The 138109-nt window shown below is 42.0% G+C and overlaps 2 protein-coding genes and 2 long non-coding RNA genes across 10 annotated transcripts; 2 read left to right on the top strand and 2 right to left on the bottom strand.

Moving 5' to 3' along the window:
* Nucleotides 1-16542: 16542 nt before the first annotated feature.
* On the top strand, nucleotides 16543-17668 carry LOC126980944 (uncharacterized). Its single transcript, XR_007733677.1, has 2 exons — nucleotides 16543-16753; nucleotides 16898-17668. It is a non-coding gene; the product is annotated as an uncharacterized LOC126980944 (long non-coding RNA).
* Nucleotides 17669-31941: 14273 nt separating this feature from the next.
* On the top strand, nucleotides 31942-58641 carry LOC126980974 (cGMP-dependent protein kinase 1-like). Of its 6 annotated transcripts, none has more exons than XM_050831473.1 (3): nucleotides 31942-32078; nucleotides 51385-52078; nucleotides 58356-58641. In XM_050831473.1, the coding sequence occupies exons 2-3, from the start codon at nucleotides 51567-51569 to the stop codon at nucleotides 58624-58626; spliced, it is 783 nt and encodes a 260-aa protein (XP_050687430.1). In that variant the 5' UTR covers nucleotides 31942-32078; nucleotides 51385-51566; the 3' UTR covers nucleotides 58627-58641. The 6 variants fall into 6 exon arrangements, with proteins under 6 accessions (XP_050687430.1, XP_050687434.1, XP_050687433.1 ...); XM_050831477.1 differs by having other exon boundaries at nucleotides 31990-32074; XM_050831476.1 differs by having other exon boundaries at nucleotides 32000-32090.
* Nucleotides 58642-60190: 1549 nt separating this feature from the next.
* LOC126980973 (oplophorus-luciferin 2-monooxygenase non-catalytic subunit-like) lies at nucleotides 60191-81677 on the bottom strand. Its single transcript, XM_050831472.1, has 7 exons — nucleotides 81511-81677; nucleotides 80990-81176; nucleotides 80261-80423; nucleotides 76047-76210; nucleotides 75261-75397; nucleotides 65993-66110; nucleotides 60191-61012 (listed from the first exon to the last, which is right to left on the bottom strand). Exons 2-7 carry the CDS (start codon nucleotides 81167-81169, stop codon nucleotides 60785-60787), a joined length of 990 nt encoding a protein of 329 aa, XP_050687429.1. The 5' UTR covers nucleotides 81170-81176; nucleotides 81511-81677; the 3' UTR covers nucleotides 60191-60784.
* On the bottom strand, nucleotides 68027-69370 carry LOC126980975 (uncharacterized). 2 transcript variants are annotated; one of them, XR_007733687.1, is made up of 3 exons: nucleotides 69053-69370; nucleotides 68328-68914; nucleotides 68027-68169 (listed from the first exon to the last, which is right to left on the bottom strand). It is a non-coding gene; the product is annotated as an uncharacterized LOC126980975 (long non-coding RNA). The 2 variants fall into 2 exon arrangements; XR_007733688.1 differs by having other exon boundaries at nucleotides 68328-68936; nucleotides 69075-69370.
* Nucleotides 81678-138109: the final 56432 nt, after the last annotated feature.

Genomic DNA, 138109 nt, shown 5'->3' with positions numbered 1-138109 from the left:
TTTACGCAGCGGCGACGGCGATGGTATTGCTGAGAGAGGGAGAGGGAGAGGGAGAGGGAAAGAGTTACATCAGCGTTGCCAAATTGTCGTACTCTGAACATTACATTTATCATTATGGGGCCCGAAGACTGCCGCATCTACACAAACAACGACAGAACATTAAAGTTAGCGTTCAAACTGTTATTTATTGATGCTTTTTTTTGTGTTTTTTGCTATAGTTATCGGTCAGAAAGTACGACAATGCAATGCGATGAGTGCGATACTTTGGCAACGCTGGGTGAGGGAGAGAGAAGAGCGGACCGGAGATAAAGTGAAGCGGTGCCCGGCCTATCAGTCAGCCACCTTTGTGTGAGGGCGGTGGTGTGGTTTGTTCCCGTGATGCACAACAGCGGATAAGATAGAGCATTGTTGGCTTATGTAGGGCGCCGATAAGGCCAGGAGGAGGAAGAGGAAGAAGAAGAGGTTTAGAATGAGAGGTTAGGTTTTAGGAGTATAGGAGGAAGAAAGGAAGGAGGAGGAGGAGGAGGAGGGAGAAGAAAGTAATAGTAGACACACAAACAGACAGACCGAGAAAGATGACCCCGCAAAATAAAATGGAAGAAAATATAAAGTTAAATGAAAATTATAGAAAACACAAACTCGAGAAATGGAAGAAATTGAAAGAACAGAAGACGAAGACCCAGACGAAGATTGAAAGACTTAGGTTAATAGGGGATAAGAATAGAGAAGAATTTGATAGCTTTGTATACCAGAAAGAAGGGAAATGAAAAAAAAAACATCAGAAAGGTATAATTGTGTAAGGAAGAGATCAGGCAAAGAATAAAAGGAGAAGGAAGGAAGGAAGGAACATAAGTAAAATATAAAGGAGAATAAGTTTGCTTTCTAGGGTAAAAACTTCTATAATTCCTCCCCCTTCTGTCTCTCTCCGGCATATGACCACAGATGTTGCGCCGACTAAACGAAACTTTCCAACTTCTAGGGTAAAAACAAAGTGAATGACACAGAAGATAAGAGAGTTTCAATTGTGTAAGGCAGAGATAAGACGATGAGAAGGAGGAGGAGGAAAAGGAGGAGAAGGAGGATGGATGTTGAAGAAGAATATTGTTTTGTAGGCCATAGACAAAGTGGATAAGAAAGGAGACTGGGAAGAAAAGATAAGTTGAAAAAGGCTTAATTGTGTAAGGTTGAGATACGAGTGGAAAGATAAGAAGCAAGGGACAGGAACCATAAACATAGCATAGTTTTTATTTTGTGGGCCAGTGAAAAGGTTGATGCAGACAGGAGGAGACGCAGAGAAGAAAGGGCACAAAGAGAACGTTATTATGTTATGTAGGGCATAGATAAGATAGAGGGAGAAAGAAGGGAAGAGAAAGAGGGTGAGAACTTAGAATACCAATAAAAAAAAAGATGAGAGAGAGAGAGAGAGAGAGAGAGAGAGAGAGAGAGAGAGAGAGAGAGAGAGAGAGAGAGAGAGAGAGAGAGAGAGAGAGAGAGAGAGAGAGAGAGAGAGAGCAATGAACTTTCAACAACGTATTAAGGGTTTGTGATCTTGAAATATCTGAGACAGCAAGTGAAAGTATGAGTTATTCCCTACGCCATACCAATATATCATTCCGATGCAGTACCAAACGAAGCTACCAATGTGTAAAGACGTGGAAAGCTTCAATGTTACGTTCGGAGCCTCTGGAATTGATACAAGAGCAATGAATTCGGGGCTAAAGAGAGACACAGATCCAATACACTACAATGCAACACAGTCCATTACCAAACCAGGCTACCAATGTGTAAAGACGTGGAAAGCTTCAATGTTACGTTCGGAGCCTCTGGAATTGATACAAGAGCAATGGATTCAGGGCTTAAAGAGAGACACAGATCCAATACACTACAATGCAATACCAACACAGTCCATTACCTAACCAAGCTACCAATGTGTCACGACCTGGAAAGCTTCAATGTTACGTTCGGAGCCTCTGGAATTGATACAAGTGCAATGAATTCAGGGCTTAAGAGAGACACAAATCCAATCCAGTACCAATACAACACACTGCCAATGCAATACCAAACACACTTCCAATGTTTAATGACCTGGAAAGTCGCAATGTTACGCTCGGAGCTGCTGGAATTGATACAAGCGCAATGAATTCAGCGCTAAAGAGGGACACAAATTGATTCTCGTATAAGGGAGCGAAGGGGAGGAGGAGAGGTATAGGAACCGCCTGGCAGCCTCGTGGTCCATGCAAATGCTACTCAGGGTTACAAAGAGAGGCCGGACAGATTTATGGATTAGAGGAGTTTACGGTGAGTAATGGGTTTTCTCTGACTCCCTTTTCTCTTATTGTGGTGGCTGAATGGCGTTTGGGGTCTTAATTAAATGGCTTTGTTGTTGTTTTTCATGGTGGGTTTGTTACAGCAAAGGAAATAGCTCAGTGACAATAAACAGAAAAAAAGTAAGGAAGAAAGAAAGAACAAAAGAAAGAAGGAAAAGAAATACAGAAACGACAGTAGACAAAAATGAAAAAAGTCCGTATATTTAGAGTAAAAATTAAAGTAAATAAATAAGTAAGTAGTGTTATAAATATATTCTATAGCTGTGCGTGGCCTCAGTGCTCATCTCCGTTGCATCCGCCGTTCTTACCCACCACAGGCACAAAGACAAACTATAGCAGTAAAGTATAAGACTTCTAACACATCTCCCCTAAAAAAAAAATCACTTTAACCCGTCCGCTGCGATTGGTACGGATTCGGCTTTCATTGGTAGCCTGGTTACTTATACTCCCTGGTTTTTCTCTGCTTCTGTGGTGGATAGTGGAGTGTTTCCCATGTGGTATCGGTATGCTGGATATCCTCTCCCAATGTGCAGGACTTTACATTTTTCCTCATTGAATTTTAGCAGCCACTTTTTGCTCCATTCCTGTAGCTTGGTGATGTCTTCTTATGGGGAATCCGCGGTCCAGGGGTTAAGGGAGATATTACCGGAATCCTTCAATAGTTTAAGCATGGACAGAAAAGGAAAAAAAATAGATGGAGCCAGTATGAAGTCTTGGATAACTACTTTAAGATGCATTGAACCTTCCTGTTATTTTGAGAACAACACTAAGAGGGAGACATTACCGCAGTCCGTCAATAGTTTGAACCTGGAAAGAAAATGAAAATTGATGTAGTCGGAGGAAAGAGATTTGGATAGCTACTTTAAAATGCATTGAATTTCCCTGTTCTTTTTATGATTACTACTACTACTACTACTACTACTACTACTATTACTGCTACTACTACTGTTCCGTCATTCTTACACCTGTTATATTTATTACAGGTACGTGAGCGAGAGTAGGAATGAGAGCTGATAAGTGTACCAGTAAGACATGTAAGTATTTTAAGTAGTCTTTGTTTATTATTATTATTATTATTATTATTATTATTATTATTATTATTATTATTATTATTATTATTAGTGCTGTTGGTATCGTCGTTATTTAGATTTAAAACTACAAAGCCCTTTCGTTCAATTATGTAGCATTCTCTCTCTCTCTCTCTCTCTCTCTCTCTCTCTCTCTCTCTCTCTCTCTCTCTCTCTCTCTCTCTCTCTCTCACCTGTTAATCAGCTGCTCCTATCGCTAATTGCTCATCACTTACCTGACGTTACCTGTTCTGCCATTACCTAGAGGAGGAGGAGGAGGAGGAGGAGGAGGAGGAGGAGGAGGAGGAGGTAGGGTGATGGTCTTGGCAGTATAATTTCCGTGTACTGGTTTCTTAACATTAACGAAAGGCAATTATTATATATTATACCCAGTAATTAGGGTGGCTGGCAGTGATTACAGGAAGTGAGAGAGAGAGAGAGAGAGAGAGAGAGAGAGAGAGAGAGAGAGAGAGAGAGAGAGAGAGAGAGAGAGAATGTATTTGCAATTGATTGATGTTGATTATTAAGAAAGAAGAGAAAAAAGCACTAAAAATGATAAGAGGAAAAGATAAACAGAGAGAGAGAGAGAGAGAGAGAGAGAGAGAGAGAGAGAGAGAGAGAGAGAGTAGCCTTTCCTTCTTTCTTCATATTCCTTTATACACTTTTTTTCTTCTATTTATGTTTTATCATCCTTTTTTTCATCCACCCATTTATCCTTTTCCCCGTTTCTTCTTCTCTCCCTCTCTCCCCCCCTAACTTCTATTCTCTTCTATTTTCATCTACTTTATCATGTTTCTGCTCATCCACTCGTACGGCCCTCCCTCCCTTCCCTCACTCTCCCCTCCCTCCCTCCCTCCCTCTCCCCCTCCCTCCCTTTCTCCCTCCCTCCCTTCCTCCTTCCTCTCTTCCTCTCCTTACTTACCCCTATCTATCTTTCTGTCCAACCATTTAAAGCAAGACACCAAATACTCACTCAGCATTCACAGCAGGGAAAGCAAAGTGGAATAGGAAGAAAAAAAAAAAGGCTGGTATGTATGTTTTCTTTTTCTTTTTTTCCCTTGATTTGTATTGGTATCAGTTTAAGAGAACAATGGTTTGCTAATGGGAAAAGCGACAGGGTTCCTTTCTCTCTGTCTCTCTGTCTGTCTGTCTGTCTGTCTGTCTTTCTCCTCCTTTCGCCCCGTCTTCCAGCACAAGCAAATCTTCTAATATTGCTGTTTATTCTCTTTTTTTGCCCTTTCTCTTTCTTTACCATTTTATTTTCTTGTTTTTCTTAATGTTCCCTCTCTTCTTGTTTTTCTTGTTCTCGTTTTTCTTTTTGCTCCTATTTTTTTTTCCTGTAATTGTGTTCTACTTGTTATTTATATTGTTGTTGTATTTGTTGTTGCCTCCTGTTGCTGTTATTGTTGTTTTTATATTTCATTTTTTTGTTTTTGATATTGTTTTTCTTGTTATTTTCCCTTTTCTTCTTGTTCTTCTCTTTCTTCTTCTTCCGCTTTTTCTTCTATTTCTTTTTCTACTACTACTAATACTTATTATTATTATTATTATTATTATTATTAGTAGTAGTAGTATTAGTATTAGTATTCTCCTTCTTCTTCTTCTTCTCCTTTTTCGTCTTCTTCTTCTTTTTTTTCATCTTTTTTTTTTTCTTCTTTTTATATAAGGGTTTTGTGTGTCCCTTCAACAGATTGGTATTCATTGGGATAATCCATTATGGAGATTGGAAGGTTGGTGAGGCGAGGCGACAGGCAGGAGGTGGTCAGCCGTGTGTGTGTGTGTGTGTGTGTGTGTGTGTGTGTGTGTGTGTGTGTGTGTGTGTGTGTGTGTGTGTGTGTGTGTGTGTGTGTGTGTGTTTCGTAGATTTTCTTTTTATATATTACTGGTATGAACTTTTCTATATTCATTTTTGTCTTTTCTCTCTTTCGTAATAATCAACGTCAAACAGTATCATAAGCATGCCTGCCTGTCTGTCTCTCTCTCTCTCTCTCTCTCTCTCTCTCTCTCTCTCTCTCTCTCTCTCTCTCTCTCTCTCTCTCTCTCTCTCTCTCACACACACACACACACACACACACCATACACAGACACGTCACATTAGCATAGTAACAACCCAAGCAGAAAGTGTTGCATTGTTTCACCTTCACAGCGGGAGGAGGAGGAGGAGGGAAGGAGGGAGGTAGAGTAGAGGAGAGAAAGAGAGAGAGGAATGGATGGGTCTGTTGGGTGGTGGTGGTGGTGGTGGTAGTCGTGTTGGTGGTCTTGTTCTTGTTCTTTTCTTGTTGTTGTTTGTGATGAAGATGATGATAATGGTGGTGATGGTGTTGATTGTGAAAGCGATTATGGTGTTGGTTTTCTGAGGGAGTTGTAGTAGTAGTAGTAGTAGTAGTGGTGTTGATGGTAGTGGTATTGAGAGGTAGTGTTGGTGGTAGTGTCAACGATAATAGTAATGGTAGTTATTGTAGTGGTGTTGATAGATACTAGTGTTGATATTGGTTGTGGTGATGGTAATTCTAATAGTATTCGTTTTCATTCTGGTGCTGAAAGGTAGTGGTGTTGATGGTAGTGGTGGTGGTAGTGTTGATGGTAGTGGTGGTTTTTCTCTCCTCCGTCTCACTGTGTTTTATGATCACTGTGGTTTGTGTGGGGGGAAAACGAGCGAACAAAAGATGGGAGAGAAAAGTAATGGTTGCGGGGATGACTTTCCTCTGTCAATGGGAGATGGTGTGTGTGTGTGTGTGTGTGTGTGTGTGTGTGTGTGTGTGATGATGGTTGTTGTTATTGTGGAGTTGTGTTTTATTCTCTCTCTCTCTCTCTCTCTCTCTCTCTCTCTCTCTCTCTCTCTCTCTCGTTCGCTCGCTCTCTCATTTATTAAAGTAAGATTCTTGTGTTTTACTGTAACTTTTGGGGTGGATTTGATCACTACTTACCACCGCATCAAAATCTCCACCTTCATAATATATATCACTTTCCGTCTGTCGCTCTATCTATCAACCTCTTTATCTACCTGCATTTGTATATATCTTCATTTCTTTCTGTCTGTCTATTTTTCCATGTATGTATCTCCCTAGTATCTTCATCTCTATCTATCTGTCTGTATCAATCTATATCTATCCCACACCCACACTCAAGTTACTGTTTTTGGAAATGTAAAGACTAACTACTGAAAAATAATACATGACTACCTTTAACATAATGCCAATGCCCCGTATAAGAAAGTGAGAGGAGAGTCGCAAGGCTTTAAGTAACAGAAACAAGTACAGCAGAGGACAGAAGATTGTTCCGGAGCATTCCAGTGAGAGGGAGGAAAAAGTAACCGCGCTGAATAACTCTTGCATTAGAGAGTGGGACAAGTGTGCCCTCATTGGGGGAATGCAGCGCGGACAGATGTGTGCGGGACAACGTGCACGGGTAGATAGGTACGATAGATAACTTATTGAAGAACTTATAGTGAGTTTTTAGTCTATTTCTTTACTTTCTTTTCCTTAGCATATAATCTACCTCCGTTGCTGTGAAAAGAAATGAACAATTGAATAAAGAGACACATTCCACTGCATTACAACGTGCACGGGTAGATAGGCACGATAGATAACTTATTGAAGAACTTATAGTGAGTTTTTAGTCTATTTCTTTATTTTCTTTTCCTTAGCATATAATCTACCTCCGTTGCTGTGAAAAGAAATGAACAAGGCAATGCTGTTAATAATAGAGAATTGAATAAAGAGATACATTCCACTGCATTAGAACGTGCGGTGCATATAAAGATAAATATTACATTGCATTTTACAGTAGACGAGCGGAGTGACAGTTGCGGAATGTGTGGTATGAAGCAAGGCACGGTGGTATGTGTGTGTTTGTTTGTGCGTGTGGTATGTGTGATGTGGTATGTTGCTTTCTCATTCTTTCCATTTTTTTTCTTTTACATTCCCTGCTTTCAAATGCTTTACTCTCTTCTATTCACCTTTTCTTTTACTCTTTCCCCTCTCCTCTTCGCTTTTCTCCTTCCTTTTCTATCCTCTCTTTATATCCTCTTCCCTCTCTCCCACCTTCTTTCTCTCTCCCTTCCCTTCTCCCCAACCACAAAAACTCCCACCAACCCATCCGCCCACCCAAGCATACTCCCCACTCCCCTCCTCCTTCCCACCCCTTCCCATCCTTCTCTCTCCATCCCCACTCTCCCTTCTTCCTTTCTGTTCTCCCTTCTCTCTCCATCCCCACTCTCCCTTCTTCCTTTCCGTTCCCTTCTCTCTCCATCCCCAGTCTCCCTTCTTTCTTTCTTCCTTCTCCCCACACCACTCCTACCCACTTTTCCCCACAATCCACCCTCGCTCCCTCTTCCTTCCCACCCATCCCCACCCAGCTGCAGCACGCACGGTATCACAAAGGCGTAAATTTATATTAAGCACGAGGGGGACAACAAAAAACGATCCCTTCCCCCTAGCGGCAAGGTGGGGAGGCACGCAGATTACAGGGACGTGGACGGCCGCTAAGCATAAGTTCGGCTGACGCTCCTACGACCATCTGCCGCGCGGGATGTTTGTGGTACGGCGGTCTGCTTGAGGGAGGGAGAGAGAGAAAGGAGTCAGGTTGAATTGTGGGTCGGCGGGAGGGAAAGAAAAGGTGAATAAGAAACGGTGGATGAGTTGTCTGACATTAGTAATAGGGAAGTTCTGTGCTTGAGGGAGAGAGAGAGAGAAAGAGAGAGGGAAAGGAGTCAGGAGAGAGAAAGGAGTCAGGGTAGATTTTGAGTTTGTGGGAGTAGGAGAGAAAGGGGAGAGAGTAAGGGAGTGGGGAGAGGGAGGGAGAGAAAGGGAGAAAGAAATCAAGGTGAATTGTGAGTTATTGAGAGTCAGTGTCCAAAAGGGTGAATGCTTAAAGGAGAGAGGGAGAATGAGAAAAGTAGGGAGAGGAAAAAGAAGTCAGGGTGAGTTGTGGGCTGGTTCGTGGGAGAGAGAAAGAAGGGGGAGATAAAGAAAGGGTGGATGGGTCAGTTTGCTATTGAGAGAGAGAGAGAGAGAGAGAGAGAGAGAGAGAGAGAGAGAGAGAGAGAGAGAGGGAGTATTTGTTTGGTGGTTGGAAATGAAATAGGGTGGAAAGTGGTTGTGGGTGGAATTAGGGAAGAGAGAGAGGGTGGGTGGGTGGAGGGAGGGAGGAAAGAGGAAGGAGAGAGGGAGAGGGGTTGAAGGAAGTGGAAGGGAGGAAAAAATAGAGTACAGATGTTTGTATTCTTTGGGTATGCTGAGAGAGAGAGAGAGAGAGAGAGAGAGAGAGAGAGGTAGTTTGTTTAACCTTCGTCATTACTTTCTCTCTCTCTCTCTCTCTCTCTCTCTCTCTCTCTCTCTCTCTCTCTCTCTCTCTCTCTCTCTCTCTCTCTCTCTCTCTCTCTCTCTCTCTCTCTCTCTCTCTCCTTCCTCCATTCCCCTCTTTTTCCTCCCTCCACTTATTTGTTTGTCTTCTCCCCCTCTCCCTTTTTCCCTCTCTCCTCCCTCTACATGTCTTTTTGTTTTCTCTCCTTCCATTGCTCCTGCTCTCTTTAGTCTATTGTGTTTTTTTGTCTTGCTTTCCATGGGTCATTCCTCTCTTTCAACCTTCCTCCTCCACTTTTTTTGTGTCTTCCTTTCCTACCTTCCTTCCCTTTCTCTCTCCTCCAAGTGTCTTTCCCGCTGGGTCTGTCTGCCTTTCAGTTCTTTTTTTCTTCTTTTGTGCTGGGAAAGGAGAGCGACATTCCAGAGGGTACAGAAGAAGAGGGAGAGGAAGAAGGGCTTCGCTGTATATATCGTTGCTACAGTAAAAAGGAATAAAATAATGTGTGTGTGTGTGTGTGTGTGTGTGTGTGTGTGTGTGTGTGTGTGTGTGTGTGTGTGTGTGTGTGTTCTGATACGAGTAATTTATCTCTAAAGGGAATGGGAATATAAATGACTAATGATTATTGTTAAAATCACCATAAAAAATCTATTATAATCAAAATGCAATGGTGTCTTAATGAATTGCGTACGTATATATAAATTTAAACACACACACATACACACACACACACTCACAGCAATGAGGCCTCGTGATAGTGATGGAGATGGAGATAAAATGTCCCAGAAGATGAGAGTATGTACAGCATGCGAGAGAGAGAGAGAGAGAGAGAGAGAGAGAGAGAGAGAGAGAATGAGCCTACCTATCTGATAACATACCTGCACAGAAGTTAAATGAAGTTGGTGGTGAGGGAAACACGATTCCAGTCGGTACCTGTGACATGTTGGCCAATTAAGAGGAGGAGGAAGAAGAAGAAGAAGAGTTTAGAAATAATATTGAAGATAAAGGTTCGAGAAAAGAAGAAAACGGAGATTTGAAGGAGAAACTAAAGATTTTTTCCGTCTATTTCTGTGGTGAGAGAGAGAGAGAGAGAGAGAGAGAGAGAGAGAGAGAGAGATGGATGGATGGATTAATGGATTGCCCGACACTTAAAGGAGGAGGAGGAGGAGGTGTTACGTTATAAATATGTGTGAGACAGAGTGAGGACTGTGTGGAGAAGCATATTTATAGTGGAGAAGTTTATAGAGAAATGCTTTTATTGTAGTAGTGGTGGTGGTGGTTGTGATGGTAGTTGTCGTAGTAGTAGTAGTTGTAGTAGTAGTAGTAGTAGTAGTAGTAGTAGTAGTAGTTGTAAATATGATGGAGAGGTTGAAAAGATGTTGAGATGAATGTGGACGAGAAGGGAAGGGAAGATGGAGATGTAGAGATGGAGGTGAAGGAGATGGATGAGGAGGAGGAGGACGAGGAGGAAGAGGAAAATGTAGTAGTAGTAGTAGTAGTAATAGTAGTAGTAGTAGTAGTAGTAGTAGTAGTAGTAGGAGCAGTAGTAGTAGTAGTTGTTGCATAAATGCTAATACTAATAGTAATAAGAAAATGAGAATAAGAATAATAATAAGAAGAATAATTATAATTTTCAGCAGTAGGTATATTCACTTCCCATTTTCTTACTATGGTTTACAATCTTTTTTTTTTTCATTATTTCTTTGTATTTCCTTTTCTTTTTCTTTTTCTTTTCAATGTAGATTTTTACTCCTAATTCTCCTCAACTCAGACCTTGGAATCACTCTGAAACGCTATATAATTTTTTTTCTCTTTTGATTATATATTTTGTGAATGGTGGATGAGAGAGAAAAGGAGGGAGGGAGGGAAGAAGGGAAGAAAAGAGCGAGAGAAGGAGGAGGAGGAATGAAGGAGGGAGAGGAGAGAGAGGAAGGGAGTGTGTGTGTGTGTGTGTGTGTGTGTGTGTGTGTGTGTTACGTGAAGCAATATAAGGAGAGGGAGAGGAGAGTAGGTAGTGGAGATTTTGTTGAAGGAGAAGGAGGAGGAGGAAGAGGAGGAGGAGGAGGAGGAGGAGGAGGAGGAGGTAAGCAGGTAAGCAGGGCGTTTCGCTATTTCCAGGTTGAATCATGACCGAGAGAGAGAGAGAGAGAGAGAGAGAGAGAGAGAGAGAGAGAGAGAGAGAGAGAGAGAGAGAGAGAGAGAGAGAGAGAGAAGCTCCTCCCTCCTCTTTGCAAACTTGTATTGGAGGTAATCGAATTGGAGGTAATAATGCTCCTCCTCCTCCTCCTCCTCCTCCTCCTCCTCCTCCTCCTCCTACTCCTCTTTTTTATGTTGGTGATAATGGAGGGATACGTATTGAGAGAGAGAGACAGTGAGAGAGAGAGAGAGAGAGAGAGAGAGAGAGAGAGAGAGAGAGAGAGAGAGAGAAGGGGTGAATGACCTAATAAGAGGAAGGGAGACTATAGGTTGTCGACGAGTGGGTTGTGTGATTGTGTTATCTCTCTCTCTCTCTCTCTCTCTCTTGATTTTTATTTTTCATTGTTTCACTCTTTTCTTATCTGCTTTTGTCTTGTCCTTTATTCCTTTTTTTGTCTATTATCTTCGTTATTATCTTTTCCTCTCTTTTTTCTTTCTTGTTCCTTCATATTTTTTTTTTTCCCTTGAGTAATTTCTTTCTATTTTCTTTCGGCAACTGCTATTTTAATTTTCGTTTCTGCTTGTCTTTTTCTTCTTCTTCTTCTTCTTCTTCTTCTTCTTCTTCTTCTTCTTTTCTCTCATTATCATCATCATTATTGTTATTACTACTTTGTTGCTGAATCAAAGAATATATTTATAAAGTAAAAAACGATTCAACATTCGACCGTATTTATTTTGAGAGAGAGAGAGAGAGAGAGAGAGAGAGAGAGAGAGAGAGAGAGAGAGAGAGAGAGAGAGAGAGAGAGTTTATTCACCGCCTTATCTGCTCATCGATTTATAGATGTCCGACGATTACAAGACCAGGCGACCATCCATTATACGAGGAGAGAGAGGGGGAGGGAAGGGAAGGTAAGGTAAGGTAAGGTAAGGTAAGGTAAGGAAAGGAAAGGAAAGGAAACAGGGAGTGTCACGTAGGAAAGAAAGGACGAGAGGAAGGAAGGAAGGAAGGAAAGAAATAAGCGAGGGAGAGAGGGAGGGTCACTGAGGGAAGAAAGGAAGGAAAGGGGGAGTAAAGAAAGGTCATGTAGAGAAAGAATTTGTGTGTTCGCTTGCTTGTTGCTCAGGCTTGGCTCATAGAGGTGAAATTTTACTCCAGAGAGGGAAAAAAAGATAAGATTCAGTGGAAAGAACAGAAATTTGTATAGTTTTAACATTTCTTTCATTAATTGTACTTTTAGAGGAGAGAGGGCTGGCATAAAGAAGTATATAGACACCTCTCCTCCCGAAATTGACCTCTCTTTCGGCCACCTCTTTTGATTCTTTTTTTAGGAGCAGCGAGTAGCGGGCTTTTTTTTATTATTTTTTCCTTTTTTGTGCCCTTGAGCTGTCTCCTTTGTTGAAACTAAAGTAGAATTTGCAAAAGGGAATGGTGTTTTTTCTTTAGTTATTTATTCTTTTTGCGGGGAAATGAAATGCACGAAAAACTACTTTAATATTTTGACTATGAAAAAAAAGGTGAAAGTGCCATACAGTTGAAGTAGTCGTCTATTTTGAATAAGAAAACATAGAAATGGAATAGAGAGAGAAAGCATTTTATGTTCCACCAAGAAGAAAAAAATACAATTCGTTGAAGGAAGAGTTCATATGACTCTTTGATGTTGTTTATGAAGGAAAATAGACTGGTGCAATAACCCGTGATATGTATTTAGTGTACAGGCTTCATCGTTAACCTCACACTTCTGTCAAGGGACCGAGAAAGACTTTGATGAAATATTGTGTCTGTTAAAACCCAGTTAGTCGGCACAAACACACCGTCACCTAAGGCAACGTCTAATGGCCCGGTGTGTCGTAATAAGCCAAACAATACTGAGGAGGGTTGGTGTCCCGTAAGCTGGTGTGTAAAAAGAAGAATGAGAAGCAAGACTCGTGGACCGTGAAATATATGTGTAAAGAAAGAGAGAGAGAGAGGGAGAGGGAGAGCGGATGTTGAACCCGTAAAAATATATGTTGAGTTTTTTTATTTTATTATTTTTTTAAGAACCACATTTGCTCAGAAAATAATAGAGCACAGTTGAAGCAGGGCAAGCTAAATTATATATCACTGAGGAAAAGAAGAAAAGAAAAAAAGGCTGATGCAGGAAAAAATGTCAAAATAAAGTTTGTTCTCGTTGCAAAGAGAGAGCGAAAAACAACTTCAAAGTATTATATTTTTGCTTCACTTTTTTTCTCGTTGCTGCTAATAATAATAATAATAATAATAATAATAATAATAATAATAATAATAATGGTAATACAATAAACACTAACAGTAAGAACAATTATACTAAAAACTAAACAAAAATGAAAGAATGAAACATAATGACCGAAAGAGAGAAGCTTAGAAATGGAAGGAAAGGATTACTATGAGAGTAGAAGGGGAGGAGAGAACGAAGGAGACGAGGGAAAAAAGGAAGGGAAAATGGAGGAGGGAGAGATAGCAATAAATAGGTGGGTGAACAGCATTGCCTTCAGGTATTAGTCAGGTCCAAATTATATGTTTATCCTCCCTAGACTTTATGTATTCTCCCTATCCACTCTTTTCTCTTTTTATCTACCTATCTCTCTCTTATCCATTTCTCCCTTCTCCTGCTTCTTCTCCTCCCAATTCTCTTCTTTCTCTTTCCTTCCTCTCTTCATAAGCTGGCATCATCCCTCATCTTCTCTTCCTCTCACTTCTCTCTTCTTTCTTCTTCCTTTCCTCCTCTCCTCTCCTCTCCTCCTCCTCCTCCTCCTTCTCCTCCTCCTCCTCCTCCTCCTCCTCCTCCTCCTCCTCCTCCTCCTCCTCCTCCTCCTCCTCCTCCAGTGAGTCACGCAGCGAGGGAGGGAGTCTGCAGATAACAAGGAAATGAAACTGAGAGAATTTGCATAAGTGAAAGGGAAGCAGGAACGTAGTGTGTGCGTGGGCCGGAGAAATGGGCGAGGAATGAATGAGGAGGAGGAGGAGGAGGAGGAGGAGGAGGAGGAGGAGGAGGAGGAGGAGGAGGATATTAAGAAGTGAGCCAGAAAAAAGGGAGAGAAGAATAAGAATAAGAAGGAGAAGGAAAAGAGAAAAGTGAATAAGAGGTGGAGGAGGAGAAGGAGGAGGAGCAAATGGGTAGAAGATTAAAAAGTGAGTTAAAAAAAGAGGAAAAAGAAGGAGAGGGGAGAGAAAAAGGGTGGGAAGAGAGAGAGAGAGAGAGAGAGAGAGAGAGAGAGAGAGAGAGAGAGAGAGAGAGAGAGAGAGAGAGAGAGAGAGAGAGGGGTGATCATATTTTACAGAGCGACAGTCAAATCATAAATCTTGGTATATTTTTTAAGGGCAAATTGACACAAAACTTTTCTTATATTTTTTTGCTGAAGAAAAACACGAATAAAACACTAAAAGAAGTTGCAGTTTTTTCCCCTTCAAGTAAAGAAGAATTAATAAAAAGGAAAGTAGGGAAAGGCGAAAAAAATGATAAACAAAATAATAGAAAAAGGAGATGAGGGAGAATGCATGTGGGTAGCTTAAAAGACGAAGAAAAATGGAGTGGGAGGAGAAGGGAAAGGAAAAGGAAGAAGTGAATGAAAGAGAGAAAGGTAGATAGAGAGAAGAAAGAAAGAGAGAAGTAAGAGGAAGAGGAGGAGATAACATAAGAAATACAAGTAAAAATGAGGAAGAATTTAAAGAAAAATGAATAAGAAAAAAAATTAAGGAGATTAAAAGAAAGCAAAATGCAAGGAAAGAAAAAGTAAGACAATATTGAAATACAAGATACGTGTATTTAATTCCCGCCACCTCCATCATTGTTACTTATTTTTTGTTCTCTTCGTCTTCTTCCTTTTTTACTCATTGTTTTATTTTTATTGTATCATTAGTGTTGTTGTAATTACTATCATCATCCTCCCCTCCCCCTCATCTTTTTCCTCATCATCATAATTGGCATCATCATTATATATTATTACTTTGCATTTATTCATTCATTTATTCTTTCCGTGCAGAGGAGGAGGAGGAGGAGGAGGAGGAGGAGGAGGAGGAGGAGGAGGAGGAGGAGGAGGAGGAGGAAAACGCCCATTACCTCCACATGGGTGTTAACTCTTTTACCTTAATGGCGCTTAACCACTGCACGAGAGAGAGAGAGAGAGAGAGAGAGAGAGAGAGAGAGAGAGAGAGAGAGAGAGAGAGAGAGAGAGAGAGAGACCTAACCCTATCCCAATCTTCCTTATCTTAGTTCCTCCTCCACCTCCCACTGCACACACACACACACACACACACACACACACACACACAGGCAGCGGTGCGTGAAGATAAAACACGGCCCTTGGTTCGCCCTGTTTTTCTTGTCTTAGTGTGTGTGTGTGTGTGTGTGTGTGTGTGTGTGTGTGTGTGTGTGTGTGTGTGTGTGTGTGTGTGTGTGTGTGTGTGTGTGTGTGTGTTTTATGGCGGCAGCTTTGTGTTGATGGCTTGTTTTAATTTTGTTTTTGGTGTCTTTCTTATCTTGTTGTAGCTTTTGTTGTTTGTTTGGTTGTTTGTGTGTACAGGTGTTTGTGTATCTATTTACCTGTTTGTGTTTTACCTGCATATACACGTTTTATCCTTGTTTTTTTGTAACAAGGAGGAGGAGGACAAGGAGGAGGAGGAGGATAACTAGATGTAGGAGGGGATAAATGAAGAGGCAAGAAAAAATGAAAGAAGAACAGGAGTAGGAGGAGGGAAAGGAGAGGAAATCCATGCTGCAGGAGGAGGAGGAGGCAGAAGAAGAAGAAGAGAAGGAGGAGTAATTTTAGGGGGAGATAAAGGGTAGAAAAGGAAGAAAAATATATAGAAAAACAAATAAGTAGTTGTAGTAGTAGTAGTAGTAGTAGTAGTAGTAGTAGTAGTATTTGTTGTTGTTGTTTAAGAAGACAAGTAACAAGAGCAAGACAAGAAATAAGAATAAATAATAAAGAAAAACTGAGGGAATTAGAAAAAAATTTAAGTAGGAGGAACAGGAAGAGCAAAAGGAGAAACAAGAAAAGAGAGAGAGAGAAGAAGAAGAAGAAGAAGAAGAAGAAGAAGAAGAAGAAGAAGAAGAAGAAGAAGAAGAAGAAGAAAGCAACAACAACGACAAAAGAAAGAAAAAAAACATGGATAACAAATAAAAAGAAAACGAACAAGTGCAGTCATACTAGCGATAAGAAGTAAACAAGAGTCTTAGTCTGACGAGGTGGAGGAGGAGGAGGAGGAGGAGGAGGAAGAGGAAGAAGAAGAAGAAGAAGATGAAGTAGGAGTAGAAGAAAAGAACGAAAGGAGGAGAAGGAACAGAAGTATGAATCGGAGGAGGAGGAGGAGGAGGAGGAGAAGGGGGAGGAGATGAGCTATGCATGAGTTACCTCCCTACCTGGCCGGGTTGAGGGTGGAGGCGCCTCGAAACCTCATCAACACACCTGCAGAAGGGCGTGGGTACAGGTGTAAGGGAGGGGAAGGAGAGGATAGAGGAGGTAGGCTGGGTAAGGTAAGAGAGAAGGGAAGGGGAGCATTGCGGAGAGGGGGAGAGAGAGTGTAGGTAGGAAAAGAGGGGAGGGGAACCATGGGAAGAGGCAGGAGAGAGGGAGGGTGGGGAGATTAGGTACACGTTTAGGGTTGGGCTGGGCTGGGATAAGAATGGGGGACATCAGGGGGGCGTTCAGGGGATGGTGAAGGGGGGAGCAAGTCAGGGGGCAGTGGAGGACAAACAGGCAGGTGAGGAGGCTGGTTTAGGTCGATCAGGTAAGGTGTGGGGGAGAGGGAGAGAGAGCAGGTGAGGTTAGTGTTGGAATGTCATTGATCCTGAAGGTAAGGGAGAGATGGTTTGTTTTGTTTTCGTGCGGGATTTCAATATTTCTTGCATTTATGGAGTGTGAGGAAGGGAAAGGAATTGATAGCAGGATATTAAAAGCAAGAAGGTAAGGAAAAGGAGAAGAGTATGTGAGTTAATTAAGGATGGTTTGTTTTGTCTTAAGGTTTTCGTGCGGGATTTCAATATTTCTTGCATTTATGGAGTGTGAGGAAGGGAAAGGAATTGACAGCAGGATATTAAAAGCAAGAAGGTAAGGAAAAGGAAAAGAGTATGAGAGTATGTGAGGTAAGGATGGTTTGTTTTGTATTGAGATTTTCTTGCGGGATTTCAATATTTCTTGCATATATGGAGTGTGAGGAAGTGAAAGGAATTGATTGCAGGATATTAAAAGCAAGAAAGTAAGGAAAACGAGAAGAGTATGAAAGCAAGAGGAGATAACGAATGTAAAAATAAAAAACAGAAAAGGTAAAGAAGGGAACGGAAGTGATGGCAAGGTATTGAAAGAATGTTAACGAGAGAAAATAAAAGTAAAGCCAGGAAAGATAAGGCGTATGGAATAAAGAGGAGAGAAAGAATAGGAAGTGAGGAAAGGAGAGTAAGAAGTGGAAGGCATTAGGGGGAAATTAAAAGAAAAGAAAAACTAGAGAAAGACGAGATAAGAGGGGAAAAAAATAAGCGACAGAGACAGAGACAGAGAGCAAGGCCAATCATCTCCACCAACAGAGATAGAAATAAAAAAGATATAAAAAGCCGGAACATATGCCATTTAATCTCTACCTCCTCCTCCTCCTCCTCCTCCTCCCCCTCCCCCACCTCCTCCTCCTCCTCCTCCCCCATTCATCACTGCCGCCACCGACACTCCCCGCCCGAGCGAGAGGCGTTAACTCGATCGTGTATTTATGATGGTCTGAGTCAGGGAGAGAGAGAGAGAGAGAGAGAGAGAGAGAGAGAGAGAGAGAGAGAGAGAGAGAGAGAGAGAGAGAGAGAGAGAGAGAGAGAGGGAGAGAGAGAGAGAGAGAGAGTATCGCTTGAGGTGCTATCCTGAGTCCTGACCAAACCCAAAATACATCAATAATAAGAAACACAATACCACTAAACATCCCCAAAGATTCTTATTAGTTACCCCTGAAAAACAACAATCATTGACGAAAGCATCACTATCTCTTTTTATCACTTTTATCTATTTTATTTAACACACATTCAAGGAACAGCAGGTAACGGTTTTTTTTTATTTTTTTATTATTGTTTCCTTTTTTGTGCCCTTGAGCTGTCTCCTTTGTTGTAAAAAAAAAAAAAATCATCATGCTAACTAAAGAGTCAAAGTACTTATCCTTACAAGGGACAAAGGAATCAAGGAGTAAAGAGAACAGAAACACAGAAAGGGGGAGAGAGGCAAAGACGAGGAGGAGCAGGAGGAGGAGAGGCAAAGACTTCGTGTGGGCTAAGAGAAGGGCCGCCCCCATTGTCCATACTAAAGAGGTCACTCAACCCCGGTAAAGAGAAGAGAAAGACAGAGATAAATAGCGTCAAAAAAAGGTAAAAGAAGAAATACATATTCACACACACACACAAAAAAAATATATTATAATTTTTTTTGTCTTCATTTATTCAGCTTTCTTTTCTTTCTTTCATTCCTTCTTTCTTTAGTTATTTTTTTTCATTTTCCTATACATTTAACCGTTTATATATCTATCTATCGATCTATATATTTATCTAACCCTCTATCTATCTATATCCGTCTATCTATATATCTATCTTTCTCTTTATGGTTCGAGAGTTGGACACAGACTAAAGACTCAACATAGTGCTCATATTTACAATCTTATGCCTCGGAAGCGTAAGCCCAATGATGGATGGAGCCCCATGCTATCAGCGAGGGGCGGCGTGTGCTTGGCTTGGCGCGGATCAGGCCGAGAAAGGGAAGGCGGAAGACGGGCAGGCTGAGAGGCGGGAGACAGCGAGCCCAGCGGGAAAGTATCATGTTTTATCAGCCGGAAAGTGTGTGTGTGGGAGGGGGAAGGGTTCGTGAGTATGTGTATGTGTGTGTGTGTTTGCAGTTGCTCTTGTTCATTATTATATAATTTTTTTGTATTATTTTTGCTATTGGGAAGCTTAGTATTATTGTTGTTGTTATTGTTGCTCTTACACTCCTTTTCCTCCTCAGGTAAGAGTCGTGTCCAGGTGTGAAGTGAGGCAGCAGGTGAGCGGCGCGACGGTGAGTGTTATGATGCCCGGGAAGAAAAGCTAAGAATCTACTTATATTTTTTTTCTCCTCTATTTTGTTTCAAGGAAGACTACTGTACTAAACGGCTCTCTTGGTGAACATAACCCTCCCTTCAGCTTTGGGGGTCTGGTCCGTCTTGAAATTATGAAGTTTAGTATATTAGAAAGACAGCCCGGGTTAGATATTTTCGAAGGAGAGATGCTGGGTATATCGGAAGAAGGATGCTGGAGATGACTTGGACGTGTGAGAAATAGAGCTGGGTATATCGGAAGAAGGATGCTGTGGGTAGTTTGGGCATGTGTGGAGGAGAGATGTTGGGAGATACTGTAGATAGAGTTACCGGGCGGAAGAAAAAAAGGAAAAAGAGGTGGAGGAGGAGGAGGAGGCGGAGGAAGATTAAGATAAGAATGCAATTGAGAAACAGGAAGAAGAGACGGAAAGTGAAGAAAAAGTAGGAGGAGAATGAAGAAGAGGTGTAAGGATGAGTCGAAGAGGGAGAGTAGTTGACATGCAGGCAGTTGACGTGACATAGGAAGAAGCAGAGGACAGGAGATGAAAATGGGTGATCAGCTGTTGCGACCTCTGACGGGAAAAGACGAAAGATGAAGTTGATATCCAGGTTAGGTCGCCTCGCCTCACTTAGGATATTGCATTTTATTTATCTATCTATTTGGTTTTATTTATTAATCGCAGTAAAAACCACCTTCCTTGTCCAATAAATCTTACGAGTCATGGCAGTTAGTGGAAATTTATCTCCCTCTTCAAAAACGCCGCCATATTTGAGGGCTTTATTTTTTTACTTCTTTTATTTTAAGTGTTCGAATATTCATGGCTTTTTTTTTTATTGAACGATGGAAATTTATTAAGAAGTGTTTGTATAAGGCTTGAGTCAATACGTGGATGTTGGATTTTCTTTTAATTTCTTCTTCGCTAGATTGAAATAAGGCTTCCATATTTCCTTCTCTTCCTCCTCCTCCTCCTTTTCCTCTTACTCTTTCTTCACTTTCTTATTCAATTTCTTTCTCATTTTCGTTAGCAATCTTTTCATTATCCTCCTCCTCCTCCTCCCCCTCCTCGTCCTCCTCGTCCTCCTCCTCTTTCTATTTCCCTTTCATATTTATTTTCTCTAAATCTCTTCATCATTTTTCTCCTAATCGTCCTCCTCTTTCCCCTCCTTTCCTTCTTTCTTCTTTTTCCTTCTTGTTCTTGTTCTTTCGTTTTCTTCTTCTTCTTCTTCACTACCACTGCCACCCCCACCCCCCTCCTTACCATGTACCCTACTCCTCCTACTCCTTCTCTTTCTTCTCCCTTATTCTCTACTACCTCCTCCTCCTTCCCTCCCTCATAACTCGTACCCTAGCACCAAATAGTAGCATGAGTTAAGGCGCCCTCTCGCTGCCCTCTTGCCCTCCTCCCCGCGGCCCTTGACACCTGTCCGTTCGAACACCTGGCGGGAAGGTGTGTTTTGGTATTTCTGTTGGCTGTCCGTTCCGGGTATGGGCGGGTGAGAAGAGTCGAGAAATGCATGTATGTTTATTTATTTTATTTTTTTATATTGAAGTTAATGTGAGTTTTCTTTTCTTCGTGTGTGAGTCTTTCAAAAGGTTATGTATGTGTTATTTTTATTTGCTTATATAGAATTGAATTGTTTGTTTATTTGCTTCGTGGTTTGTTTGTTTTTATCTTTTGCTTGCTTTTATTTATTTATTCATTTATTTACATACCTACTTATATACACACCTGCGTACCTACTTACCCACATACATACATACCTGCGTACCTACTTACCCACATACATACATACATACATACATACATCTGCAACTATTACCTTTACCACTACTACTACTACTACTTCTACTGCTACTACTACTACTACTACTACAATGTACAATTATATCAAGTGCTTGTGAGGGAGGGGGAGAGGGAGAGGGAGAGGGAAAGGAAAGGGAAAGGAAGAGGGAAAGGAAAGGGAATGGAAAGGGAAAGGAAAGGGAAAGGAAGAGGAAGAAGAAGAAGAGAGAGAGAGAGAGAGAGAGAGAGAGAGAGAGAGAGAGAGAGAGAGAGAGAGAATAATTGAGTTGGTGCTGTATATATCTCATCACATTAAATATTCTCCCACTCCTTCCTCAACCCATCCATTAATTGTGCTTCCCGACCCCCATTGACTCCTCCTCCCTCCCTCACACTCCCCACTACTTACACCTTTCATTCCCTCAACACATATCAATCCTCAGTGAGTTATCATCTTCGTACATCAAGACCCACCTTTGCTCCACATGACTTGCTCCATTTGTCTTTCTCTTTCTCTCCCTATCTTTATTTATCTCCTATCTTTTGTCTGCTTTTAAGTTTTTGTTTTTATTTTTCGTCCCTCTATCCAATCCGTATCTTTATCAGTTTGTCTATCTTTGCATCTTTATTCCTTCCCTTCAGCTGTATCATCCGTCCATCCTCTATCCATCGTATATTCGCTGCCCTTCATTTTCTCTTGTATTTTATTATCCATTTCCTATTTGACTTGGAGAATGTAATGATTTCTTCGTCCTTTTTCTGTACTTCACTTCCTTCTTGCTTTCTCTTCTCCTTCTCCCATTTTTTACTTTTTTTGGTGTTTTCTTCTCCGTTTCTGCCACTTTTCTTTTATTTATTTGCCTCTCTGATATATATTCGTAGCTTCCTTTCTCTGCTTTTTTTTTTTTTCAACTTTATTCCGTTTTTTTTTTTTTCTTCTCTTTCTTCTTCCAACTATTCCAGTCTTCTTTTCTCAGTTTTCTTCTCATTATTCTTTGTCGTTCTCCTTCTTCCTTCCTTCCCCTGTTTGTTCTACTTTTCTCTTTTCTCTTTTTTTCTCATTCCGTCTCAATCTTCTCTCTTCCTCCTCCTTCTCTCTTCCTCCTCCTCCTCCCTGTCACCCCCGCGGAGAGGTCGTTGGGGTGAAAGATTGATCGCCTGATTGTGTGTGTTTGTGCGTTTGTTTGTTTGTGGTGCGTCGAAATATATCTGTGTTTGGGAGGATTGTAGTTTATTTTGTTGTTGTTGTTGTTATTGTTGTTACTGTAGCAAAGGAATGAAAGCAGTTGTTAGGATTGCATGATTTTTTTTTTTTTTTTTTTTTTTTTTTTTTTTTTAGAAAGGAGCAAATCTGCGTTTTAAATGTATGTTTTTGTTCTTTCTTTCATCCTTTTTTTTATTTTTTTCGTTTTATTTTTTCTGCCTATTTTCTTTTTCTTTCTACTTTTCATCCTCAATCCCTTCCAGTACTTTTTTTCTGTATTTTTTTTTATCTCCCTTTTCTTTGTAATTTCTTTCTTTCTGATTTATTTTTTCTTTCTACTTTTATCCTCAATTCCTTCCATTACTTTCTTTTATTTTTTCCTCCATTTTCTTTGTAATTTCTTTCTTTCTTTCTTATTTCGTTTTTCTCTAACTCATTGATTTATTTTTCCTCATTAATTTCTTTCCTTGTTTTCTCTTTAACCTTCTTGCTCTTTTTCTTTTTTTAATTTTTCTCTTCCCCTCATTTTTTTTCTTTACTGCTATTTATTTATTTATTTATCTATTTATGAATTATTTTACATCAATAAGTTATTCTTCGTCCCACATATTAATACTGACGTGTACCTACCCTTGTTTTTTATACCTGAAATACTAATTAACTACCTACAGAATAAACGGACTTCCTTCCTTTCTCTTCTGCCATTTTTATTAATTTCTTTATACTCCTTCTCATCTTTCTTTGCTTCCAGCACTCGAGTGTATCTTCTTCCTAAGCAACATTCCACTTGCATACCTTTAGACACTGTATATCTCAAGCATTAATAGATTTACCTGTGTATATATACTTACCTGGTTTCCCGTCACTTTTACCTGCAATGCTCTTCACTACCCTCATACCTACAACAATCTCACGTGTATCATCTCACTAACCTTACATCCCACCACTTGTACACAAAATGGACAAGCCTCAGCATCAATAGTTTTACCTTCTTGTACAATATTTACCTAGCTACCATTCCTCCTGGCCTGTACTCTGTCTTGACCATCTGATAAAAAAACACTCGTACAACATTCCCAGGTGTATCGACTTAACACAGATCCTGCCGCTGAAGAAGAATCGGCAGTTGTTTTAGTTTTAGGTTAATGTGTTTAGTATGTGCTTGGTCTTTAGCTTCTGCCTGCTTGTCATTCCCTGTGAAGGATACGCAAGAGTGGGTTAAGAGGAAAGGAGGGGATGTATTAAGCTTGAGAGAGTCGTTTCATGGGAGAGAGAGCAGCAGAAAAGAGGTAAGGGTAGGAGAGAAGGAGAGAGCGATCTTAAGAGAGGGAGAAGATTGAGAGTATTGAGAAGGTAATGTGGGTAAGAAAAGAATGTGGTAGCGCGGAGAGAGTAGAGATACATAGAAAGATCTACGTTAAAGAGAGAGAGAAAGAAGAAAAGATAGAATAGAACAGGAGACAAGAGAAAGGGCAATATAAAGAGCAAAGAAGAAAAAGTAAGATAGAGGAGAAAATAGAGATATGTAACTGAAAAAAGGGAATAACGAAGGAGCAGAAGATAGAAGGGAGAATTGAAAGAGTCGGGAAAATAAGAGAGAGAAGTGGTCATTTAATCAACGTTATGAGGCTGTTAATTAAGGCGGCCGGAATAACAGGTTAGTTCTTACGTGATTAATAGAAGCGAACATTCACCTCCACTGTTCTTCTCTTCTTCCTCTTCTCTTCTGTTCCTCTTTATCCTTCCTTCCTCTTCTCTTCCTCTATATCCTTCCTTCCTCTTCTCTTTCTCTTCTCCTCTTTATCCTTCCTTCCTCTTCTCTTCCTCTATATCCTTCCTTCCTCTTCTCTTTCTCTTCTATTCGTCTTTATCCTTCCTTCCTCTTCTCTTTCTCTTCTATTCGTCTTTATCCTTCCTTCCTCTTCTCTTTCTCTTCTACTTTTCTTTATCCTTCCTTCCTCTTCTCTTTCTCTTCTACTCCTCTTTATCCTTCCTTCCTCTTCTCTTTCTCTTCTATTCCTCTTTATCCTTCCTTCCTCTTCTTTTTTTTTACTTATTTTTTATTTTTACAAGTAATAAATATTTTCTTCCTCACAGACTTTACTTCCCTGTATAGTTCTATCATTTTCCATTTTCTCTTGTTTTCCCTTTTCCTGTGTTTTCATTCTTTTCATAATTTTACGCTTTCATCCTTTCTTTCTCTCTTCCTTAACATATTTTTCTTCAGTTTTTCATTCAAGTTCTATGTTCCTTTCTTTTTTCCTTTCTTTTTTTCCTCATTTTCTTTCTTTGTCCTTTTTTTACCTCCCTTTCTTCTTTTAATATTTGTACATGTATTATTTCAACATGTATTTCTTTATCTTAACGCACTCCCCTTTCTTTACGATATATTTTAGTCATATTTCCTTTCAACTGCCTTTTCTTTTCTCCCTCCTCCTCTTCCTCCTCCTCCTCCTCCTCCTCCTCTTTCAAATTTAGGAGGAAGGAAGACTAAAGAATGGTTGGATAATGGCAGTGGTAGTGAGGAAGGTTGTGTGTGTGTGTGTGTGTGTGTGTGTGTGTGTGTGTGTGTGTCTATGAGTGAGTGCTTACAAGCGTTCGTGCAATGACTATGCATAAGATGTATTGAGGAGGAGGAGGAGGAGGAGGAGAACTCATCTGTTTAGAATGAAGTGGATGGGTGAGTTGCAAGAAAGGAGAAGAAGAAGGAGGAGGAGGAGGAGGAGGAGGAGGAGGAGGAGGAGGAGGAGAGAGAGAGAGAGAGAGAGAGAGAGAGAGAGAGAGAGAGAGAGAGAGAGAGAGAGAGAGAGAGAGAGAGAGAGAGAGAGAGAGAGAGAGAGAATGATATATTACAACAAAAAAGAGTAAAACAGGGAAGAGTATTTGCATAGAGAGAAAAAAAAAGAAAAAAAGGAAGAGAAAAAACAAGAGAAAAAAATGAAGTAGTAGCAATAGTAATAGTAGTGGTAGTAGTAGAAGTAATAGTAGTGGTAGTAGTCGTAGTAGTAGTAGTAGTAATAGTAATGGTATTATTATTATTATTATTATTATTATTATTAGTAGTAGTAGTAGTTTTAAGCCACTCGGCGGCGGCTGAAAAAATCAGCTTGGGGGCACACGGGCGGGATTGAACTCTCCCGCTAGTAGTAGTAGTAGTAAAAACATGAACAACCACAAGAATAAAAACGAGAAATAAAAAAAAAAAAAAAGAATGTGAAGCGTTAGATGAAGAAGAAGAACGAGAAGAACAAGAACAAGGACAAGAAAGGAAGAAAAATAACAGGAAGATGAAGATGATAATGAAAAAAAACGGAAACAAAAAAGGAAGATGAAAAAGCATAGCATAAAAAAAAAAGGACAGGAAAAAAAAGAAAGAAATAGAAAAAGAAGATAAAAAGGAAAAAAACAGTAGCATAAAAAGAAACAAGAGGAAGAAAGAGACCAAAGCAGTAATCAAACAACAACAACATATGCCAAACACGCTGACCTGGAACTGATGCCAAGAGAATAGCTTAGGAAGGAAGAGCTTATATGGTAGAATGCATATCAAGGGAGCGGTTTAGGAAGGCAGAGCTTATAATAGTGATAATGTTATAACGTATGTTTGTACTATGTCAAAAGGAATTACTTAGAAAGGGAGCTTGTAATATTGACAATGTTAGAACTGATGTCAGGGGAATGGTTTAGTAAGGGAGAGCTGGTAGTATGGGTGAAAGTATGTACCGGAGGAAGAGAGAGCTTGCAATAATGGTGGTTTCCGAAGCGAAGAATCCTGTTTTTAATGCGTTTGGAGACGTTAACAGGCAAACCTTTTATGATGAAGGCGCTGATGTGAAGGCAGTAAGACGTAGAAGGAGCATTTCGAGATATGTCTGGAAGTGGCTGTTATTTGGGTGGAGTGGAGAGTGGATGAGGGGATGGAAATTGCATTCTTTTAAAATGATAAGGGAAGGAAGCTTGACAGGTTTGGTAAATTATTGTATATACGGAAGAAGAGATGGCATAAAGATGATTCATTGTGTCAGTAGTGGGAAATTGTCTAAAACATACTCGATTATATGTTTTTGGGCGTAGCAGAGAGTGGATGAATCGTAAGAATTATACTCTTTTAACATACTCTAACAAGCTCTTGCCCCCTAAACACACGATAACTGTACTCGCCCCTCCCCCAAAAAAACATTCTAACGATGATCAGTGAATGAGAGCTTGACTGGTTAGGGAAATTATTGTACATAGAGAAAAATAGCTGGTGTATAGATAGTAAAACGCGTTAGTAGTGAGAAATTGTCTTAAAACACACTAGATAATAAGTTTTTAGACGTAGCAAAGAGTGAATGAGTTGCAGAGAATTGAGTGATTTGCAATAATACAAGAAATAAACATGTCTACAATATCCATATTACTAAGCAGTGGAGGAAATAATAAAATCCGGAAGATGATGATAAAAAACAGGAAAATAAAGAAAGAGTCAATGATAAGCAACTTCCTAGATTAGTAAATGGTTGACATATAAAGGTGAATGTCATGAAGGCAAAAAGAAAAGCCATGAGAGAGGGTTGGCAGTGCAAGTGTGGGAAGAAATCTGAAAAAGTACAAGATTAAAAAAAATGTTGAAAATAGCGATTGATTCTATGCAAAATTATCACATCAGAAAAAAAATAGAGAGAAAAATGTGTCGAGGAAAATAATTGAATGTCTCTATATATATTAATCTATGTAAAATTATCACACATCAGAAAAAAAATATAGAGAAAAATATGTCGAGGAAAAATAATTGAATGTCTCTATAATATTAATCTATGTAAAATTATCACACATCAGAAAAAAAGAGAGAGAGAAAAATATGTCGAGGAAAAATAATTGAATGTCTCTACAATATTAATCTATGTAAAATTAATGCGATAAGAAAGTCGACAGAATAACGTAACGCGCGAGGCGTGACCTGAGTATCCGCGAGTTGGGCTTCGTCATGGTCTCTTTATTTACACAAGCACCCGCGCGCCCCGAGGCTGAGAAGCGACAAGGCATTACCCAGGAAGAGACAAGTCCTTCGGGTTTACTTAGGCCGATAAAGTGTTGTGCCGAGGAGCTGTCCAGTTATCAGTAGAAGGCAGAATAATGCACTTGTGTTAAAACTGATTGCATTTTTGGGTGTGCAGCGGTTGAGACAGACACGCACGCACACACGCACAGGCAGACACACACACACACACACACACACACACACACACACACACACACACACACACTCTCTCTCTCTCTCTCTCTCTCTCTCTCATGCAGCTATACCTCATTAATGTATCAGCGGACATTAGCATTTTAACGACTAACGACAATCAATAAATATCGGTATCAGGCATAAGAGGAGGCACAGGTGTCCTTAATTAGAAGCAGGCGGCGAGTTGCTGACCCACCAGCATGCATGCACTTCACACTGACACACGGGAATAGCACGGCAGGCACCTGTTGCTGTGCCTGCCTCAACACTCTGGCCTGAAGCTGCCCGCCCCGCACCAGCTCAGGCCACCTCTTGCTTCTGACGAGCTGTGTCGGCACTGCTGGAAGGTCAACGAATGCTTGCACACACAGGCGATCGCAGTGCATACGTTGGCAGCCTGACCTTGTTGCTCATTATCGCACAAATGCCGGCGAACAATATTATTTGCATTTAATCTTTTCATTTTTCTTCCAGTGGAGATTTTTCTAAGGGGAAGGAACTTACATTTTCGGACCAATCAGATCTTAATTGTATACTCTCGCCCTGTCTGAAATATATTATAATAACCATTTGTGACGGCGTGGCTGCCGTGAGCGGCCAGCGTGAAACACTAACTTGTAGCAGCTTTACCTGAAAGATTTTTGTCACCAGTGACCAGAGAACGACAAGCTGGAGCAGTACATGTAAGCAAAGAAAACAAGTTCTTCCACCGAGAGTTCGTCTGCCATGAACCTTAGTTTGCAGTTATTTCCATAAATGCATATTGTTGTTGTTATAGAGAGATTTTGTCTCCGTGGAGAGACCACGAGCCTTTGTTGCGTGACGGCCCACAAAGAGGGTGTCGACAAACCGACTATCGGCTGACGGGGCCTAATGTGTTTCGGAAAACATGTTTCTTCTTAACATTCCTCTTAATTGATCAAACTCATAGCGCCAAGGAATGGGCGGGGGGTCGTACGTATCTTGTAGACAAGCACAGTTCTGTTGCGAATGGACATATTGCAGAGGGAGGTGCGCCGAGATGTTTGCAGCAGTCCACCTTTAAACCTCCCGTCCTCTACCATACCCTCGCACCGCGGTTTCTCTCACGGTCATGTTGGGGTACTGAAGTAAGTGGCACTGAAGAGACTATGGGAAATTTTCTTTCATATAGTTTGTCTTTTTTAATACTTCATAGTATATAGCAATAATATATGCTTAATAATACATAGTATCGTAACATGCATGGACTGTATTATTAAAAGCGTATCATTATCAGGTATAGATAAAGTCTGGGTGGACAAGGGGTGTGCTTGCGTAGATGACAGCCTGAACAACAGAGGGCGAGAGGTGCAAAGGACTCAGTTGATGGAAGTTATGTTTTCATGAAGCGGGTTTGTATATAGATGTTCAGAACACTAAAATGCGAAGCGCTACAAAGGAAGATGCTGCAGAGGAAATGTAGAAGATGAAGATATTAGAAAAGTAATTTAAGTTAAATATCTGAGATGTATATTATTGCGATTAATCTGCGTGTATGCGTGTCTCCGAATACAGATAAATCAGTATTAGAATATAGTGTGGGACAAATATTAGTAACTCATTATGCTCATTTATTTACGCGTTAAAGATTACTTCATAGTTTTATCAGAAAGTACAATATCTTTCAGTTGATTAAAATACACTACAATATTATACAAGGTTTTACATATTGAAGCCATGGGCAGAAAAAGCTCCAAATATATTATTAAAACCTAAAGAAGAGTGATGCTTCGGAGAGAGAGAGAGAGAGAGAGAGAGAGAGAGAGGGGGGCTCCTTACCATCCCCAAGACAAGGGATAGACAGGATGGGCGTCACCAAGTCTCTCTCTCTCTCTCTCTCTCTCTCTCTCTCTCTCTCGTATCATCGTCCTTTTTCTATTTATAAGACCATTTCATGTCCTCTTATCGCGTCGGGGAATTCCATGTAACCTTAGCCATTTCCTCTCCTATCTTCGTATCATTCGGAAATAGGCGTGAAGTAACTAACGGTGAAGGAGCGGTTAAGTAGCGGTCAAGGTGCGGTAAAGGGACGGTAAAGGAGTGGTGTAGTAGCGGTAGAGATAGATAAGTGGTAAAGGAGCGGTTAAGGAGCCGGAAAAGAGCGGTTAAGTAGCGGCAAAGGAGCGGTGAAGTAACGAAGTAGCGACTAAAAATCAGAAAACTAGCAGATAAGCAGTTGTGAAGTTGAGTAGAAGAGAAAGGAGAGGAAAAACTAACAACAGACCGTATCGACTATCAGTTCGCAACGGGCTCTCTTTACTCTATACTTACCAACTTTTTTTACAGTTTCGGCGTTGTCTACCATAGGGCCGTGTGTGTAAAGCCCCGTTCACACTGTGCCGAGTCTGGGCCACGACAACTCATCGACTTTTAGGTCCCCTTCACACTGTGTCGAATCAGCATCCGGCGATCGTTTCTAGACCTCTTTCCGACCATATGCGACCCTTTCACATTAGTATTTCACACCCAAGACCTCGCAGTCGCTGGGTTGTCGTGGCCCAGAGTCGGAACAGTGTGAAAGGGGCTTAATGTACCTATTTTGAAGACTGGAATTCGAAATAACCACACCTTCAAAAATAATACCCATCCAATATTGATTTAAATTATTCTAGGGATGCTAAAACGGGAACTACAGCTATCAACGAAATATTCAGGAGGCGAAACATCTCACGCTACCTAAAAGAATTACTAGCGATGGGTAATATTTATATTTTTCACGACTAGCAAGTACCGTGTTTTGTATTCCGGAATCCTAAAATAGAAAAAAAAGAATCAGTTAGGAAAAGCATCCCTCTTGCAAATCAGTGAAGTAACAGATTGAACAAGTAGCATTAAGATATCTAAAAAAAGTAGCGGAGTATCCCTCTTGCGAATCAGTGAAGTAACAGATTGAACAAGTAGAATGAAGATATCTAAAAAAAGTAGCTTAGTATCCCTCTTGCAAATCATCTAAAAAAGTAGTGAGTATCCCTCTTGCAGATAGTGAAGTAACAGATTGAACAAGTAGCATGAAGATATCTAAAAAAGTAGCGGAGTATCCCTCTTGCGAATCAGTGAAGTAACAGATTGAACAAGTAGCATGAAGATATCTAAAAAAAGTAGCTTAGTATCCCTCTTGCGAATCAGTGAAGTAACAGATTGAACAAGTAGCATGAAAATATCTAAAATAAAAAAGTGCGCAGTATCCCAGATATCTAAAAAAAGTAGCTTAGTATCCCTCTTGCGAATCAGTGAAGTAACAGGTTGAACAAGTAGCATGAAAATATCTAAAAAAGTAGTGGAGTATCCCTCTTGCGAATCAGTGAAGTAACAGATTGAACAAGTAGCATGAAGATATCTAAAAAAGTAGCGGAGTATCCCTCTTGCGAATCAGTGAAGTAACAGATTAAGCAAGTAGCATGAAGATATCTAAAAAGTAGCGGAGTAGTTGTGTAGTAAAGTAAAGGCAAGCTTGCAAAAAAATGAGAGCAGCATAAAGAAGCAGTTAACTCTCCTTTCCCATACCTTTCCTTGTTTTCCTCACCTTTCCTTTCCTTTTCCTTTCCTTCACTTTTTTTTGTTCCTCTGTTCTTTCCTTTCCTTTTTTTTCTCTTTTCCCTTCCTTTCCTTTTCCTTTCCTTTTCTTCACTTTTTTTTGTTCCTCTGTTCCTTCCTTTCCTTTTTTTTCTTTTTTCCTTTCCTTTTCTTTTCCTTTTTTCTCGTCCTTTCCCTTTCATTTCCTTTTCTTTTCTTTCTTTAAGTAGCAGCAGGCGAAGTCATAGTAGTCATAATAATAGTCATAATAATAGTCATAATAATAATAATAATAATAATAATAATAGTCATAATAATAGTCATAGTAGTAGGTTGGCAGAGGCGGCAGAGAAGAAACAGTTAAGTAGAAAATATGCAGTTTTTAGGCTTTTTTTTTTTTTTTCTTTTAACTTCTAACCTTTATTATTGAGGTTTGCATTCTCTCTCTCTCTCTCTCTCTCTCTCTCTCTCTCTCTCTCTCTCTCTCTCTCTCTCTCTCTCTCAATATCTCTCTCTCTCTCCTCCTCCTCCTCCTCCTCCTCCTCCCCTCCTCCTCCTCCTCCTCCTCCTCAATCCTCCTCCTCCTTCTGTCCTTTCCCGACGATCAGGTGAAGGTGAGAGAGAGAGAGAGAGAGATAGATATTTAGAAAATCAGACCACACACACCCCCCCCCAGACTTGGTGGACTGACAGAGAGAGAGAGAGAGAGAGAGAGAGAGAGAGAGAGAGAGAGAGAGAGAGAGAGAACTCTCTCTCTCTCTCTCTCTCTCTCTCTCTCTCTCTCTCTCTCTCTCTCTCTCTCTCTCTACTTATTTTTTTTGATTGGAATGCGCATGAGGAGGAGGAGGAGGAGGAGGAGGAGGAGGAGGAGGAGGAGGGGGCAGGTGAAAGCGATCGTTGTTGACGGTGAGAAGCGAAGGAGCAAAGTATACAAGGCGAGGTGTGTGTGTGTGTGTGTGTGTGTGTGTGAGAGAGAGAGAGAGAGAGAGAGAGAGAGAGAGAGAGAGAGAGAGAGAGAGAGAGAGAGAGAGTGGCAATATTAATGTTTTGCTTCCTCATAATCTGCTAGTAATGTTCTTTCTTCTTCTTCTTCTTCTTCTTCTTCTTCTTCTTCTTCTTCTTCTTCTTCTTCTTCCTCCTCAACATATATATCTCCAATCCTTCGTTTTATATTTTTATCCTGCAATGATCCATGAATGTGTGTGTGTGTGTGTGTGTGTGTGTGTGTGTGTGTACGTATATATGAGATCATTTACAACTATATGAACTACTGGTGTTATGAGTGCTACCAGCCACCCTCCTTCCTGTGTGTGTGTGTGTGTGTGTGTGTGTGGCACCGGCGGGGGTGGGTAGAGGGGGTGCCTGGCGTGGCTGGCCGTGGCCCTCAGTGTTCAGAGTGCCAGTGGTGTGCGCGTAACGCCTCTCCCCGCTGCCTGGCACTCGAGCAACTTTCGTGTGTACGTGTGTGTGTGCGTGTGCCTTTAACAGTTTTTCTACTCCTCGTGTGGGGGTATAAAGTTCACATGGGAGCTGACTTCTTGTGTATGTGTATTCGTGTGTTGATAATTCGGTGTGTTATTTTCGTGTACGTGTATGTCATAACGTGTGTGTGTGTTTGTGTGCGTGTGTGCGAGTGTGCGTTTACCCGTTCTTGTGTACTGCTCTGTGTGGGTGTAGAGCTCATGTGGAAATGACCTACGTTCTCGTGTGTGTGTGTGTGTGTGTGTGTGTGTGTGTGTGTGTGTGTTCGTGTATGTGTTTGTGTGTGTATGTGTTTGTTATGGTTCAGTGTGTGTGTGTGTGTGTGTGATTGGTATCCGTGAAAGTGTATGTGTTTGTGTTTTTGTAACCATTGCCGCCCTGGTTGGAAAATACGTACATAATTTATACAAACATACATCCTCGTACACCCGCCTCACAGAAAAAAAAGCCCAGTGTTGCTTCGTTCGTAAGTGTGTGTGTGTGTGTGTGTGTGTGTGTGTGTGTGTGTGTGTGTGTGTGTGTGTGTGTGTGTGCCTACTCGTGCTGCAAAAACTTCTTACCCTGTGGTGCTGATGTGTAGAGAGAGAAACTTCACCTCCTCCGTCCTTCACATAATGTTAATAATAAAAGAAACATCGAAATGTGTGAGTTTGCTGAGAAAAGGAAAAAAAAAAAGGGGGAAATAAAGAGAGATTAAAAGAAAATAAAACGAACGGAAAAAGAAAAGGACGAATGAATGAAAGAAATTAAGAGATAAATAGAAAGACATCATATAATAAGAGAAACTTCAATATGTGGTCTGAAAAACAACTTGATAGAGATTAAGAGAAAAAGAAAATATGAACTTAAGAAAGAAAAGGAGGAATGAAAAGAAGGAAAAGAGAGATAAGCAGATAGACAAATAGAGATAATTGTGTGTGTGTGTGCGTGTGTGTGTGTGTGGGTGTGTGTGTGTGTGTGTTGGGAGAAACTTCTCGTCGCTAACTTACGCAAACACCCGTGACCTTGAAGAAGAGAAAGAGGAAAGAAAAAGAGAAAAATTTATTGCATCATTGTTTTGGAAGTACGCTTGGTCAGTCTTGCCTTAGCTTGACTTGGGCTTGACTTGGCTTGAGTTGATCTTGCTGTGGCTTGACCTATGTTTGCCTTAGCTTGCCGTATCTTACACTTCACAGTTTGGTTTCTCTTACACATACTTTCTTTCTCTGCTTATTATTATTGTTACTATCATTAATACCATTCGTGTGTGTGTGTGTGTGTGTGTGTGTGTGTGTGTGTGTGTGTGTGGTACAGCTTCGTGATGAGAAATACATACCTTCGTGCTTAGTGACTTGTGATAATGGCCGTGGTAGTAGTAGTAGTAGTGGTAGTAGTAGTAGTAGTAGTAGTAGTAGTAGTAGTAGAAGAAGGAGAAAAGAAGATAGCGATGGTAGTTCTGCCTGTTCCCTTCCTCTCCATCTCTCCCTCTCTTCTTCCCTCCCTCCTCCTCCTCCTCCTCCTCCTCCTCCTTCTCTCCTTCCTCCCGTGAAGTCGATCCTTGTTATGTGTTTATTTGTCTTCATTCTTACTCCCTTCTTCTTTTTTTTTCTTTGTTTAATTATGGCAACAATGATTTTTTTTTTATTTGCTTTTTCATGGCATTGCTGGACGGATAAGTGTGTGTGTGTGTGTGTGTGTGTGTGTGTGTGTGTGTGTGTGTGTGCGCGCGTCTGTGTGTGTGTGTGTGTGTGTGTGCGCGCGTGTGAGAGAGAGAGATACAGACAAACATTGATTGATTGATAGACAGAAAAACACGAACAGGAAGAAAAACAGACAAATAAAAAACAGAAAATAACCTCATATATTTTCTTTTTTGCATTACTTTTACGAAAACAAATATAAAGAAGAACAAGAAAATCACTCATCAACATACATTCTTAGGCTACCCCCGAAAAATACACACCACCGAAAGACAAAGAAAACGGAGAATAATAATAATAGTAATAATAATAAATGCCTCGACCAAACACGAGATCAATAAATGGAGTAGACAGGCAACAGAGAATAATGAATAACAGTGAATATTAACTAGCAACAGTGATATGTAACTAGGAGACTAAATGTATAGATGACGAGTTCTTGAGTTACATCCTTTGAGAGAGAGAGAGAGAGAGAGAGAGAGAGAGAGAGAGAGAGAGAGAGAGAGAGAGAGAGAGAGAGAGAGAGAGAGAGAGAGAGAGAGAGAGAGAGAGAGAGAGAGAGAGAGAGAATTCTTAAGTGAGACCAGATCTCTCTCACTGCTACTTCCCTCCTCGAAATGTCTAGTGGAGGAAAGAGGACATGGAGGAGGAGGAGGAGGAGGAGGAGGAGGAGGAGAAGAAGAGTAGATTGATGGACAAGTAAAGAGAGAGAGAGGGGGGGGGAGAAGGAGGAGGAAGGTAAAAGAGAATGAACACGAAGAGAAAGAGAGAATGAATAAGGAAGAGAAGAAGAGGAGGAAGGAGGAAGAGAGGTAGAGTGACAAACATAGAGAGAGAGAGAGAGAGAGAGAGAGAGAGAGAGAGAGAGAGAGAGAGAGAGAGAGAGAATGAAGGAAGAAGGAAAGGAGTGAAGTAAAGTTATGTATAGAGAGAGAAAATGATGAAGAAAGAAGGAAGGGAGGAAAACATTGAGGGAGATAAAGGAAGATTGACAGAAAAATAGGTTGATATTAATAGAGATAAAGAGGGAGACAAAGGGTGGTGAAAGAAGAAAGGAAGGGAGATAAAAAGACGCACAAAGAAGAGAATAGAAAAAAAAATATATAAAAAGGGAGAAAGAGGGAGACAAAGAGTTATGAAAGACAGTAGGCGTATATAAGAGAAAGGGAGAGAGGGAGGGAGGAAGGAAGGGCAGGAGAGAGGGAGGGAGAGATTGAAGCCATGAAGGACGAATTGCGAGTGGAGAGAGGGAGAGAAGGAGGCAATATATTGAGGTAGGGAGGGAGTAGAGGGAGATCACATGGAGAGAAAGGAGAGGTAGAGAGAAGTCACGTGGAGGGAATAGGAGGAGGAGGAGTAGGAGGAGGAGGAGGAGGAGGAGGAGGAGGAGGAGGAGGAGGAGGAGGAGGAGGAGGACGGAAATGCTACATAAATCCTCCTAATCTATATCCTGTTTTTCATATAAATTTTGTGGTTATATAATTTTTTTTTCTACTACTACTACTACTACTACTACTACTACGTCTGCCATTAAACCCATAAAGTCTCCCCATTATTATTATTATTATTATTATTATTATTATTATTATTATTATTATTATTTAAGTCTAACACATCATTACAAACCTCATTATCTTTTTTCATTATAATTAGCATCTTTATTTTTTTCGTATTAACTTCTGTACTGTCATTATCATTAATTGTAGTGCAGTCATTCTCATCCTTTTCTTCATTATAACCTGTAAAAGACATCATTATTTGGGTCATCATCACTGTCATCATCATCATTATTATCATTATTATTATTAGCAACAAGGCGTCGCTCAGGTTACTCAGACTGGACACAAATGACACTTTCACTTTCTCCTGATTATGTAGTATGTGTACCTGCTCTTACCTTGCCCTACCTTACCTTGCCTTACCTTGCCTTACCCTACCTTACCCTACCTTACCTTGCCTTACCTTACCATACCTTACCATACCTTACCTTACCTTACCTTACCTTACCTTCCCTTTGCCTTTTACTTACATTACTTACTATACCTATACCTACCTTACCACTCCTACCTTTTTTCTTACCTCTCTCGCTCTCTCTCTCTCTCTCTCTCTCTCTCTCTCTCTCTCTCTCTCTCTCTCTTTCTCTCTCTCTCTCTCTCGTGGGGGGTTACATAAGCGACCGTTACTGGCTACTGTATCATCTGGATTTCGTAAAGTGTAAGATGACGAAATTTATTAGTCAAGTTTTTTTTCTACATTTTTCCTTTGATTTCGTTTTATTTTCCATTTATTTCCTTTTTCATTTCTTCACTCAGTTTTTTTTTTATCATTTATCTTTCCTTCATATCCTTTTTCTCGTAAGATGACGAAATTGAGTAGTGTTGATTTTTTTATATTCTTTTCTTTGGTTCTGTTTTATTTTCCATTTATATTCGTTTCTTCATTCTTCGTTTTTTTTTCCATTTTATCTTTCCTTCATTTTTTTCTCTCTCGTTCTTCTCTTTTTTTTCTTTCTTCTCGTTTACTGGTTTCCTTCTCTTTTCATTATTTTTCATATTTCTTCATCCTTTCTTTTTTCTCACTTATCTTTTCCTTATTTTTCCTCTCGTTTTTTCTGTTTCAATGTTTTTCTTCTTGTTTGCATATTTCATCCTCTGTTCTTTATCTTTCTTTACCTGTTTATATCCTTTCCTTTCTTCCTTCCAATCTGTTTACCTGTCTAACCATATCTCAATCTGTCTATCTATATTGCTCTTTGTTTCTCTGTTTTTCTATGCATTTCCTTTTAAAAATCAATAAATAATACAAAAACCACCATGCAGAGAGAGAGAGAGAGAGAGAGAGAGAGAGAGAGAGAGAGAGAGAGAAGAGGATGGGAGGAGGGGGCCTTGATCAGCTGACACCTTCAACCCTTCCCTACCCATCCTGTGTTAGAAGATACCTGCTAGCCTTGAGGAGAAAGTGGGAAGACAACGAAGAGGTGTTTACCCCGTTTTCTTTCTATGGGGGAACTGATTAGAATAGCAGCAGTAGTAGTAGTAGTAGTAGTAGTAGTGGTGGTGGTAGTAGTAGTAGTAGTAGTAGTAGTAGGAGGAGGAGGAGGAGGAGGAGGAGGAGAAAGAGAAGCCTGACTCAAGTGTTAGGTAGGTAGGTAGGTAGGTAGATATGAAGAGAGAGAGAGAGAGAGAGAGAGAGAGAGAGAGAGAGAATCATAAGTGGCTGAACTGGGGAAGATTACAATCATTCGGGGAGAAGGGAAGATAGAAGAGGAGGAGGAGTTGATGACCGGGGAGAGAAGAGTGAAATAGAAGGGAAGAATAAGAAGAAGGGGGAAGAGGCGTTGTGATGGCTTTAAAGGAGGAGGAGGAGGAGGAAGAGGAGGAAGTAAATGAGAGGAAGGTTGAGGAGAAAAATCCGGTGTTAAGGAGAAGAAGAATGTGGAGAGTTTATGATTTCACAATTTTCCTACGCTATTTATGGAGAGAGAGAGAGAGAGAGAGAGAGAGTATAATGAAAGAAAAACAATAACAAAAAACAATGTATGAATTTGCCCTCAGCTGAAGTGCGCCATAGAAACACACACACACACACACACACACACACACACACACTTCACCGTGACTCAAGATAATCCTCTCTATTAATCAAACTTGTCACTCTCTCTCTCTCTCTCTCTCTCTCTCTCTCTCTCTCTCTCTCTCTCTCTCTCTCTCATTTCGTAACTTTTTTTTACCGTGTTCTCTTCTTTTCTTTATCATCTTGTATTATTTTCCTTATTACAATCTTTACTTTTTTCCTTAATTTGTTTTCTTTTTTGTTTTGTTTTCATGAGTTAATTATTTTTTCCTTCATTTGTCAAGAATTCTTCATCTCTCTTTCGTCTTTCCTTTCTTCCTTTTTCCTATGGTTTTTTTTTCTCCTTTTATTCCCTATTTTTAGTTCTCCATCAGTGTATTTTTTTATTATTTTCTTTGTTTCTGTTTTTTTTCTTTTTCGTTTCATTTTGTTTTCGTAGATTTCTGATTTGATTTCTCTCTGTCTGTCTGTCTGTCTGTTTGTCGGCCTTTCTCTCTTTTCCTAGTTACTTCACTTCTCATTCTCTTATTGCTTGTTTGGTTTTCATTTGCATTGATGTATTTTTCTTATCTGTTCTGTTTGTTTTCTTCTTTTTCTTCTTCTTCTTCATCTTCTTCTTTTTCTTCTTCTTCTTCTTTTTCGTCTTCTTTTTCTTCTTTTTCTTCTTCTTCTTCATCATCATCATTATCTTCTTCTTCTTCTTCTTTTTGTTTGCTTTTTCTTATGCCTTCTTTTCACTCAACACACACACACACACACACACACACACACACACGCTAATCTTGGCATAAAAAAGCGAAGGTATTTAACGCACACGCCCTTTGAATTAACAAACACGAGACTGCAAGCACATTTTTCCTCCCCTCCCCTCCTTTCCTCCCCTTCTCCCCCTCCTTAACCTCCCCTTTTTATCTTCACTCTATTCACTCTCAAGGTTACTCCCCTTCTCCCACCCTCTTCATCTTCCCCTCACAGCATCCTCCTCTGATCCCCACAATCTCCCCTTCTTCCTCGTCTCCCTTCCCCCTTCTAAGCTAGCTCTCCTTATAGCATCTCATCTTTCTATTCCTCTACCTCTCTTTTACAGCATCCTTCCTCTCCCGTATCTTTTTTGTGTTAATTATCTCCCTTTCACAGCTTTTCATCTTCATTGTTGCTTTTTTTTCCTTATTTCTAGTTATCTTCTTTTCTCGATGATATATCCCTTGGAATCTTCTTTTTCGTAATATTCTTTCCTTTTTTATTAACTTCTTGTGTCCCTTGGTCATATCTTCCTCACATTCTAACTATATATCTCCCTCTTTGTTTATCCTTTTATATGTAACTTTTTCCCCTTCGAGATTCTTTTCCCCAAGTTCTTTTTTTCCTCAGCTTCCTTATGTTCTTAGCTTGTTGCATCTCTTGGTTATCTCCCCCTCACAGCCTCCTGTCTCTCTTCAATCGCTTCCCTATTTTCTAATTATATATTTTTCTCTCTTTCGCAGCATTCTTTCCTTCATTTACCTTCTTGCGTTTCAGTCATCTCCCTTCCACAGCCTCCCTTTTTCCTAACCTTCTTTCCCCCTTCAGCATCGCTATTTTCCGTTACAGACTCATTTCATCTTCACAACCCCTATCCTCTCTCATCTTCCTTTCTATATGTTCCCCTCACATGGTAGTTTTATCCTTGTATAGTTCCCAGTCCCAAGTCCCCTCGATATCATGTCCCCTCAAAGCATCATTCATCCTGCCTTACAGACGGATCCCATCTTCACAGCCTCCCTTTATCTCTCATCTTTCCCTCTATATGTTCTCTTCCCATGACAATTTTATCCTTAGTTCCAAGTCCCTAGTCCCCTCGATATCATGTACCCCCAAAGCATCATTCATATTCCCTTACAGACTCATTTTCACAGCATCCTCTCATCTTTCCTTCCATATGTTCTCTTCCTGCGACAGTTTTAACCTTAGTTACTATATAGTGCCCCGTATGAGACGCAGAATATTCACGTCTCGGCGGCGCATCATCCCCCTCAGGAGAAGAGAAGCTTTGACAGTCTTGTTTATGCTCAGAACTCCTCGTGTTTGGTGTGTCACTCGCGGTGTTTACTCCATCTCGCGTCCGTCAGCTGCATATTGATCTTAGGTTATATATACTTATCCAACGTCTTTTTTCCCCGTGTTGTTACTCGGAAACGGTTACGACATGAGGTGTTTATTGAATGGTAAGCAAAAAAGACGAAAAGTGTCAGGAAACCTTTTTATACACCGCGCCAAACTTATGATGTTACGTAAAATCTGCTTGGAAAGGAATTTTTTTACTGAGTATTTTGGAACATAGAAAAAATAAGTATATCACGTAACCTTTTTATATAGTGCATTAAACTGTTCCGATGTTACGTAGACTGTTCGGAAAGCACGTTGTTTAGATGAATGTGTACAGTGAAGAAGCCTTAGCCGCTGTTGCAACTTCTTATCCTGGCTTATTCCTGTTACCCGATTCCCTTATGCAAGAGTCAACCAGCATCTTCACTTTTTCATCCCTTGTGCTGGTAAACTCTGGACCAGCCTTTCTTCGTCTGTGTTTACTCCTGCCTACAACTTCACAGGCTTATTCCTTTTACCCAATTCCCTTATGCAAGAGTCAACCAGCATCTTCACCTTTTTTCCCTTGCACTGGTAAACTCTGGACCAGCCTTTCTTCGTCTGTGTTTACTCCTGCCTACAACTTCACAGGCTTATTCCTTTTACCCAATTCCCTTATGCAAGAGTCAACCAGCATCTTTACTTTTTCATCCCTTGCGCTGGTAAACTCTGGACCAGCCTTTCTTCGTCTGTATTTCCTCCTGCCTACAACTTAAACGCTTTCAAGAGGGGATTATCAAGACACCTTCCCATCTGATTTCGACCCTCTTTCGGCTACTCTGTCAACAGTTACTATCTGCATGAACAGCCTCAGCGGACGGTGTTTGTTCCTCTTTTCCCTTTCTTCCTTTTCCGCTTCCTTCCTTTTCCTTTCAGTCCCTTCTTTCTCCTCCTCCTCCTCCTAATGTCTTTTATCATTCGCTTGCTCCTACTCTTCCATTTTTTCCCTTCTCCTACTTTTCCTTTCTTTCCTTCCTTCCTTCCTTCCTCTCTCCCTTCTTCCAGCCTTTCATCATTCCCCCTCTTACTCCCCCACCAGTTGCTCTCCTACTCTTCCTTCCTTCCTCCCTTTCTTTCTTTCTTTCTTTCTTTCGTACTTACTTTCTTCCTTCTCTTTTCCAGCCCCTCAATTCGCTCTCCTAATCTTCCATCATTCACTCTTCTTCTTTTCCTTCCTAACTTACTTTCCGTTCTTCTTTCCTTCTTACCCTTCCCTCGTCACACCTGAGCTCCCCCGTGGACAGGTGTGGGCAGATAAGAGGTCGGTCCGCCCGTGCGTCAAGAGTCAATAGCGTGAATGTCAATGAGTGTGTCTCGTTCATTAGTGGGCCAAGCCGTGACGCCGGCCCGCTTATGTGCCCTCCACGTGGCGCGCTGCGGGGCGTGGCGATGGTGGTGGTGGTGGTGGTGGTCATTGGGAGTGGTGGTGGTGGTAGTGGTGAAAGTGCTCGGGGGTTCCTTTGTTTTTGCTGTAGGTCATTATTTCACACTACTACTACTACTACTACTACTACTACTACTACTACTACTACACCCATTGCTATTACATTTCTCTCTCTTTGTTCCTCTTCTTCTTTTCTTCTTGTTCTTCTTCCTTCTTTCTTCTGTTTTGTGCGTCTTTTAATTCCTATTCTACTGCTGTTTCTTCTTCTTCTTCTTCTTCTTCTTCTTCTTCGTATTATTAGAATCATCATCATCGTCATCATCATCCTTACGTTCATTACTAGCGTCATTACCGTTCATGTTCGTTTACGTTCCTTCCAGTTCTTGCGTCACCTTTCGTTCCTCTTCTAAACACCCCGCAGCCCTTCACCCCTCCACCCCACGCCCTAATTTCTCCCTGCTCCCACGCCCACTCACCCCACCACCACCCCTAACCTCTCTCTCTCTCTCTCTCTCTCTCTCTCTCTCTCACACACACACACACACACACACACACACACACACACACCTTCCTGTACCTACCTGTCTCTGTTTACTAACTTTCCTTCCTTCTCAGGTGGGCGAGGAGGAGGAGGAGGAGGAGAGCTGGTGACTTATTACCTCATGTGTTATGGGGGTGAGGGGGGCAGGGAGTGGGGAGAGAGGGGAGCTTAATTACGTGGGGAAGGGGAAGCGTGAGATGTTGAAGAGTGAGTCAGGAAGGGGGAGGACTAAAAGGAGTGACAGGAATGGTGTAAGAAGTAAGGAAGTAAGGAAGTAATGACGGAGGATGAGGAATAGGAGGACGGGGATGAGAAGAGAGAAAAAGAGGATGATGGATAAATGAAGAAAATAAGGGATGAAGGGTTGGAGAGAGTGAATAATGGAAGATAAGAGGAGGAGGAAGAAGAGGAATGGGTTGAAGAGAGATGAATGATGGTTGTGGGAAGAGGTTTGATAAAAGAGAGAAAGAAAGCAAACAGGTGAAAAGAAGGAAGGAAAAAAAGGTTGAAGGAAAAACCGAAGAAGGAAAAGATAGAATGTAGGAAAAAGCGTGAAAGACCTAATGTAAAAAATGAATGAATGAAAGAAAGAAGGGAGGGTAGAAAGAAACGGGAAAAGATAAAAGGAAAGAACGAGAAAGAAAAAAAAGAAGAGAAAAAGAAAGGAAATGAATGATGGAAAGTAGTATTAAAACAAGCAAAGTAACAAAAAGAAAGAATGAGAGAGAGAGAGAGAGAGAGAGAGAGAGAGAGAGAGAGAGAGAGAGAGAGAGAGAGAGAGAGAGAGAGAGAGATGCTGTAAGGGACGGAGGCAGGACAGGTTGGGGACGGAGGGAGGGAAGGAAGGAGGGGGGTGGGGGAGAGAGGGATACAGGACAGGTAAGCACCCAGGTAAGAGCCAACCAGGTGAAGGGGAGAGGAGCTTGTTGTTTGTTTGTAAGCGACACGTGCCCAGGTAGGAAGGGAAGGGCGGTGCGTGGGTGGCTTCGGGCGATGTGTGTGTGTGTGTGTGTGTGTGTGTGTGTGTGTGTGTGTGTGTGTTCTTTTTGACAGTAGAGGAAGTAGCTCAATGGTAAAAATAAATGAGAAAAAAAACTCTGCAACAAGAAATCGTCCGCCCGAGTTTGTGTGTGTGTGTGTGTGTGTGTGTGTGTGTGTGTGTGTGTGTGTGTGTGTGTGTTTGGTATTGATTTAAGTCGTTGATTATCTTTTTTTTATATTATTTTTCCCTTTTTTTCCCTAGACGTAACTTGTATACAAATAATATGTTTTAAGTATAGCAATAACAACAACGACAACAACAGCAACAACAACTACAGCATCAACAACAACAACAACAACAACAACAACTAAGACGTATATTACTAGTAAGACGAAAGGAAGGTATGGAGAAGGGCGTAAGAGAGGAAGAGGAGGAGGAGGAGGAGGAGGAGGAGGAGGAGGAGGGTTAGAAGTTCTTGAGTGAGGAGTATAGGGGTGGATGACGCAACAGAGAGAGAGAGAGAGAGAGAGAGAGAGAGAGAGAGAGAGAGAGAGAGAGAGAGAGAGAGAGGAGAGGAGAGGAGAGGTGAATGCTGGTAGAGAGAGAAGAGAGAAAATAAGAGAGAAGAGAGGAGAGAAGAAAAGAAACATGTCAACTCCCAACTCTTCACACCCTTCCTCTCCCTCCCTCCCTCCCTTCTTCCCTCTCTCTCTCTCTCCCTTGCCTTTCCCATTGTCACATTAGCAATTTTTCTTTTGGTCTTAAATTGATCCCAAGTTGCAACGTGAGGACTGACCAGCCATGAATTTGGGGGTGGGAGGGAGAGAGAGGGAGAGGGAGAGAGAAGGAGAGAGAGGGGGAGGTAAGGGAGAGAGGTGAAGAGGCAAGATTGACAGAGAGAGGTTGGAAGGTGGAGGAGGTGGGTTGGCTACTACTACTACTACTACTACTACTACTACTACTACTACTACTACTACTGCTACTACTACTACTACTATTTTATCAGATAACAGGAAAAGGATGTGGTAGGTAAGATGGATGTAACAACGGATGAGAGAGAGAGAGAGAGAGAGAGAGAGAGAGAGAGAGAGAAGAAAGAAAGAAAGAACTGACTGACTGATAGGAAGAGGAGGAGGAGGAGGAGGAGTGTGAGAAGAGGAATTGGAGAGATCTCAAGGCGACGAAGTGATAAGTTGTGAGACGGTGTGAGAGAGAGAGAGAGAGAGAGAGAGAGAGAGAGAGAGAGAGAGAGAGAGAGAGAGAGAGAGAGAGAGAGAGAGAGAGAGAGAGAGAGAGAGAGAGAGAGATGCAGGTGTGGTTAATTTTCAAACGTGTGACTCTGATTGCATGAATTATTGACTACCTGACTGACTGACTGGCTTACTAACTGACTGATTGACTGACTGATTAACTAACTCCTCACCCACTCAAAAACGCAATGAATGAATGAATGAATAACTGACGGACTGACTGACTGACTGACTGACTGAATGAATGACTGGGTGACTGACTGACTGACTGAGTGACTGACTGACTCCTTACATGCATACATATATTGACTGACTGAGTATATGAATAACTAAGTGACCAACTGACTGACTGACTGACTGACTGCTCACATACCTACCGAGATACCGGTTTAGTGAATGAATGAAAAAACAATGACTGACTGACTGACTGACTGACTTCTCACATACCTACCGAGATACTGGTTTAGTGAATGAATGAAAAAACAATGACTGACTGACTGGCTGAGTGACTGACTGACTGACTCCGCCCCGTGTTCGAAGGTCATAGTGGCCTTGACTGGCGCTGCAGATTCGATCTTCTCAAACGGACCAATTTGGACTGAGTGAGAGATATTGAGGCTTAAGATGACCACGAGAGAGAGAGAGAGAGAGAGAGAGAGAGAGAGAGAGAGAGAGAGAGAGAGAGAGTTATCTTTTCCTTATCTCTCCTCCTTTGCTTTGTTCTCATTTGCTCGCTTCCGTCTCGATTTTTTTCTCTCCCTGCTGTGTGTGTGTGTGTGTGTGTGTGTGTGTGTGTGTGTGTGTGTGTGTGTGTGTGAGGGATTCTGTTTCTAATAATAATAATGTAATATATAAAACAAAAAAAAATACTCGCATCCAGATCCAGAAAAATAATAATGTGCAGTGACCTAGATTCATACTTTTCCTTATACACTAAATTTGATATCAGAAAATACAGGCCGTGCCATCATTAAGGGGCTATTACACCGGGCAAATTTTCCGTGGATCTTCAGTCAGACCACGATTTCCGCTGGCGTGGTTCTCATTTGTTTCTTGTTATTGGTGCTGATGATGATGATGATGGTGAGTAATACCGTCGTCCTTCGGTGAAATCTACCGTAGCTTTGGAAGATCGTGGACGCGTCAGAAAACCACGGAAATATGAGAACCACGCCAGCGCCAGTGTGTGTTTCCGTCTTCCAGCATCCTCTGATCTTTTAATACGAGCCTGAAGAGAGTGTGAGAGGCTGTGTGTTTCCGTCTCCCAGCATCGCCTGAACTTACTGTATAATACGAGTCCGAGGAGAGTGTGTGAGAGGCTGTGGGTCGCATTTTAAAACATTTCGCCGCCCAAGTTCACATGTTTGACAAGGCTTTCGTATGAGTTTAGGGCATTTCCTGGAGTAGTTTTATGCCCCTGGAGGTAGTTTGACCCTTCTTCAGTAGCATGAACCCAAAGAAACACTCATCAGAACTCGACTGGTCCCCTCTTTAACCTTTAGAAATTGTTGATGTCAGAAGCAAAAGTGTCTCATATACCGGCCCGTGTGTTTCCGTCTTCCAGCATCGCCTGAACTTACGATACGAGCCCGAAGAGAGAGCGACTGAGATACTAATAAGAATGTGAGTCGAAGAAAAACAGTGAAGGGTTGACCCACACGTTTCAGGTACTACTAACAAGGATTGGAGAGAATTTTGAGAGGTGAAAATCAGTGAAGGATCGAGTATATACCACATTTCAAGTAGACTACCAATAATAACGAGAGGTGAAAAGCAGTGAAGGATCGAGTACCTCATTTCCAGTACTAATAATAACATGAGAAACGAAAACAAAGGATCGAGTACCACAATTCAAGTACTAATTTTAACATGAGAGACGAAAAACATAAAGGATCGAGTACCATATTTCCAGCACTAATAATAACACGAGAAACGAAACCACAGGATCAAGTACCACATTTCCAGCACTAATAATAACCTGATAGGAGAATGATAGTGAAGGATTTAGTACCACATTTTCACATCCCGCCACAGACTCGCCACACGACGGGAAGTTCTCAGATTTCTTGGTATATTACACACAAAGGCAAGATTTCTCGGTATAGGGATCACGAGAGAGTAAGAAAAGCAAGACCTCTTCGTCCTTAGAAGCATCACATCAATAACACGAGCAAGATGTCTTCGTTCGTATAAGAATCTCGCGAGTGTTATGTTGGTATTTTTGGACGCTTTCGTTTCTCACATCAGCTATTTCTAAAGGTCAAAAAGGGGATCAATAGGGTTCTAATGAGTGTTTCTTTAGATTCATGATACAGAAGCAGGGTCAAACTACCACCAGAGACATTAGACTACCTCTGGAAATGCCCAAAACTCATAGGAAAGCCTTGTCAAATATGTGAACTTGGGCGACGAAATGTTTTAGTATACGACCTTTAGACAATCAAGATTTCTTAGTGTAGGAATCACGCGAGATTGAGAACAGCAAGACCTTTTAGTACTTACAAGCTTCAAGATTTCTTAGAGTATCTTTCCTCCTCGTCTCATGTATACTGTGATCTTTATTTTTTGTGTGTGCATGTGTGCGTCTGTGCATGAATGAAAGCCGACGATGGTTGTCAAGAAAATGTGACGACGCATGTGAAAAACCATCCCATTGACAGACTGACAGACAGACCAACGAAGCTAACCTGACATGTACATTAGCGTGCCAAGGAGATAGACAGACTGACACAAAAAAGACAGATATAGGCAAATAGAAACAGAGAGGCGAAGAGTAAGTAACAAGCAAGGCATTTATGAGCAAGGCACGCCGCGTTTCTAAAAGTATAACCAGAGTGAGATAATTGCAGCGTTTCTTCATAAGCGTACATGACTTCTGATCTTTTACGAAGTGCCCAAAAAGGAAGTGTTGAGTCATAAGGGGAATTTATAGACCGACAAAATAATATACATAGTGTGGATTTATGATTTTGTTTTCTATATGTAAATGTTGGGGAGAGAGAGAGAGAGAGAGAGAGAGAGAGAGAGAGAGAGAGAGAGTTTCTTATTTGTGCTGTTTTGTATATTTGGTAAATTTAATTTGAGAGAGAGAGAGAGAGAGAGAGAGAGAGAGAGAGAGAGAGAGAGAGAGAGAGAGAGAGAGAGAGAGAGAGAGAGAGAGAGAGCGTTGCACTTCGTTTCTTATTTGTGCTGTTTTGTATATTTGGTAAATTTAATTTGAGAGAGAGAGAGAGAGAGAGAGAGAGAGAGAGAGAGAGAGAGAGAGAGAGAGAGAGAGCGTTGCACTTCGCTTCTTATTTTTGCTGGTTTGTATATTTGGTAAGTTTAATATGCTTACAACATTTTTAAGGCACCAAAAAATAAATAGTTTTTGATTATATACGAAGGAAATTTGCACACGAACAGATTTTCTTTTGTGTTTTATATAATTTCACTTTTTTTTTCAGTTTATGGAGCATTGTATTATTTTTCTTTTGTAGTTATTTATAGATATACATAAAAAAGCACTTTACTTGGAAATCTAATAACAGGAAAAGGATGTTTAAGGTTAAATGAATGTGACAAAGGATGGAAAAAGAGAGAATGAGACAGACAGACAGACAGATACACACACACACACACACACACACACACACACACACACACACACACACACACACACACACACACACACAGACACAGACAGACAGACAGACACAGACACACAATCAGACAGACAGACAGACAGGCACACAATCACTCACAGACACAGACACACAATCAGACAGACAGACACAAACACACAATCGAACAGACAGACAGACAGACAGACACAAACACACAAACAGACCGACACACACAGACAGACAGACGTATTTCATTTATTATTTTATTGCATAGATCTTCATTGCTGGTAACTCTGCAAATGATAAGGTTATGTCGCACGCGTGATTGAAACGAAAGAAAGGGAAAAAAATAATTGTGTAATGATTCGTGTAATGGATTTGGTAATTGGTGTCATTGTGAGAGAGAGAGAGAGAGAGAGAGAGAGAGAGAGAGAGGATGGGGAATAATGACATGTCGATCAAGTGTGTGTGTGTGTGTGTGTGTGTGTGTGTGTAAGGAGAAAGAGAAAGTGATATAGCCTAAAGGTCAGACTCCAATGCTTTGAGAGAGAGAGAGAGAGAGAGAGAGAGAGAGAGAGAGAGAGAGAGAGAGAGAGAGAGAGAGAGAGAGAGAGAGACCACCATCACCATTACGAATACCCTTACTTACATCATTACCATATTCATCATCATCATCATCATCGTTTGAGGCAATTTTTCAAACACACACACACACACACACACGCACACACACACACACACACGATTTTCCTTCTCCCTTAACCGTCAACAACACATATTCTTTAAATGTCAGTGAGAGAGAGAGAGAGAGAGAGAGAGAGAGAGAGAGAGAGAGAGAGAGAGAGAGAGAGAGAGATGGAAAATAAAGAGAAAATAAGAGGTCATTGAGGAAAAAAAATCATACAAAATAAAAATAAGTAAAAAAAAGATGAGAGAAAATAATAAAAATAAAGAAGAATAAAACAAAATATAGAAAGATTAAAAAGGAGAGAGAGAGAGAGAGAGAGAGAGAGAGAGACCTGCAAATGATGACATGGAAATAAATGTTTATACCCTTACTAAAGGCTTGCGTAATGTTGTTGTTGTTGTTGTTGTTGTTGTTGTGTTGGGAAGTGTGTCTATTCTTGGCTCTTGGTCGTTTATGAGTTCAAGGAAGAAAAAAAAACAAGATAAAATGTTGAAGGAGAGGAAGTAAACAAATGTAGTGGGAGTGATAGTAATATATATGTGTTGTTTGTGTTCCTTTGCTGTTATCGGAGAAGGAGGAAGAGGAAAAAGAACTGTGTTGAGAGAGGAAATTATATGCAGGAAGAGATGAGATGAAGAGGAAAGGAAGAGAAGCAAATAAGGGAAGAAGAGATAGAGGGACGAGGAGGAAGAAAAAGTATTGGTATATGGATAAATATAATTAGTGTGGAATGAAGAAGCGAGAAGAGAGGAAGGAGTGGAAGCCGGAGAAGATAAATGATAAGAGGGGAGGAGGAGGAGAAAGAAATACAAGGAGAGGGAGACAAAAAGAAGAGGAGGAAGAGGAGGAGGAGGAATCATGAGTATCAGTATAGGGAAGAGGATTATAAGAGAAAGAATATGGGAGACACACACACACACACACACACACACACACACACACACACACACACACACACACACACACACACACATGCACTAACACCACCTTCACCTTTTATATGCATCAGCTTTCTTCCCCTCTCTCCCTCCCCCTCCTCTTCCCTCCTCTTCCTCCTCCTTCCTCCCAGCTTTCTTCCCCTCACCCCTATTTCCCCCCCCCCCCCTCCTCTCCCCCCACCCCCTTGTGAAGTCTTGTTGCTCTGGATAAATTGTTTCTTCTCGCGCATAAGGTCAACAGGTAGCGAACACGTCGTATATTTCATCTTTTTTTTTATACTGATGAACACACACACACACACACACACACACACACACACACACACACACACACACACACACACACACATGAGATTTGCTTTTTTTTTTTTTTAGCATGTTTTTTTTATTATTATTATTTATTATTTTTTTGTTATTTTATCTTTTCGGCAAGTGTTCATTTTTGTATTATTTTTTTTTCCTTTTTCTTTCTTTCTTTTTTTCCTTCTTTTCTTCTTATACTTCCTTCCTTCTCTCCTCCCTTCTGTACTCTTCTTTTAGCCCTTCGGAGAGAGAGAGAGAGAGAGAGAGAGAGAGAGAGAGAGAGAGAGAGAGAGAGAGAGAGAGAGAGAGAGAGAGAGAGAGAGAGTTGTGGGGTGGGTTTAATGCTTCTTGTGACACCTAGCAACGTCTTGATTCTTCCTCTTTTTCTTCCTTTTAAATCTATTTTCTTTCTTTCTTTCTCTTCCTCTTTTCCTTCCTCCTTTCTTTTTTATTTTTTTCTTCTTTTTCTTTCTTCAACCATAATTATTCTTGCTTCTTTCACTTTTTTTGTTTTCTTTTTTATTATTTGTTCTCCTCCTCCTCCTCCTCCTCCTCCTCCTCCTCCTCCTCCTCTTCACTGAGACACCTGTAATTAGAAAGTCATTAGAGAGAGCAGCAAAATCGATGTACATTTCACTTCCCTGCAAATGTCATCCGCTGAAATGAGAGTGGAAGAGGGAGGGAGGGAGGAAGAGAGAGAAGGAGGAAGAGCATTAGGGAGAGAAGGAGGGCGGGAGGGGAGAGAAGGAGGAAGTTCATAAGGGAAGTGTTGGATTGGTAATGAGAACAAGGATAGGCATAGGAAGAGATTGAAAGTGGAGTGAAGCGTGAAGGTTGGAGAAGATAAGCAAAGGAAACCAGAAAGAGAGGTAAGGAGAGAGGACGAAAATTAAGCTTGAGAAACCGAAAAATTAAACTAGAGAGAAACAAAAAAAAATGGGATTAAGAAGAAAGGAAGGAAGGTTGGACGAATATCAAACTAAAGAAAAAGAAGGTAGTTAAGGTAGGAAGTAAGGATGGAAGAAGAAAATAACGAATGAAATAAAGAAAGGGAAGAAAGGAAGGAAGGAATGAAAAGATAGAAATAAAAGAAGGAAGGAGAGTATGAAAGGAGTAATAATGAGAGGAAGATAAAGAAGGGACGTAAAGTGTAGAAAGAGAAATGGAAGAATTGATAAAGAGAGAATAAGGTGAAACTTAAGGAATGAAGAATGAAAAGAGAGAGAGAGAGAGAGAGAGAGAGAGAGAGAGAGAGAGAGAGAGAGAGAGTGAGTTTACCTTCTACCCAGCCTTTGTTAACCTTGTAATTTGTAAAGCATTTAAAGAACCTGAATCACACACACACACACACACACACACACACACACACACACACACAACATCCCTTCCATCCTATCTCCAACTTCTCTCCTTATCTCCCTCTCTCTCCTCCCCTCCCTTCCTTCCTCCCTCCCTCCCTCCCTCCCTCCCTCTCTCCATCCTTCTCCCCCTCCCCCCCTCTTCCTCCCTCCCCCCATGCCGTCTCCCCAGAGAGAGAGAGAGAGAGAGAGAGAGAGAGAGAGAGAGAGAGAGAGAGAGAGAGAGAGGGAGAGAGAGTTGACCGAGAACGTTTCCTGTCCATCCACTGTCGACAGGTGTGTGTGTGTGTGTGTGTGTGTGTGTGTGTGTGTGTGTGTGTGTGTGTGTGTGTGTGTGTGTGTGTGCTGCTATGCTACACTTGATGGATGTGCTCCGCCTTCCCCTCCGCTATAAAGGTTGGGAGAAAGCTCACAGCCTCCGCCCACAGTAACACGGGGGGGGGGGGGGGTATATTACGATTTATTCTTTTATTCTTTTCGAATGGTTGAGTTGGAAATTTGGGGCATGAAAAAGTTCGTTATTTTTTTCCACATTCGCGTGTATTTTTTTCACGAGAGAGAGAGAGAGAGAGAGAGAGAGAGAGAGAGAGAGAGAGAGAGAGAGAGAGAGAGAGAGAGAGAGAGAGAGTCATTTTGGTTTTGCAAGAGCTGTGTTTTGCAACCCCGCCGGGGCGACAAAGTGGGGTGCGCACCGCGCCGCTGGGCCGGGCGTGTACACGGCTACAAGGCCCGGTGGGGGCGTGGCACGACGGTTTGCAGTACTCGATAGTTCTCTTTTTGTCTGTGTGTGTGTGTGTGTGTGTGTGTGTGTGTGTGTGTGTGTGTGTGCCTAACTGAGTGCCGTGTCTCCCCGTAGCGGTGTAGGTGTGTTGGTGTGCCGACAGACTCGTGCCGGTTTGAACTGTGGTGGAGGGCGCGGGGCCCCAGTGTTGTGACGCGTTGACTGACAAACCCGGGCCGCGTGTCAGGCCCATGACGCACGCCGCCTGCTGCTGCTGCTGCCCGCCTGCCGCCATGCGCTCTTGATACGCGGACATCATGCAAAAGTGGTTCAGAATTTGTAACAATGGCGGCGAGGGGTCGGGCGGCGGCTCGGGCAGCGCGAAAGGCCGCGCGTCGCTGCGGGACACTCAGGCGGCGCTGGCCACCGCCCTGGAGAGCCTCGAGGAGAAGGACAGGCAGATCAAGCGACTGCAGGAGGAGCTGAAGGAGCGGGACGCCAGCATCGCCACGCTCACCACGCAGCTGGACAAGCTCCGCTCCGTGCTGCCGCCGCCCACGCCCCGCACGCTACACAACCGCCTGTCGCTGCGCACGCACAACTCCCGCAACAACAACAACAACGAGCATCATAACCGCAACAGCCTGCAGAACGACCGCCTCTATCATGGCATGGTCTCGCTGCGCTACCCCGACCTGCAGAGCGGCCTGCACGGAGTCGCCGAGTCGCGGGTGAAGCGCACGGCCATCTCCGCCGAGCCCGCCGCCCAAGACTTCGAGGAGTTCTACGACCCCATCTACGCGCCCGTGGTGGTGCCCAAATCCGAGGAGTAAGTCTTGGCGGCGATGTCTTGACTCCGCACTCAGGTGGAGACAGTTTCTTGGCCCCTGTGCCGATCCTACTTATGTTCTTTGCTTCATGACTGCTGCCATATTTGTCTTCTATTCATCCTGTTTTTGAGAAAGTGATGATCTCCTCCTCCTCCTCCTCCTCCTCCTCCCGTTATCATTGGAATAGCTAGTCACTTAAATGTCTCACACCATTTCCTTTGCTTAAAAAAGCTTAAGTAACAAGCGACACACACACACACACACACACACACACTGAGATAGCTACACACTTTTTTCCCTCAATAATCTTTTTTTTTTGTACGTGGTAACTACTTGTATGTATTTTTTTGTTTTATTATCGCTATTCTGTTTTAATATGTTCTATTTGTTTTCTATATGTAACTCTCTCTCTCTCTCTCTCTCTCTCTCTCTCTCTCTCTCTCTCTCTCTCTCACCTGCGACTTACCTTCTCGTTGTCAATATTTACCTTCCTGGCCTTTCCTGAGTGCTTGATGAACGACTTGACACACACACACACACACACACACACACACACACACACACACACACACACACACACACACACACACACACACACACACCCCGTTAAGTCATTCAGCCTCTTCATAATTTTTATTATTTTTATTTCATGATTTTCCTCTATTTACATTTTGTTGAGTTATTTTTATTTTTGTTTTTATTTATAATTAGAATTGTTGGTTATGAGTAGAATTTCTTATGATTTTAGTCTCTCTCTCTCTCTCTCTCTCTCTCTCTCTCTCTCTCACACACACATTCACACACACAATAATACCGTTTTCCTTCCTTATACACGCATTTTTTAGAGAGAGAGAGAGAGAGAGAGAGAGAGAGAGAGAGAGAGAGAGAGAGAGAGAGAGAGAGAGAGAGAGAGAGACAGCGCGGCATGGGAAAACCAGGGCGACGGGTGACCAATATTTATCTTGGTGGCGTCGGTGTTGGTGGTGGTGGTGGTGGTGGTGGTGGTGACGGTGATGGTGGTGGTGGTGGTGGTGGTGCTCTCTTGCTACGAGTATTGTAAGCAAGACCCCCTGCGATGGTCTCCTCCTTCTCCCCTTACCCCTTACGAATCTGGTAGGCTTTCTCTTTTGGCTCTGTTGGTCTGCCCCAGCCCGTTATAGCGCAGGCAAGTGTTTATAGTGGCGCCATCTTGCTTGGTTCATGCTACCCCTCCCCCTTCACCCCCACGTTCCCTCCGAGCTCATCTTTGATCTTTATTTAGAGAGAATCTAGAGTCCGGGTTGATTGGTGGTCTTCAGGGCAGCATTCAGGTAGTCTTAGCCCGTCCGCTGCGATTGACACGGATTCGGCTTTCACTGGTAGCCTGGTAACATATAGTCCCAGGCCCTTCTCTGCCTCTGTAGTGGATAGTGGAGTGTTTTTCATGTGGTATTGGTATGCTGGATATCCTCTCCCAAGGTGCATGACTTTACATTTTTCCTCACTGAATTGTAGCAGCCACTTTTTGTTCCATTCCTGTAGTATATATGGTGAGGTCTTGTAGGAAATCCGCAGTCAAGGGGTTAGGACACTCGGCGATGACTGAAAGTCTGACAGTATTTTTGTTGGCGGCGGGCGGGACGAGAACTACTATTACTAGCCAGGTTCTTTTCTTCCTCTTCATCTTCTTCTTTTTCTCCTCTTCTTTTCTTATATTTATTACGATAAGAATCAGTTTATATACATATAGAATGCGAGGGGAGAGTTACTTGCCATCATCCCTTTACCCTCTGTTGCCTCTTCTTATAATATGACGATGTAGAGAAAATTGTCAAGTGAGCAGGTTTAGTAGTTTAGGCGCCAAGACACGTGTGCAGAATGATGTAACTATCTTAATTGATCACAGTAGAGCGGTGTAGCTTATATAATTTAGTTCAGTGTAGCGGTTTGACATTTTTTCTTGTAGGAGAATGGAGTCGGGAGGTGTGGGAGGGTAAGTGGAGGTGTTTGTCTGTGGGGGGGGGAGAAAGGGGGATGTAGGAGGGTGTGTGTGTGTGTGGTTGTGGGGAGGAGGGTGCGAGGGTGGGAGAAGGGTGTAAGCAGGGTGTAAGGGGGTGTCAATTCAGCACATTTTTACCGCGTCAAAAAAAAAAAAAAAGTGTTCTCGCCAGGTTGTGTGAGATCGCGTGCCAAGATCGACTCACTGGCATTATAAGGATTCGTGTCCCGGATTTTTTTTTTTTTTTAGCCATATATATTATTTTTTTTTTCTTTTCTCCTTTCAGCTGTTGAGTGTAAAGTGTAGCTGGCCTATCGCTGTCTGTCTCTGTCTCTCTTCTCTTCTCTCCTCTCCTCTCCTCTCCTCTCCTCTCCTCTCTCTCTCTCTCTCTCTCTCTCGACCTCATTTTCCTCGCCTCAGATTGTAATGTTATAAATACCTACCTTTCTTTGTCACACGTAAGCTTCATAATTTTCACCTTCATTCTTATCCTTGTTATTTTTTTCTTTTTCCCTTTATTCTTTCACTTTCTTTGTTTTTTCTTTTTGTATCTTTCATTCATTCATTCATTCATTCTTTGTTCCTTTGTTTGTTTGTCTCTTTCTTTCCCTTCCATCTTCTGGTATTCGCTTTGTTTCAGTAGGGAATCTATGTCAGCCCTTTATTACGTAGCAAGGGAGTGCGTAACCTGTAGAGTGAACAACCTTTCTTTGTGCACGACTAAATAGCTAATCGGGAGCACGCCAGCTTAATACATAAATAGATTTCCCAACAGTTTCTCACGTCTATAGTTTTTGTCACCTCGAGATTGATGGAATTGATAGGATGGACTCGGTCATGGTATAGAATTTTTAGCATGTTTTCTTTGCCCACTGAACGATGACGAATGAAGAGATCTGAGACGAAAAAAACGATGTCAAGAGAGAGAAAGAGAGAGAGAATAGGAGACAAAGCCATCCACAATTCTTACCTTTCTCAGTCATTTTTACTCCTACTGTTGGGATATGTTCGCTTCCTTAGCTTAACATGCACATACAAGAACAAGATACACTTCAGTCGGTCCTGTGTCCCTGTTCTTTTCTTTAGCATGACGAAGGAAATCAATTGTAACTCAGTATTAATTAGTAAGAATGGAAGGAGGTTATGATAGTTGAATAGGGTAATAGGGTAGAATATTATAGTTGAGTAATTGAGTAGAATATAATAATAAAATAGAGTAATAGAGCAGAATATAATAGTAAAGTGTAATAGTTAAGTAGAATTGCAGACTCCTTACGTTCTTATGTTCTTATGTTCTTATAATTGTCTAGTTATCTTCCGGTAAGACATCGCACCGGAGACTCATTGTAAGGATAAAATTAAGCCATGGTCACACTATAGTACTAGAAGCCTGAATATATAATGCAGTATTGTATGACTGGCTTATTGTAAGGATATAGAAAAGATTGAGTAAAAAATAATATAAATTCTCTCTCTCTCTCTCTCTCTCTCTCTCTCTCTCTCTCTCATCAGCAGGGTCATAGAACTTTTGGGTACAGGTCAGGGTCATTCACGGTACATTGGGTACATTTTGGGTCGCCGGATGTTGAAGTGTTGACTGTGTGTGTGTGTGTGTGTGTGTGTGTGTGTGTGTGTGATTAGAGAATAGTGGCTGGTGATCAGGAGTGAAACACGTGATCAGACTTTGGTAAATCACACACACTCACACACACACACACACACACACACACACACACACACACACACACACTTACACACACACACGTAGAAGAATTTATATATATCCTAATTTATATTCATCTGTTTCTTCCTCCTCCTCCTCCTCTTCCTCCTCTCCCTCTTCCTCCTCCTCCTCCATCTTCTCTTCTTTTCCTCTTCCTCCTTCACTTCGACTTTCTTTTCCTCCTCATTCTCTATCTCCTTCTCCTCTTCTTCTACCTTTTATTCCTCCTCCTATTCATCCTCCTCATCTGATTCCTTATTCTCACACACACACTAGGGCCGTTTCCTGACTTAATATCTCCCTGGGCAGAGCTTGGATAATGGACCTCTCTTATTACTTACTGAATAACGCGGCCAAGTTCTTGAAGCAACTATTTTCATGCAGCTAAACACTAGAAACAGTCCAACATCATTAAAATTCTTCTTCTTCTTCTTCTTCTTCACAAGGTTCATATAGCGGTATTTTTATAGCTCAAAGGCCCTCCAGGAACACGCCAGTGGGTTTTTTTTCTACTTATCATGCTGAAATATTAAAAAAAAAAATGATACTTTAAAAAATATGTTTGGTCGAAAGAATGAGCCCAGAAGTGTTTGTCCGTTTGCCTTATTGATAAAATGCCCCCCCCCCCCCCCCCACACACACACACACAGAGAGAGAGAGAGAGAGAGAGAGAGAGAGAGAGAGAGAGAGAGAGAGAGAGAGAGAGAGAGATAGGGGTGGGGTGGGGTGGATTTCCTGGTTAGTATAGTCTGCCTTGAACCATACGCTCACAAGCCGTTTTCTGCTTCCTATCGTCCAGTCGCTGTCGTGGGAGGGACTCGTGTATATTTCATAGGTAGCCATTAGGAGTAAAATAATAACAGGTAGACGGATACTATCAAGAACAATGCAGGAATGTCACTGAGATTTGAATATGTAGCTACTTCGTTTGTCGTTATATAAAAGTTGGTGGCAAATTGATTTACATTATTAGGAGGTGCTTATTATTGTGCATTAATTTGTTTTAACTTTTCTGAGGGATTAGTTTCAACATTGATTACTTAAAAGACAGAATATATATTTTTTTTTCTGCAAACTAGACTATTGCTTTTCAATGTCTTTCTTTTTCACTACCATATGTTAGTGTGTGTGTGTGTGTGTGTGTGTGTGTGTGTGTGTGTGTGTGTAGAAAAGCATAGACATATTTAGACATGAATATATAGAAATAGACACACATAGCTATATAAATTGTAAGTTGATCGATAGAAAATATAGACCCACAAAAGAAAAGCGATACATAAAAAGACAGACAAGTAGATATTGACCCAAGTAGTAATGTAGGTAAATTTATTGTCAAAGATATGTATATAGATATAGACGAATTCAGATAGCTAAGTAGACTGATAGATTGGTTAGTAAATAAAAGTTTCTAGATAGGTGTATTGGTGCCCGTGAGTCAGGGGTGGAGTGTGTTGAGAGAGAGAGAGAGAGAGAGAGAGAGAGAGAGAGGTTGGTGGGAGAGATTACTAAATGGAGGAAAAAGGAGTTGAGAAGCGAGTGGATAGGAGCAGAGAGGAGGAAAATAAAGAAGAGAAAGATGATAACTAACTAAATATAGATATATAAATAGAAAGAGAGTCAGGGGTGGAGTGTGTTGAGAGAGAGAGAGAGAGAGAGAGAGAGCATCAAGGTCAGGCATCCCATTTTCTCACATGATGCTGCAACACGGGCACATTTTCTCTCTCGCCGTGCACAGGTAGACTGAAATAAAGTTACGTTCACGCGCGAGGGTACTCTGTAATCACTCCCACCCCGCACTCGTTGTCCTTATGCTCACACCCGACCCCACTTCCCAGCCTCACTTTTCCTTCCTGCTGCCTTGCACTATACTACTATTTAAGGCTTGTTTGGAAAATGTGTATATTTGGTATAAGTTATTCTTAAGGGATTAATCTGTTCACTGATTTTTTCTTATTGTCAAATGATATAATCTATTGTAGTTTTAGGCACTCAAAGCTACAGTATTTATAGGCAATTTTTCACCTCTTTTTTTTTTTTTTTTTTTTTTTTTTTTTTGTGTGTGTGTGTGTGTGTGTGTGTGTGTGTGTGTGTGTGTGTGTGTGTGTGTGTGTGTGTGTGTGCCTTTCGTTTTCATGCATCGCCTTGAAGCTTTCTACACTTGAGTATCCAAAAGTACACTCGATTCCTCAGTGCTAGTGTAAATCCATTTTATATATTGGTTGATTTTTTCACTCTGAAATACGATACCCGTCCCTTAACCCCTTGGATGCGGATTTCCTACAAGCAGACATCACCAAGCTACAGGAGTGGAACAAAAAGTGGCTGCTACAATTTAGTGAAGAAAAATGTGAGATCATGCATCTTGGGAGGGGAAATCCAGCATACCAATACTACATGGGAAACACTCCACTACCCACCACAGAGGCACAGAATGACCTGGGAGTATATGTTACCAGGCTACCAGTGAAGGCGAAATCCGTGCCAATCGCAGCGGACGGGTTAATATAACATTCTAGTAAACATCACATTCCCCTCACTTCACAAATTCACCTTCCTTTTCTTCTCCCTCGCTCAGATCGAAGGACCTACTGCGTCAGGCGATCCTGGAGAATGACTTCCTCAAGAACCTGGAGATGGGTCAGGTCAAGGAGATCGTGGAGAGCATGTACAGCGTCACCTACGAGGAGGGGGCGCTCATCATCAAGGAGGGCGACATCGGCTCCATGCTCTACATCATGGAAGGTGAGTACAGAATTTCGCCCTCGTACTTCAGTTTTCTTTCATTTCATTCATCTTTACCTCGTCTTACACTTATCTACTTGCTGTCTCTTTATTTATTTATTTAGTTTTTCATTTACCGTCAATCTCTTCATTTTTTTTCTTTCTTTCATTTCTTCCCCTTTTTTGCCTCTACTGACCACCATTCTCTGTTTTTCTTATCTGTCTCCTGTTTTCTTTTATTTACTTATTTTTCACCTCCATTCACTCACCTGTTCGATGTCTGTGTTTGCCTTATCATCTCATTATCTTATTCTTTCTTTTACTTCTTCACCTGTTTGTTGCCTCTTCCTTTTTTCACCTCTACTTAACACCATTCACTGTTTTTCTTATGTCACCTGTTTTCTTTTATTTACCTATTTTCACCTCCATTCACTCACCTGTTCCGTGTCTGTGTTTGCTCTTTATGCTCTACAAGTCTACCTCATGGACGGTGAGTGCCTACCCTACCCTTGCCTGATACACCTGGGATTGCGTCTATCAATACTCCCCCGTCCTCACCTTCAATTCTCCACGGATGATCGAGCAGGAGTTATATTTTAGTTCCATTGTGTCTGTCACTCCTCACCGTTTCTTATCGGGGCTGAAACAAGAATGGCACCACGGAAAAAAGAGTCGCAGGTTAACGGTAGTAGAAGGGAGGGAACTGTATCACTTTTTTTCTGAATATATATTTGTCGATACAATTTTTTTTTCTCCTTTTGACGCGGTCGCGGTTCAGCTGCGGCCATGAATCCCCTCCCTCCCTCTTCTCCTTCCTCCCCCTTCCCCACTTTTCCTCCCTCCCACCTCCTTCTCCCCTCTCTTCTTCCCCTCTCCCTCCTTATCTTTCAGTTTTCTCGCCCTCTTCTGACTTCCCCTCCCTCACCTTCCCCCTTCCTTTCGTTCGCTCGCTTTACCTCAAAATTTCTCCTCCACTTCTTACCTGCTCTCCTTCCACTTCCTCCACCACCTCCTCTTCCTCCTCCTCCTTTTCCTCTTTTCTCACTTTCCTCTTCCTCATTTCCCCTGGCATTCCTATTTCCTTACGTTCCTTTTTCTTACCTTCCTCTTCATCCTCACAACCTCTTCCCTTCTTCGTCAATCTCCTTCCATTTCCTTTTGCTCCTCCTCCTCCTCCTCCTCCTCAACCTCTCCTCCGTTCTCTCCTTGTTCTTTTCTATCTATTTTTCTTCCCCTTATTTCTTTTTACCTCTATTTGTCCTCTTTCTCCTTTCTTTTCTTTTATTCTATCCCTTATTTTATTTTCCTTCCTTTCAGCTTCCTTTCCCCTCCCAGCCCTTTCCTTTCCATATCCCTTCCTCCTCCTCCTCCTCCTCCTCCTCCTCCGTCATGTATTTAGCTTCCCTGTTTTTTGCTTTCTCCTCAAGTGAAATTATATCGCGTACTATATTTTTTTCTCTTCGTCTGTTTCACCTTCCCAGTTCTCCTCTATCATTCTGTCTCCAAGGCCGAGTGTGTGTGTGTGTGTGTGTGTGTGTGTGTGTGTGTGTGTGTGTGTGTGTGTGTGTGTGTGTATGTGTGCGATGTTGTTTGTGCTCGTGTGAATGAATGATAAGATAAAGTTTGGGGGTAAATGGTACACTTCCTCGTGGCCTCGGTGCTCATCTTCGTCACATTGTAAACTAATAATCCCGAATCATTATTTTATTGATGGATTGATGGATTTCTCAGTACAAAACTTTAATATATCCTTTAGCAGTTACAATATTTGGCCTTGAGAGGTATTTAAAACGTCTAATATACTCCAGTTTACTCTTCTGTTTCTCTTAACGTTAATCTTTATTACTATCATTAAACCAGTCTGTCCTTCCACACGTCTCAACAACCTTCTAAAAGTAATGAAAACAATTTATCCACTCTTTCTTACGCTTCTATAGCTCTTCATATCCTCCTTTATTTGCTAATATAAAATCAGTCCATCCTTCCACGCTAATCCACAACCTTTTAAATGCAATGAAAACAATTGATCTACTCTATTTTTTTCTACCTTTCAACATTCTCCTTATTTACAGTCTCACTCTACTCTTTCTCTCGTATCAATAACCTTTTAGATGCAATGAAAACAAACGATTTACTCCATCTATTTTTGTACTTTTCAACATTCTCTTTTATTACTATGCTGATCTATTCCCTCTCTCTTTCTTCTACCTCTCCACATTCTCGTTATTGACAATCTCACTCCACTCCTCTACACTCATCCTCAGTCTTCAGTAACTCTCTAACTTAACACGAGGCGAAGAAGTCATCAGGGAGGTCCGCCACGTTCACGCCGTTCACGTCACCGTTCGTGCAGACAGCGTTCTTTAGGTAGGGCTGCAGAGCGGGGTCCTGCGTTATCCACTGCACGCCACATCCACACTCCAGCGGGTTGTTGCTCAGGTCGATGTAGTGTGTGAGAGCCCCGGCGGCGTCTTGGGTCTGTAGGTTCTCCAGCAGGGGTCGGAAGGTGGCCTGAGAGAGAGGGAAGGAGGCGATGAGGTTGAGTCTTAAGGGGGTCGTTTCGAGACGGTTAGATAGAGAGATAGAGGGGGGCATACGGGTATTTTGTCACGCTTCCGGTGATGTCTGAGGCCTGTAGGTGCTCTAGTTGTGGTCTGAAGGTTGCCTGAGAGTGGGAGTCAGAGGGTGAGAAGGTGGAGTAAGGGGAGCGTTCAGAGATGAATAGATAGAGAGGTAGAAGGAGAGATATATGCAGTGTGCCGGGCTCCCTGCGGCGTCTGAGGCCTGTAAGTGCTTTCGTGGTGGTCTGAAGGTGGCCTGAGAGAGTGGGGGTGAGAGGGAGGGAGCGAGGGAACCAAAGAGGAAGGTATAATAATGAAGAAAGCAAGCAAGGACAGATAGAGATAGAGGGGTAGGGATGTGCACCTTGTCTAATGAGAGAGGCGGCAGGTGTTCAGCAGGTGACTGTGAGTAGAAACACAAGGGCGAAGGAAGGTTGAGGGAGCAGGTGAAGGGAGGAACGGTGAGGTGTAGAAAAAACAGCAACAAAAAACGGTATTCTTTTAAGGGAGACTGAAGTGCAATCTTAACTCCGTATTCTTTTAACATTAACGCGAGTGTAGTGAATGTAAGTAACTCCGGTGTAATATATGTAACTCAGTGTTGTTTTTAGAGTACCGGAAGTGTAATAAAGGTAACCGTATTTATCTGAGAGCAACCAAAATATGAGCTGTGTGATTTATTATTTAAAGAGAGGAATGTAGGTGTTATTATAGCAACATCGTATTTTTCTAAGACCAACTAAAGAGTAATCAACGTAACTCAGGCAATCTAAGGTGTAAACTATGTGACTCAGTATTATTCGGAACTTAAGTGTACATATATGTAACTATAATACTTTGAAAACACAACTAACTCGGGTACATTAAGGGGGAGAGAAGGAAGGACAGGGGTGGGTTGGGGTTGTAGTGGGGAAGGGTAGGGAATGAGTGATAAGTGTCAGGGTGGGGAGGAGTGAGAAGGGGGTAGTGGGGAAGGAGAGAACTGCAGGTGAGCCAAAATTCCCACGCCGTCGCCGCCACCCTCATCAACCTTACCTCCTTACCTGTCCGGGGCGGCGCTCAGGTGTGAAGGGGCGGAAATGCACCTAATTTGAGGCCAATTGTGGGAAAGGCAAGCGCACGTGAGTCCTTTACCAGAGGCTCCTGCGGCGACAACGAAGGAGGGAGGAGGGGATTGAGAGAGAGCGAAAAGGAGAGGAGACGGAGGGAAAATGTCAAAGAAAATTGGAGGTGATAAAAGGAGATAAATAGGAAGAGAGAGAGGAGGGAGTTATAAAGTAAAGAAAACGGATAGGAAAGAGAGGGAGGAAGGAAAGAAAGAAGGAAAATGATAAAAATGAAGAAGTAGGAAAGAAAATAAAAGACTAGGATGTAATCAGAGGAAGGGAGGATAAAGACTTGATTTTAATATATATACTTAAAGGAGGAAACACCATCCGACAGTCATGACAAGAATCCGGGAAAGAAAAGAAAAAGGAAAGAAGGAAAAATTATGAAAATGGAAAAAAGTAAGAAAGAAAAAAAAGACGGATATACTCAAAGGAAGGAAGGGAGGAAGGAAGACCTGATTTAAACATATATACTTAAAGAAAAAAAAAACAAGAATCCGGGAAAGAAAAGAAAAAGGAAAGAAGGAAAAATGATGAAAATGAAAAAAAGACGGATATACTCAAAGGAAGGAAGGGAGGAAGGAAGACCTGATTTAAACATATATACTTAAAGAAGAAAACAAGAATCCTAGAAAGAAAAGAGAAAGAATAATTTTTTTTTACGAACATTCCCGAGTTCATATCAAAGGTTCAAGATATTATTACCATTATTATTCATCTTTGCGAGTCTCCTTTATTTTACTTTTTTTTCTTTACTTCCCGCTGTTACCAATACACCACTCCGCTTAGGTCGTTTACTTGGCACTACTGCATTCCATCTCAGTTCCTGTCTGTCTGTCTGTATGTCTGTCTGTCTGTATCTCTTTCTCTTGTCCTGGAAATCTTGTGGAATGCCGTGTGGGTGATAACTTCTGGAAATGGAACGCTCGTATGTCAATCCCGTGTGTGTGTGTGTGTGTGTGTGTGTGTGTGTGTGTGTGTGTGAGGGATGCGAAAGAGAAATTATGAAGATTAAAGGAGGTGAAAAGAGAATGGGAGAGAGAAGAAAAGGAGGAGACAGAGAGAAAGAAGAGGAGAGAATAGTGAAGGAAAGAGGTAGAAGGTGATGATGAAGAAAGAAGAAAGACAAAGGAAAGAGAGAAAGAAGTGAAGAAGTAAATAAACAGAAAAGAAGGAAAAGGCTGATGAGGAAAAGAGGAAAGAGAATATGACCTAATGTGTGGGTATGCATGTGTGTGTGTGTGTGTGTGTGTGTGTGTGTGTGTGTGTGTGTGTGTGTGGTTACCTGGCCCAAGGCTATGATAGGTGTACAGGGCAATGCAGGTGACTTATATATCGGGCGGAGACAAGAAAAATTATGCAACTGAGTCCTGTTATATCACGAAGGAGGAGGAGGAAAGAGATACGGTAAAAGATAGCGGGGAAGTGAAAGGTTAAGACAAGGCGAAGGAGAAGGAAGGATGGAAAGAAGAAAGGAAGGAAGGAAAGAGGGAAGAGGGAGATAAGAGGAGGAGGAAGGAAATATGAAGAAGAATAGTTGGGAAGTAATAGGTTGAGGGAGAAGGAGGAGGAGGAAGAAACGAAGGAGGGAGGGAAAAAGAAAGATAAACGAAGGAAGAAAGAGACACGATAATAACACAGAGAGAAAAGGTTGAGGGGATTAAAGAGAAAGAGGAGGAAAGGTTGAGGTTAGAGAAGGGAAAGAAGGAGGAGGAGGAATTACATAGATAAATAGAATTACATAGAAAATCAGACCACACAGACCCCATGGTCTAGACTAGGTGGTCTGTCCTTAAACCCAAGTGAATCTGCACTAATCAGATGGCTCTAAAACGTTGCTTTTCTACTCTAGTTAATATTAAGTTCAAGGAAGTGACGGTCGAGCTTGTTTTTAAAGGAGTCAATCGTGTTACACTGGACCACTGACGGTGGGAGCTTATTTCATTCTCGCACTACAACGTTGGTGAAGAAAAATTCGGTGCAGTCTGAATTTACTTGTCTACAATTGAGTTTTATGCCATTGTTCCTCGTTCGCAAAGTGTCATCTATCATAAACAATTTTGTTCTGTCTACATTCGTGAAACCATCAAGTATTTTAAAATATTCGATCAGTTTTCCTCGGAGGCGACGTTTCTCAAGAGAGAACATGTTAAGGGTGGAAAGCCTTTCTTCGTAGGATTTGTTGCGCAAGGAAGGGATCATTTTTGTTGCCCGAACTTATTATTTCTTGTTCCAGCTTGAAGGACCTGTCACTTGTCTACGTTAAAGGGCATCTCCCATCTATCCGACCAAGCTGAAATTTTGTGCAAATCCTCTTGGCGGCTTTGCCTGTCTTCGTCAGTGAGAACCGAGTTACCAATCTTTGTGTCGTCTGCAAATTTACTAATGCGATTATTGAGTCCAACATCCACATCGTTGATGTAAATTACGAAGAGCACTGGGCCAAGAACCGAGCCCTGAGGGACGCCACTAGTGACCGGCGCCCCCCCAGGAGGAAGAGGGAGCCTGAGAAAGAGAAGAAAAGAAAGGGGAAAAGAAAGGAAAATTGAGAGGGGGAAAAAGTTGAAGGAGAGGAAAGTGATAGAAGTGGTGGAAAAGGGAAGAAAAGGATAAATTGGAGGAGGAGGAAGAGGGAGCCTGAGAAAGAGGAGGAAGGAATGGGGAAAAAAGGAAAATTGAGAGAGGGAAAAAGTTGAAGGAGAGGATAGTGATAGAAGTGGTGGAAAAGGGAAGAAAAGGATAAATTGGAGGAGGAGGAGGAGGAGGAGGAGGAGGAGGAGGCTAGCATTGGTCTCTCTCCCTTGAACTTTGTCTCTCTTCAACTTTATATTCTGAAATCGGATTCGACGTGCGGGGAAAAAGGTCGATTGTGTCACCGTGCGAGAGAGAGAGAGAGAGAGAGAGAGAGAGAGAGAGAGAGAGAGAGAGAGAGAGAGAGAGAGAGAGAGAGAGAGAGAGAGAGAGAGAAGTTTACAAGAGAATATAATTTTCCTCTACCTTTTTATCGTATGTTTGAAAAAAAAATATATACAAATGTAGTTCAGATTTAAAGCGTTGTTTGAATAGAGATAAATCCTATAGACAAGATACGGTGGCTCGTACAAAAGGAGAGGAAAGAGAAAGAGAATCCGCTAATGAAGGAAAGTATTGTTTTGTTTTCTTCATTATGGGAAATGAAATAGCGCTTAGAAGGGTTAAGATCTATAGAAGGGGAAGAATGTATAGCTAGTTCCGTGGGTCTGGGTAGAGTGTGAGGGTTTGTTGCAAAGGAGAGAAGGCAGGGTTTGAGAGCGTTTGCAAGGGAGAGTAGGGTGTGACCTGATCTGTTGCACATGTTGAGCATTGGGTATGTTGTGGGCAGGGAGGTTAGAGTGTGTGATGATGTGTTGCAAGTTGACAGGTTATAGAGTGTTGCAGGTTGGAAGGATTGTAATGTGTTAGTGTATTAAGAAGAGTTAGTGTGTCTAGGTGTGTTACAGGTAGAACATAATGTGTTTGTGTGTTGCGTGAAGGAATTTTGTTGTGTAAGGTGTGTTGCTGTTTGGAAGAATTGTCAGGTAGGGTGAGTAGGATGTAATGGGGTGTGCGCGTTGGAAGTAGAGTGTGTTAGGAAGGGTTTGAGTGTGTTAGGATGTTAGTGTGTTAGTGTTACAGGTTGAGGGAGAAGGAGGAGGAGGAAGAAACGAAGGAGGGAAGGGAAAAGAGAGATAAAGTAAGGAAGAAAAAAACATGATAATAACACAGAGGAAAGGTTGAGGGGAATTAAAGAGAAAGAGGAGGAAAGGTTGAGGTAAAGGGTGCGTTAGGGTGCGGCTCCTCACCTCGGGGATGTCCGTCATCTGGTTGCCGTTGAGGAACACTCCGGCGGGCAGACTCCCGGAGAAGGCACCGGGGCTGATGTCGCTGATTTGGCAGCCGTCCAGGTACACCACCCACGGCCTACAGGGACACACGCAGGGGTGAATAGAAGGTTTATATAGTGGAGGCTAAAGGAAGTGAGCTTGAGGGAAGTAGAATCTGAAGAGACGAAGTGGGGGCTGTCGGATCGCCAAAATGAATGGTGTGGGGTTTGCTCGTGCAATAGAAGGGGAGAGGAGAGAGGAAGATAATCTGCTAATGAGGGAAAGTATTGTTTTGTTTCGTTTATTATTGAAAGTGGAGTAGCGCTTAAGAGGGTTAAGATCTATAGAAGGGGAAGAATGTACAGCTAGGTCCGTGGGTCTGGGTAGAGTGTGAGGGTTTGTTGCAAAGGTGAGAAGGTATTGGTGGGGCCATAGGTTAATATTTCGGTGGGGCTTGAGTTACGGTTTGGTGGTAGGCTTAGGTTACTGCTATGTTGAATTTCTAAGGATTCATAATTAATTTTCCTGGGCTAGGTTAGTAATAATATCCTCCAGGTCAGTTTAAAAATGGAATGATACACAAATACCTATGACCAAAAGAATTCTAGTGATTTTCCTTCTAAAGATTCAAAACTTTATCCGAAATATGTTATAGAAAAAAAAAATGGCTGTGGCGATACGTACATAGTCAAACATACATACATTCATGAATACATATCCACTTGTACTGGCTGGGTGGAACACTTGGTCTGGTTTTGCGACATATTTTATTTTTACGTCCCATCGCATTGAAATATCTCGCCTCGGCCTTGACAGAATGATTCGGAGGCGCCGCGGAGGAGGAAAAACAGAGCGAGCCGTGCATTGAGTGATCGATGTATTTGGTTATGTGCGCCTTATATTTAGCTTTTCTTCACCCCCCGACCCTCGAATATATTTACCGAAGTGCAAGGCTCCGGCGGGGCGGCGAGGACGTGCGTGCCGGGCGCCTCCGAAATGTGACTTGCAGAAGGACATACAGAGGCGCCGTTACGTTTTGTTCTTACTGTTTCTTTCTTGTCCTGTGTTGTTGAGTCGCGAACCTCCGTCATAACTGCTTTTGCTCTTAATACTAGTCCCGTATTCTCTCGCCTTTCTTCCTTTCATTCAATTACGTTATGTGCTGGTCTTGTTATTTCTTTTGCTTTATGCAGTTGAGACGCGAGCCGCTACTACCTCAACTTCCTTCAATCTTATCCTTATCATCCTACCTCCTCCGACAAAGTCCCTCTTTAGTTTCATCTCCCTACCTGGTTCTCTGTCTGCCTCTATTCCTTGATTTCTGTCTATTTCTCTATCTGGTTATCTGTCCCTACCTGTCTCAATCTCTACCTGTCTACCTGCTTCTCTGTTTTTCTGTATCTCTGTCTCTCTACCTGGTTCTCTGTCCGCCTCTATTCCTTGATTTCTGTCTATTTCTCTATCTGGTTATCTGTCCCTACCTGTCTCAGTCTCTACCTGTCTACCTGCTTCTCTGTTTTTTCTGTATCTCTGTCTCTCTACCTGGTTCTCCCTCTCTAGTTTAATCTTTCTACCTGGTTCTCTGTCTTGCTTCCTACCTGTTTCTCTGTCTGTCTCTCTTGTTCCATTTCTTCACCTGGTTCTTCGTCTGCCTCATCAGCTAACTGTACCACTCACCCCAGCAACCACTCTGTCCTTGCTCTCGTTCAACGCTCGCTGGGTTGCGCCACTACTCACAGACAGACAGACCTGCCCGCTCCCCCGTGCATGCAGTGACCCGTGCACCATCCATCTCAATCCTGTCTAGTTCGCTAAGATTGTGTAAATGCAATCAACCCTCATCGACAGCCATTCCGATCCCCTCCCCTACCCACCTACCCACTCTTCCCCAGGCATTCCATCCCCCACCGCGCTTACTCACCCTTTCCTCTCCCACTCTTCTCGCTTCCCTTGTAACCTCCTAGTGACTCATCTTTCTCCTTCCTCCTACCTACTTACCTACCTACCCGCTTGCCTCTCGCTCTCTCTCCTCTCTCTTCTCTCTCTCACTTGCTCTGACTGACCTCTCCATCCGCTTAAGCTCACACCTACACACCCACAAGAACTAGACGTGATCAGCCAGTACTTAACACATACATACACTCGTATACACACATCTTCTTATGAGGCTAGTGGTCAACTTAAAACTAGAGCAAGGACCAAGGTAACGATTCTGAGGGTGTAACTAATTTAAACCACGAAGACAGACTCCTTTTAGCGTTCTCCTTCACTGTCAAAATACTTAGGTCTGTAATTTTAAACAACATACACACACTTTCTTATGAGGCTTGTGGTCAACTTTAAACTAGAGCAAGGACCAAGGTAACGATTCTGAGGGTGTAACTGATTTAAACCACGAAGACAGACTCCTTTTAGCGTTCTCGTTCATCGTCAAAATACTTAGGTCCTTAATTTTAAACAACGTAATCCTCAGTTCGCATATTTGAAAAGCCTCTCGTCGTAGAAGTTGCTGGGCTTTTCATGGACTGTTTTGTGATCCTAGTGATAGTTTTACATGACAGCTGCGCCATGAACGAGGCAAAAATACCCATTAAAACCTCTTCTCTGTGCCCTTAGAAAATAGTCGTAACTGGAACCCGACGCGTTTTAAAATATGGACCTAACTCTTTTTACCTGTTACTGTCACGCCACTTTCATCACCTCCCCGGTCATGTCTCTGCCTGCGTGAGTGTGTCTGTGGCCTGTCTCTGTCTCTGTCTCGTCATTGAAAAACTTGTATCATCGACCTTTTCTTCGTGCAGTCTAACTCGCCTGGTGACTGCGAGGTGAACTAACTCTCCTCGCCTTTCCCTTGCATTCTTCTTCTCTCTCCTTCATATGGAAAGACCCACCCACCTTCACCTCTTTCTTTCTCTCCCTCAACCTCCCTCTTTCCCTATCGTTTTTCCTCCCCCTTTTCTTCTTGTTTCGTCTTTTCCTTACCCCTTTTTCTTCCTTCATTCTCCTTTCATCTCTTCCTTGTTTTCCATCCACCTTCACCTCTTTCTTTCTCTCCCTCCACCTCCCTCTTTCCTTATCGTTTTTCCTCTTCCTTTTCTTCTTGTTTCGTCTTTTCCTTACCCCTTTTTCTTCCTTCATTCTCCTTTCTTCTTTTTTTCACCCACCTTCACGCTTTTCTCTCTCCTTCCCTATCTTTTTCCTCCTTTTTCTTCATTCCCTTTCCTTCCTTTCCCTACTTCCTTTGTCTCATTCTTTTCCCTTCCTTCATTCCTTCTCTTCCTATTCACTTTTCATATTTTCTGCTACCTCTTAATTACCCTTCTTCTTTCTTCATTCCTCTCCCTCATTTCTCTTTTCATTTTTACTCCCTTTTTCATGTCTTCCTATTCCATACCCTCTTTCCTCACTCTCATCCCCTTCCTCCTCCTCCTCCTTTCTTCCCATTCCCACATTCCTCAGCATCCCACCCCATACCTCCCTATCCTCTCCCGCCACACGTAGATTACTAGTAGTAGCGGTAGTAGACAGAGACCCTCGCTATTGACCGCTAAGTCTACTGGTGTCTGTTCTTCCTATGTATTCCTATGTATTCTTTCTCTCCCTTACGTTCTCCCCCTCCCTCTTCCCCTCCCCCTTCCTCCAGACGCCGCCATCACCCGTTCTGTCTTCATAACACACAAGGCCGGTGCCATAACGGTGTCACTAGACCTGAGAGTCTGGCCGGGCTGTCTCCTCCTCCTTCTCCTCCTCTTCCTCCTTCTCTAACTGCTTCCCTTCATGCATCTCCTCTTCTTTTTTTTTTTTCTTGTTCTTGCTTTTTATTCTTATACTTTTGTTTTTCTTCTTCTGTTTCTCTTTCTCCTTTTTCTCCTACTTCAGTTTTCTCCTTTTCCTCCTCCTTTTTTATTTTGTTCTCGTTTTTATCCTTTTTGCTCCTGTTCTTGTCATTCTTTTCCCTTTATTCTCATTTTTCTTGTTCTTTTCGTCTCTCTTGTTCTCTTCTCGTCTTTCTCCTGCTGTTACTTCTGCCCCTTCTGCTTCTGCTTCTTCCTTCTTCGTCACCTTTCAGCAGTTTTCCAGTTTAGTTTCTCTCCCCTTCACCCACTTTCCTTCCTTCTCTCCTTCTCTCCATTCACCTTGTTTTCTTCTTATCTCTCTGTCTCTCCTTCTCACCTTCGTTTCTTCTCTCTTTCTCAACCTTTCACGTTCTCTCCCATTTCTCCTTCTCTTCCTTCCATCTCCTTTTCTTCTCTCCCTCTCTTTCCTTCTTTCCTTCCTTCTCTTCTTTCCTCGAGCCTCCACGTCCTCTTTCTTATTTATCCTTCACCTCCTTCCTTCCTCTCCTTCACCCACTCTTCTCTCTCTCTCTCTCTCTCTCATCATTATCATCATTATTACCATTATTTTCTATTACATATTATTATTTTTTTCTTTCGTACTTTCTTCAACATTTTCCACCGAGTCTCTTTCTCTTCCTCTTCCTCCCTCTCTCTTTCTCTCCCTCCCTATCTCTCCCTCAACCTTCCCTCCATACCTCCTCTCTCACAAGTCACCTCTCTTTGACCTCTCCTTCCTTTCTCTCTCCTTTTTTTTTCACATCACATCCTCCTTCTCCTCCTCCTCCTCCTCCAAGTCTGTCATTTTCCTCAATCCAACAGAACTCAAAACCTCCTCCTATGACACGCTTAACACATCCTCTCCCTGGTCTGTTATTTGCCAAGACCGACATAGAGGAAGAACACAGTGATTAGACTTGTTCAATTAGAGTATCATTGTCGCTGGTAATGAAAAGATGGAGCGAGGAATGAGCCAGAAGGGTTATAAAGGAAAGGTGGATTGAACATAAGAACGTAAGGACATAAGGGGTTTGCAAGGGGCAGGTAAGGTATGAAAAATTGAGGGAGTGAGACATCAGAGAGAGACAGACAGATAGACAGAGAGGACGATAGACGGGAAAACCTGGCTAGAGATAGAAAAAAAAATGGAAAAGAAGAATTAGATACAGACAGGCAGATTGGGAGACAGAGACACAGATGAAAAGTATCGTTGGGGTAAAATAGAAGGAAAGGACGGATTTAAGAGATAGCTTGATAGACAGGAAGAAAGACGGATAGCCGGATTGTGATAAAGTTAAAAGGGAGTGACGCTTCAGAGAGAGAGATAGACAAGCTGACAGACGGAGAGTTGGATTATGATGAAAAATGAAATAGAGAGAGAGAGACGGACAGATAGACAGATGGATAGACAGGAACACAGAAGCGAATGGTAGATAGGGATCATTAAAAGGGAAAAACACATCAGTAGAGAGATAGACAGATTGAAAGACAGGAAAACAGAAGGAAAGTTGCATTGAGATGAAAAAAGAGGAAATGACACAAGAGAAACAGACATATTGGTAGACAGGAAGATACAAAGACAGACAAAGATGACAGAAGGCAAATGGAAAAGGGAACAGAACAATAACAGGCAACATAAAAAAAAATAGGAAAAAGGAAAAGGAAGGAAGGAAGGACGTTGAAAGGCACGGAAAGAAAAAAAAAAAGAGGAGGAGAAAGGGAAAGGAAGGACGTTTGGAAGGCGAATCAACAAAGGAGGAAATAGGAAAAAAAACGGAGGAAAAAATGAAGGAGAAAAAAAAGAAAACTAACGGTGGGCAGTCAGAGAGAGAGAGAGAGAGAGAGAGAGAGAGAGAGAGAGAGAGAGAGAGCAGACGCACCCTCAGGGGAAGAAAGAGTCCGATGCACCGTTGAGGATAATTTGCACATCAACACATAATAATAACCCTCCTCTTCCTCCTCCTCCTCCTCCTCCTCCTCAACGGAAAAACAATTCAAGCAAAGCGATGCAATACCGACATCGGCAGGAGTTACTTCTCGAATAGAGTTGTTCGCCACTGGAACAGCCTTCCTGCAGAAGTGGTTAGCGCAGAGACCATCAACTCCTTCAAGAAACGCATTGATCGCCACTTTGCTGCAACAGGAGTGAACTGAACGTTCCCAAGAGTAGGTACACAAGTGCTTTAATCCTTCCCTGCAAGCCACTTCTGTGGCAAACGGATTGATTAAATCACTGAACGCAGGCAGCCTAGTAATGAGCCAACAGGCTTTCTGCTGCCTGCTAGTCCATGTTTCCATGTTTCCATGTTTCCTCCTCTTCGTCCTTCTCGCCCTTCTCCTCGACCTTGCCGCGTCCTTGCCACGTACTCCTTCTCCTCCTTCTCCTTCTTCTCTGTCCGTCTGAGGGAGGGTGAAGGTGAAAGGGAGAGAGAGATAGGACGGCCAGCAGGGAGAAAGCTTGGCAAGGACAGAGAGAGGTAGGGAGGGAAGGAGGGAGGGAGAGAGAGGATGAGAGTAAGGGAGGGAGAGTGACAGGATGGAAGTTGAAATGAAGGATAGAAGAAGAGAGAAGGACGGGAAAGGAGGAAGGAAATAAGGAAGGAGGGAGAGAGAGGATGAGAGTAAGGGAGGGAGAGTGACAGGATGGAAGTTGAAATGAAGGAGAGAAGAAGATGGAGGCGGGAAAGGAGGAAGGAAATAAGGAAGGAGGGAGAGAGAGGATGAGAGTAAGGGAGGGAGAGTGACAGGATGGAAGTTGAAATGAAGGAGAGGAGAAGATGGAGGCGGGAAAGGAGGAAGGAAATAAGGAAGGAGGGAGAGAGAGGATGAGAGTAAGGGAGGGAGAGTGACAGGATGGAAGTTGAAATGAAGGATAGAAGAGAGAAGGACGGGAAGAGATGAAGGAAGGAAGGGTTTGGAAAGCTAGAGGAAAAGAGGAGGACGAGGAAAAGATGTTAAAAAGAAGAGAGAAAAGAACTAGACAGCAAATTCATGAAGTGAAAAATGAAGGAACACAAAAATACCAGAACGAGAGAAAAGAATAAGAAAGAAATTGAGGAAAAAGAGGATGATGATGATGATAATGAGAAGAGGGAAGAAGGGAACGAACGAACAACTGTTTGACGGTGACCAAAAAAAAAGTACTGGAGGACAAAAAAGACAAAAAAAAAAACGTCAGTCATCGTCGTCCTCATCGTCATCCCGGGCAGGCAGGTGGACAAACAGACAGGTGAAAGACGCGTAATTACCGGCCACAAAACAGAACATAAAGCCATTGAAACCGAAATTGAAACCGTTCTTCGTAGTGGCGGCAGAAAGGACAGACTAAAAAAAAAAGGGGGGGAGAAAAAAAACAGAAAAGCAATCAGACAGAGCGATGTTAGAATGGAGTTTGTTACGTGTATAGATTTTTGTTTTTGTTTTTGTTAGTGAAAGGACAGACAGACAGACAAAAAATGATAATAGTAATAGTCAGACAGTGAAATACTTCTTGAATAGAGTTTGCCGAGACAGGAAAGAAGAGAAGCAGAAAAGAAAAGAAAAGAGAAGAACAAATAAGAAAAGGAGAGGAGAGTAATAGAAGAGAGAAAGAGAGCAAAGGAAGAGGAGAGGAGATATTGAGAAGAGGAAGAAAGGAAGGAAGAGGAATGAAGAAATAAGAGAGAAGGAGAGGAAACGAGGCGAAAAGAAGAAAAGAGAATGAAAGAACAGGACAAAAAAAAAAGAGAGATGACAAGAAGAGAAGGCTGAAGAGATAAAGAAAGGGAACAAAGGACAATAGAGGAAAGAGAAGAGAAGAGAGAAAAGGAGAGGAGTAGTGAGGAGAGGAGAGGAGACCAGAGGAGAGGAGGGGAGAGAGAAAAGAAAAAAGAGAAGCGAAGGGAAGAGAACACCGACTGACGTGGACGATTGACTTAATGAAACCTGACGTGAAGAGGAAAGGAAAAAGAGAAAAAAAGAATCTGTCTCTCAAACGTCGAAAGAGCTTAATAGTGATTGATTAAGGCATAGACACACCAATTACAGGGAAGGAGGAGAGGGTAGAGACGGAGTGAAGAAAATGTGACGGGGAAGGAGGAGAGGGAAGAGGCGGAGTGAAGAAAAAAATGATAAAGGAGGATGAAAAGAAGTAAAGATAAACTGAAATACAAGAAAATGTAATAAAAACAGAAGAGCATCAAAACATAAAAAAAAGGAAAAAAGAAAAAGAAAGAAATACAGGAAACAAAAAAACATCAGATAAAGTAATATAAAAGAGGATGAAAACTAGTAAAAATAAACTAAAATGCAAGAAAATGTAATAAAAACAGAAGAGCATCAAGACGTAAAAAAGAAAAAAAGTAAAACAGGAAGCAAAGAACACCAGAAATAAAAACAAACAAAGAAAATGGAAAATAAGAGAAAAATGAAAGCATAAATAATAAAAAAAAAGCAAGATTTGAAAGCAGAAAAATATAAATGATACAAAAGCAACGAAACACAAGTGGAAATACGTGAGCGAATAAAAAAATAATATACATAAAAGCAAGAACGAGGGAAAATAAAAGAAAATAAATGCAAGAATACGAAGAGCGAAAAAGGGAAGCGAGACGAAGAACAGAAATATTTCCAGCGCGATATTGATGAAGATAGACAGCAACAGCGACGCCGGGAGAGAGAGAGAGAGAGAGAGAGAGAGAGAGAGAGAGAGAGAGAGAGAGAGAGAGAGAGAGAGAGAGAGAGAGAGAGAGAGAGAGAGAGAGAGAGAGAGAGAGAGAGAGACTGGAAGAAAAAATGGGATGGGATGGGAGGGAGAGGGAAGAGAAAGGATAAAGGAAGGAAGGAAGGAAGGATGGGAGGAAGAGGCAGAGAGGGAGAGAAAAAAAAGTTCGAGTAAGAGAGAGAGAGAGAGAGAGAGAGAGAGAGAGAGAGAGAGAGAGAGAGAGAGAAAAGAAAGAAAGAAAGGAAGGAAGGAGATAATGTAATAGAAGGGAGAAGAAAAAAGGAAGAGAACAAAGAGGAAATTAAAAAAAAACGAAGAAAAGCGAAAGAAAACGAAAGGAGGAAAAAAAATATATAAGAGAGAGAGAGAGAGAGAGAGAGAGAGAGAGAGAGAGAGAGAGAGAGAGAGAGAGAGAGAGAGAGAGAGAGAGAGAGAGAGAGAGAAAGAAAGAAAGAAAGAAAGAAAGAAAGAAAGAAAGAAAGAAAGAAAGAAAGAAAGAAAGGAGAGGAGTGGAAAGGGAAGGAGAGAATAAAATAAAAGAGAAGAGAGAAGAAAAAAAGAAGAGAACAAAGAGGAAATTAAAAAAAAACGAAGAAACAAAATAATGTATTGAAGAGCGAAAGAGCGAGAGAGAAAAAGACAGGTATATTCACAGGCAACCAAGGACCCAGACAGCCAGGTGCCCAGACCGGTGTTGTGCATGACTCACTCGGAGGTGGAGGCTGAGAGGCTGCCGTCGGGGAGGGCGGTGAGGGGGTTGTCGTGCAGGTCGAGGCGGGAGAGGCGGGGCAGATCGGCCACGGCGCCTGACTCTATCGTGCTCACCTGCCCGTTAGACACGGTCACCTGGGAAAGGGACGCACAGGTGATAGGTAACAGCCAGGTAACAGGTAACACTCAGGTAACACTTAAGTAACAGCCACCACGAGAAACTGAAATAATGGATCGTATTTTTTTATTTATTTTATCTTATTATTTTACTTATTTGTTGACTGATTCGTATACTTATTTACGCACCTGCTTATTTGTTTGTTATAATTTTTACATTAAGAATAAGAAGGAAAAAAAAATTGTTCGTTAAAATTAGATTTGTTGAAGGCGAATAATAGACGAAGGAGGATTATGTTTTGGAGAATAGAAGTAAATTTTTTGAGTATACAAATGATAATGAGAGAGAGAGAGAGAGAGAGAGAGAGAGAGAGAGAGAGAGAGAGAGAGAGAGAGAGAGAGAGAGAGAGAGAGAGAGAGAGAGAACAAAGAACAATAACACCGGAAAGATGAATTTTACTGTGTATTAAAAAGAACTATATAAACTTTTTCCGATGTTTTAATCAGAGCGAAATATTACCTGTCATGTTTCAACTTTTAATTAACACACCTGTTGGACTGAAGTGCGTGAGTGTAACAGTTGCATAAATAATAACTATGCTAATAACTCTATAACTCTGTAAATCACCATAACAGACTTAGATTAGAATGTCATGAATCTACCCACCTGTGTCAAGTTGGGAGCGGGGCCGACGTGCGTGAGGGTGTCGATGAGGGTGTAAGTGATCTCCAACTTGTAGATAGACGTTAGGCTGCCCACCGACTCGAAAGGATACGCGGTGAGCTTGTTAGCGTCGGCGATGGTCAGCTCCAGTATGGCGCCCTCGTTACCTGGATAGGGCAGGGAGTGTGTAGGTAAGGTTAGGGAGGGTGAGGGAGGGAAAGGGAAGGCAAGCGGACAGGTGAGGGAGGGAAAGGTAAGGCAAGCGGACAGGTGAGGGAGGGAAAGGTAAGCTAAACGGGCAGGTGAGGGAGGGAAAGGTAAGGCAGACGGACAGGTGAGGGAGGGAAAGGTAAGGCAGACGGACAGATGAGGGAGGGAAAGGTAAGCTAAACGGACAGGTGAGGGAGGGAAAGGTAAGCTAAACGGACAGGTGAGGGAAGGGAAAGGTAAGGGAAACAAAGACGAAGGTGTAGTCGTGTTTGTGTTTTGTGTGGTGCCGTGTTGACCTAGATCTGTCGCAGCTGTTTGACCCGTCCGCTGCGTATGGCACGGATTTGGCTTTCAGTGGTAGCCTAGTAACACATAGCCCCAGGTCTTTCTCTGCCTCTGTGGTGGATAGTGGAGTGTTTCCCATGTGGTATTCGTGTGCCGGATATTCCCTCCCAAGATGCAGGACTTTACATTTTTCTTCATTGAATTGTAGCAGACACTTTTTGCTCCCCTCCTGTATCTTGGTGAGGTCTTACTGTAGGAAATCCGCAGTAAAGAGGTTAAAAAGGAGGCTGAATAGATGTAAAGGTGAATTTTAATGATCACCATGAAGTGCAGTATGAGGTGTGGAGGGGAGGGCAGGTGACGGAGGGAAAGGGAAGGCAAACATAAAAAGTTTAATGACGCTGGAAAGGCAAGATTATGGTGAAAAAAGTTGTGGGAGGTAAACAGTTAGGCCATTCCCTTTTAGCTGAGAACGTAGCTGTGATTATGTTGTTTGCTGTGTCATGTCCTAAATCCGTCGCAGGTGTGTTTAAAAAGAAGGTTAAAAGGTGGACAGGTAAATTTTGTTGATGAAAATGAAGGTGAATGAGGAAATAGGAAGGTGATATGTGGTGATATATGTGGTGGATAATTGTAAAGGTGAATATGAAGTGCAAAAAAAAATATTACCATTATTTATTTATTTATTTATTTATGTTATTAGTGTAGGTGTTTGAAGTGAATATTAAATAGGTGGAGAGGTAAATTTTGTTGGTGAATATGAAGGTAAACGAGGTAATAGGAAGGTGATATGAGGTGGAATATGTGGCGGATAATTTTAATGATGAAGTGCAAAAATATTATCGTTATTTATGTATTTATTCATCAACTCATTTATTTATTTATTTTACTCCTGTAGGTGTTTTCCAAGGAGGTTAAAAAGGTGAAAAGGTAAATTTGAATGATAAATGCGAAGTGATATATAAGATGGAGTATAAGGTGGATAATTTTAATGGTGGATATGAAGTGCAAAAAAAAAAAAATACCATCAATCACTTATTAGTGTATTTATTCATTTTACTATGGTAGCAAAGTGGTATGATGCGCGTGGTTCAAGGAAGGAAGAATTTCACGTATCCTTGCTTTAAAACGACTCTGTGTATTTATTTATTTTACTATGGTAGCAAAGTGGTATGATGCGCGTGGTTCAAGGAAGGAAGAATTTCACGTATCCTTGCTTTGAAACGACTCTGTGTATTTATTTATTTTACTATGGTAGCAAAGTGGTATGATGCGCGTGGTTCAAGGAAGGAAGAATTTCACGGATCTCTGCTTTAAAACGACTCTGTGTATTTATTTATTTTACTATGGTAGCAAAGTGTTATGCTGCGCGTGGTTCAAGGAAGGAAGAATTTCACGAATCTCTGCTTTAAAACGACTCCGTGCAATATCATGTTGAACCCTCGCATTATTGAATCTAAAAACGATGATGGATGAGAGACAGGCTGCGTCGTGACCTCTGTATTACGAAGATGAATTGCGGAGTGGAGGTGGAGGAGAAGAGAGAAAAAAAGGTGGATATTATAAAAAGGAGAATATATAAGAAGATAGTGGGAGAGAAGAGAGGAATAGGAAAAAGAAAGAGAAGGAGAGAGGAGAGAAAGCAGGAAGGGAAGAGAAAGGAGAGAATATAAATAGATAGAGAGAGAGAGAGAGAGAGAGAGAGAGAGAGAGAGAGAGAGAGAGAGAGAGAGAGAGAGAGAGAGAGAGAGAGAGAGAGAGAGAGAGAGAGAGAGAGAGAGAGAGAGATATAGTTACAATGCAAAGAATATATATTTTTTTCGTAAGCAGGGAAGGGAAGAGAAAAGGGAAAGAGATACAGAAACAGAGAGAGAGAGAGAGAGAGAGAGAGAGAGAGAGAGAGAGAGAGAGAGAGAGAGAGAGAGAGAGAGAGAGAGAGAGAGAGAGAGAGTATAGTTACAGTGCATAGGATATATATTTTTTTTTCGTATCAACCGCAGTGATACATTTTATAACATTTTAGCCCACACAACAGACGATCTAAAACTCTACCCAGGAGAGAGAACATTTTTTTCATATCAATCACTTACAGACACACAAGGCAGGCAAGTAAGTAGGGAGGAGACAGACAGAGAAACAGTTCCAGCAAAGATCCAATTCAAGGCAACATCGCTTTTTCAACACATCAGCAAAAAGATGGAGAGAGAGAGAGAGAGAGAGAGAGAGAGAGAGAGAGAGAGAGAGAGAGAGAGAGAGAGAGAGAGAGAGAGAGAGAGAGAGAGAGAGAGAGAGAGAGAGAGAGAGAGAGAGAGAGAGAGAGAGAGAGAGAGAAAGGTAATATTTAAACAGTAATGCACTTTAAACTTAACCTAACTACCCCCAATATAAATCCCTTCTGTATGGCCTCGGAAAATTCGTATATGCTTCCTCAGTAAAGACACTTATTATCTAACATATTGAAGCTTTCCTGTATTGATTTTTTTTTATATGCGTTGATGCGGAATAGAAGAAGAGACTGAGAAGGAGGGAGGGAGAGAGAGAGAGAGAGAGAGAGAGAGAGAGAGAGAGAGAGAGAGAGAGAGAGAGATAGAGAGAGAGAGAGAGAGAGAGAGAGAGAGAGAGAGAGAGAGAGAGAGGAGAGAGAGAGAGAGAGAGAGAGAGAGAGAGAGAGAGAGAGAGAGAGAGAGAGAGAGAGAGAGAGAGAGAGAGAGAGAGAGGGGTAAGGTAGGGAAGGGCGTGAAGTCAGCCGTCAGAGGAGGTGGATTGATGGGGGGAACAGCCTTTGCCGCCGCCCTGTTTACCATCTCGCCGTGTGTTGAGCCACCCCAAACACGTGTCGAGGCGCCCACCATACACGGAACGACAAGGCCCCCGTGTAAGGTCAGGCTACGGGGGGAGGGAAGGAAAGAGGAGGAGGGAAAGAGGGAGGGTCGAACACAGGAGCGGCGCTGACGGGAATAAAATGTAAAGTGTTGAAATGTGAGATGTGATATTTTTGTGACATGCACGAAAGAATAAAAGAGAGAGAGAGAAGGAAGGAAAGAGAGGCAGAAGGACGTACAGAGAGGCAGAAACAGAGGCACAAACAAAAGCTGACAAATAAGTAAACAGAGAAACAGATACTCAGCTATTTCAAGTTACCCAGAGAGAGAATGAAGAAGAGAGAAACTTAGGCAAACAATAGGAAACAAACAGAAACAGAGGAACAGACAGTCAACAATTTTAGCATACCCTTAACGGCTGTCAGGTAAGATAGACAGACAAACAGAGAGAGAGACACACACACAACCAAAACCATCAACAGAAACAGCTATCAATTCAAGTCTACCCATAAAGACTACTGCGGACAGACAGACAAACAAAGAGAGAGAGAGAGAGAGAGAGAGAGAGAGAGAGAGAGAGAGAGAGAGAGAGAGAGAGAGAGAGAGAGAGAGAGAGAGAGAGAGAGAGACTCACCCACCCACACACACAAAAGGAGCTATCAACATAAACACTCAGCAGACAGACAGACAGACGGACAGACAAACATCCACACACACAACCTTTAACCAGCAAAAGAAAGTCAAGCGTCAGTCTACCCGTTAAAGTTGCTACAAAAGAGCGACACAAGCGAAGATAGACAAACAGCAAGAGTCAAAGTTTAGTGTACCCGATAAGGCCGCCACAGATAGACAGACACACACACAGCTTGAACCAGAATGTCAGTCAAGTTTAGTGTATACCCGTAAATGCCGCGGCGTCGACGCTCTCGATGTCCGTCTGGCCGAACCACACGAACATGAAGGTGGTGGTGCCGAAGACGTTGGCGGGGATCTTCTCGAGGGTGCAGCGGCCCTCTAGTTTCACGATCTGGAAGAACTGGAACTCGGAGTCCGGCATGTCCGTCTGCGGGGGGGAAGGAAGTGATGGGAAGGTTGAAGAGGGCATGAAGGTAATGGGGAGTTGGGAGGGCCGAATAACAGGCAGAGACGTGATAGGTACAGAGAACATGGAGATAAAGAGGGAGGAGAGGAGCGAAGAACAGGGACATGGAGGGTAAAGAGGGCGTGGAGATAAACAGGGAGGAGGTGAGCGAAGAACACGGACGTGGAGATAAAAACATACAGGTGATTGAAGGGTAAAGACGACGAGGAGGTAACAGGGAGGCTGGGGGAGCGAAGAGCAGACAGAGCGACGTGGAGGTTAAAGAGGACGTGGAGATCAGAGGGAGGCTGGTTGGAGCGAAGAGCAGACAGGGACGTGAATGGATGGGTAGGTGAGATTATGAGTAAGGGATGGAGGAGATGCAAGGGAATGAAGGTGAGATTATGAGGAAGATATTTAGTAGTAGGAGGAGAAGGAGGAGGAGGAAGGGCAGGATAAGCGATGAACAGGCAGGAACGTAGATATAATCAGCACTTTTTTTTTACCTGTCTCTCCTGTCTGTCCTTTCCCCTCATCAATCCACTCACCGAAAAGGCATTCAGCAGCTGGCCAGAGTTTGTCACGGAGCTGCATTCCATGGTCCTGCCCGGCATCTCCTCGCGGCATGTGCATGGGGAGATTGCCGAGGATGAGGGACACTCCGCCCGCACGCCCGCAACGCCGATACACGCCAGCGCCGCCACCACCAGCACCCACTTGGTCGTCATGCTTGCTCTGTGGGTATGAAGGGAGGATGGTGGTGGCGAGGGTTGCTTGTATGATGATAAAGGTGTTCAAAAGATACGGTAAAGATATAACCAGCAAGAAAAATAATGTAAAAGAGTGTTGAGTGTCGAAGTTGAATAGATTTAAGGCAAAGTTTACTAAGGTTGCTTGGTGAAAGAGATGCCAAGAAAAAACCCTCTTCTTTAGATCGTGAATAAAGAACTCATGAAGAAGGGTACGAGAGATTTAGTAAATGCCCACAACTCCTACGAAAGCCTTGTCAAATATGTGTTCTTGGGTGGCGATTTGTCTTGTAATGCGACCATAAGACAGCCATACTTACGAGGAGGGAGTACACAGCTGAAGGGCCAAGAAACAGGGGCGTGTGTTGTGGTACAGGGCAGAGCGCGTGTTTATATTAGCCAGCTGACGCGATAGGGTGTCACGTACCCCTGGGAAAACTTGTGTTGATACCCGCTGTCACCGTGTCTGACGACCCTTTCCCCTCCGTCCTTTCCTCCTCTACCTTCTCTTATCTCTCTCCGCTTCGTCCTCGTCCAGTTTCTTATCTCTTTTTACTTTGTCTCATTGTTTTTTTTTCCTCTGCTTAACCCTGCGTTGTCAGGCCGGGGTTTTGGAATATCGTTAGTACTCTGGGGTATTTGAACACCCCTCCCCTAAGAAATAATGTACCGTTGATACTATTTCCAGTATATGCATATATTCGATTTCAAACATTACTTCAGTCACTAACGAATAGCTTAATGTCATTGTGGCTGATATTGGAGAATATTTGTGTAAAGGAATTGCTCAAACACACACACGCAAAAATTGGACTCTAACGATCATTTCTTAGATAAAGGTCTACAGTACTTCATTCAGTGTCGCTTCCATTTCCTCAGTATTATCGTCAAGAACATGATGACCTAAATAATTTTCATTTAGGGTTTCATTACTAAAATACTAAAGAAGTAAGTCAGATTTGCTTATTAGTAAAAGTAGTTTTACTGGTGCTTAGCTATGAAAAAAAATATATATTGTTCATGCTTCCTAAACCACACCAAAACAAAACAAAAAAAATGTCACCAAAAATAAGACGTGTATACTTATCTGATAAACAAATAAACATGACATTGCAGAAAAAAGCATAATATATTTACTCAATACCCACTGACATAATAAGGTAACTAAACCACATATGATAATCTTGTTGCAGCAGCATCGCCAGTACTTATCACTCGAACCCGTCACCAGATACAGAATCTTGGCATTACATGCAACTTACAAACAGCTTGCTGTGGTCACTACACTCATGTTTCCCACAACGTCAGTTTATTAGCACCGTGGGGTGACAAGACACCCCAAAGGAAACAAATGTGTCTATATTTCAAAGGACCTGGCACGGGACTACTCACGCATTCAGGAAGGTACTAGAAAGGAGAGGGACGTAAGTGTTGCCAATTCAAGACGGTGATCAAAAACGTTTTTGGGGGAGGTTCCAACACCGTAGGGTACTGATGTAGGGTTAAGGACGCTTTCTCTCTCTCTCATTCTTTCATTAAACAATTCTCTATTGTTTTATTTTTGTTTTGTTTTCTCCAAGCATTTTCCTCTCGTTTTTTTTTTTCTTGTTTCGTTTTCTTATCATTATTAATTTTTATCATTCTCTTTCCTTTCGAACACACACACACACACACACACACACACACACACACACACACACACACACACACCTGTTACGACACTCACCTTTCGTCTTCTTGTTTCATGCACGTATCATACCCGTGTTTGCACTCACAGACTCCCACGGACACACACACACACACACACACACACACACACACACACACACACACACACACACACACACACACACACTTCAACCAACAAACCTACTTATTCTCCCTCCTCCTCCTCTATTCTCACGGGAAGGCGGAAAATTAAAGGAATGTTGCGTGTTTAAAGTAATTTGCATTCTATCATTAATACCCTGACGAATTCCAAACAGCCGAGAGGAGGAGAGGAGAAAGGGGAGGAGGAGGAGGAGAAGGCAGTATAGGGTTAAGGGAAAGGAGTTGTACGTAGGGAGAGGGGAAAGAGGAGAGAAGAGAGAAAATAATGGTGTGTATGGTAGGGAAGGTTGTGGAGGAGTGGAAAAGAAAGAGTTGATGTAATGAGGGAAGTATGTTGAGAGGGAAGGAAGGGAAGGGTATACGAGAGCTGTTGAAAAGAGAAAAGAATGAAGAGAATGGCAAAGATAATGGAGTGTTAAGGAGGAGGATTAAATAGGAAAACGAAAAGGAAGCAAGAAGACATTAAGAGAGCAGGAATGAAATGGAAGGTGAAAGGAAGGAAAGAAAAAGAAGACTAGGAATAATATTGACAGGTGAAGGAAATGAAACAAAAAAAAAGAAGGAAAAAAAAGACGATAACTGACGGGGAATGATTTTGACAGGTGAAGGAAATGAAACAAAAAAGAAGACGGTAACTGACGGGGATCTATATTGACAGGTGAAGGAAATGAAACAAAAAAGAAGGAAAGAAAGAAGACGGTAACTAACGGAGAATGATATTGACAGGTGAAGGAAATGAAACAAAAAAAAATGTATGTTGGCGTGAACAATAGAATAAAATCTGAGAAACACGAAAGAAAAAATAAGACACAGCTATTCTAATTAGGACGCCCTATGAGAAGAAGTTGATAGGAGATGGCAGAAGAAACCTAGAGGAGGAGGAGGAGGAGGAGGAGGAGAGGAGCAGAGGAGAGGAGGAGGGGAAGGTGTAAAATGAAGGGTTGTGATGTATTAGTCTCTAGGGTCAGAAGGCGATGATTGTAACGGGGATGAAGGGAAGAGGTGCCGAGATTAATGAAGGAGGAGGAGGGAAGAGGGTACAGTGAAGATGGTTGTCATTAATTCGAAAGGCAGGATAATGCGAATAATGATGATGATGGTGATGGTGGGGTATGGTGCCCTTTTTTAATTCCTTTCCTCTCTCTATTGAATCTTGCCTTTCTTTCGCCTTTTCCTTCCACACCCAAAACCCTCCTGATTCCATTGATGATGATATCCTAACGCCCTAAATTTGCCTATTTTATTTATATCTTGTTACCATGACCTGATATCGGGTTTGACTATAGATGTGTATATATATTTTACAGCAATTGATAAAGACCAGACAATTATTATCAATACAATAACACCACTCCCTCACCACCACCACCACCACCACCAATAGCAGCACGCCAGCACCACAGACAACCCAAACAACAACAAACATCCAGCACATGTCGATTTTCTCAAGGCCTTCAATTACTTTTAATGTACTAATCTTACGATGACGCGGCGACTCGTGGCTTGCTCAGTGCACGAGTACCGATACACACACACACACACACACACACACACACACACACACATATCAGGGTATCACCACCGCCTTACACCAATTTATTATCAATGTTTTCCTCCCGTCCACCCTCCCATGAAGAAAACGCAATGATGTAACTATGATTGCAGGGAGAACTATGGTATTGTTGATAACGTAAATATAGATAATCGTAATAATAATGATAATAATTGGTGGTTAGTATCAGTCAGTTATGACGTTTTGGTGTTGTAGATGTTTTATAATATTTTTTTTTTCTATTTGTGGCGGAAAATATTTATGAAGGCCGTTAAAACATATAAAAAAGTCCTTTCCATTATATTTTGTCGACGTCGCTATAATATACAGAAAAAAAGCGTAAATCAGTAGATACAACGTTAAGTTTTTCTTTCCTATAGAGTCCCAGAGCTTGTAATAATCCCACTATATAATACAACAAGGAATTACGTCACACTTCATGGTTATAATCCTCAAATACACCTTTTACTATTATTTGCTTACGTAACTTTTTTTTCCTTCTTTCTTTCCTGTCTTTCTTTCTTTCTTCTTTCCCCCTTTCCTTCTTTATCTCTTCGTATCCTTCCATTACTCTCTTTCTCTCTTTTCTTCTTTCCTTAATTATAATCCTCAAATACACTTTATTTTACTCTTATTTGCTTTACGTTACCCTCCTTCTTTCCTTCTTTCCTGCCTTCCTTCCTTTCCTCTCTCCCCCTTTCCCTCTTTCTCTCTTCGCATCCTTCTATTCCTCTGTTTCTCTCTCTTATTTCTACTTTCCTTAATTATAATCCTCAAATACAATCTTCTTTTACTCTTATTTGCTTACGTTACTTTCTTTTTTCCTTCTTTCTTTCCTGTCTTCCTTTCTTTTCTTCTCTCCCCCTTTCCCTCTCTCTCCTTGCATCCTTCCATTACTCTTTCTCTTTCATTTCTACTTTCCTTAATTATAATCCTCAAATACACCTTCTGTCCTTCTTTCTTTCCTGCCTTCCTTCCTTTCTTCTTTTCCCCGTTTCCCTCTTTCTCTCTTCGCATTCTTCCATTCCTCTCTTTCTCTACTATATTTCTACTCTTCCTTAAGGCTCAAGGGCTAAGGCTACGGAGATGAGCACCGAGGCAACGTGTAGCTATAACATATGCTCCCAACTTACCAACCTAATGCACTTTAACTTCATTTCTCAACCTAGCATGTGGTCTAGAGCCAACAACACAGGCTTACCAAGAGAGTGTTTTTTTTATGCAATTATGAGTCGCTTTTAAGAGTTCGTGAATTAGCAAGAGTGATAAGATCTTTGTTTTGTTTATGTGGAAAGGCCAGGAGTTCGTGTGTCCTTGTGTGTGTGTGTGTGTGTGTGTGTGTGTGTGTGTGTGTGTGTGTGTCACGGACCATTTGGTAAAGAATCTGTCTTGTTCTGTGGCCTTGAGGAAACACACGCAGCCTCCTCCTCCTTCCTCTCTCTCTTTTTCTCCCTCTCTCTCCTCCTCCATCTCCTATTTCTCCTCTTCCTCCTTCTCTTTCTTTTCCTACTTCATTTTTTACACCTCTATATATTTTCTTCCTTCCTTCTTCACTTACTTCCCTCTTCCTTCTTTACTTCCATTCCTCTTACTTTTTCCATGCATCTATTTTCCTCCGTTGTTCTTTCCTTCTTTGTCTCCCTCTCTTCCCTTCTGTATTTCCTTCTCCCTCTCATCCCCTTCTAAACTCCTCATTACATCCCTCCTCCCCTAGTCTATCCTTTATTTCCACCCTCCTTCCCCCCTCCATCCCTAACCATACCTTCACCCTCTCATTAGCTGGGGTCGTTCCGCCTGTGGGTTGGCAAGGCAGCTGGCGAACCGTGAAGTTATGTGTGTGTGTGTGTCTGTTTGTGTCTTCGCTGCATGGAGACGAGAGAACCCGCTGATAAGAGACCCTCTATCCCCCCTCTTCATTGTGTGGCGGCGCTGTGTGTGTGTGTGTGTGTGAGAGAGAGAGAGAGATGGAGAGGCGAAGGGCAGATGTCATAATGCTGATTGAAGTCAAGGGAGTCTATTGTGCTTAAGATAACAACCGTGTAGCGTCTTACTGTTGATATTAGACGTTGATAACCGTAGAGGAAAGCGCTGAGTGAGGGAAAGCTTTATATGTGACGTAAGATGACAGTCGTTGAGGCTCTTAATAATAGACGTAGGGAGAGGTTGGTAAAAGCGCGTAGGGAGGGAATTCTCTGTATATGTAATGGTATAGCCAAGCCTCTTAGTTGATGACTGACGCAAGAAAAGGCTGATAAAAGCGTTGAGTTAGGGAAAGCTGTCTTATAACGTGTGGTAATGGTATATCAAAGCCTCTTAGTTAGTAATGAACATAAGAAAACGTTGATAAAGCGCTGAGGTTGTGGAAGAGAAAGAACAGTACAAATGATCAGAAAATAAAGTTAAATAAATGGAAACAAAATAATGACTGGATGATAAAATATTCCATAAGGATGCAGATGTTAAGAGATGGATGAATGGATGCTGCGTCAAGGTAAAAGATGATGCTGGATGAAAACATGTGTATTGGAGATAGATAAAAGATAAAATGGAGGACATACACTATAGCTACGCGTGGCCTCGGTGTTCATCTCCGTCACATTACCCCTTGAGACTATGCTAGGTTAGAATGTGGTTACTATGAGGTGGATGGAGGGAAGGGATAAGGATGGGGAATGTGGATGAGGTGGATGTGTATTTTTTTTTTAAAGAGGAGACAGAAACGAAGGAAAAAAGAAAAGAAAGAGAAGGAGAGAGAGAAGGAAGGAGAAGCGGAGGAAAGAAGGAAAGAAAAGGGAAAGGAAAGAGAGAAAGAAAGAGGAGGCAAAAGGCAGAAGCGAAGGAAAGAATTTTTTTTTTTTTTAAGACAACAGCGTGGCCAGGGTTAGAGGTCAAAGGAAGACAGAGGGTGAAGGTCAACTTGTCGTGACCCCTGTTGTGTTTACTGCCGGAAAAGGAAGGGGGGGGGGGAAGGGGAAGAGGAGGAAGGGGACAGACAATGAATTTAGGAAAGGGAGAGAAGTAAGTTAATAAGAGAAGGAAAGAGAGGAGAGGGACAAAAAGGATAGAAGGAAAAAAGGATAGGTAAAGGAAGGCGGGAGGGAAGAATTGAAGACATAAGAAAAGGAAGGAAAAACGGGAAATAGAGAGAGGAAGGAAGGACACGACGGAAATGAAGGAGGATATAGTCGGAAAGAAAAAATAGAGGAAGGAAGGCAAAAAGTGGAGAGAGAGAAGGAAAGGACACGAAATAACGGGATAAAGGAAAGAATGGGAAAAGGGATTGAAGAAAGAAGGTAGAAAGGAAAAGGGAAAGAGGAATTAAGGACAGGAAAGGAAAGGAGGGAGGAAAAAATGGGAAAGAAGGGATATAGGAAGAAAGAAAAGAGAGAGGGAAGAAAGGAGGATTTTTAAGGGAAGGAAAGAGAGGAAAAGAAGGGAAGGGAGGGAGGGAAGGGGAGGAGCAAGGACGCATATCTCCCTCCCTTCCTCCCTCCCTCCCTCCCACGTAACACGAGGTAATGGCGATACGTTTGATATTTAAGATAAGTTGATTGCAGTTCCCTTGCGGCGGGGCTGTGTGGAAGGGTTGTAAATACCTCCTCCTCCTCCTCCTCCTCCTCCTCCTCCTCCTCCTCCTCCTCCTCCTCCTGATTCAGTTTCTTTTGTTTCTTCTCCTTTTTCTTTTTCTTTTTCTCTTTCTTTTTTTCTTCTTTTTCTTCTTCTCTTTTCTTCTCCTGTTTCTTCTTTTTCTGCTTTTTTTCTTCTTCTTCTGCTCCTCTCTTATTTTCTTTTCCTTCTCTTTCTTCTTTTCCTTCTTCTTCTTCTTCTTCTTCTTCTTCTTCCTCCACGCTTTCGTAACATTTTATCATCATCGTTGTCATCATCATTTATCATTATTATTATTATTATTATTATTATTATTATTGTTGTTGTTGTTGTTGTTGTTGTTGTTGTTGTTGTTGTTTGTTACATCAGTTGAGGTGCGATTTTTTCTTCTCTAATTTGTTTTTCTTTCCATATTCGGGTCGTGAAAATCGCTCCTCAGTAATTCAATTTTTGCTCGTCATTCATCTTTATTATTTGTTTTGTTTTTTTCATTTCAGTTGTTCTTTTTTTTCTATTTTTTTTTTATTTATAGCTTTGTTTTCCCGTCATTGAGCCTTTCCTTTCATTTTTTATTTCGATTATTATTTTCCATTCTATTAATTTTGTATTTATATTTTTTTTCAAGTTTTGCCAGTGTCATTCCTTTCAAATATATTCTAGTGTTGTTGTTAATCTTAGTAGTATTTTCCTTTCTTCTTATTCCTCTCTTCTGAATTCACTCTTTAACCTTTTTAAACATTTTCTCTAAACTCTTTTCCCTCTATTCTGTTAACCGTTTCCCTCCATTCCTCCTTTCCTTCCCTCCTTTCCTCTTTTCCTTCTTTCCGGTCCTGCTTTTCCTTCTCTCATCCCAATATTTCATCCTCCTTATCCTCCATTCCACCTTTCCTTCCCTCCTTTCCTCTTTTCCTGTCCTGCTTTTCCATCCTTTTCCTTCTCTCATCTCTATATTTCATCCTCTTTATCCTTCTCTCATCCTAATATTTCATCCTCCTTATCCTCCATTCCACCTTTCCTTCCCTCCTTTCCTCTTTTCCTGTCCTCCTTTTCCATCCTTTTCCTTCTCTCATCTCTATATTTCATCCTCTTTATCTCTCACGTCATACACAATCTCTAGGGAAGGCGACCTCACCACACCCAGGGCTTAACAAAAGGTCTGAGCACACAAAGACCTCCTGTTGATTGTAAGCTTGAGTCCCCGCTGGTTCCCCCTCGCTGTGTGTTCCTCTGTGATGCTATATATAACAGTGACATCTTCCTTTGTTTACTGCGGGCTTGATTTTATGCATTTATTCGGCCCTTTTTTTTTCTCTCTTTTAGTATTAGTTTTCTTAGTTTTAAATGGGTTCGCTGTTGTGGATGAATGAATAAGCCTCTTCCTCTCTCTCTCTCTCCCTTCCTTTTCTCTGTTCTCTCTCTCTCTACCTCTTCCTCTTGGTTCTTATTTCTCCTCTCTTCCTTTCTTCTTTACCTCCTCTCTTTGTTCTGTTTTGTTACTGGTGTTTTGTTTATTAAGTGTTTCCTCTGTTTCCCTCGGTTTTATTGCCTCTCTTTTTTTCTTTTTCCCTGTACTGCAGATATCATTAGTCTTTCCTTCTTACCTATGCCTCTCAGTGGTACTTTCATATTTGTTTCTCATATCCTTCCACGTCTTCATCGCTCCCCTTCCCTCCCTTCCTTCTACCTACGTACGTCCATTCTCATCAGCGATCTTCCTAAATGCTTCTTCTCTTTTCTCATTTCGTGTCCATTTCTTTTTCTCATGTCTTAATTTACTCACTCAATCCACCTCTTCCTCCTCGGTCTCTCTCTCTCTCTCTCTCTCTCTCTCTCTCTCTCTCTTTTCTAACCTGTACTTCCATTATCTTTACTTCTATCTATTTTTTCCCTTCCCTTCTCATCACGCGTCCATTCCATCTCAGTCTTGCTTCAATTTCAGACACGATGCACCGATTAAGACATTACGTCGATGCTATTTCTATCTGTGACATCTCCTGTTTATTTACTTCTGCTTAATTTTGGGCTCAAGTTTCTCTGCGGTCAGGATTGGAGTGGGCCGCGGTTTTCTCCCCTAATTGTTGAGCTATTTCCGTGGAGGTGACGCGGGAAATGTTTTGGGAGTCGCGGGTTGCGGGGTTTTCTTTATTTTTACGGATCATGGTGTTTCGTAGTTCAGTAAAGAGTCGACGTTCATTTTCCTAATTCTCTAATTGTTGGACTATTTCCGAGGAGGTGATGCGGGAATTTTTTGGGGGGGAAAGTCATGGGTTGCAGGTTCCTGGGTTTGTTTTTCTGCGGGTTGTGTTCTTTAAGTTAACCCCTTGAGTGCGTATTTCCTACAAGAAGACCTCGCCAAGCTACAGGAATGGAACAAAAAGTGGCTGCTGTAATTCAATGAAGAAAAATGTAAAGTCATGCAGCTTGGGAGGGGAAATTCAACATACCAATACCACATGGGAAACACTCCACTATCCACCACAGAGGCAGAGAAAGACCTGGGACTATATGTTACCAGACTACCAGTGAAGGCAAAATACGTGCCAATCGCAGCGGACGGGTTAATTTTACGGATGATCTGGTGTTTCGTAAAGAGTAAAGAGTCGATGTTGTTTTCCTGTAGGGCTGTTTTGTTTTGGGTGTGGTTACTTTTGTGTGCGTGGGTGTTCGCTAGTACCCTCAACAGTGACTTGGCAATTTTGGTTAAGTGCTATTTATAACAGTGACATCTTCCTTTTCTTTGTTTCATCATCGTCATAATCTTTTTCAGGATGCTATTTATAACAGTGACATCTTCCTTTTCTTTGTTTCATCATCGTCATAATCTTTTTCAGCCGCTACTAAGGCACTGAAGCACATAATCCTTTCCTTAATGTCCACTATATCTCTCTGTTTTGTGTTAGTGGACTCTATCCTGGTTTGGCAAAGGATCTAATTTCTTTCTGCCCTGACTTCTGTAGAATTCTTGGGGTGCCACTCTGATACTTTGGTTGTTTGTCTCAGTTTATTCACCCGGTAGCTGCGGGGATCATGTTTCTTAATTAAAGGCCCCTCTAAGCGAATTAATGAGAAAAAATCATCACTCACACACACCATTTCATAATATATATCAGCGCATTTGTGATCAGTTTATGCATCTATTCTGGGGGTCTTTATCATGACAAAAATTTGGCCCGTCGCTGCTACACGGTAAAGCCACAAATTTGGCCCGTCGCTGCTACCGGGTTAACGCAAGATATGACCTACCATAGACTGCCTTTTAGTTTTAATCGTCCTTACAATATCTTAACCTTTGCCTGTTCTCTAATCCATGATACTCGCTGCCCTCTCCATGTTATTCCTAGCATTATTTTATTTCTCCATTCCTCTTTGTTCTCTAGTCCAACAGCCATTCCCCTTTGTACAGCCATTAATCTTTGTTCCCCAATTCATGATGCTCGCTTTTTGCCTCTCATGTTATTTCCAGCATTTTTTCTCGTATTTTATCTTTGTTTGCGGTTTTGTTTGTGGTTTTAATTTCTCTCTTTATGTTTCCTGCTGCCAAATGCTACACACTCCTCCAAGTCACGTTACATTGCTATGATTTTATTTATAGCTCTGACATCTCCCTTCCTTCACTGCTACTTTTTTTCTTTCTTTACAACTACGCCTATATCGCCGGTAGGCTTGCTTGAGGGGCCTGGATGGTAGTCGGCCCCAGCTCGTATTGGCGCAGGCAGGTGTTTATAGTGACGCCATCTTCTCTAAAGCTTATACCCTCATGCAAGTTATATGAAGGTGATTGTGTATTAATAGCGCTGACGTCTTGCTTTCTTCCCTGCTAGAATTTGTCATACGTTCCCTCAGACTACTTTGCATTACGGTGGTTCTGTATTTATATCCGTGAGACTTTCCTCTGTTCACTGCGGTTTAATTTTCTTCACTCTACAAATTACATTACTTTACGAGGGTCCTGTATTTATAGTTCTGACACCTTTCTTTGCTTACTGGGTCTAAATATTATACACTCCCGCATATTACATTAGGATGGTTCTGTATTTATATCCGTGACATCTTCCCTTGTTTACTGCCTCTTATTAATTCTACACTCTTATTCACGCTGCAAGTTCCCCCGTGTCATGTTTATACAATCCTGACGCCTCGCTTAACCTTTCGAATATCATAAGAGAAAATTCTGATTTGCCTCGTGGGATTAAATATTGTTGTTGAATTTCTCATCTCGTCCAAGAAAGTCTGAATAATATGTTGGGGTTTTGAATTTTCGTGAAGATTTATGATATTTTGGTTTCTTTCTCCCCTCTTCCAGCCCCCTCCCCCCCTCCCCCCACCGCCGCCACCCCGCCCCTCACCCCCAACACAAGATAATCACGACTCATGTAAACAGTTATTATTATTACTGATGATGATGATGATAGTCGAACTGTTGAAATTTTCTGAAGACAAAAAAAAAATCATTCTTCAGAGGTGAATATATATATAATGATCCCTTTATTTCTTCCCCCCAACACAAGGAATAAAGGAGACGGGTCAACAGTTATTATGCTAATGATCCAACTTTTGAAAACTTTGTGCCGAGAAGACTTACTAAAAAAATCACTCCTTTGTTTAAGTTCTCTCAGGCGTTTCCTCTTGACACTGCGAGGTTGCTGAAATGGGTACACGAAGACCTCCATGTGTTGTATTGACATAGGCAAACGATACTGTCAGAGGTCGTTGCGGTGTTGCTGTTTTGGGTACACAAAGAGATGTATATATTCTGTGTTGACGTATGTAGCGATGCTGTCATAGGCCGCTGAGTGTTTGCTATAATGGATACACGAAGAGCTCCATGTGTAGTGATGACGTAAGAAGCGATACTGTTTGTTAATGTAAAAAGGGAGGAGAGAGAAGAAGAGAAACTGAGGGACCTACTAGAGTTTTATTAATGAAATGGATATGATAAAGAAGAGGAGGAGGAGAATGGGAAGAGGGGCCTGATGCTGTTTGTTAATGCGTATGAGAGAGGAAGAAGAGAAAAAGGAAGACGAGGAGGAGAAGGGGGAAGAGAGGTACCTAATTCTGTTTATTTCTGTGTTGACATACGTAGTGATACCGTCATGGGCCGCTGCCGTGCATAGTAATATCAAAACGCTATAAACACAGGCAGAAGACCGAGCAGGTAAGCGTCCTTCTGGTCTTAAACAAACCCTCTTAACGATGCGTAGGGCGGGGCGGGGAGGGTACTAATGGGCTCTTTGATATAATGGGAACAGATGGTGGTAATGGTATATGTCATCAGGGAGTGTTTCGGGACCTGCATGACCTGTTGTCTTTATATTTCTTGGCAGTGTTTGAATGAGCATGTCTTGTGATTCCGTTGTTGTGGGAGGGGAGGTTGTGTGGGGGGTTGTGGATGAGTGGGAGGGCTGAAAAGGGGGGGGAGTAATGTGAGGTTGGGAATGTTTATCTGCATCACAAGTCAGGATATGATAAGTCATGGTCCTCTTCATCGCTTCCTTCTTTCTTTAATTATTCTTTCCGTTTTTTGTTTTCTCTCGCTCTTGTACATCTTTTTTTATCTGTATTTTGTTTTTTGTATCTCCTCTTTCTCTTCTCTTCTTGTCTCTTCTATTCTCATATCTTCTCTTTTTTCTTGAGTTCTGTTCCCATATGTTTTCTTCTTTCTTACGTTTCCTATCCTCTCTAAGGTTGCCACTGTAAGCTGCAGTACAACCGAGAAAAAAAAGGAAGTCACGGTAGTTTCGATATATTTTTTTTATACCGAGGGAGGCAGCTCAAGGAAAGAAAAAAGACCGCTACGTTAATCATGCTCTAAGAAAGGCAAGGGTTGGCTGGGTAATTCCTAAGACTGTTGATGAAGTAAGAGAGAAGGAAAGGAAGGAGGAGGAGGAGGAGGAGAGTGGCCTGAGACTACATGAATGAGTAAAAAGGAGGAGGATGAGCATCAAGAAGCGAAGGATGAGTGACCATGAGTAGATATATTCGGAAGAGATAGAAAGGCGCCTAAGAATGTTGATGAATGAGTAAGAGAAACGAGAGTAACGTGGGGAATGGAGTAAAGAACGAAGAGAGAGAGAGAGAGAGAGAGAGAGAGAGAGAGAGAGAGAGAGGCCTGAAACTGTTGAACAATGAGTAAATAGAAGGAAGGGAGATGGAGAGATACCTGAGACTTGAAGAATAAATAAGAAAAAGACGAGTAACTTGAGGAAGGCATAAGGAAGAAAGAAGAAAAGAAGAAGGAAGAGGAATACATAGGAAGAACAGACACCAGAAGACCTATCGGTCTATGGCGAGGGTGTCTGTTTACTACCGCTACTACTAGTAATCTACGTGTGGTAGAACAGGACAGAATAGATGAAGGCTCCTCCCCACCCACTTCTCCCTCCGGCAACGTGCCGGCAGGAAATAGTTAGAAGAGAACACCATGTGCCTTTAAGGAAGAAAGGGACATGGAAATTTTACAGTAAAGAGAGAAATAAGAGGAAATTACTACCCTTAACTTACACTACTGGTAACCTAAGCTGTGGGGGAAAATGACTTCATTACATAAGAACATGGAAACACAGGGAGACTTGAAGAGGCCGAGTGGCCTACACAGGGCAGCCCCAGAATCCCCCCTAATACTCACGATGGGTGAGGTGTAGTTTCAGGGGCACAGGTGGAGGCTTGATCCTCGTTTTACCGGCGGTACTAGGCACGCACCAGTAACCTGTCACCTTACCGCACCCACACCTCACTCCATCTGCCATGCGGACATTAACTGTTGCTTTACTCTATTGTTAACTTACGCTACTTGCAATCTAGGTTGTGGGGGAGAATAGTATGGATTTAGGTTGAGGTCGTGCTGCAATCTGTCTGAAAACATGCGAAGAAGGGTCAGTATAATCTTATATCCCTGAAGTACTTATCCAATGAAGACTTGAAGCTATTGATACTCTGTGCGCTAGCTACTGACGGTGGGAGTCTATTCCAGTGATCGACGACTCTGTTACTTAGGAGGAGGAAGAGTGGTACCTGAAACTTTATCAATGAGTAGGGAGGAGGAAAAGGAGGAGGAGGAGAAGGAAGAGAGGGCCCTGATTCTGTTTGATAATGAAAGAAGACGAGGAAGAAGAAAAGAAGGAGGAGGAGGAGGAAGGAGAGAAGAAGAGTCTGATAATGTTTGCTAATGAAAATGAAATGACGAAGAGGAGGAGAAAGAGAAAGACCTGACAATGTTTGTTAATGAGTAGGAAAGGAGGAACAAGAGGAAGAGGAAGAGGAGGAGGAAGAGGGATGATGAGGAATGGCCGGGGTGAAGGGATGAATGATGAGGGGGAGGCCACACTCTTTGTCACATGGATGAGGCGAACTCGCTATGCTGTGGATAATGGATGTGTGTGTGGCTGATGGATGCTGGTACTGAGGGACGGAGAGGGTGACGGATGAGGGGGCGGGGCTGGAACCACGGGGGTGAGAGAGGAGGAAAAGGAGGTTAAGGAGAAGGGGAATGAGCGAATGAGGTTGTTAGGTTTGCTTAGTCAACATAAAAAGGATTGGAGGTTTTAAGGGGTTACTGAGACATTTTTCTGTCTTATATCTGAAAGGGCGTGGGAGAGGAGGAAAGGAGGTTAAGGAGAAGGAGGATAAGTGAATGAGGTTAGGTTAGGTTTGCTTAGTCAACATAAGAAGAAGAATTGGAGGTTTTTAAGCGGTTACTGATACTCTCCTCTGTCTTATCCTTCATTACTGATTCTGCTAATACTAATACTTATATCTGAAAGGGTGTGGGAGAGGAAGAAGAGGAGATGATAGAGAGGAAGAATGGGTTAATGGGTTTGATTCGGTTTGCTTATCCAATACAAGAAGGAGAATTTGGTGTTTTAAGTGGTCATTGAGTCTCTCTTCAACCTCTCTTCTATCTAAACAAAGAAATCAATATCACCATTCATTCCTAATTTTACGAATACTAATACTAATTTTAACCTCCTTGTCTGATTCATCACAGAACAAAGCCTTTTTCCAATGTTTTCCGCCTCTTTCACTCTGTCTGGTGTTAGTGTACTCTGATTCAGTAAATGCTCTGAACTTCATCATTAACCGTGTAGCAGCGACGGGCCAAATTTGTGCCATAATATAAACCCCCAAAAATAAATGATACATAATCTGATCACACATGCTTTGATGGTTTGTGTGAGGGATGTTTTTTTCTCATTTTTCTCGCTTAGAGGGACCATTAAGAAGCATGATCCCCGCTGCTACCGGGTTCATCATGTTTTCCCTCAGTAATGTCTTATACAATATCGTCTCCTCCACCCAGTTATCTGTTGGTCCTCACTTCTCGTACAATTCTTGGGTTGTCACTCTGTTACTTTGGCTGTATATCTGTTATCGGTTCCTCGCATCACATGGCCTTCTCAAACTAATCTCTTATTCATGATCTCAATTGGCATATCTTAAACTTTTTGTCTGGTTTTTTTTTTTAATTCTTTGGTCTGTTCTTTCACGTCTCTCTGTCTTAGACCCAATATTGTTTTCTCCTTTCCCTCTGAAAACTTATACAAATTAATCAAATGAATGTAAACAACAGCAAAATAGCAGCTAAACTTTTTTCCTTCTTCTTCGTTACCCCTTTTCTCTCCAATTCATAGTTTTCTTTTCTTTCCTCCACAGGTAAGAATCTCGCCAGTGTTCCCTTACCCCGCAAATGACGGACCACAGGTAAGTTCCATTAGCGAGCGAACAGACGATCAATCAAAGCAACAAACATATCCGTTCCAGTTGTTGTTATCGACGAGAGGGTGAAGGATGGAGGGGCGAGGCTGGCTGCTTATTAGAGGTGATGAAGGAGCTGGTGGTGGTGGTAGGGGTGTGGTGGTGGGTGGTGGAGGTGGGTAAGAAGTAATGAACTGGTGTTTTTGTGGTTGTTCTGGGTTGTGTGTTTGGTGTATAGGTTACGTTAGGTTAGATTATAATGAATAGGTTTGCTTATTAGGGTAAGTTAGATCAAGTTAGGTTTGGTTAAGTTGGGTTGGATAAGGAAGGTAAAGCTAAATCAAGATAGTTTAGTTAGTTTTATATATGATTAGGGATGGTAAAGCTGAAAGTTAGGTTTGGTTAAGTTAGGTGAGGTAAGGTAAAGTAATATCAAGTTAGTTAGGTTAATATGGGAAGGTAAAGTTATAGACCACGTTTGTCAAATTTAAGTTTGGTTAGGTTAGATAAGAGTAAGCAGTGTCAAGTTAGGTGTGATTAGCTAAGTCAGGTTACTAAGGAAATGTAAAGAATTATTAAGTTTGGTGTCCATGTTAGCATAGACTACTTAAAGAAAGGTAAAGCTAGGTCAAGTATGGTTAGCAAGTTAAATTAGTAAGGGAAGGGAAGGAAATATGAAGCTTGGTCTTATATGTTAGCGTAGGTTAGGTAACGTGAGGAGAGGTAAAACTAGATGTAGTTAGGTTTGGTTAGCAAGTTAGATTAGTAATGGAAGGGAAGGAAATATGAAGCTTGGTCTCTGTGTTAGCGTAGGTTAGGTAACGTGAGGAGAGGTAAAACTAGGTCAAGTTAAGTTTGGTTAGCAAGTCAGATTAGTAAAGGAAGGGAAGGAAATGTGAAGCTTGGTTAGGTAAGGTGAGGAGAGGTAAAGCTAGATCAAGTTAAGTTTGGTTAGGTTGAGTTTCCCTTGGTTTCGTTTTCTTTAGCTTGATTTTAGTGTGGTTAGGCTTTCATTAGTTTCAAGGTATTAGTATCATTTGTATGGGTAGGTTTAGCGTTTTATTACGTTAGGTGGTGTGAGGCTGGTATCATTACGTTATATATTAGCTCAGGTTTATTTTGCTCTTCGTTTGGTCGACATTGGTGTACATATCGGTCTATTTTGATGAGGCTGACTTCAGGTTGACTCAGGCGACCGTGGGAAAGAAAGTGATTTACGGCGGGGCTCATTAGCGACATCTCAGGTGGGGAAGGTAAGGGCGGCAGGTACTAATGAGGGGGCGTTATCGGGGCGTACAGGTGTGTATATTACCGCTCAGGTGTGTGAGGTGTGGGCGTGGCGCAGGTATGGAAGGTAAGGGAGGTGTGGAGGCTAATTGTGGATCCTTTGTCTTCCTTTTGACCACGAGAAGAAGAGGAGGAGGAGGTGGAAGTGGAGGACCGGGTAGTGGTGGAGGAGGAGAGGAGAGGAAAGGAGAGGAGGTGGATAAGGAAGATGAAGAGAAGAAAAAAAAAGAAAGGAGAGGAGAGGAGGTGGAGGAGGTTAATAAAGAGGAAGAGGAATAAAAGAGAAGAGAGAAGGAGAGGAAAGGAGAGGAGGTTGAAGAGGAAGAGGAATAGAATAAAAGAGAGGAGAGGAGAGGAGAAGAGAGGAGGAAGAGGAGGACGAGGAGGAGACATAACGTTTCTTCCCCTCTGTGGTTTTGTTATTTTTTTTCTTTTTTGTTTTTGTTTTTGTTTTTTGTTTTAATCTGTCCAGGAACCAGTTATATATTTTAAGTTTTCTCTCTCTCTCTCTCTCTCTCTCTCTCTCTCTCTCTCTCTCTCTCTCTCTCTCTCTCTCTCTCTCTCTCTCTCTCTCTCTCTCTCTCTCTCTCTCTCTATCTATCTATCTATCTGTCTGTCTGTCTGTCTGTCTATCTATCTATCTATCTATCTATCTATCTATCTATCTATCACACACACACACACACATGACTCTTGTCACGTTTCATGGTGGGGTGACGAGACTGCCTGACCACTCTTCCCCCCCCCCCCCCCCTTCTCCCCCCTCCCCACCTTCACCCCCTTTAAACCAGTCCCCTTCTCCCATCTCTCTCCCTCCCTCACTCCCTCATAACCTGTCCCTCCATCCCTCCCCCATACCTCCCTCTTCCCAGTCTTTCCTCCCACTTTTCCTCCCCCTTCAAACCAGTCTTCCTCCCCTCCTCCTCCTCCTCCTCCTCCTTCTCCTTCTCTCTCACCTCCTCGAAGACTCACGTTTCCCAGGGTCACGAGAGAGAGAGAGAGAGAGAGAGAGAGAGAGAGAGAGAGAGAGGGGGGTTAGAGGGGGAAATATTCACTCAAGGTAATAGTAATAGTGGTACTAGTGATAGTAATGGTAGAGGTCACAATTACATTTTTTTTAATGAGGTAGTAATGGAACATGAGGGTAATAATAACAATAGACCAAGTAATAGCTAATGGCATGTATATTTTTTTACTATATTCTTAGAGTAATGAAGTAAGGAGTCCACAAGAGGCTGGTAGGTCTATGCAAGGCAGTTCCTATGGGCCTAACCTCACTATCCTTGAATTCATCTACTCCACCAATTTCACCCTTCGGTTTTTAAGATTCCAACAACGCTTCTCCTCCCCCGCCCTCCTCCTCCTCCTCTTCCTCCTCCATCCACCCCTCCTAGTCAGGCCACTGTTCTCTCCCTTCCCCCCACTCCCTCCCCTCTCTCTCCATCCTCGAAGCTGTCTGTTGCTGTCCTTTCCTCCCTTTCTCTCCCTCTCACGAAGACGCTCAAGGCTCGCTGGGTATTCTTATGCGTGACGTGTATGTGTGTGTGTGTGTGTGTGTGTGTGTGTGTGTGTGTGTTGAGGCATTGACAGGTCCCTCTCCCCCTTATCGCCTACACACACACACACACACACACATACACACACGCACGTCAGCAGACCAGCGGCTCGCCTTCATCTCATGGCCGACCCCTGCTTACCCCCTACAGCTGACCCCCGCCCCCCTCCCCTCCGCATTGCTCCCCCCCACTCCTCCCCGGTTGGCTAAGGTCGTTCACTCATGACTTCACGGACGGGTGGCGGTGGTGGTACTGGTGGTGGTGGTGGTGGTACTGGTGGTGGTGGTGGTGGTGGGGTGGTGAACATAAGAACACAAGGAGTCTGGAAGCAGCGAGTCGGCCTACACTAGACATCTTTTCCTAACCTAACCTAACTTAACCTAACTTAACCTAACCTAACCTAACCTAACGTAGCCTACACCAGACACCTTTTCCTAACCTAACCTAACCTAACGTAGCCTACACCAGACACCTTTTCCTAACCTAACCTAACCTAACCTAACCTAGCCTACACCAGACACCTTTTCCTAACCTAACCTAACCTAACCTAACCTAGCCTACACCAGACATCTTTTCCTAACCTAACCTAACCTAACCTAACCTACACCAGACACCTTTTCCTAACCTAACCTAACCTAGCCTACACCAGACACCTTTTCCTAACCTAACCTAACCTAGCCTACACCAGACACCTTTTCCTAACCTAACCTAACCTAGCCTACACCAGACACCTTTTCCTAACCTAACCTAACCATATCGTCACCTCGCCTCCCTATCTAAGAATGTATAGCGAGACTGTTCTTGAATGTGTCTTATTAGGTGTTGAAGATGACGTTAGGGGTGGTGATAGTGGTGATGGTAGTGGTGATAGTGGTGATGGTAGTGGTGTTAGTGGTGGTGATTGGGGTTTGTCACAGTTGAGTTAATGAAAAAAAAAAGTTAAATGAAGACAAATGAATGAAGATTATATATTGACTTAAATGAAGAAATAACGAAGAGTACCTAGGCGTTAAGCAGTATGATCACCACTACCACCACCATCACCACCACCACCACCACCACCACCACCAACAACAACAACAACAACAACAACAACAACAACAACAACAACAGCAACAAAGGGCCTTTTCTGATTGGGTTTGTCTGAGCGCGGCGTCCCAAGTGCTCCTCTTTCTCCTCCTCCTCCTCCTCTTCCTCCTCCTCTTCTGGCACTCTTGGGCATCTCTGTCAGCCTCTTATGCCCTGACGCCTAGACACAACACCCTCAACTCCCTACACACCACCTCACCTCCCCCCACCTCCTCCTTCCTCAACACCTCTTCCCTCACCCCTAGCCTGTTGCATCACCCCGCCTCTCCTTACCAGCTTTTCTCCACTCTCTCTCTCTCTCTCTCTCTCTCTCTCTCTCTCTCTCTCTCTCTCTCTCTCTCTCTCTCTCTCTCTCTCTCTCTCTCTCTCTCTCTCTCTCTCTCTCTCTCTCTCTCTTTTCCTTTCTCTTTCTTTCTTTCTTTCTCTTTCTTTCTCCTCCTTCACCTGCTCCTCATTTTCCCCTCTACACTTGCTTTCTCTCCCTCTCACCCCTCCACTCCTCTCCTTCACCCTTTTCCCTTTTCCCAACCCCTTACTCTTACCCTCCAGAATCTCTCCCACACCCATTAATTTCCTTCACTCCTTCACCTGTTCCCCCTCTTACCACTCTTCCACTTCCCCTTGCCACATCAAATATCCCTCCACACGCACCTACTCACCCTTCCACTTTCTTATAATCGTTCTCATTCTTTCACCCGTCTAAATTATCACCCCCTTCCACTTATGTTTTCTCCTCCTATATTATCTCCCCGTCTGCCCTTTCTTTCCCCACCCCTCCTTAAAATATTCCCTTCCATATCATCTCTCCCTTTTTCTCCCCCTGCCTTTCCTCTCCTCACCTTCCTCCTCCTCTCCTTACCGTCACCTATCTCAATACCACCTCTTCCTTCTCCTATTTTTACCCTTTTACCCTTTCTCTCCTCCCTTCTCGTCCTCCTCCTCCTCCTCCTCCTCCTCCTCCTCCTCCTCCTCCTCTTCCTATACGTCACTTCCCAGTATTCTCCCTCACCACACTCGCTCATATTAATTTCTCGTATTTTTCGTGTTTTTTTTTTTTTTCCTGTTTCACATCAAGACACGATCGCCAGGATGAATTTGCATATGGTAATTCCCTCCCTCCTTCTTTGTGTATATTGATAGCGACGTTTATTGAAGCAAGAGGGAAAACTGAAGGGATAATATTAAGGGAGGTAAAATAAAGGAATAGTGAAGTTGATATAAATGTTAATAATCTTTTTACTTTTATATCAACATTTTTTTTCTGCTGTATTTTGATGGTGAGGAGAAGGATAGTGATTCTGATAATGGTGATAGTCATGATAGTAGTGATGATGATGATAATAATGAAAATAAATAAAAAGAAGAATAAATATAAGAATGAAATTAAGACCAAGAACGAGAAGAATAAGGGAAAGAAGCAAGACGGAGAAAACATTTAGAGGAAGAAAAAGAAATAGAAAATATAAGTAGTAGCAGTAGTAGTAGTAGTAGTAGTAGTAGAAGTAGCGGCATCAGTAGTAGTAAAGAAAAAAAATGAAAGAGGAAGAAAAATAAGTAGAAAGTAGAACAGAAAAAATGGAAGAATAGGAAGTACAAGAAGAAGGAAAAACAAAAAAACAACAACAGCAATCTGAAAAAAAGAAAAAAAAGACTAGTAAAGTTAATAATAATAATAATAATAATAATAATAATAATAATAATAATAATAATAATAATAATAATAATAATAATAATAACAATAATAATAATAATAGTAATAAAATAAAAACAATAATTATACAAACTCGTTCAACGCAGAAGACGCAGAGTAAATGTGAAGAAAGCCAACCAATCTTGCTCCCTTCTGTGTGTGTGTGTGTGTGTGTGTGTGTGTGTGTGTGTGTGTGTGTGTGTGTGTGTGTGTGTGTGTGTGTGTGTGTGACGCTCCTGATTGCTTCCTGATATCCATAAAGAGATAAAGGAGAATGGAGTTAGAATGTGCAAGTAACCACCCGCATTGTTTATTGTTTATTTCTTTCTTTATTTGTTTGTTTCTTGTCCTTACTCCCGCCTTCTTGTCCTTCCCTTCCCTTGCCTTACCTAACAGACCACCTTTACCTTGCCCTACCTGTCCCTGCATTGATATATTTTTCTTTACCTGATGTGAATGCGCTAGTGTTTATTTGTTGTGTCGTTATTCCTCCCTTCCCATCCTTTCCTTTCCTCCCAATACCTTACCTTGTCTTTCCTTGTCTTACCTTAACTTGCCTTGCCTTCCCTTCCCTTTTCTTCCCTTTCCTTGTCTTACTTTAACTTGCCTTGCGTTACCTTCTTTTCCCTTCCCTTTCCTTCCCTTCCCGTCCTTTCCCTTCCCTTCCCGTCGTTTCCCTTCCCTTCCCGTCCTTTCCCTTCCCTTCCCTTCCCTTCCTTTCCTTTCCATTCCATTCCATTCCGTTCCCTTCCCTTCCCTTCCCTTCCCGTCCTTTCCCTTCCATTCCCTTCCCTTCCCTTCCCTTCCCTTAATTTCCCTTTCTTTACATTACCTAACTTTATCTTCCTTTGTCCCCTCTTTTGTATTCTCATTTTTCCCTCCTAAGTTTCCTTTCTTTTCTACTTTCTACTTTCCACTTTCACGCTCCTCCTGTTCTCCTTCCTTTCCCTTCCCTTACCTTCTCTTCCCTTCCCTTTCCTTCCCTTTCCTTGTCTTACTTTAACTTCCCTTGCCGTGTCTTCCCTTCCCTTCCTCTACTCTTCCTCTTTTCTGTTATTCCACTCCCTCCACTTTTCTCCCTCCACTTCAATATCTTTCTCCCCCTCTAACGCTTTCTTCCACACCATTCTTATTCTTTTCCTTCTTCAACACTCCCAATATTCTTCCTCTTTTCTTTTCTTCCACTACCTCCACTTTTCTCCCTCCAATTCAACATATTTCTCCTCCTCTAACGCTTTCTTCCATCCCCTTTTTATTCTTTTCCTTCTTCAGCTGTCCCAATCCACCACCACACCACTCCATTCCATCCACCACCACCACCACCACACCTAAGTAAGGCCACTGTAATCCACAATGGCCGGCCTACTAACACGCACTAACCAACCGTGCAAACCCAAATATACGAAGGGTGAAGTTAGTGACTGTATTAGAGAGCCATACCCAGCTGTGTCATTGTGTTCAGCCGTCTCTAACCGCCCCGCCCCGCCCACTCCCTTCCGAGGCCTTGCCAGCACTCGTCTCGCGTTGTTTGCTGGGCGTGGAAAGACGGGGAAAGGAGGCGAAGTTAGTTATGGCTAATTCAGGTCCAGGCATTGAAGGTCGCGGCGTGTTTTGTCGACGGCGCAGCGGCCCTCACCTTTTCCGTTTGGTCCCGCCCGGTCGTGAGGAAGTGTGGACGATGAGGCAGGGAGGGAGGGAGGAGGAAAAAGAGTATTAGAAAGATTGGACATGCGGGGAGGGAAGGAAGGGAGAGGAGAGGCGAGTTCTTAGTTTGTCTTACTCTCTTGTAGTTTATGTTATGCCTGATCGTAAGGAAATGTGGACGACGAGGAAGGAAGGAGAAAAAGAGTATTTAAAAAGATTGGACATGCGGGGAGGGAAGGAAGGGAGAGAAGAGGCGAGTTCTTAGTTTGTCTTACTCTCTTGTAGTTTGTCTTATGCCTGATCGTGAAGGAGAAAAAGAGTATAGGAAGAATTAGACATGCAGGAGGGTATCAGGAAATCTCTCCTCCCGAAATTGACCTATCTTTCGGCCACTCCTCTAACTCTTTTTAGGAGCAGTTAGTAGCGGGCTTTTTTTTCATATTTGTTTCCTTTTTGTATGCCCTTGAACTGACTCCTTTGATGTAAAAAAAAGGCAGGAAGGGAAAGGAGAAGGAGGTTGTTGCTGTGTCTGTGTGTCTGTGTATGTGTTAGTCTTCCCAGCATTGTAACTCTTCTTTCTTTACTTTTTATGTCCTTATGCTGTCTCTGTGTTTGCTGTATGTGTCAGTCTGTATTTGAAAGGAAAACTGGGTTCTTGGTGTTAATTCATTGTTCTCATAAATGCTAAAAATGTGTTGTTTCTTTGTTTATTTATCGACCCGAGTTTTGTATCCGTTGTGTTGATAATAGATTAAAACGTAGAAGAGAAGAACGAGAGAGAAAAGAAAGAAAAGAACGAGCTACCCTTTCTTTCCTTGTTTCGCTATTTATATCTTAACCACAATTTTTTTTTTTTTTTTAATTGTTGAGTATCTGTTTCCGCCGACCGTTCTTGAAGGTCTGAGGCAAACCAGAAGAAACGTGAAGAATATTAAATAACAAGTAAAAAAACGGGTATTGGTTTAAATTTTTGTGACGAGGCGGTGTGTGTGTGTGTGTGTGTGTGTGTGTGTGTGTGTGTGTGTGTGTGTGTGTGTGTTGTTGCCGTCTGGTTGCTGTCACGTTCTGAAAGGTGTGGTTTGTTTTTTTCTTTGTATTGTTCATGTTCATACGAGTGTTTTTTTTTTTCATGTTTATTTGCTTGGGTTGTCTGTGTGTGTGTGTGTGTGTGTGTGTGTGTGTGTGTGTGTGTGTGTGTGTGTGTGTGTTTGAGTGCCCTTAATTTATATACAATAGAAAAAAAAAACTCATGCAGTTTTGTAATCATCAGAAACAAACAAACAAAAAAACTAGAGCGTGTTTAACTTACATGAATAGAGAACTAAGGTGGACGTGTGTGCGTGTGTGTGTGTGTGTGTGTGTGTGTGTGTGTGTGTGTGGCCTCGTGATCCCCAGACAAAACAAACACACTCAAACACACACACACACACACCCTCGATAGGCGACACATGATGAAGAGAACACACTTAACCCTCAATACCCTCCACGTGCCTGTGTGTGTGTGTGTGTGTGTGTGTGTGTGTGTGTGTGTGTGTGTGTGTGTGTGTGTGTGTGTGTGGCCTCTAAACCCTCCCAAATCACATGATAAATTGAGCACAGTTCACCTTCTTCCTCCTCCCCTCTCTCTCCTCCTCCTCCTCCTCCTCCTCCTCCTCCTCCTCCTCCCCTTACATACCTTCTCATTAGGAGTGGGAGGAAGGTGCTTGGGGTTGAAGTAGAGAGGGAGGAGGAGAGGGGGGGAGGGGGAAGGACAGGTGAGCAGGTAATTGATCTAACGTACCTGGAGAGATGCGTGGTAATGATCAGGTAGCTTGGGCTTGATTGCAGGTGGCTGAGGAGGAAGGTGAGGAGAGGAGCGGGACAGGTGAGGTGGTGGGGGAGGTGATGAGTGGAGGTGATGAGGGTGGTGGATGGTGTGGAAGTGGGTGTGGTGGGTGGGTGGGTGCGTAGGTGGTGGTGGTGGTGATGGTGGTGATGGTTGAGATCAAGGTCGATGGAAACAGATTGGTCAACCAGATTGTCTTTTTTAGCTCATTGTTACGAAACCAAACATTGCTTCACATGGGAATATCTTAAGTAATAATAATAATAATAATAATAATAATAATAATAATAATAATAATAAAAAGAAGCAGAAGAAGAAAAACGTGTAGCTTCTCATATACATTTCGACGCTTAGGAAGAACAATTTTGCATTTTCACCGTTATTTATAGCTGTTGATATTATTATTATGTAACAACACTCTTCCTTTCAAACACCTATATTACAAGCTCTCCCTTCCTTCCTTCCCTGTCACATCAGTTTCAACAGCACCAGTAGCAATCAGCCGCCATGTTGCTTCTCTTTCTATCTTCTGCCGATATTTTCATGGTGACCTCTTCTGAACTTACTAACTGCATAACCCCTCCCCCTTCCCTTCACGGCCCCGCGGCACACGAGTTTCTATTACCTCACAATCCTCTACTATCCAAATCCCTTAAACCACTCTCCCTCCTCCTTCCTGTCTCTCCTCCTTCCTTCTCTTCCTTCCTTTCTTCTCTTTGTTCTACCTTCCACTCAATTTTCCTTCCTTCCTTTTTTGCCTCTGCCTTACTTTCCTTATCCTATCTCTCCCGTTCCTCCTTCCCTTTCTTCCTTCTTCCCTCCCTCATTCTGCCCTTCTCATCCTCCCCAATGACCTCTCTCTCCATCCCTTCTTCTATTTGTCATCCCTCTCGCTGGTTAACTCTAGAAAAGCCTTACTGTATCTTTATTTCTTCCTGTCTTGGGTAGGCCGTCTACTCTCTTGTAGTCTTATATGTGTGTGTGTCCTTGTGTATCCTCATGCTATCTTGCAATCCTCAACTATCCAAATCCCTTATGCAAGAGTTAACTAGCATATTTTTGTCATCCCCTTAGCTGGTTAACTCCAGAAAAACCTTACTGTGTCTTTATTTCCTCGTGTCTTGTGTAGGCGGCCGTCTGCTATCTTGTAGTCTCCTTATATCCATGTGTGTCCTTGTGTATCCTCATGTATCCTTGTGTGTACTTCAGCGCCTTCAAGACACCTCTCCAAATGACTCTTGCCTCTCTATGCTGCACATTTCACCTGAACACTTTGCAGGGGCAGCGCCAGGCCTTTCTGTTTCCCACCCTTTCCTTTACGCCCTTGAGCTGCCTCCTCGTCAGCAAAAAATATGTATTACTCAATTATCTATACGAGCTTTCTATGAACCACTACTTGTACGGGTTAATGACTAATTGCAACATATTAATTTCATCTCTCTGTAATAGCTGTTCGAAGTCACCCATTATTTACTATTATAGAAATCATTGAAGAAGCTAATATCCGGCATAGACGTAAATAAAAACTTACCACGGATTATCATTTCTCCTCCTCGTGACGTTCAAGTTTTTCTTCTTTTTAAATGATTTCCTTGAATATTGAGAATCGTTTACTTCGACCAAAAAAAAAAAAGGAAGAACGAAGTCAGGAAGGTTTAAATGTCTTAGTGTTTGCGGGTAAACTTCTTCGACTTTTTTTTTTTCTCCGTTTTTTTTTTTTTTTCGTTTCTCCTTCCCACTCGGCTTTGTTTACATCCTCTTGTCTTTCCTCCTCCTCCTCCTCCTCCTCCTCTTCTTTCGTGTTCTTTGTTCTTGGTTTTTTACTTGTTCTTTGTTCAACTTGCTTCGATTTTCTCCTTCGCCTCTACACTTGTTTTCTTCCTTTCTCTTATTCACCCTTTTTCCTATTCTCTTTTCCTTTGTTGTCTGCTTTTCTATACTTTTCCTATTCCTTTATTACTTCTTTCTTAACTTCTTTTCTTTCCATCTTTTATTGTCTTCTTTTCTCCTTTCACTTTATTTTCTCTTTTCTTTCCTCTTAATTGTTTTCCCTTTTCTCTTCACCGTCTCTTCTTATACCTAAAACCATTCTCTCTCCTCCTTCCTTTCTCTCTTCCTTCCTTCTCTTCCTTCCTTTCTTCTCTATTCTTCCTTCCACCCTAATTTCATTCCTTCCCTCTTTGCCTCTGTCTCTCTCTCCTTATCCTATCTCTCCCTTTCCTCCTTCCCTTCCTTCCTTCTTCCCTCCCTCACTCTGTCCTTCTCATCCTCCCCACTGACCTTTCTCCCCATCCCTCCTTCCCTTCCTTCATTCCTTTTTTCCATTCTGTTCATTTCTCTTTCTTTCCTTCTTCCTTCCTCGTTTACTCCCCTGTCTTTTCCTTCTCTCCCTTCCTTTCCTATTCCTTCCTCCCTTAGTCTTCCTTATTTTCTCTTCCTTATCTCTTCTTTTTTTCCTTCTCTCCCTTAATCCCCCCCCCCCCCCCTTCTTCCATTCTTTCCTCCATTCTTCTCTATATCCTTCCCTTCCCTCTATTCTTTCCTCCACTCCTCCATTCTTCTCTTCATGTCTCCCCCCCCTTCACTTTTTCCTCTTTCCATTCTTTCTCCAATTCTTTCTTCCCTCCATTCTTCCCTCCCTCCTCCTACACATACCCTTGTTTCCCTCCCACCTTCTCTCCCTCTCTCCCTCCCTCCCATCTCCTCCATCCTACGCGTTACCTTGTTTCCCTCCCTCCCTCCGTCCCCCCCTTTGTTTTTTTCCCTCTTCCTCCCTCCTTCTCTCCTGCCTTCTCTCCATCTCTCCCTCCCTCCTTTCTGGTCGCGGTGTCCTTCCCCTCAGGCCTTGGAACGCCCCCTTGTCCACCTCCTCTGTTTCCCCTGAGAGAGAGAGAGAGAGAGAGAGAGAGAGAGGGAGATGATCGGTAATTAACTTCAAGGTGTGTTCAGTTGTCCAGGTGTTAACGGGTATTGCTTTGTTTGTTGTTGTTGTTGTGTGTGTGTGTGTTGAGAGAGAGAGAGAGAGAGAGAGAGAGAGAGAGAGAGAGAGAGAGAGAGAGAGAGAGTTAAATAAGTTGTTGTAAGATTGCTTAGTCTGATAAGTTTGTGTTCGTCACCTTCTGTAATGGAAAAGTATGCAAGGTTTTAGAGATAAAGGTAAAACTCAATTATTTTCCTTCTTTGGGGGGATTATTATTATTATTATTATTATTATTATTATTATTATTATTATTATTATTAGTCATTTTTACTATTCATTTTTTCATTATATATTGTTGCTATTAAAAGTAACATTAAAACACATCAATTTTCATTACATATTGGTGCTATTAAAAATAACATTGAAACGAATCAATTTTATAGATAACTCGAACATACTTTTTATCATATACGTATAGAAAAAAATGTAAATATCTCAATACTTTTCCTTAGTCATATGTCTTAAATAACCCTTATCTTATGTTTTTTTTCGGAGGTGTTGGGCTGGCGATGAAAGCATTACCCATGATAATTATGAAGGTAATTGTGAATGTATATTATTATGATGGGGGAGCTCTTTCTTTACTTCTTTTCTTCATCCCTTTACGTGCTTTCTCTCCTTTTTTTTCATCTCTCTCTTCTATAGCGTATTATCTCGATCATGTTAATTGAGTACGTAAAAGCGATGACGATTTTATGTTCTTTTTTCTCTCCTTTTTCATTCGTTTCCTTCCTTGTTCTTCTTTTCTCTTCACCGTCTCTTAATTTCTTGCCTTCAACTGCTCTCTTTTCTCTTCCTTCCTCTCCTCTTTTCTTTCTCTTCTCTTTCTACCTTCCATCCTTCTCATTAGTTTACCTTCCTAAGTTCTAAATTTCTTGCCTTCAACTGCTCTCTTTTCCTTCCTCTCCTCTTTTCTTTCTCTTCTCTTTCTACCTTCCATCCTTCTCACTAGTTTGCCTTCCTAAGCTCCTACACATTCTTTGTTTCTCATTCTTGCGCCGTAGCGGTCTTGCCTCACTCCAAATTGTATACTACGATATTTATTGCAACGGTGCCAGATTGCCGTACTCAGCCGATTATATTTCCCGACTTCCTACCCCCAAACTGTCTTCTGGGCTCCAGTAAGGAAACTAATTTACATTTACCGTTAAAAGAGTTAGATTCTGATGTTTCTTGGCAATGGTTAGGCGTCAGAAACAGGTAAATACTATGCTCTGAGTACGACAATCTGGCAACGGTGATTTATTGACGTCAGCGGAGGCCTGCATTTTTATTCCCACGTCAGGCAAGACCTACCATTATTATTATTATTTTTTTTTTTATGTGTGTGATCATCGTCGTTTCCGTGTGTCTCGTCCTCCTTCAGGAACGTAACTTGCCTGATTGGTTGTTCTTCCTCTTCGTGAGCTTCTTCTTTTTTTTTCTCTCTCTCTCTCCTTTTATTCTGTTTCTTTCTTGTTTCCGTTCAAAAGCGTAACTGGTCTGATTGGTGTTCTTCATTTAGGTTACCTTTTCTTTTTTTATTTGTTTCTTTTTTTCTTTAATTCTAGTTTTTTTTTTCTTGTTTCCTTTCAAAAACGTAACTGCATAGATTTTGTGGTGTTCTTCTTGGTTAGTTTCTTTTCTTTGCTTTTTGTCTATATATTTTTTTCATTTTTCCTCAGTCATAATTTTCTTCCTTTCTTACAGTTAATTCAGACTTATTTTCTTTTCATTTTCATTTCCTTCCAGTCATTTTTTTCTTTCCTTTTTTCTTCAACATATTTCTTTTCGGTTATGTTCTTCTAGGTTAGCTTTTTTTTCTACCTTTTTCCCTCAGTCCTATTTTTTTCCTTTCTCACAGATAATTCACTTATTTTCCTTTCATTTTCATTTCTTTCCAGGCATTTTTTATTTCCTTTTTTTTCTTCAACATCTCTCTTTTCGGTTAGGTTATTCAAGTTCCTTCATTTTCAAGTCTGTCATTCATTTCTTCTTCCCATTATTCTGCTCCCTCGCTCTTCTTTTTCTTTCCTCCTCAGTCATCATGTCAAACACTTCTTTATCTCCTCTCTGTCTCTTCCTCACTCTCTTTTTTCCTCACTTCTATATACATCAACCTATATTAAGCGCCTTATTATACATGTTATTTTTTATTTTTATTTAGTATTCAACCCTATTTCTTCCTATTTATGAATTATACATTTAATTTGCCTTCTTTTTCTTCCTTCTTTATGTTGTGATGATTTCTTTCCTTCTCGGCATCATGTCAAACACTATTCTCTATCTCCTCTCTATCTCCTCCTCACTCTCTTCTCTCCTCACTATGCGTCTATCTTCTTTATGCTGTGATGCTGATGGTGGTGGTAAATGAGGTCTCGAAACACACACTTCAGCTTCGTTCTGTAGAAGTCTCACGCCATTACTACTTTTTTAATGCGATTTTTATGAGGTTTAGCAAGCAATCTCAGTCGTTGATGTTGTTGTTGTTGTTGTTGGTGGTGGTGGTGGTGGTTGTGGTGGTGATTTATGCTTCATTAAATGGTTTTCTTATAATGATACAAAGTTTACGAGGTCTACTTTTACAGGTCTGTCTTCCCTTATTTACTTGTTATCTGAGTATAGTGAGAGATTTACAGGTGCATTAACATACGTAGAGAGAGAGAGAGAGAGAGAGAGAGAGAGAGAGAGATGCTTGAATGTAATTGTAAGACAGGAAAACAGTAGACCATTCTTAAAAAGCAATCTTGTTTAAGGCGTTTTATATGTTTGTTTTATCGTGTGTGTGTGTGTGTGTGTGTGTGTGTGTGTGTGTGTGTGTGTGTGAGTGTGTGTGTGTGTGGCTTACGAGAGATAATTAGAGAGAAATAATATAAACCGTAACAATGCCCTAGAGACAGCACATTCAACAACAGCAGAAATCCATTAAACCAAGCAATCACTCCCCCCCTCCTCCCCCAACCTTCTCCCCCCCTCCCCAAAACCCCTCTCCCTCCCCCCTCCCCTTCCCCCCGCCGAGCTCCACCTCTCCTCACCTGAAGCTACGCCCCGTTAATTAGTACACTGCCTGGGTCTTACGTGTGCCTGTTGATTTACATAATAATTTATTCATAAGCAGATAAAAGGTTCCCTCGTGTTAGCGGTGCACCCAAAGTTTTTAATGGAAAGGAAATTATATCCGAAGTTGCAGTGCGCTCTGGTCTTTCGAGTCTGACGGAAAGAGTGATCGCAAAATCGTAACATCTTTATCGAATGGCTCCTTTGATTTCCTCCGATCTTGCGAGTTTGACGAAAAGTAAGAATTAATTAGGGTTCCAATTAAAATTTCAAAATCATAACATTATTCCCCTAAAAATATGTTGTATCAAGTTCCTTAGATAGGTTTTCGCCTACAAGGGATAAGGCGTATCTCCATAATTTTCTGGTGGGTTTGTATTTTTCATAATATTTTTTAGTATAGGCAGAGTCACACTCGTGGAGATAGTCTGAGCACCGCGGGACAGTGATTTTTTGCTGCATGTCCTCAAGATTAAGCCGTTTATTTAATGTATCATCTTCAATAGCTTCTTTTTTTCTGGCCTATTGTGTCGGTAGGCTTTCTTGGCAGGGCCCGATGGTAGCCCCCAGTCCGTTGTGGCGCAGGCAAGTGTTTATACTGGCGCCATCTTGCTTGGCTCACTTTGCCCCCGGAGTTAATATTTGATGCTCTAGAGTCCGAGTTGATAGGTGGTCTTCAGGACAGCATGCGGGTAGTCTTAGGCCACTCGGCGGTGACTCAAAAATCCCAGTTTGTGGCAGCGGACGGGACGCGAACCTGCCTCCTCGTGGACACTGCGCCGGCACGCTAACCGCTCAGCCACCGCCTCCCCAGTTTAGAGTATCACACGACTTAGTTACGTTTGCAGTAAAAAATTATGTTATGAGTGAGTAATTTTGGTCTTGTTATTTCTAAAAGCAGTTTGTGTATTATTCAAGCGACATGTATCGTTCATGTATGTGGCATGGTGATACGTGGCCAGAAGGTGGTGGTGGCCATGACGATGGTGTCTAATGTTTGTTGCTGCAGTAACTCAATCTACACACACACACACACACACACACACACACACACACACACACACACACACACACACACACACAGACACGCACACACACTTATGAGATGGGCAGTAAAGTTGTAATAAAAGTATCTCGTAAAGTGTAGTTTGTGGTTACGAGGAGGAAAGACTTAATTATCTCAACACACACACACACACACACACACACACACACACACACACACACACACACACACACATATCGCATTCCGCTGTCCTATTGTGTCATTGGTTGCTGTATATCATATCCTAATTGACACACAGCAATAATAATAATAGTAATAATAATAGTAATAAAAATAATGATAGCAATAATAATAATAAAAGAAAAGAAAAGGAATCACTCAGTTAATCTTCTTCCGTTTAGCCTTGAACGTGACGTGTGTGTGTGTGTGTGTGTGTGTGTGTGTGTGTGTGTGTGTTATATTGAAGGTGTGTTGCGTAAACGGGTGTTGAAGAGAGACAAGAAAAAAAACTCGTACGTCCTTCAGTCAGTGTTTTATCAAGATTGTGGGGGGGGGGATAGTTTTTTTTTTTTTTTTTTTTTTTTTTTGTGTGTGTGTGTGTGTGGACGCATTCTCACATGATTTAATTCAAGTGTCGTCTCCACCTTCACACACACACACACACACACACACACACACACACACACACACACACACACACCAAGCAGCTACTATATCATGTTTTACGATGTCTTCTGTTTCATGCACTGACGGATTCATTTGTTCTCTGAGTGTGTGTGTGTGTGTGTGTGTGTGTGTGTGTGTGTGTGTGTTTGTCAATGATCATAACAACAACAGCAAAAAACAACAATAACACAATCATCTAGAACACATTCCACTCCTCACATTACATTCCTTAACAATTAAAGTAATCATTCTTAGGGTCTTGTTACCTCCTCCTCCTCCTCCTCCTCCTCCTCCTCCTCCTCTTCCTCTCCTTCATGTCTTCAGTAGCGGCGTCCCTCAAGGTCCACTATTGTTTTCTCCGCTGATCATTTTCCTCACCGCAGTCTCAAGGCGGGGAATGGACGGGGCAAGGAAGGCAACAATTACTACATCAGAACAATTAGCGAGCCATACACCATACGAACAGCTGTCCACTCCTGTCCCTCTCAACACTATACGTACAGCTGTCCACTCGTACTGTCTCTCCCTACACCATACAACTGCCCTTCCCTTCACCATACGTACGACTGTCCATTCATACTGTCCCTTCCATTGAATCCCAACACCATTCGACTGTCCACTCTAACTGTCCCTCTAAACACCATACGACTGGAGGAAGAAGAAGAAGAAGGACGAGGAGAGGAGGAGGAGGAGGAATGGTTATAATGTATTTTTTATTCTTTCCCGTATTTTTCTCACATATTTATATAACAAGAGAGAGAGAGAGAGAGAGAGAGAGAGAGAAATATAAGATCAAGGATGTTCCTAATATATATTTTTTTCTTCGCCTTTTCATCGCTGCAAAGACAATACCTCATCCGCGTGACCCACCTTCCCTGTGTACCTGTGACGGTTATCGCAGGTGTGATCACGGGTGGGGTGGGGGGGTCAGGAGAAGGAGGAGGAGGATGTGGTAATGAAAAGGGGAGTAAATAAATATAATAGAGGTACCAAAAGAGAAATAAAAAAAATAATTGGCGAGGGGAAGGAGGAGAAGGAGGAGGAGGAGACCAAGATCAGTAACATATATGAATAGAAAAAAAATGATGATGATTATAATGGAGAAGAAAAGAAAGATTATCAAAAGAATATGAAAAAGAAGACAAAGAGAGGAGAAGGGAAGAAAGTGAAGACATAAGGCGAGAATGAAAGTAAAATGAAAGACAGAATAAGGAAGAAAAGGAAAGAAGAAAGAGGAAGAACCCAAATGAGAATGAAGGAAAATCAAAGAAAAATGAAAGAAAAATTGAACAAAAATAGAAACAAATAGATGAGAAAATAGAAACAGACGAAGGGAAAATAAGAAAGAAAAAAAGGAAAAAAAACAACTGATAAACAACAAACAAGACTATACAAAAAATATACATAAAAAAACACATCAGTCTACAAACAAGACCAAACACAAACACCAATAAAAACAAAGTACACGATAACTGACGAAATTAAAAACAAAACAAATCAAAACAACAACAAAAAATAAACTATTAAAAGAAGAGTCCGATGAAAAATGCGACCCTCCAGCGATGTCTTTTGTGTGTGTAACCTTGTCTTTTTAGCGTGTGTGTGTGTGTGTGTGTGTGTGTGTGTGTGTGTGTGTGTGTGTGTGTGTGTGTGTGTGTGTGTTGTGGTGTAACGTTTGACCACATGCTGTCTTTTCTTCTTTCCCTTACCATCCTTTACCAGCCCTCTTCCTCCTCCTCCTCCTCCTCCTTCTTCAAGTCATCACACTCGTCGTAATTACGTCTCACAAAGAACGTTTTTTCCCCTTAACCAGAAGGATGTGACAGTGGGAGACATTCCTCAGCTTCTGTCTGCCTCGTTGTATTGTACGCGGTTTTGATGTCTTTGTGTTCCTGTTAATTTGCTCTTCTTTTATTTTATTTTTGCGCTTGTTGCTGTTGAGATACATTTGTGCGTGTGTTGATGTTTTGGATGCTGGGGTGTTTGTTTTTGTTTGTTGTTTTCTTTATTTGTTGTCGTTAAATATCTGTGTTCTTGATAATTTTTCGTTTGTTTTATTGTTGCCACTTTTTTTTTCCTTCTGTAAAAAAATAAGGAAAAATAAGGAAAAAAACAGAAAAGATGAAGAAGAAAAAAAAGAAAGAGGGAAAGGTGAAAGACAAAGAAAATGATGGAAAAATGTACTTTGTCACTTTTTTTCCCTTCTGTAAAAAAAATAAGGAAAAATAAGGAAAAAAAGAGAAAAGATGAAGAAGAAAAAAAAGAAAGAGGGAAAGGTGAAAGAAAAAGAAAATGATGGAAAAATGTACTTTGCCACTTTTTCCCCTTCTGTAAAAAAATAAGGAAAAAGAGAAAAGATGAAGAAGAAAGAAAAGAAAGAGGGAAAGGTGAAAGAAAAAGAAAGTGATGAAAAAATGTACAAAAATAGAAAAAAATAGATAAGTTATAAAATAGACGAAAAAAACTGGACACTTGAAAGAAAAAAAAAACGTTCTGGAATACTGTATGTCTATTTATTTTGACTCCACTATTGTTGCGTTCGCGCACTGAAACCTCCGTCTCTTTTAGCATCATATATATTCTTTATGATAGCTATTAGTGACGTTTTGTGGTCAGACTTTTTGCCACGTCATTCATTTCCATTACGAAGACAATACAAAAGAACATATATTTTCTTTTTCTCACAACCTCCTCCTCCTCCTCCTCCTCCTCCTCCTCCTCCTCCTCCTCCTCAGAGTCACTAAGTCTTTGTGCTAAAATAAAATAAATAACAGCGTAATAATTGTTGAGCCGGTGATATCTGGAAATAATTATATATATTCAACTCATCGTCGTAAAGATAAGATTGAGGTGATTTTTTTTTATATCAAACCCTTCTTCGCTCTTTTTAATATTTTTTGCTTCTTTATTTTTCCATTTATTTATGTGTTTATTTATGTATTCATTCCTTTATTTATTCATTTTTCAACTCATCGTCATATGTATAAGATTAAAGTAACTGATTTTTACCATGGAACGTTTTCTTGCCCTTTTTTGATGTTTTCCTTAATTATTTATCTATTCCTTTATTTACGGATGTTTATTTACTTCTACGTTAACTAATCCACCCACAAAAAATAACCTGCCAATCACTTTTTTCTCTCAATAACAAAACAAAAACAAGTACATGATTAAAGGAAGATAAAAAGAAAGCAACACCCACAAACTCAAATGAATACCTTGCAAAACTAGAAAGACAAACACTAGTAACACATCTCCCCTTCCCTGCATTCATTTCCACATGCCTTCCTTGTTACAACTTCTGCCTACCTGCGCAGCTAACACCTACCCAAAGTGAGAGACACCTGACACCCACGAACTCAAATGAATCCCTTGCAAAACTAAAAGGACAAACATTAGTAACATATCTCCCCTTCCCTGCATTCATTTCCTCATGCCTTCCTTGTTACAACTTCTGCCTACCTGCGCTGCTAACACCCACCCAAAGCGAGAGACACCTGACAAAGCAAAGACCCAACATTAGCACATCCCGCACCGCTTGTTACTGTTTATTAGTCCCGCTCGCCTGTCTGCACACCGGCCCACCTTTCATTCATCACCCGCACGGCCTGGAATTAGCACAGTGTATATAAACGCCTCGTAAAAACAACACAGGCCTTATAGAGTAAAGACTAACATTAATATATATCTTCCTGCACCTGCTTGGCTGTCACTAGTACGAGTTACCTGCACACACAAGCCTACAAGTTATATATCACACGTTTTTATTTTCTCTCACAGCAAAGACATCATATTGTAGATATTATATTTTTCTCTCTACTTCATCTTAGACATCATATTGTAGACACCGTTACACGAAAATTACATACAAGTCTACAAGATATATATCACTCGTTTATTTTTTCTCTGACACATCCAAGGACCTGTTGTAGACATATTTTTTCTACTACATCTTGGACAATATACTGTAGACACCTTGCATGGATATCACACACAAACCTACTAGTTATATATCACTCGCTTATTTTTTCTTACACAACCGACATATTTCTTTCTACTACATCTTGGACAATATACTGTAGACACCTTGGACGGGTATCACATACAAGCCTACAATCACACGTTTTATTCCCTCACACACACTCGAAACACCATATAACACACACCTTGCCAGAAGTAACGCCACATCTCCTTCCATCTAATTTATTTTTACTGCTGCTCACCTCCACTCACAAGCCTACCCCCTCATTTATCACTAAACCGCCCGAGACAGAGCGCAGTTCCATGTTAGGGGGTCGCAAAGAGGACTGGATACCTTGTTAGGGGGACAGACCACACCCTTGATTCCTCTTGTGTCTGCTGTACGTGCTGCGATCCTAAACATGTCGAGGCAAGAAGGGGTTGGTGGCATGTTCTTGATTCTTCTGCTGATACTTTCCTCTTAACCCGTCTGCTGCGATTGGCATGGATTCGGCTTTCACTGGTAGCCTGGTAACATACACTCCCAGGTCTTTTTCTGCCTTTGTGGTGGATAGTGGAGTGTTTCCCATGTGGTATTGGTTATGCTGGATTTCCCCTCCCAAGGTGCAGGTCCTTACATTGCTCTTCATTGAATTGTAGCAGCCACTTTTTGTTCCATTCCTGTAGCTTGGTGAGGTCTTCTTGTAGGAAATCCGAGGCAAGGGGTTAACAATTTCGGAGCTTATATGACCACATTCGATAAGTCTGTGATAGTGTCTGTGTTAGTGTTTCCATGAGTAGTTTTAGGAGCCTCGTGATAGTTTGACGAGACTTCTTTACCGTGAACGTGAGAAACATGTACAAGAGCCCGACTGATCTCCGTTGTGGTCTTTGGGAATATTTCTTGTAAGAGCTTGTTGATTGAGCCCAAAGCGTCTGAGAATACGTGTTTTTTGTTGTTTTCCGTCTGCCCAGAGTACACGGTTAGGTTAGGTTAGGTTGTGTTAGGTGTAGAGAGGAATTGCGAAGGTGAGAGTATGAGATTCTTAAAATTGTCTAAAAGTGTCAAAAAAATGTCTAAAAATTGTCCCTCTTAACTTCTTTGCTTGTGATTTCAGGTCGTTTCTTGTGTTCTCTTCCGTCTTATTCTCTTTCCTATCAAGTAGCCAAGGGGAGGGAATTTTCAAGTGCATATGAAGTGATGTTTTTTTTTGTTGTTGTTGTTGTTGTTGTTTTTGTTGTTGTTTTCTTAGTAGATGTTATCGAGAAGAGGCTTTTGTACAAGGTAACCAAGCGTGTGTTGACTATGCTATCCTCTTTTTTTGTGTGTGTGCGTGTGTGTGTGTGTGTGTGTGTGTGTGTGTCCGTGAGCGAGAGCGAGAGATGCGCCCCACCCCACCCAGCCTAATATAACCTAGAAGAGAGAGAGAGAGAGAGAGAGAGAGAGAGAGAACTGGGAAAAAATAATTAAAATCGAGAACTGAAATGAAATGGAGGAATAAAAAAAAAAATGGAAAGAAGAAAGAAGCGCTGAAAGAGAGAGAGAGAGAGAGAGAGAGAGAGTTTATCAAGATGTGGCTCCCCCTCCCCCCCCCCTTTGAAGCCACACCATCTCTACTGCGCTGCATCCATCAACCTGCAAGCCACCTCATGGAGTCTTATACCCCCCTGCCCCCCTCCCCCCGCCCCCCCTGACACCCCCTTACCCACCCCCTCCTCCTCCTCCTCCTCCTCATCTTCATCCTCTTCTCTCTGCTCTCTGATCTTCCCTCTCCAGTACTCGCCACGCCCATGTCTTTTTTTCTCTCTCTTCTCTTCTCTTCTCTCTCTCTCTCTCTCTCTCTCTCTCTCTCTCTCTCTCTCCATTTTCTTCTTTGTTATTTTTCTCCCTTTCCATCTTTTCTTTCCTTCATTTTTCCTTCTTTCATTCTTTGGTTCCCTTGTTCCTTCCTTCCTTCCTTCCTTCCTTCCTTCCTGCGGTCTCCTCACCCTTCGCTGCGTCTTTCCCTCCTCCTCCTCCTCCTCCTCCTCCTCCTTGTCCTCCTCCTCTCTTAAGGTTTATCCCCTCTTCACGCTCTATGCCAAAGGGGAATGTTTTCCACACAACACGAACGGCTAACGCCCTTCTGCTGAGGAGGAGGAGGAGGAGGAGGAGGTAAGGAAGTTTAAAGACGAAGCGAGGAAGGAAGGAAGGAAGGAAAGAACGAACGAAGAAGAAAGAAAGGAAGGAAGGGAAGAAGACAGAAAGAAACGAAGAAGGAAGGAAGGAACAAAGAAAGGAAGGAAGGAAGGAAGAAGAGGAACCAAGAAGAAAGAATGGAAGGAGAACGCGCAGATAAAAAGGAAAACCGAAGATAAATAAAAAAAAGAAAGAAGAGATGGAAAAAGAATGGAAAAAGAAAAGATGGAAACGGGAAAATATAACAAATAAAAAGAATAACGAAGAGAGAGAGAGAGAGAGAGAGAGAGAGAGAGAGAGAGAATACATCAGTTTGCGGTAAAGACTTTAGGAGCATTGACTCAAGATTCTCAAGGTCGCTTAACGCATCTTCACCGCTTTTTGTGCTCACAGGGGACGAACACACACACACACACACACACACACACACACACACACACACACACCGTTTGTACCTTTTCAACTCTCCCCCTAAAAATATCTCCCTCTCTTCCTCCTCCTCTTCCTTCTTCTCCCTTTTCTCCCTTTCCCCTTTTCTACCTCTTCCCCTTCTTCTACCTCACCTCTCTCCTCCCCTCTCCCTTGTCTCTTCTTCTTCCCTCTCTTCTATTATTTTTCCTTCCTCTTCTTTTACCTATTCCCTCTTCCTTCTCCTCTCTCCCTTCTCCCTTTTCTACCTTCCTTCCTCTCCTCTTCCTTCTCTCCCTTCCTCCTTTTCTACCTCTCCCCTCTTCCTTCTCTTCCTTCCCCCTTTCCTTTTTCTTCCCCTCCTCTTTACTTCTCTTCATTCTTTCCCTTCCCCTTCTTTTACTTCTCCCCTCTTCTTCTCTTCCTCCTCTTTCTTACCTTTTCTCTCCCTCTCCCTCCTCCCCCCTTTTCCACACCTGTTCCCTCTCTCACATTAAAGGAACTAATTAACGTAACTTCTTTCTTTACCTGTTGAAAATTCATCCGATGTTCCTCCTCACCTGGCCTTTAACACCTGTCCCTATTATCTTCCCCCGACCTATCACCACCTCTTCCCCTTTTCTCTCTTCTCTTGTTCACCTCTTATGACTCCCTCCCCCTCATGTCTGTTAGTACTGAATAGCCTGTTAACTCATGTCTTTGTCCTGTCTCGAGTCACTCAGCTTACTCGTTTAAGGCTTGTCTTTCGCTTGTCTTTTTGTCTCGTTCCGTTTAGCAGCATCAGTTATCTCACTTCTAAGCATCTTTGTCTATCTTTCTCTTTCTGTTTCTCTCTGTCTCTGTTTCTTTTTCCATTTGTTTCTATGTCTTTGTTCGTCTGTCTTTCACTGTCTCTCTTTGCCTCTTTCTATCTATCTGTCTGTCTGTCTGTCTTTATCGTCTTCATGTTATTCACGTCTTCGCTATCTTTCTCTCTTCTTCTTTCCTTCTTTTCTACCTCCTCTCCCTCCTTTCATTTCCTTCCTCCTCTCCTTCCCTTCCTCCCTCTATTCTCTTCCTTCCTTCCTTCCTCCCTTCCTTCCGTCGTTAATCATTCCCCGTGAAGGATGTTGCTGAGGCGGTCAAGTCAATGGCAGCTTAGTGGGGAAGGGAAGGGAAGGGAAGGGAAGGGAAGGAAAGAGTAGAGAAGGATATGGAAGAGGAAGGAATGGGAGGGAAGAGAAGAGAAGAGAAGAGAAGGGAAGGGAAGGGAAGAGAACGGAAGGGAAGAGAACGGAAGGGAAGGGGAGGGAAGGGAAGGAAAGAGTAGAGAAGGATATGGAAGAGAAGAGAAGAGAAGAGAAGGGAAAGGAAGAGATGATAAGAAAAGATAAGGGAAGGGGAGATAAGGATAAGGAAAGAAAATAAAGAAAAAAAATTAAAAGAGAGAGGAGAGATAAGATAAACAGAAAGAGGAGATAAGTTAAGTCAAGGTACAGAATGAGAAGGAAAGAAAAAGAGAAGACAGGAAAACAAAGAAAGGAGAGAAGGGAAGGGAAGGTGAGGAGAAAAAAAATAATAATGCAAGTAACCGAAAGACATTGAATCTATCTATCATTTACGTGTAAGGGAGTTAATGTATAGAATGATGATAATGACGACGATAATGATGACGAAGTGGGTACGTGCCTTGGGTCATTCTTTTTTTTTTTATGTATTACGACACACACACACACACACACACACACACACACACACACATATACACACACACCTCTCACCCTCACCCCCGGCGCCATCTTCACAACCTTGAACTGAGGAGGGGGAGGAGGAGGGGGAAGAAGAGGAAGAGAAGAGGAGGGAGGAGGAGGAGGATGGGGGAGAGAGGCTGATCATCTTCCTCCACCACCGCCTCCACCACCACCACCAACACCACCCACTCCAAATATGATCACACTACTCGTATCACCAAACACCACCACCACCACCACTGAACTAACATGGGTGGGGTTGGGTGTGGTGTGTGGAGGAAGAGGCTGGATGGGTGGATGAGAGATTTGTGGATGAGGCGGGAGAAGGAAAATGCTGAGAAAGAAATAAGAAAGAAAAAAAAACGAAGGTAAGGAAGAAAGTATTATGATGGAACGGAAGAGAAGGAAAAAAATTGAAGGAAAATCAGACGAAATAAAAGGAAGGGAGGAAGGAAGAAATTCATGGAAGGCAATGAACAGAAAGAAAGAAAGAAGAAAGGAGGAAAACAAGGGAACGAAGAGAAAGAAAGAAGGAAGAAAGGAAGAAAACAATATGAAAGAAGGGAACGAAGGGAAAGAAAGAAGAAAGGAGGAAAACAATATGAAAGAAGGGAACGAAGGGAAAGAAAGAAGGAAGAAAGGAAGAAAACAATATGAAAGAAGGAAGGAAGAAAGGAAGAAAACAATATGAAAGAAGGCAACGAAGGAAAGAAAGAAGGAAAGAAGAAAGAAAATAATAATAATGACTTTGTGTGGAGAAAAGAAGGAAACGTGAACGAAAGAGAGGCAGGAAAGAGGAAAATAAAAGCAAAGGAACTCGAAGAAGAATGAAAAAAAAAAGAATAAGCAAATAATAACAAAGAATGAATGTTGAATGGATGTGTTTGCCGAGTGGGCGTGGGTGAGTGGATGTGGGCGTGGCTGTGGGCGTGGTTGTGTTGGTGGATGGGTGTGTGTGGATGCGCTGTGACCTTGTGTGTGTGTGTGTGTGTGTGTGTGTGTGTGTGTGTGTGTGTGTGTGTGTGTGTGTGTTTGATTTTTTTTCTCTCTCTCTCTCTCTCTCTCTCTCTCTCTCTCTCTCTCTCTCTCTCTCTCTCTCTCTCTCTCTCTCTCTCTCTCTCTTCCTTTCCTCCTTTTTTTTCCTCGTCCACCTCCTCCTCCTCCTTATCCTTGGTTCTCACGACAGCTCCTCCTCCTCCTCCTCCTGCACCTCTCATATCCTGTCTAGCCGAAGGAGGAAAGATTGGGAGAACTTGGAGGGAAAAAAAATAATAAAGGAGAGAAGCAAATTTGGTCTGGCTACGATTCTAATAAACTGGTTTCGAACCCTGGTGCGTGTGTGTGTCGCCAAGCAGGACCAGACAAACAGACCGTTGTTGTTGGGGGGAGGGGGGGTAGTGTAAGGGGGGGTTCGGGAAGGAGGAGGAGGAGAAGGTGGAGATGAAGAAGATAAAGAAGAATAAATAGAAGGAACACAAAGAAAGACCAAACAACAGCAGACCTGCTGGTCCTTACGAGGCTGTTTGTGACAAGCTACACTAACTATCTAATCAAAGGTGGAAGATGAAGGACAGCAAAGGCGAAGGCTCCTCCCCATCCCTCCAGCCAAAGCTGGCAGGAAAGGAAAAAGAACCATGCAGCATGGAAAAACTGCATGGAAATTATGTAGGAAAGAGGAAAGAACTACCATTACTGCTACCACTAACCGGGCGATAAAAACGGACAAGGACGCCAGTATTCGAAAGAACTTAACGTTATTATGACAATGAGTAATATCTTAGTTGCTGGTTGGACTCAAAATACTTTTCTAATCTATTCTTGAAGGCCGTAACTGGGTAGAGAGGACATCACAGGGAAGAGAGTTCCAAACATTAACAACTCGATTAAAGAGGAAGTGTTTAGCTTCGTGCGACGAGAATCTTTTACCACTTATCTTCAAATTGTGATTGTGAAGACGAAGAAGAAAAGGAAGAAAGAGGAGAAAAAGGAGGAAGAGAAGTAGATGAAGAAGAAAAGGAAAGCAGAAAAAAGGAGAAGCAGGCAAAAACGAAGATGAAGAAGAATGGAGATGAAAGAAAATGACAAAAAGAAGAACAAGAAGAGGAAAAATGATAATGGTTAGAATGAGGAAAAAAGAAGAAAGAGGATTATGATAAGGATGAAGGAAAAAATGATGATAAAGAAGAAGAAAAAGAAAAAGAATATATCAAACAGTGTAATAAGTAGAAAAAGAAGAGAACAAATACCAAGAACAGTAGAATATGGAACATCGTCACTGAGAATTACAAATGAAAGTAACATAAAAAAAAATAGGAATAAAGAAGACAACAAAAACAAACTGATCCGGAAAACATTGACACTCAGTAAACAAGAAATCAAGAACCAGAAAAAAAATCGAAATGACAGTCAGATATGAATTAAGACTTAGGAAGGGTTGAGTATATATAGAAGATAAATAAGTTGTCGCGGCAATAACAGAATAAATAAAGCTTAGTGAGCATTTTATGTCTGTTTTTTAATGTCCTTGAACTGTTTCCGATGCTGTAAAAATAAATAAATAACAAAATTAATTAATAAAATGAACTGAACAAAATCAAATGAAAAAATAAAGAAAAGAAAAGAAAAGAAGGAAGGAAAGAAGGTTGATAGGTAGGAAGGAAGGAAAAAGTATGGAAGAAAGAAAGGAAAGGGGCGCAGAGGGAAGGAAAACTGAAGGAAAGTAAAGGCTGAGAAAATAAAATAAAATAAAATAAAATAGAAGTAAATGGTGTGTGTTGGAAAGTGCAGTGGAAATGCCTTTTTTTTCTCTCTCTCTCTCTCTCTCTCTCTCTCTCTCTCTCTCTCTCTCTCTCTCTCTCTCTCTCTCTCTCTCTCTCTCTCTCTCTCTCTCTCTTCTGGTCAGGTCATGAAATCAGAATAAATATGTTGATGTTGTTTCTCCTCCAAGGTGACTGAAGGCTGGTGGTGGTGGTGGTGGTGGTGGTGGTGGTGGTGGTGGTGGTGATGGTGGTGGTGATGGTGGTGGTGATGGTGGTGGTGGTGACGGTGGTGGTGGTGATGGTGGTGGTGGTGGTGGTGGTGATGGTGGTGGTCGTCATTTTTTTATTATTATCGCTTCGTGTGTTTATGTGTTGTTGTTTCTCTATCTCTCTTCTCTCTTTCTATTCATTTATCTTTTTATTTATTTAGTTATCATCTTTCTCTTCTTTATTTTCCTCCTCTCTGGCCCACTCGCTTCTCAACTCCTTTTTCTCTCCTCCCAACCGCTCTCTCTCTCTCTCTCTCTCTCTCTCTCTCTCTCTCTCTCTCTCTCTCTCTCTCTCTCTGTTCCTTCCCTATCCGTTTCCTTCCCATCTTCCTATTTCTTGTATCTTTCTCTATATAATAATTGTGTCCTTAAAAATTAATAATTGTCGTGGTTGCGGCGTAAATATTTTGGGGGGTTGTATTTAGGTGTATAATTATTTTTTGTTATATTATATAGTTGGAGCGTAACTTTTTTTTTTTTTTTTTTTTTTTTTTTTTGTCGTAGTTAAGTGTAATAAAGTTTCCTCGGCGGAGCGGCGGCGTTCTTGACAAGGCCACGAGACGGGAGGGAGGGAGGGAGGGAAAGAGGTAGAGAAGGGGGGAGAAGGTGAGTGAGAGAGAGAGAAGGAAGAGAAGGTTAGGCAAGTTGGGAGGTAGGAGAGGAAAGGGAGAAGAAACTTGAACAGCAACGAAGAGAAGAGAGGAGAAGGGAAGGGAAGGGAGAGGAGTTGCAAGAAAGAAAAGAGAGGAGAAGGAAAGGGAACGGAGGGGAATTGAGTAAGGTGGGGAGATGGAAACGGAGGAAGAGGCGAGGTACAAGAATGGAAGGAAGTAGAGACGTAGAACTAAAGAAAGAAGGAAAGGTGAGAGAAGGAAGGGAAGGAGTATGAAGGAGAGAGGAAGCAAGGTTGGGGAAGATGGAAGGGGAACAAAAAGGGGGGTAGGGCAGGACAAGTCAATTAGTTTAGATTATAGAACACTTCAGTAAATCATTAGAAGAAGTGCTCTGTAATGGAGTGACTGAGAGCCTCGCAGCGGGGAGGGAGGAAGGGAAGGGGCGAGTGAGCGAGCCAAGGGGAGGAATTGCGTTAGGATGGAAAGTGGAAGGGATAGAAAGAAGGGGTGAGACAAGGAAGAGAGAAAGGGAAGACATAGAGTTGGAATGAGAAGTAAAAGGAATAGAGAGAAGTGGAGCAAATAAAGATGGGAAAAGGAGAGAAAGGGGTTGAAGGGGTTGGTGCGGAGAACATGGAAGAGGGAAGGACAAAGAGCAGAAAGAAAAAGGGAAGAATGAAAGATGGGAGAAGAAGAAGAAGAAGAAGGAATCAGGGAGGAACAGAGGGAAGGGTGCAAAATAAGAAGATAGTGAGGGAGGGGATTAAGGGAAGGAAGGGTGCGTGTGAGGGAGGGGATTGAGGGAAGGAAGGGTGCGTGTATGTGTGTGTGTGTGTGTGTGTGTGTGTGTGTGTGTGTGTGTGTGTGTGTGTGTGTGTGTAGATAGTGAGGGAAGAAAGGAGCATAACGGAATGAAGAGAGGTATGGAAGAAGTGAAGAAAAAGAAGAGAAACGAAATTAAAGGAAGAGAAGGGAATCGGGAGAGAAAATCACATCAGCCTTTACCTAAAAAAAAGTTCTGCGTAATAATAAAGTTTAGCATGCGTACTTGTGTGTGTGCATGGGAGGGGCGGGGGGGTCTCATCAGCGTGGTCCCACCAATTGGCTTTGCACCTGTGGCCTCGGTGATAATAGCCAGGTATTGCTCCTAATTGGCCTTCCCGAAATTGACCTCCCCTTTGGCCGCTCCTCTCAACCCTTTTTGTAGGAGCAGTGGACTTTTTTTTTTCTTTTTTTTTTCTTTTAGGTGTTTCCTTTGCTGTGGAAAAAAAAAATCACAGAGGAGGAAGAGGAGGAAGCACGGAATCATAGAAACGTGTAAGATTAGGCAACAGCAATCGTAATGGCTTATAACAAGGTTGCCTGCTTTAGTGTTTTGTTAAATTCATCAGGCACTTTAGTAACCTGCGGAATAGATTGAGGTGGGTACGTTCGCTTCCCTCCTGGGTCGACAAAGCTTCGGTCAGTGAATTCTTAAAGTAGTCCATCACTTTCGTACTAACCACTCCAGCAGGAAGCTTGTTTCAGTGGCGGATGACTCTTCAAGAATAATAAAACTTTTGCCGATTTCTATGATGTATCAACGCGCTTATTATTTTTATAGTAAAGGAAGCATCTCAAGGGCATAAACAAAACAGAAAAGACCGCTAGAAGAGCTTAACCACTATTCTTAGGTTTCAGGTTAGTTTGGAGCTAAAATAAAAAACTTGAAGTGATAGATGGTATTGATTTTGTTGAGGAATTTGAAGACGTATATCAAAGCCCCCTCGCAGTCGATTTTTTTTCTAACTTGAAGAGGTTAATAAGTCGCCTGAGTCGTTCATCTTACGGCTCGGACCTCAACGATGGTATCATTTATTTTTCGTTGCGCGCCGTTGCACTAAAATAATGACATTGTTGAAAGAAAAAGGAGGAGGAGGAAAAGGAGAAGAAGAGGAAGTGGAAGTAACAGATTAATAGAAAAGAGAAGAAAGAAGAGCAAAGACAAGAAGAAGAAGAAAAAAGTAGAAAAGTAAAGAGAAGAAAAAGATAAATATATTAACAAAGAAGAAGAAGAAGAAGAAAATATGATGCTACGATTACAATCTCTACACGCCCAATCCGCAGTTTTTAGTACGCAATACACACACACACACACACACACACACACACACACACACACACACACACACACACACACGTATACGCATTTCCGCATCCTGCTGCACATCCTTGCGTATAGATGAGAGAGAGAGAGAGAGAGAGAGAGAGAGAGATTCATACACACACAAAGGCACATAAAGTTTGCTTAGACGTCGGAGGTGTGTGTGTGTGTGTGTGTGTGTGTGTGTGTGTTGCTGAGAAGGTTTATATATTGTGTAAGCGTCTTTTTGTGTTTAGATATGTAGTAATGTGTGTGTGTGTGTGTGTGTGTGTGTGTGTGTGTGTGTGTGTGCTTGTGTGTACAGGTGAGCTAACCACACCCTCCACAGGTAACCTCGTGTTGTCATCTCTTGTTTCCTACCGATTTTTCTCGTCTCAGTTTTCTCTTATTTTTTTCACACATTTTTTCCTGCACTTCTTAACTTCTTCCTCTTCCTCCTTCTTTCCCTCCTCCAGTCTCTTCCTATTTGCCTTGTTTATTTGTTTCCTCTTTTCCCTTCATTTTTCCTTTTCTTTTTCGCGTCTTTCTTTTATCTGCATCATGGGAGGTTTTCATTATTATTATATTTTTTTCTTATTATTATTATTACCATTATTATCGTGATTATATTAAGTATTATAATTACTACTACTACTACTACTACTACTACTACGACTACTACTACTACTACTACTACTACTACTACCACTACTACTACTACTACTACCTCTACTAGGACAACATCCACCACCACTACTGTTACTACCGCCACCATCACAAAAATAATGTCTTAGTATTTTCACATAATTGACATTCACCTTCAGTGCCCTGACAGCTGTTTTCTTTATTACAGGTACGTGAGCAGGAGGGAGTGATGACGGTGTGTGTACCTGCGTGTGTTGTGAGTATGAGTTGCTCTGTATTGTATTGTACTACGTCGGATTGTGTAGTCTTTGGGATAGGTTTAATAGGAACTCTGAAAGGAAAGTGATGGAATGGTTCTGTGTATAATTTAAGGAGTTCATGGTCTAAGCGGGTCATGATATAGTTTAGTAAGAGGTCGAAGATTTTTAGTTTGGTTTTGTGACTAATTCAAATAAAGAGTTCATGAGTTGAGAGGGCTGTTGGGTAGCTTAGAAAGAGACCTAATGAATTTAAATACAGTTTCGTGGATAATGTAAAGATTCAGAGAAATTTGAAGATATTTTTTTTTTTTTAGATTTAGAGAGACTTTTAGAATTTAGGATAATAGAGGTTTATGAATTAGGAGAGAAAAAAAAGAACGGAAAAAAAATATTTAAATATTATCATGAGTTACTTTAAGCAACGAAGCTAAACGCTATTTGACCAGTTACATAAGGGAAGAGAAAGAAGAAAGATAGATCGTTCAAGATTCTCTTCCTGCTTGAATAGAAGAAAATAAAAGAGATGAGAAAAAATCATCACTCACACAAACCATTTCATAATATATATCAAAGCATTTGTGATCAGTTTATGCATCATCTATTTTGGGGAGTTTATATCATGGCACAAATCTGGCCCGTCGCTGCTACACGGTAAAGCCACAAATTAGGCCCGTCGCTGCTACCTGGCAAACACTCTTAGGAATGGGTCTTTGGAAGGGAGTCTTTGGAAGGTGTCTTTGGAAGGGAGTCTTTTGAAGGTGTCTTTGGAAGGGAGTCTTTTGAAGGTGTCTTTGGAAGGGAGTCTTTTGAAGGTGTCTTTGGAAGGGAGTCTTTTGAAGGTGTCTTTGGAAGGGAGTCTTTTGAAGGTGTCTTTGGAAGGGAGTCTGGAAGGGAGTCTTTTGAAGGTGTCTTTGGAAGGGAGTCTTTTGAAGGTGTCTTTGGAAGGGAGTCTTAGGAAGGGGTATTTGGAAGGGAGTCTTTTGAAGGGGTCTTTGGAAGGGAGTCTTTTGAAGGTGTGTTCGTAAGGTCGTCTGTGGGGAGTGTCGTGGCCCTCGGGATGACTTTATCAGCTGCATGACGTTTGTTGTTCTTAAAGGCAGGGCTCGTTAGGCTCTCGACAGGTGGCTTAATTGAGAGCTCCATCACCTGGATTATTACGAAGTGGGGGGAGGGAGGGATGGAGGGGGGAGAAGAGAGGGGGGATAGAACCTTCACACACACACACACACACACACACACACACACACACACACACACACACACACACACACACAACAAACACAAACACACACACTCCTCGCTTTCATACACACACACACACACACACACACACACACACACACACACACACACACACACACACACACACACAAACGTACACAAAACCTCAGCTTACACACACAAATACAGATAAATACACATCCACGAAAGACCTGAAGAGTAACACACACACACACACACACACACACACACACACACACACACACACACACACACACACACACTGAATGATAAAGTGTGTGTGCAGAGGGAGCGGCAGGGCACAGTGGGCGGTGGCGGTGGTGGTGGTGGTAGGCGAGGTGGGCGAGGTGAGGGAGGTGGAGGGGGGGGAGGAGAAGGGGGGGGTCTGAAAACTGCACTGAAATAAGTCTTCCGTCATGGGCTGAACAAACAGACCCACAAACAGACCCACCACAGACACCACCAGCACAGCCTTGACGAGATTCAGCAGATGTGTGTGTGTGTGTGTGTGTGTGTGTGTGTGTGTGTGTGTGTGTGTGTGTGTGTGTGTGTGTGTGTGTGTGCCTTTGTTTCCCCGTTTCTCCTCTCACCGTCTCACCTCCACCCTCAGGCTCTGTCCTCCATCCAGCTCTTCTCCTCTTCCTCCTCCTCTTCCTCCTCCTCCTCCTCCTCCTTATCCTTGTGTTGGTCCGTGTAGTGAAGGTGGTCATTGTGTGTTATCCTTCATCTGACATCTCTTTTTCTTTTCTCTTTTTCTTCTCTTTTTCTTTCTCTTCTCCTTTTAGTATTGGTGTGCGAGTTCTCTTTCTCTTTTTTCTCCTCTTTTTCTTTCTCTTCTTCTTTTAGTATTGGTGTGCGAGTTCTCTTTCTCTTTTTCTCCTCTTTTTCTTTCTCTTCTCCTTTTAGTATTGGTGTGCGAGTTATCTTTCTCTTTTTCTCCTCTTTTTCTTTCTCTTCTCCTTTTAGTATTGGTGTGCGAGTTATCTTTCTCTTTTTCTCCTCTTTTTCTTTCTCTTCTCCTTTTAGTATTGGTGTGCGAGTTATCTTTTTCTTTTTCTCCTCTTTTTCTTTCTCTTCTCCTTTTAGTGTTGGTGTGCGAGTTCTCTTTCTCTTTTTTCTCCTCTTTTTCTTTCTCTTCTCTTTTAGTATTGGTGTGCGAGTTATTTTCCATTCAAGTCTTTCACTCTCTTACTCCTCCTTCTCTTCTTATACTTCTCCTAAACTTCTCTCATTATTGGAGGTCATTTGCGTGTTATCCTCCATTCAAGTCTCATGTCGTGCTCCTTCTACTTGCATTGTTCCGTTTAGCAATGGTGGTCATCTTATCTTACTGTCCATCCATCTCTCCTCTCCTCCTCCTTAACCTTGTATTCTTCCTATTAGTAAAGGTAGTTATTTCGTGTCCTTCTCTTTCCATCTCTCATCTCTTCCTCCCATTCCTTGCGTTGTTCAGCTTAGCGTTTCTGGTCGTGCGTAAGAGCAGTCTGGGAAAGGGCTCCTCGTGTGTGTTATCTTGTATGGAAAATGAGAATCTTTTGAAAATGGCTTATTCACACCTCGTCACACCTGAGCATGTGGTCGACGTGTGATTGCTATCTCCAGGTGGTCTACTTTTAGCATCCGCCTCCCCTCCTCCCCTACCCAGTATCCTCCTCTCCTCCTTCTCTCTCCCCAGCATCCTCCTCTCCCTCCTTCTCTCTCCCCTGCATCCTTCTTTCCCTCCTCCTCTCTCCCCAGCATCCTCCTCTCCCTCCTCCTCTCTCCCCAGCATCCTCCTCTCCCTCCTCCTCTCTCCCCAGCATCCTCCTCTCCCTCCTCCTCTCTCCCCAGCATCCTCTCTCCCCAGCATCCTCCTCTCCCTCCTCCTCTCTCCCCAGCATCCTCCTCTCCCTCCTCCTCTCTCCCCAGCATCCTCCTCTCCCGCCTCCTCTCTCCCCAGTATCCTCCTCTCCCTCCTCCTCTCTCCCCAGCATCCTCCTCTCCCTCCTCCTCTCTCCCCAGCATCCTCCTCTCCCTCCTCCTCTCTCCCCAGCATCCTCCTCTCCCTCCTCCTCTCTCCCCAGCATCCATCCACTCTCCCTACTCTCCAGCTTCCTCTTTCCCTTATCGCTTCATTGGTCTACAGAGGAAGACAGAAACAGGGAAAGAAGACAAAAAATGAGGGAGAAAATTCAAAACATGCAAAGTAGGGGGAAAACACAAAGAAAAGAAAGGGAAAGAAGACGAAACGGACAAGAAGAAGAGAGGGAAGAAGGTAAAAGGAAGTGGAGGATGATGATATAGATTTACGTTTATTTATTTATTTATTTATTTTTATTTATTTATTTTTATTTTTTTTGCCTCTAACTCAGCTTTTTTTTTTTTTTTTTTTTTTTTTTTGTATTCATTCCTATCACCATCGTCGTATCGATAATTAATTCAACCCACAACTTACTTTCTACCTTTCCTCACATTTTCTTCTTTTTTCACTCCCTGTCAAGACCCAGACCTCTCCCCCTTCCCGTTTTCTTCTGCTCATTTCTCATATCGTTGTTGTTGTTGTTGTTGTTGTTGTTGTTGTTGTTGTTGTTGTTCCCATTCTCTGTAATCCTGCTTCTATCCACCGTTTTCTTTGGTAACCCTTCTTTAACATCCCCTTTTTTCTTCTTTCCTTTCCGTCTCCCTTTTCATCCGTTCTCCTTTTCGCTTCTTGCCCCACATAATTTTTTCCCTTCGCTTTTCTCATATATATATATTCATTTTTCCTTCCTCACGTATTTTCCTTGCTTTATTCCTCTTCTTTTATGCTCTCTCACTCCTTTTATTCCTGTACTCATTTTTGTTTCTTTATGACTACTTAATGTGTGTGTGTGTGTGTGTGTGTGTGTGTGTGTGTGTGTGTGTGTGTGTGTGTGTGTGTGTGTGTGGCGCGGGTTACACAAAAACTAACTCGAAGTGACGACTCGACTCTTTAAAATTCAAGGCCTTAATCCCCTAAGTCGCCGCTGCTGTTCACGTGTTTATATGTTGATCTAAACGAGTTTGTCGAACACTAGAAAAAAGAAAAAGAAAAGAGCAAGAGAACAAGTGAAGCATGTTAATTACTATGTCACATTCTCAGGCTACTGTATCTCTCTCTCTCTCTCTCTCTCTCTCTCTCTCTCTCTCTCTCTCTCTCTCTCTCTCTCTCTCTCTCGCTCTCGCTCTCGCTCTATCTATCTATCTATCTATCTTTTTAAGTTGTCTGGTTGAATGGTTGCTTATTTTTCTCGTTTATGTCTGTTTTATTGTGTGTATCTGTATTTGTGTCTATGTGTATTTGCTTATGTATGTTTTTCTATGTGTGTCTGTCTATGTTCGTCTAGCTGTCTCTGTTTATCTACATGTCTCTGTCTGTTTCTGTCTATATGTGTGTATGTCTGTGAGTCTTCAATTGTGTGTCAGTGTCTATATGTCTGTTTCTGTCTATTTGAGTATGTATATGTCTGTCTGTATGTCATTGTGTCTTTGTTTGATTGTCCGTGTCTGCCTGTTTGTCTGTCCTTCTCTGTCTGTGTGTGTGTCTGTCCTCAGCATACCATCACAGGTGAACAAAAAGCGGTCTTCACAACTCGTCACACCTGCGCATGTGATCGACGTGTGATTCTTGCCTCCAGGGGGTCTACTTTTAGCATCCTCCCCTCCCCACTATCCTCCTCTCCCTCTCCTCTCTCCCCAGCATCCCTCCTCTCTCCCTACTCTCCAGCTTCCGCCTCCCCTCTTCCCATCTCCCCATCCTCAGCATCCTCCTCTTCTTATCCCCTCTCCTGCCTCCTCCTCATCCTCCCTTCTCCCCAATATCCATCCCTCCTTCGTCTCCTCTCTCCCTACTCTCCAGCTTCCTCCTCCCCTCTTCCCATCTCCCCATCCTCAGCATCCTCCTCTCTCATCTTATCCCCTCTCCTCTTCTCCCCTCTCCTGCCTCCTCCTCATCCTCCCTTCTCCCCAATATCCATCCCTCCTTCGTCTCCTCTCTCCCCAGCATCCCTCTTCTCTCCCTACTTCCCAGCTTCCTCCTCCCCTCTTCCTGTCTCCCCATCCTCAGCATCCCCCTCCTCTTCTCCCCTCTCATCTTTTCCCCTCTCCTCTTCTTCCCTCTCCTGCCTCCTCCTCATCCTCCCTTCTCCTTCGTCTCCTGTCTCCCCAGCATCCCTCCTCTCCTCACCCTCCCCACTTCCCTCTCTCCTTAACCTCCCTTCCTTCATTCACCTTTTGCCTAGTTTTTGCCTCGTTCTTCTCCTCTACAACTTCATTATCTCCTCTTTCTTTCCCCGCGCTACTCCCTCTCGTTTCAGTCTCTCTTCTTCATTTCCTCCCTGTTCTTTTTTTCGTTTTTTTTTTCTTTTCTTTTTTTTTCATTTTTCTTTTCTTTTTTCTTTTTTCTTTTCTTCATTTTTCTTTTCTTTTTCTTTTCTTAATTTTTTTCTTTTCTCTTCTTTTTCTACATTTTTCTTTTCTTTTTTCTTTTCTTCATTTTTCTTTTCTTCATTTTTTTCTTATCTTCTTTTTCTTAATTTTTCTTTTCTTTTTTCTTTTCCTCATTTCCTTCCTGTCTTTTTTTCATTTTTTTTTTCTTTTCTTAATTTCTTTTTCTTTTCTTTTTTTTCTTTTCTTCATTTTTCTTTTCTTTTTTTCTTTTCTTAATTTCCTCCCTGTCTTTTTTTTCTTTTTTTTTTCTTTTTCTTTTCTTTTTTTTTTATTTCCTCCTCTCTCTCTCTCTCTCTCTCTCTCTCTCTCTCTCTCTCTCTCTCTCTCTCTCTCTCTCTCTCTCTCTCTCTCTCTCTCTCTCTCTCTCTCTCTCTCTCTCTCTCTCTCTCTCTCTCTCTCTCTCTCTCTCTCTCTCTCTCTCTCTCTCTCTCTCTCTCTCTCTCTCTCTCTCTCCTCTCTCTCTCCTCTTTCTCTCTCCTCTCTCTCACCTCCTTCCTCTTTTTCCATCCACCACCACCACCACCACAAGGCAGCTTAGTGACCTCAAGGCTGGCTGGCTGGCTGGCTGGCTGGCGGCCCACATGTCTCCCATTACATAAACATCCTCGCCTTCCCTCCCCGCCGACAGACTCATTAGCTCACGCAACGCTTACCTGTGGACGCCCCGGGGAGTGGCCTTCAACACCTGGCTGGCGGGGCGGCGAATTCTACACCAGACAAAAAGGAGAAAGAAAAGACGAACCTACTGGCAGACAGACTTACAGACACAAACAGAAAGACATAGGAATTTTTGCATGCATACATACAGACACCCTTAACTAGGCGGGTGAATTAACTCAGAATGGAAGGAAAAAAAAGATTGATATGCAAATGGGTACTTAAAGAGGAGGAGGAGGAGGAGGAGGAGGAGGAGGAGGAGGAGGAGGAGGAGGAGGAGGAGGAGACTGCACCGTTAGCGAAGAATGAGAACGAAAGAATAAAAAAAAAACTTAGAGAGTAGTTGAGATAGGAAAAACACAGAAGAAAATAAGAAGGAAGAAGACGAAGTAAAGATGAAAACTAACAAAATGTAAGAGGAGAAGGAGGAAGAAGAGAAGGAGATAGGAGGAGATAGAGATAGGAAGGAAAAAGGAAAACGAAGAAGGCAAGGATCTGAAGAAAGTGAGAAAGAAAGGAGGTTGGAAGAAGGAGCAAGAAGATAAAAGAAGGAGAAAGAGATGGGATAAAAATAATACGAAGATGAGGAAGACCAAAAATAGAAATAAAAGAGGAAAAATGGACTAGGAGGAGGAGGAGGAGGAGGAGGAGGGAGAGGAAGAAAAAATAGATTTATACACCCCCACAGCCAACTTGACTTAATAAACACTAGAGTAAAAAAAAAAAGAGCAAATATTCCGCCTTCAACTCAGACTGGTTCCAAACTCAATTTTCTAATGCAAGGCTTCAAGCAGTATCTCGCTCTTTCATCTTATTCGCGGGTGAACTCGAGAACAGCCTAATTTGTTTTATTTTTCTATGTATTTTTTCCGTCTTACAATTTAAAATATTTTCAAGACGGGTGTATCAAGGCATCTCCGAACCCAAATTTTATCATATTCTTCTAGTTTATATCGTTTTCTTATTCTATGTCTGTTCTGGGTTGAAATTCACAGCATAATTTCATTCTTTCGTCTGTCTTCTTTTCGTCAATGTCCATCTCTTCCTGTCCTCTTCATCTCCCTCGGTCTTGCCAACTGCCTGCATGTTTCCCCTATTCACTTCCATAAACCTCTACCTTCTTCTTTTCCTCTTACCTGGCAGTTCATATATCTATCCATCCTTCTCTCGATATAGCTCAGCATCTTTCCCTGCACATGTTCTAACTATCTTCAGCCTGCTTCTTTCTCCCAACACAATGTCCAGACTATCTCCAGCATCTTTAATTCTCTCGACATTCCCAGCATCTCTCCTCTGCACATGTTCAAACTATCGCCAGTATACTTAATTCTCTCGACATAACCAGCATCTCTCCTTCTCATCTCCAAACCACCTCAATTTTGATTCCCTCACTAACCTGTACTGTCCTTCAAATGTACTCATCTTTACGCCTGTCCAGCCTCGTCACTCCCAAGGAAAATCTTAGCATCTTCATCCCCGCTATTTCCAACTTCACCTTCCCCACTGGTACCTGGAAACAACATATATACAATTATACTCATACACTCTTACATCTATATATATACAAGGAAAATCTTAGCATCTTCATCCCCGCTATTTCCAACTTCACCTTCCCTACTGGTACCTGGAAACAACACATATACAACTATACACATACACTCCTATACTCACATCTATACACACATCTGCATCTACATACGTACAAGGAATAGCTAAGCGTCTTCAGCTCTGTCTCTTCTAACTTTGCATTACTAACTGGTGGCTGGAAAAGACATACATACATTAGGTTGATTCACACACAGAGTTCCTTGGTTAACGATCTTTGTCTGATGTTCTTTAGCTGTACAGAGTCAGTGTGTCATTTAGTTTTATATTCTTACGGTAAAGAGAATGGAAGGGAACGGACCGCAGGGGAAGGGAAGGGAAGGAAAAGGAAGCTAAGTGAAGTGAGGGAAATGGAAGTGAAGTGATAGTTAGATAGATTATTAGCCACATAGGAAGAACATTACACTCAAATAGGCATACATAGACCTAAGACTTGAGGCCTATAAAGACTCCTACATTCAGACTTACAGGTTATATTTGCTTTTTTTTTGTTGTGGTTACTATTTTTTTACATTCTTAGAAGGCGTTGGTGATTACTGTCCCGTGTATAGGTGGAGGTGGTGTTAGTGGTGGTGGTGGTGGTGGTGGAGGTGAGCTTAAGCCGACCTGTTAGCCTTGTATGAGGATGAACGAAGAGAAGGAAGAGGAGGAGGAGGAGGAGAAAGACGAACTGGAGGAGGAGAAGCAGAGAACCGTTAAGAAATTAGAAGTAAGATATTCAAGACAGGAGGAAGAGGAGGAAGAGGAGGAAAACAAGACGAAGAAGAGCAGGAGGTAAAAGAAGAAAAAAAATGGGGAAAGAATAAGGAGGAGGAAAGGGGAGGGAAGAAAAATTGAGATAGGAGAAAAAATAGGAAAAAAATGAGTAGAAGAGAGAAAGACTGAGAAACGGGAGAAAAAAGGGATAGGATAAAAAGGAGGAGGGAAAGAAATCTGAGTAAAGAGAACGAAAAAAAAATAGAATAAGGAGAGTGAGAGACAGAGGGACAGTGATGTTAGTAAAATGATGATAATGATAATAATAATAATAACAATAATAATAAATCAGTTCTTTTTTATCCCAGTGTTGCCAAGAAAGGAAGTGAAAAAAAAAACCCATATAATCAAATAATCTTCCTCACCCTCGTCTGGGAAAAAAAATGATGGAGGAGGAGGAGGAGGAGGAGGAGGAGGAGGAGGAGGTCTGGAAGGCTTCAAGGATGATCTGCTTCGAATTTTCTCAAGGTGACGGATTCCACTTCACCTCCTCTTCCTCCTCCTCCTCCTCCTCCTCCTCCTTCTCACATCATTTTGTTTACTCTTCTTTTCTTCTTCGTGATCTTCTTCTTCTATTTTTTCTTTTTATTCTTGTTTCCTTTTTTATTTTTATTTCGTCTTTTTTTTTTCATTTTCTCTCTTCCATTGTCCCTTTTTTATTCCTTTTTCCGTCTTCGCTTCTGCTTCTTTTCTTCTTCTTCTTCTCCTTCTCCTTCTTTTTCTTCCTATTCTTCATCATCTTCCTATTCTCCTCCTCTTTATTACTTCTTTCTACTGCTTTACTTTTTTTCTTTTTCCTTACCTCCTCC

The sequence above is a fragment of the Eriocheir sinensis genome, chromosome 46, assembly GCF_024679095.1.
Source record: "Eriocheir sinensis breed Jianghai 21 chromosome 46, ASM2467909v1, whole genome shotgun sequence".
Lineage (NCBI taxonomy): Eukaryota > Metazoa > Arthropoda > Malacostraca > Decapoda > Varunidae > Eriocheir > Eriocheir sinensis.
Note: the sequence above shows the minus strand (reverse complement) of the source record. Positions and strands in the feature narration are given on the sequence as shown.

Bases quoted from the DNA above. Each gene is read 5' to 3' on its own strand.
- LOC126980974 (XM_050831473.1), top strand. From the start codon at position 51,567: ATGCAAAAGTGGTTCAGAATTTGTAACAATGGCGGCGAGGGGTCGGGC. The intron at 52,079-58,355 runs GTAAGTCTTGGC...TCCCTCGCTCAG, and splicing joins GTGGTGCCCAAATCCGAGGA to ATCGAAGGACCTACTGCGTC.
- LOC126980973 (XM_050831472.1), bottom strand. From the start codon at position 81,169: ATGACGACCAAGTGGGTGCTGGTGGTGGCGGCGCTGGCGTGTATCGGC. The intron at 66,111-75,260 runs GTGAGTCATGCA...GTGTCCCTGTAG, and splicing joins CTCTCAGCCTCCACCTCCGA to GCCGTGGGTGGTGTACCTGG. The intron at 61,013-65,992 runs GTGAGGAGCCGC...CCTCTCTCTCAG, and splicing joins AGATGACGGACATCCCCGAG to GCCACCTTCCGACCCCTGCT.